This window comes from Quercus robur, chromosome 12 (genome assembly GCF_932294415.1).
Source record: "Quercus robur chromosome 12, dhQueRobu3.1, whole genome shotgun sequence".
Classification (NCBI taxonomy): domain Eukaryota; kingdom Viridiplantae; phylum Streptophyta; class Magnoliopsida; order Fagales; family Fagaceae; genus Quercus; species Quercus robur.
In genome coordinates this window covers 9671533-9790312 of record NC_065545.1, presented here as the reverse complement: position 1 = coordinate 9790312, position 118780 = coordinate 9671533, and the positions used below count along the sequence as shown (strand labels likewise).

At 33.9% G+C, this 118780-nt stretch overlaps 9 protein-coding genes and 1 pseudogene across 12 annotated transcripts; 5 read left to right on the top strand and 5 right to left on the bottom strand.

Moving 5' to 3' along the window:
* Positions 1 to 378: 378 nt before the first annotated feature.
* LOC126710020 (xyloglucan-specific galacturonosyltransferase 1-like) lies at positions 379 to 2493 on the bottom strand. Its single transcript, XM_050410404.1, has one exon. It carries the CDS (start codon positions 2409 to 2411, stop codon positions 597 to 599), a length of 1815 nt encoding a protein of 604 aa, XP_050266361.1. The 5' UTR covers positions 2412 to 2493; the 3' UTR covers positions 379 to 596.
* Positions 2494 to 3256: 763 nt separating this feature from the next.
* On the bottom strand, positions 3257 to 9255 carry LOC126708722 (FT-interacting protein 7-like). 2 transcript variants are annotated; one of them, XM_050408601.1, is made up of 2 exons: positions 9033 to 9255; positions 3257 to 6604 (listed from the first exon to the last, which is right to left on the bottom strand). In XM_050408601.1, exon 2 carries the CDS (start codon positions 6532 to 6534, stop codon positions 3493 to 3495), a length of 3042 nt encoding a protein of 1013 aa, XP_050264558.1. In that variant the 5' UTR covers positions 6535 to 6604; positions 9033 to 9255; the 3' UTR covers positions 3257 to 3492. The 2 variants fall into 2 exon arrangements, with proteins under 2 accessions (XP_050264558.1, XP_050264559.1); XM_050408602.1 differs by lacking the exon at positions 9033 to 9255 and adding an exon at positions 7564 to 7585.
* Positions 9256 to 18279: 9024 nt separating this feature from the next.
* On the top strand, positions 18280 to 25094 carry LOC126709171 (glutathione S-transferase T1). The gene is made up of 7 exons (XM_050409284.1): positions 18280 to 18750; positions 18900 to 18973; positions 19641 to 19701; positions 20658 to 20711; positions 21280 to 21359; positions 22772 to 22977; positions 24568 to 25094. Exons 1-7 carry the CDS (start codon positions 18686 to 18688, stop codon positions 24781 to 24783), a joined length of 756 nt encoding a protein of 251 aa, XP_050265241.1. The 5' UTR covers positions 18280 to 18685; the 3' UTR covers positions 24784 to 25094.
* A 2797-nt stretch (positions 25095 to 27891) lies between these two features.
* LOC126709360 (probable copper-transporting ATPase HMA5) lies at positions 27892 to 38228 on the bottom strand. Of its 3 annotated transcripts, none has more exons than XM_050409572.1 (6): positions 37722 to 38224; positions 31049 to 32441; positions 30684 to 30955; positions 29931 to 30053; positions 29228 to 29707; positions 27892 to 28664 (listed from the first exon to the last, which is right to left on the bottom strand). In XM_050409572.1, the coding sequence occupies exons 1-6, from the start codon at positions 38001 to 38003 to the stop codon at positions 28248 to 28250; spliced, it is 2967 nt and encodes a 988-aa protein (XP_050265529.1). In that variant the 5' UTR covers positions 38004 to 38224; the 3' UTR covers positions 27892 to 28247. The 3 variants fall into 3 exon arrangements, with proteins under 3 accessions (XP_050265529.1, XP_050265530.1, XP_050265531.1); XM_050409573.1 differs by having other exon boundaries at positions 30684 to 30938; positions 31053 to 32441; positions 37722 to 38223; XM_050409574.1 differs by having other exon boundaries at positions 28396 to 28597; positions 37722 to 38228.
* Positions 38229 to 48489: 10261 nt separating this feature from the next.
* LOC126709656 (probable copper-transporting ATPase HMA5) lies at positions 48490 to 56611 on the bottom strand. Its single transcript, XM_050409966.1, has 6 exons — positions 56182 to 56611; positions 50649 to 52037; positions 50282 to 50536; positions 49884 to 50006; positions 49286 to 49765; positions 48490 to 49097 (listed from the first exon to the last, which is right to left on the bottom strand). Exons 1-6 carry the CDS (start codon positions 56377 to 56379, stop codon positions 48681 to 48683), a joined length of 2862 nt encoding a protein of 953 aa, XP_050265923.1. The 5' UTR covers positions 56380 to 56611; the 3' UTR covers positions 48490 to 48680.
* A 10916-nt stretch (positions 56612 to 67527) lies between these two features.
* On the top strand, positions 67528 to 67977 carry LOC126708112 (uncharacterized). The gene has a single exon (XM_050407933.1). It carries the CDS (start codon positions 67528 to 67530, stop codon positions 67975 to 67977), a length of 450 nt encoding a protein of 149 aa, XP_050263890.1.
* A 170-nt stretch (positions 67978 to 68147) lies between these two features.
* On the top strand, positions 68148 to 68681 carry LOC126708111 (uncharacterized). Its single transcript, XM_050407932.1, has one exon. The coding sequence runs from the start codon at positions 68148 to 68150 to the stop codon at positions 68679 to 68681; it is 534 nt and encodes a 177-aa protein (XP_050263889.1).
* A 7278-nt stretch (positions 68682 to 75959) lies between these two features.
* Positions 75960 to 82492, bottom strand: LOC126708783 (probable copper-transporting ATPase HMA5). Its single transcript, XM_050408718.1, has 6 exons — positions 82066 to 82492; positions 78234 to 79625; positions 77866 to 78120; positions 77350 to 77472; positions 76714 to 77193; positions 75960 to 76622 (listed from the first exon to the last, which is right to left on the bottom strand). The coding sequence occupies exons 1-6, from the start codon at positions 82378 to 82380 to the stop codon at positions 76206 to 76208; spliced, it is 2982 nt and encodes a 993-aa protein (XP_050264675.1). The 5' UTR covers positions 82381 to 82492; the 3' UTR covers positions 75960 to 76205.
* Positions 82493 to 114629: 32137 nt separating this feature from the next.
* Positions 114630 to 117609, top strand: LOC126710539 (probable CoA ligase CCL9). The gene is made up of 4 exons (XM_050411054.1): positions 114630 to 115063; positions 115170 to 116220; positions 116930 to 117033; positions 117132 to 117609. Exons 1-4 carry the CDS (start codon positions 114863 to 114865, stop codon positions 117348 to 117350), a joined length of 1575 nt encoding a protein of 524 aa, XP_050267011.1. The 5' UTR covers positions 114630 to 114862; the 3' UTR covers positions 117351 to 117609.
* Positions 117610 to 117726: 117 nt separating this feature from the next.
* LOC126710540 (G-type lectin S-receptor-like serine/threonine-protein kinase LECRK3) overlaps positions 117727 to 118780 on the top strand; it is a 3469-nt pseudogene continuing 2415 nt past the window's right edge.

The following is a 118780-nucleotide window of genomic DNA, read 5'->3' as shown; positions in this document are numbered from 1 at the left end:
TTTTTATGAGTTAAAGCTAGATGTGTCATGGAAATAATAGTATGATTACATAAAGGAAAGCTTTTATAAGACATGCACCAAAGCGAAGCTTAGAGTACTTAAAATTTTGCAAGGCAAGATTTGATAACTTATTTTAAATGCTACAATATCTTCTCTTGAAATCAATGTCTTGATTTGGTCTTCAATTGCATGGAAAGTAAATAAAAAATTATATTTGCTTGCAATTTAGGAGTATTATAACTTTGTTGAGAGTCTTATAACTCAATTGTCACTTTCAAATATTTCCATCCAAGACTTTTAGGGTTCGAATTTTCTATCCCCAACTATCGATGGAGAGAGAGAGAGAGAGAGAGAGAGAGAGAGAGAGAGAGAAGAAGAAGCATCACAACTTTGAAAGGCTTGGATGGAATGAAGATAAACAGATAGTCGGCAAACAATAAAATGTTGTCATGATTGCCGACTTTATATCGAATTTAAAAAAAAAAGTTAAAGTTACAGTTTGTAATAAGACAAATACGAAACTGTCCCCACTAACACTATACTTTGCATATAAGTGGGAAAAAATCTAGAACCAAAATATAGAACAACAGCAACCCCTACTGTGCATTTGATTCCATTCTGGTTACTCTCTCAAGCAAATTATTCATAGCTATGGAAAATGCATCTTGAAACTTCTCAAGCTGTGAATTTGAATCCCCATATACCAACCCAGGTAGTACTTCATATATTATAAAGCTCCTCATATCCTCCCTCTCCCTTGGAGAAATCTTCATCAACCTCTCCACCACATTCACCTTCCTCTGCTTCACCTCTTCTTGGTCTATGAACACAGAATATTTACCATGATCAGCAGACAAATGCCATGGATACTGGTAGTAAGCTGTGAAAGGACAGAAAAATACAGGAATGCAACCAGACACTATAGAATCAAATACTGATTTTCTTGTAGGGCTATCCCCTGGAGGCTGCAAGCAGAATTCAGACTCTTTGAAGAGCTCAATAACTGACTCAGGCTGATCACACCCTCCTGAACTGCAATTCATAAAACTGCACATTCCATTCTCTGCAGAGTTGCACTGGTTGATTAATATTGACCTTATGTTGTCCGGTTGATCGGGCCGTGGTGCCCCAGCAAAGCTCACAAGACTATTTCGACTCGAACTGATAATCTTCAATTGCCATGAGATAATGTCATCATCTGAATGAGGGTGGAAGAAGGTCGGGTGTGGAATTCCAATGTCGTTTACATGCCATGGTTGGCGTTCGATCAAGAGCTTTATGGGGTTTTGCATTTGACTAAGCTCTAAAAATCTAGTCCCCCATGGAGAATTGTCATTTCTCCTAAAATCCCATGATATCTTCCCCAACACAAAGACATGATCCTTACCAGCATTCCGAACCCAAGGCTGCTGCTTTTCCAGCCACTTTATGAGTTCCAATGATAAGGTATCCTTGACATCATTGGATACATTTTTGAAATGCCATCTCAAAATGTCTAAACCACCATAAAATGGGACATAAAAAAGCTTGGCTTCATTCTCATTATAAACCCTGCATGGGTGCTTCAAGACCCTCGTATGAAATATTGGCTCCAGTGAGTACTGATGAGTCTGATACCATCCTTTTCCAAGCTTTGGTATTGGCAGGCCCAATGCATCATTATTGAAATACTCACAAAAATCTGCCCATGGAACCAAATCATGACACTGACCAACCAAGTCAGTATTGAACTTTGATGGCAAATCATAGACATATATTCCCCTCCCATCACACACCGGATGATTCTTACTTGACTTCCATGATCGATGAAGTTGCAACTGTTCCTCCACAGCCTTCTTAGCATGTGCAACCTCCTCCTCTCTGCCTTTTTCTACTTCTCTAATATCTGGATTTGGGTTGTTCTGAGCAGTTTTCAGAACCTCCACTGCATTTGCAGCCTCATTTTCGTCTCTGTCAGCTCGGTTTTCAGCATTTGGAATTTGTTCATTCAAAACAACATTGACAGCCTGCACAGCATTTGCAACCTCCTCTTTTCTGTCTGCATTGACTTTTTTTTCTATCTCAGGATTCAGATCATCCCGAACAACATTAAGAATCTCTTTTATATCCCCGTTGATGCTAGGACTAATGGCATTATTATTGATTACTGGAATAGGGATATCAAAATTTGGCTGGGTCCCTGCAGAGAGGCAATAGAGGTTGTTGAGCTTCCGAGATGAGACGCAGACATGAATGATTTTCCCTGATATAATGGTGGTGGAGGAAGACCAAAGGAAGATAAGGATTAGGAGGAAGACAGCAGCTGGGATTCGATAAAAAAAGTTGATCAAAATTGAATAAGAGAAGCAAATTTCTCGTGCTTCTACCTTTTTGGATTGTTTTGATTTCTTTTTGGACACAGAAACTGCCATTTTGGGTAGCTAGGAACAATGTTTGTAACTGGTCTTAGTTCTGGTTTTCTAGTGGGGGGAAAGTTTCATTGTCTCCTGGAATGATTTGAACATGGAAGCACGTATTATGAGATATGTGTGCACGTTTGAATGTGTCCTATAAGTTTGCACGTCGGAGACTAAAAAAATTATTTTTGAAGGTGATGCCTCAGCATTATAATATAAATTTTGCAGGTCAACGCTGCCTTTGTTTTAGTTAGCATGCATGCTGATTGAACCTCTATTTTGTCCATGGACAAAGTATCAAAATACATAAATAGTCAAAGACGTGCTAGATTAATGTATAACTTGGACTGAACAAGCCATTTATCTATTTTCTTCAGTTTCAGTACCCTGCCATTAAGACCAGCTCATATTTGTCAATTTAAATTATGCTCAAAATCATCAAATTGACTGAATAGTTGGCCAACTGATTGATCCCATAAACTGCTAAACCTACCATACCACATTTCCTATTCAACTAACGGTTTATTTATTTATAACAATAACATTTTTGTATGCTTAATGTACAAAATGAGACCATATTAATATGAGAAATGTTATGTTCACAACATTTTCACAACAAATCTTATATGATAGGTTGTTAAGGGTTGTTATTGGTGAGGTAAAAAAATAATTTAAGTGGTAAGTTCAAATTAGAATCAATAACAACTAACCACCTATGATTTGTTATAAAAATATTATAGATGTAGCATCTCTCTATTAATATCGGCTCCAGATTCCTTTTTCATGCAGTTGCAGTTGGATTTAAATGCTTTAGTGGAGCACTAGAGGGCAAAAATAACTGTTACAAGTAAAACAACAAATATGTAATTGTCCATTGTTGTTATTTTTTTCTTGGTTAACCCTTTAATAAGCTACTTTATTTTAGGCAGAATGGGAAGATACAAATTATTCATTGTCCCTCAGTATCTGGTCAATTACAACTTTTAATTTAAGACATAGCAAGAAAAAAAACATGCAGAACAAGGAGGATTTGCAACATGAGTGATGAGGTTACATGAGCATGGCACCCAGGCCGGAAGACATACCAATCACCAATTTACAGCATACTATCCGTTCTAGTAGGCAGCCTGCGGAAGAAGTTGATAGGCACTGATGGAGACTTGTGGCGAAATCTTGGATGTCTCATCACGTAAAACCCTGCCAAAGCTGCCACAGCCTGGAATGGTGTCACATACAAAACTAGTGCAGCTACAAGGCAGAATGTAATGAAGATGGCTGTAGCACGAGGATCTCGCCAACTCAATAGATTCTGAAGTCGCTCTCCTTGAGTTGCAACATCACCAACCACAGTCTGAATTCTACCAGCTACACTCCTCAGCCGATCATACCTCATTCTCACCACATCTGGGCTCCGGCTTGTAGGGAATGAGTCAAATTCCTCATCTAGCTCATCGGAGAGCACAGCCTCAGCTTGTGAGAGCTTTGTGTTCATGTGGGGAGGATACCGTGGCCTGTACCGGAAGTTCCACACCCCTATTAGAAACATGTAGAGGAAAGCTGTTGGCAGTATCAGTTCTGGGAAACAAACAAGCATAAGAAAGAGCACATGAACTAGGACCGTTGTAATAGGATTCCTCCACAAGCAGATATCCCCAAACCATTTCCCAACAGCAAACAGTCCTGAGAAAACTGTCATTAGCCGGAAGAAATGAGCCTTGCTTCTCCTCATGCTCCAAAGGTGTGAGTCTATATCAGACATGTATTCCACAACTTCCTTTCTAAGTGGAGGCTCTGCTCGACCTAACCGTGCTGCTACTATGTGGACAGCTTGGTGACGGAGCATGTCAACCTGCATAATGCCAAAAGGCCTTACATAGTGCATTTTTGGCAGTAGAGGTCGTGAGTATTGGTAAAGCATGTTCACAAATGAGGTGCATGTAAACCGTATTGCCAAATGTAGTTCCCCCATCTTCTTAACACCAGTAGGATGAAGAACCAGCAATGGATAAAAGTGTGTATAAATACGGCCTGTTTCAAGTGTGGAGATACGAACACGAACCTTCCCAATCTTCAGGTCCTTGTTACCATTTGAACCCTTTTCACCAAGCTGGCTGTTGTCAAATACACCTATGGTGATAACTGTAGCTGGATCAAACACCTCCCAAGTGTACTGTTCATTGTATTTTGGAGACAGGTTGTCAACAATGGTGCGTGTCCTGACCCATTTATGACCATACTTTGCTACACAGTATGTATCAGATGTGCCTCTTCCATCTCGCGTCTTCATGGGATGAAGCCCTACAGCATTCAATATTCCAAGCTCTAAAACTCCAATTGGTGGCTTCCACAGCTGCTTCGCTGTGGGGCGGAGATCGCTGCTGTAATGAGTGGACTCGTCAAGAACATGGTATCCTCCATCTAGACTGACTCGGAGATGGAGTCGGCTATAGAACTTTTCTTTTTTTAACTGATCTACATCCACAGCAATTGGCTTTTCTAGGTTGAACCAACGGGAATGGATCATACGGTCATCAGCACGCTTATCTACAGAGCTCAAGGGTATGATGACCCTTCCAATGATTTCATCTTTTCCAGGACCTACACGATCCTCAACTGATATGACCAGATGATCCTCAAAGGGTTCAGCAGCAACAAACAAAAGATCCTCATTCCAAAGAGAACATAGGGTCCGAGCCTGAACATTTTTGGTCTTCAAAACCTGATTACCTATCTGTGCCTTAACATACACATCTGGGAAACGATTCTTCTCTGTTGGAACTAAGTCTTGCGCCTCAATAACATTAACGCGCACGTACCACAACCGTGGTGCATGATAGACTTTAGAACGTATCACTCCAGAGATAGCTGATGTGCTATCAACAGGCATAGCTGCATCAGAATGCCATGCATCAGAAAAGGCCTCATCTGCTTGGGTGCCAATCCAAACTGCAAGCATCAGCTCACCCTTAATCTTCTCACCCTTTTTATCCCCAAGCCTGTACCATTCTGGAGCCAAAGGGCTATCCGGAGGTACTCGCAATGGAACTTCATTGATGTCAAACCTTACGATGCCCACAAAATCATCTTTGATAAGATCCTTGTCCTTAATCACAACTTCCAGAACAGATGCTTGCATCCGGTCCTTCGAAAAGGCAAACACCTGATTCCACACTGGATTTTGCTGCTTCTCAAAATGTTTTGTAATCCCTTTATAATTTCCAATTTTCACCTCAACAAATGGATCAAGACTTCCGGTAACATCCATAGCAGGAAGATCACGGGCCTTAACAACCCTTACATAGAGAAAATGCATCTTTTCCACAAGATCATAAGTACTTGCAGTCTTGTCTCCATGAATGACACGGCCCCCAACAACTCTTCCACCACCAAGGAAAGGGCTTGTCTCTTTTAGTGCATACTCAGCAGGTTGTGATGATGATGCAGAGTACATACGAACTACCTTTGGAGGCTGTGATTCCACTTTCATTTCATCAAACTCATATTTGGTTCCATGCTGGGGAACAGCTGCAGTTATAGGACTCGGAGCTGCAGAAGCAGAAGATTGATGATGATGGTGGTGAGTTGAGTTAGGAAGATGGTGGAAGGTGTGTCTTGACTCAACTTTGTGAGTGTTTGTGGCTGCATTTGGAACTGTTTGGGCTTGTGCATTAGTTACGCTTTGTTCCTTACTTGGCAAGGATTCAGTAGCAGGGATCGGAATAGAAGACTTTATGGTTGGGTCATCAGTAATATAAACTTTTAAGCCTAGCTCTCCTCTTACTCGTGAGAAGAGGCCTCGCTTTTCCAAAGGGTAGTGCAAGACAACAGCATCAGAGTAAGGAACAAAAGACGTCCCAGTTAGGCTAATCTTCCCAAGGAAGGACCTGGAGTTGGTAGCTTTGACATTATTGTAGATATAGGCATCAAGAGTGAGATAGTGGAGGTTGGAGGGATCAGATATGTTGAAGTAAAAGCTCTCATTCCAAACAGGGTTGAGATCCTTTTCTTTGATGGTGGTACGGAACTTTTGACCATCAAAGTAGAGCTCCACAAATGCACTGGATGAACCTAGCCCATCTTTAGGCAAGAGATTGTGGGCACTTACTACATCTACCCCTAACTTAAGGTTGTTCATCATGATGAATAGGCAGATAGGTTTGTTGAAGAGAATATGAACTACTGGAGAGAGAGCAAGTAGCTACTGGTGCCTGCAAAGAAGAGGGTAGCTATCAATATGCGCAATTGCTTGCAACAATCTGTAAGAAAGAGATAAAATTTTATTTGAATAATTAATAGAAGCAATATACCTATGATAAACATCCAAAAATTAAAGCAGCAGAATCTATACATCTATGAAATAAAACATTCTACTATGAGAGCAGTCAATGTACTCTAAAATGATCTAATACAAAAGCAACGAAAGAAAGGTCACAAGTCAGTAAATATGAGAATGCTTGGGCGTATCAGTGTGCACAATACTAACACGGCAACAAAGACAATAGAAAGATCAATTTCAACTACAATCAGAAAGTTGTAAAAGAATCAAAGTTGAATTGGTTTCACCAGTAAACACTAACGAAAGCATGAAAAAATCATAAACCACCCCTCTCCCCCAACCTTAAAAAGTAAAAAATGAAATGAAATTCTAGCGGTGACTTTTGGCAAGGTAATGGAGGGCTTCAAATTGCGGTAGGCAGGGGAAACACATTTGATTTGTTCCAACAAAACAGACACAAAACCTTGCTATATGGGACCTTCTAAAGGACCTGACATACGAGTAAAACACAAGAATCTATCACCTAATGAAAGAGCTCTCAAAGATTTCATTAATGGATAGAGATTGCCACGCCCAAGAAATCATGTTTTGGTAAATCAAATGCAGTGTCAGTGAAATAAACTGAGCATAATTCCTTGCAATTAACTGAAAGAGCGGGCAATAAGCCTTAAATTACAAGGCATGCCATCAAATGACAAGCAAATATAATAAATAAAAAAATTTTAAAAATTGTGCAAGTACACCATAAGGGATAAAGTGACATGAGAAAAAGGGTTACACATTGCCTTTTAAGTCTTTGAAGATGTTTATCATGAGTGTAGCTCTCATAACTCATAAGTAGTTCAACTAAAATCATTCTTAATTTGAGATGAAAACATAGGAAAATGGAACCTTTTGCATAAGAATCCGGGGGCACACACAGTATGCTGGTGTGCCACTTAAAAAATACACCTCAGCTTGCAAACAAGCTTCATTTAGTCACATTTTACATTCCCTAAGAAAAAAATCAAGCTTCGAATATTAACAAACTAAGAATTATTAACTTGTTCTCTACTTCAACCACACAAAAAATAAATAAATGAATAGATGACACTAGTTTAAAGATCTGGTCTTAAATTACAAATTAAAAATAAAATCCACAAATGTAGAAGTAGACAAATCAGTTATGCAGAAAGTCATTAAAATATTAATGTGCACAAAAATTATGCATTGAATATTTATTGCCACAAAGAGAGTGATTTATCAGAATCTTTGCTATAACAAATAAATAAATCCAAACCCAGTATTTTTCCCCTCCTTTCATTTAAAGTTCACGGGCTCTTTCTCTATGGAAAATTTGGTTAAAGAAGAAACCAGCGAGTGAAAAATTACCATCAGCTACCAACTCTTGTGATAGAGACAAAACAGAGAAATAAAATTAAAAAAACCAAACTTTATAAACTATCATTTTCACCTTCTTCAAGAGTCAAATAGAAAGAAAAAGACAAAACACAAGCAGAATCCACAAGATATTCTCATATTTATCTTCTTCTAATTTTTTTATTGAGCTAATTTAATTTTTATAATTACTACCTAAGTAACACTAGAAAAGTACCCGGAAAATTCGAAAGCTAATTTACTTGACTAACACTAAAAGTGAGTCTTGAACTTAAACAAAATTATATAATTTAGACCCAGAAAGCACACAGGCCAAGACTTCTAAATCTTTTTCTAAAAAATTATTATCATGTGCATCGCTCCGTGGTAGAAGGATCTTGAAAATATTAAGCTTATTATATATTAGTAAAGAGTAATACTTTTACTCTTCAAGCTAAAAGACCCTTAAACCCCGCTTCACACACATGAACTTTACACATGAGGTTCCCACTGAATATACTCCCAAAAAAAAAAAAAAAAAGTAGAAGCAAAAGTAACAAAAATACAAAAAGAAAACCAAAAAAATTCCAAACCCATCTCTTTGATCCGTTTACTTTGATAAGAAAATGTAGCAAAACAAGATTTGAAAAGCAAAATTGTCAACATCACAGATCAGTGAATAGTATACAAAGTGTGAGCTTAGTGTGCTAAATATCATATTATTTTACTCAAAAAAATTGAAATGTAGGATAAGAAAAATCGTTAAAAAGTTGATAAATTTGACTTGTACATTCTTTGTTAGCAAATTCTAGCAACTGAAACTTCAGCCGTTACTAAGCAAAATCCAAAATGTAACGCTGAGGAAACAACAGTTAGAGAAAAAAAAAATGAAAGTAGCATATGAAGAAACAAAAGCTAGCTTTTTGGAGTTTGTAACAGAGAAAAATGGTTTAAAAGACAAAGCAGAAGAAATCAAAATAAATTTTTAAAAGAGAAAAGGTTACCTTTTTTTAGCTGAAAAGCCTAAATAGTATGACCTCACAGCTGAAGGTTACCATTTTCAATTTCAAGAGCTCCATAAGATCTCAGAGCTTTGTAGTTTGGACTCCCTTGACCTCACAGCTGAAGCATCAAACTCAGACACAGAGAGAGAGAGAGTGAGTGAGAGAGAGTTATGGCAGAAAAGGTAATGCACGTGGAACGAGGAGAGAGATAGAGAGAGAAGAAGAAACAACAAATGCATATATATATATATAAATGAGTCACAGTACACAGAGAGAGATATTCAAGCGGTTTTTTTTTTTTTTTGGTTTTCAGGAAATTAATGTAGATGACATATTAATTCACACGAACTTGTCTGGCGGTGCAGGAAAAAGTGTGTTATTATTATTTTTTCTTTATATAAAAAGGGTTTTAGACTTATCGATTTCATAGCCACATGATAATAAAAAATAATATTATATATATTATTAGAGTTTTGTCAGAATTATTGTTCGAAAAAGTGTATTATTAATGGTGGGGTGAGAAATACCTAAAATAAAGTTAGCCCAATTATAAAGTCATGACTCATGAACTCACTTTTTATTAGGTGAAAATATGTGAATTTTTTCTTTTCAATAACTTATAACTCGAGGTAGAAAATACAATCTGTCATCTTATGTGCAAAATGTGTGGTTTAAAAAAATATATATTTACATAAGTTGAAGTAGGAGGTTTATGATTGATTTGAATGAACTTTTCTTTTTAAATATTTTTAAATGCTTTTTTTAAGTGTATCATTTTGGTGTTTATTTAAATTATTGATGATTTGGTAAAATGTAATCTTTTCATTTTAAAATTAACAAATATTTATATGTGTTTTCAAGAGAGGTTCAATGTTCAAAAAAAAAAAATTTTCCTGAATTACAAAAGAAAAAAATTATTAAAAAATTTATTTATAAAATTTTAAGAATTTTAGGATAAAGTTAAATAAACATATTCTTTTTTCCTACCTTCTCTCCATATCTACCTAAAAAAGACCTATTTTATGCATAGGAGTTAAATAAACCTTTAATCAAAACTTACATTAAAGTAAACTATAAGCCTTTTTTCTCAACCAAAAATAAATAAATAAATAAATAAAACTATAAGCCTTCATCAGTTGAGACATTCACCAGTTGTGTTTAAGTAAACTATTAATTATAAGTCTTTTTTCTCAAATAAATAGTTGTTTTTTTTAATGGAGGCGTGCACCATTCATATTATGATTCCTCCAACTATTAAATTATTGGAGAAAATAATTCTAATTATCTATTTAACTCACCACATTAATCCATACTATAAAGTATAAACTTAATCACTATAAATAATAATTAACCTAACTAGTAAAATCTTTTAAAAGGTCAAATCATCAATAATAAATAAGGTAAAATCCAACCCAAAATTAACCCATCATGCTTATCTTTGCCAAAAAAAAAAAGAAGTAAACTATAAAATAGATTTGTTTTTGGTGGGTACTTGTCGTGGCTGTATTGGAGCCGAGTATATATAGAGTTGTTAATTTTTTTTAAGTTGGGGTTAAGGACAATAGCATTAGTAGAGAGCAGTGACTTTTTAGTGCTGAGAAAGAGAAATATGTCTCCGGTGGACTGGTGAGAGCAAAAACAAAGAGCCAAAGCCCTTTTTCAGTTTTTGTTAGTGTTCTGAGTGACGCTTCGTTGTCCGTTGTCCTTTGTCCTTTGTCCAAGTTTCTTTTATTTTGAAGAGAAATGATGATGTGCTGTACGGGGGCGTAATAGGGAAGCAATGTGGGCGCTCAGCACAATGGGTTCATCTTGAGTGTTGGATCTTTACCGTATCTATTATTGAGAATCTGGTTTTTCAAGAAATTTTATTAATTGAGTTAATTACTATTTACAGTAGTCGAGTTTATATTTTATGGTATGGATAGTAGCGGGCCAAAGACATTACTAGATTTCTTTTTCTCCCATAATTCAATAATTGGAGGAATTATGATCTGAACAATGGAGGTCTTCATTAAAAACACAAGTGTTAGTATTTGGTTCCAGTTAATTCAACTAGTAAATGTTAGTGATGTCAAATAAGAGATTGAAGTCAAATTATGTTTACATCAAAAACTAATTGGTGTTTTGACCTAATAATAAAAAATAATCATGAAGTTGAACTACAAGTCCCATGGCTAGACATAGTTAGATTTAGTCCCTCGTACCAAAAAAAAAAGAAAAAAAGAATTAAGTTAGATTTAGTTCCTTGTACCAATAAAAGAAAAAGAATTAACTTAACAAATGTTAAGTTGAGTCATTTTAAAGGTCAATGATAAAATTATATTTTGAAATGTGGATTAAAAAAATAATCTCTATTGAAGTTATATTATTTCAAAAATATTATAAAATGATTATATATTTTACATGTGAGAATTCATGAAAAAAATTAATTTTTAATAAGATTTTAAAAAATATTGAAAATTTTAAAAAATATCAAATTAATACAATATTAAGATATCAGTTATTGTGGAAAAAAAATGATCAAGATCATCTCGAATCTGGGTGATAATTAAATCTTATTGGGAAATTTTGAAAACATAGATATTTCATGTATTAAACCATTTACATTAAGTGAACAAACTTATAGAAACACACTTCAGAGCAAAAAATATATATTTTGTTTTGAATTTTGAGGATGAAAGGATATGTGACTAGTAATTATTCAATTGAGCGATCAACACAATATTTTATATGTAAATTTTATTAATCACTTAAACAATAAATAATGTTAATAGCATGCAGGACAATTGAAACCTTACGATATTTCTAATAGAAACATTTAAGATTTGATCCTTCCATCTCACTAAAAATATAGTTGGATTTGAATATGGTGCGATCTGTGTAATTATTATTTTGATGTGAGAGGGAAAAATTAACAAGTTAACAAGTTAAAAGATTTAAAAAAAAAAAAAAGATAAAAAAAGATTCAAGGACTAATTAAGATTAAGAGTGAACTTTTAATCGCAGCTATTGACAGTGCTATTGCATGGTGCAGCGGTATAATAGTCTGAGTTATGGCTCTAGATCTCAAATTCTCAATCCTAAAAACTTAAAAGAACAAATGATTTTACCAAATTTTATCTTTTCTTTGTAGGAAGTGAATTGTGACCTGCATGGTTTTTTTGTTTGTTTTTTTTTTTTTTTTTTGGAATTGTTAGAAGTTGAATTGTAGTCTTTAATGTGCTTTCATAGCTGCGTTAGAAACAAGCCTCTCAATCAGGCACCTTTCAAAAAAAAAAAAACCTTTCAAAAAAAAAAAAAAAAGCCTCTCAATCAGGCAGGTTTTAACAGATCTCTTTTCTCAATGGATTGTTTTGTAATAGGGTCTGTTCTGGTTGTATTGTTGCTGCTTAGTTTGTAACGAAGCTCTTTTTTCACCAAAAAAAGAAGGCAGGACTATATATTGAAGGACCACTCATAAATATTTTCTGTTTCGTTTGTAGATATCATTTCTGAAGGACCACAAACACCGTACTTTTTTGTTTAAAAAACAGTCTTGAACTCTTAATGCTGTGGTGTCCATAAACAGTTCCCTGCATCGGTGAATAAACAAATTTGGCAGCACCACCTTGTTTTACCTTCTGCCTTTTAAATTTTTACTCCATCTCAAAGCATTGTCTGATGTCTCCAAACCCATAACTGTTGCTAGTCTCCATCCCAAAGAACACAAGACAAATAGTTGTTAGCCCACGGTAGCAATTTGGAAGGATGAAAAATGTGACAAAGAAAAAGTGGAGGTAATTTTTTTAATTTTTAAAATTTTTTTTTCTTTCTAATTTGTAATGAAAAAAGAATTGTGCATTTGGTGGAAAAATCCATCGATTCCATTCGGGTGGAGAACTCCATCAATTACATGACACAATCAATTTTAATCCTGTTTAACACACAATCTAAGAAAAGTGAAGCTAAAATATAATTTATTTTCTTTGTTTTTGGTAAAAGTGTCAGGAACTTCAAAGTTTCAATGAAAAATTTATCAATATAACCATTAAAATTCTCTTAATTACTCAATCATATATAAAATTCAAATTTATTTACATGAATCGATCATTTCGAATTTATAGTAAGTTAATTGGTTGTGGGTTCTTATTTTGGACAGTACCTAGGCCCAAGTAAAATCAAGGATCCTAGGCCCCCAGAAAAGTTTTGTACTTGTTGTTTGGTGGATTGGGCTTAATTCACCGTAACTACGTTGGGCTGATTATGAACCAAATTGTGTACAAAACATGGATCCTACAACACATACATACTTATACATACAAATATATATATATATATATATATATATATTGTAAAGCAAATGGTTGAGGAATAACAAAGGAATAAAGAAAAAAAGCAAATAAAGACATCAGGGATCCTCAGAAAATAAAGTGATACTTCATTATATTGAGTATTAGTACATTGGACCCTTCTTTTTACTAGGATATGTCACAAGGTTCAAGTAAGTTAAAAAATTATAGACTTAGATAACTTTTCTCAGGCTTCCAAGACTTGTGAGGTTTGAATTCCTTTGAATCTAAGTGTATTCTCTAGTGGTTGTTTTAGGATCCCTTACGGTGTTTTTTATTTATTTTTATTTTTTCAGATTTGAAGGAGTTTTTTAAAGGGTCTTTATACTTTAATTCCTTATTGCTAAATGAATTTTACTAATGGCTTGATCCCCCTTTTATAGTACCTTTCTAGGGTTTTTAGTGTATCATTGATTCTCTTTATTTGTTGCATTGAATACCAGAACCAATGCAACATTAATGGCTGGTCCTTTCCTTTTTTTTACTACATTCTTCTTTTGAGATTTCCCTCCAAAAAATCCCCAATTAACCTTTCTCTTTTTTTTTTTTTGGGGGGGGGGGGGGGGTTTAAGGGCTGACTTTCAATCTTTTCTTCCCAAAACTTCTAGATGGACCTTTTTAGACCTCACCTTTTGGGTTGCTTCACCTTTTGTCATTTTCTTTAAATGGGTAGATTCCTCCCTGTCAAGTTGAAAGATCCTTAGCCACCTTCCTTCATAGTTCACCTTCCTGTGTTTTCCGAGGTACCAGACTTCTTTTTATCGAGTGCTGATTCTTAAGTCATCAGCTTTTTTCTGAGTTATAGGCAGCTGATGGGACATGCCTGTCTTCGTTCCTTGTGTCCATAAACATGCTCCCTTGAGTTGTCCAAATCCCAGCTAACCCTTTCCTACATTTCTCAAGGATCCCACTAACTGTAGCAGTCTCAAGGTATCTTGGTCCAATCCCTTTTTGGGCTCCCTAGGGAACTCTCCTTACAAAGGCTGGGCTAAGCTTCCTTTTTCCTTTTTCTTCCTTTTCTAAGTCTCCAAAGCTTCCCATTCATGGGTTTGAGCTTCCTCTTGCTCATTTTAAGTGGGCATTGGTTGGCGAATTGGGCCTTGCCTATCTTTGAAGGCCCCTTTAGTTTTAGATTTCAATACTTGTGATATTTTGGATCTCAACACTAGTTTACAAAGAATTGACACATTTATTAATTGTGTTAAAGCATGTCAACTCATTTTGGCATGAACTTATTTATATTAAACACTAAATTACAAAAAAAAAAAAAAAATGTCATGTTTGCAAGTTGTGTCAAATGCATTATCACCTCTAAATAAGATGGACGAGTGGTGGTGTGATTTATTCAACAAAAAAAAATTGGTGCCTATAGCAAGGTTGAGTCCTTAGAGACAATCCCTAAAGATGGAAACAGCGGATACCAAGATAGCTACAAGCTAGTTGATACTTGATAACAACTTTATTTATTTATTTATTTTTTTGAGAAAATAGTTGATAACAACTTGGTCTAAAGAGAAGGACGAAATGGTGTATTTAAATTTTGAGCTACGCTTTTTCTTTATTTTTTTGAAAAATTTTGAGCTACACTTTATACTACTTTATAGTTATATAACAAACTTAAACTTGTTACCTTATTGGGGAGATAACGACATGGGATAGGGACAGAGTCAAGTTAAATATATCAAGAAAATTTTAAATTCAAAGAATATAACATATTACACACACAAGATATGCCTATAACATAATTTAGCATATGTTATTTTCTCATATATAACAAAATATTTACATTAAATTAACCTTTAATTTATATTAACTAAAACAATTTTTTTATCTAGTCATTTGATTTGTAAACTATGAACTATCTTTTAAATATTACCGATTATGACTGATATTCTTTAAACAAATCAAGATTTATTTTGTTAAATAAATTGGAGATTAAAAATTTAGAGTATATTATATTATAAATATTTTAAAAAATCATGAAACATATAAAAATCTAATCAATTTTAAATAATTCAAATCTATGAACTATCTTCATCCTCAATTACACCTTGAAATCACAATTGAATATACTTGAATATTTATAATTAAAATTTTCATGAAATTAGCCAACATAAAATATCCTAATAGAAATAATGAAATAGGATTATAGGAGAGGAAACTTTCATAAACATCCTTACCCAAACACAGGTGTCCCAATTCCCATTGAATCTCTATATGGTATTCATGAATCTCAAGTAGTGTAAAATGAGAGAGAAACAATTAAAAAAATTTTAAAAATTGATATTTTAATAAAATGTAGTATAAAATAGATAATTTGATGTGAGGTGTTTTGAAAAGTGAGTGTGTAAAATAGGAAAAAGTTGGTTCTTAAATTAAAATAGACAATTTTTTTTTACATTAGCTAATGCGAACACTCTAAACGGTTCATTTCACATATCTTATGGATAGTAAGATTTTTTTTTTTTTTTGAGAGAGTTTCAACTCATGACATCTGTTCTTAATGATAGTTTTTTATTATCAAACCAAAATACTAATTGGTTTTTAGTATATGTGAGAATCGAATCTCAGATCTTTTATTCAACTATAAAAAACTTTATTAATTGAACTAACTAGAATCCATATAATAAGATTCTTGCCCATAAAGCTCAAAAACAAAAGGGTTGCCCATAATTATGCATGCTTCATCGTATACAATAAATACTACACGTGCTTGAGAAGAAAAAAGAAAAGGCAGAATTAATTAATGTAACTTGTATGGAGGATTAAATAGTACCCCATTGAGTACGAAGGTCAAAGTTGGTTTCAGAAGCTCCATGTCCAGTTGGTTTCAGAAGCTCCATGCCCTTGTAACCTGAAGAAGAAGAAGATGATGGTCCACCTCGAAGCATTAATGGTGGACTTTAATATATTGCCAACGCCTTTATGACCTTCAGCATGGGAAAAGGTTCCAGACTCGGGAAATCAATGGTCTCGTGATATCAGTACGTAGGAACAGTCACGATCTTTTGACATTGCAATTATTAGTTTTTGAGTAAGTATTGTATGAAAGTGTCTCATACAAGAATTTTCTATGAGTTTTCTTATATTATTATTTCTGATTGTATAGTCAGCATCGAGTTATTTATGAGTAGATCAGTCACGTCACGTGGAGTAGCGTCACAAACTTCCTCTGAATTAAGGATCGAATCCATGTTAACTTGAATTGGCTAAGTGGTTTTAAAATCTTATATCTCGTAATATTTATGAGATTTTGAATTTGAAATTTTAGGTGGAATTCTTTCTGATAATAATGTGGTGTGTAAGATGAGAGAATATATACATTGGATGATATATTTAAGAGAAATAATATGTTCACAATATTTTTACAATAAATTCTAAATGGTAAGTTGTTATTGGTTTTTATTGTTAATGCAAAAAAGTAATTTTAGTGTTAGGTTTAAATTTGAACCTATAACAACTAACCACTTATAACTTGTTATGAAAATATTATATAAAAATATTATGAACGTGCATCTCTCTATATTTAAATGCTTGAAGACGTTGAATACTATCGTGGCCGTATAAAAAAAAAAAAAATTCGAATCCATATTAATTAATTAATTAATAGTTTAATACGGAAAAAAGCTGAAAGAATGGACCCGACCCGAACCATCTCAAAAACCCAGAGGAAAAGTTTGTAGATGAGGCTCGGCCCAAAGGATTTACAATACATTAGTAACCCAACCCGCAAAGTTATAGGCCATAAAATTTAGTAGATCGACCCACGAATACAAAGCCCCAATCCCAAACAAAAAGGAGGTTCATATCATAAACAATTGCCAAAAATAAAATTTACACCAAAAATCATTCTTGTCCTTTAAATTTGAAGCAGGTCATTTTAGTCCACTAATTTCGCCCAAAAATTATTTTAATCCTTCAAATTTTAAGTTGGTCATTCTAATCCACTAACTTTGCCTAAAAAATCATTTTAGTTATTTTAAGACTTTTAAGAACTCACTTAGTCCAATAATTTTGCCCAAAAATCACTCAAAACGACTAATTTAAAGGGCTAAAATGGTTTATTTTTATGCATATATGAGTAGTTATTTCTCCTTAACCCGTTTATTGCAGGCGTTTATGAGTTTAAACATTATCTCCTATTTACATTATCACATCCCATTTGAAAATAAATATTTTTACGTATTAGGGCTTACTTATTGAAGAGAGTGGAAGCCCGAATGTGACGCAAAATACTAAATTAATTAATTTCATTTTTTTTCCTTTATGAAATTTAGTATGATTCTAAGATTTATGTATGGTAGTTTACAATTTAAAAAGAAAAAAGAAAAAGCTTATAAAGTTCATTTAGTCATATACATCTACATAGGTGGTGACACACGGAAAAAAAAAGAGTGAAATATATCTTTGATCTTTGAAATTTGATTTAATTTTGAAAGGTTACAATTACATCTTGAAAAGGAAAAAAAAAAAAAAATCAATTTTATTGTTTTTTTATAGGTAAAATAGAACTTTAATTTATGTTGTTTTCTTCCTAATGGTTAATTTATCTTTATCAGCGGAACAAAATATCATTTAGTTATTGGTTTAGTGTACGCAGAGTTTAAATTCAAAATCTTTTGCCATTGATCAATAAACTTTATCAAGCTAAATAAAATTCACCATCAATTTTATGTCTTTATTGTTAAAAAAATTACTACATACAAAGTGTTGATGTGATATGACAAAAAGTCTAGATGGTCTTAAAAAAACCTTATCAAAAAACGGACGTAAGGAATAAGGAAAAATTTTTTAAATAAAAAAAGGTAATAAGGACAGAGTTATTCTTACAAAAAAGGGACAAAATTAACACGTTTTATAAATTTTTAACCCTATATTTGGTTAGAAGGAAGAGAATGAAAGAGAAGAGAAGATGAATAGGAGGAAGGAAAAAATGTAGAACCAAGTGATAGATTTTTTAACAAATTTAGCTCATTTTCTTTCCTATCACGCTATCCAAACAGCGAAAAAGATTTAATTTCTCTTCTTTTGCCTTCTCTTTCTTTCAAACCAACCAAAGTGCAAAGGAAAAGACGAAGAAGTCAAAGCTAAAATTATAATTTTTTCCAAAAAAAAAAAAACTAAAATTTAATTTCATTGTCCAAAGATATATTTGTTTTTAAAAAATAGTAGTATATAATAATTAAAAAAAAAAAAAAAAAAAAAGCACCTTTCTTTTCTTGCATCCCTCAAACCCAAAGTTTCCCTTATCACACGGAACAACATACTATTGTATTGCTAAATTCCCAGGTACACTCACAGAGAGTGAAGAGAAAGAACTAAAAAATGGAGCTGAAAGTATATGCAGATAGGATGTCCCAGCCATCTCGTGCTGTTATTATATTCTGCAAGTAATTTTCTATATCCCTTAATCCTCATTTTTTTTTGGTTGGGGTTTGATTCATTGGTGTAATATTCAATTATTGGGACAATTGTATCATTACCTGTAGTAATTGGAATCTGGGTTGTTTTTTGTTTTCTGGGAAATTGATGTTATCAGGGTTAATGGAATAAACTTTGAAGAAATCAAAGTGGACCTGTCCAAACGCCAGCACTTGTCTGCTGAGTTCAAAGGTAAATCCATATAACTAGAGTATATGTTTATGGTGGGAATGGAGCTTGCTTATCATGTTTATAGATTTCATGGGTGTGCTGTATATTAATATTATTGAGAATTTATTATAAATGATTGTACTGCATACCCATCATTTGAAAGAAGTAGAAATTATAATGAATTTTGGTTTTAGTTTTTTTTAATTCTTTATTTAGTGAGGCCTAAGTTGCATACTCACTGCTATTTGTCCATTACCTGACTCTCCATTATTATGAGAAGAAGAAGGGTCATTTGATTGGTAATTTTACATGCACATTCCATGATGCATGATTTGATACTTGGTGTTCAGTATCAAGGCATGCAAGTGGCCATTAAGTGAAAACATCAATAATGCTACTGTCCATTAAGAAAGTAATGACTAAAGTTTTCTCCTTTTTTCAAATGGGATTGTAGCAAGGATGTAAAGAAGTAAAGAACCACATGCATCTATGGTCTGAGGGGAGATTTTTCTATAGGTGTGTTTAGTATTGCTTCCTTCATTATAGCAACAATAGTGTCACCAATATGAGCATATTGTTGATTACTAGCTCTTGTGATTTGAGTATGCAACAATTGTTAGGCCCCACTGTTATCTGCTACATTTATATTGAACTAACTCCTTTTTTCCCCTTTGTATGTATTTTTCAGAAATAAACCCTATGAGGCAAGTTCCAACTATTGTTGATGGAAGATTTAAGTTGTTTGAAAGGTAATCTAAAATTGTAATCCCCTGCTTCATCATAATTTGGCTGAGTCTTTCACCAAATTTTTTTTGTCTTGAAGAATGAGAGGGAATTTTCTGAGTGGTTGGGACATGATACTGCAACTCAACTATCATAGGGAAGAATTCTGAAAGAGATGGTTACGGAAGCATTGTAGTCATTTTCTTGTATGCTTCAGTTCCATATCTTGTTACTATGTTTTAAATGTATCTAAATCTTTATTCTTTCAGACACAATAAGATTTATATTTCTTTTGAAATATTGGCTTTGAAATCCACCACTTGGTAAATATGCTTTTTTGAAAATAGTGATTAGGTTCTTATAGTTTCCCCTAGTCCAAGTTCTTGTTGAGGATATTTATACATAGCTGTGTGGATTTCTTTGGATGTCTAACTCTTATAGGCTACAGATCTTTGCAATATATGGTTTAGAGAGTCCTGATTTGGATGATATACCTATGAATATATGATGAAACTGGTATCTTAAATAGTCATGGTTTCTATCATCAATCATTCCATTCATCCTTGTAATTTAATTTATTTTATTCTAGTAATGTTCTGGAGTACATGCATCATGGCTTTTTAAAGGTCATATTCTAGACTAAAGTTCAATTTGCATATAATGTTATACCTCTACATTTGATTCATTTTTCTAGTTTGCAACTTAACATATATAAAGCTGATTTATGAACGAGTCTACTTGCCATTGATGCATCTATGCTTTGGCTTGTGATGCTTATCAGAATTTGTGATGTTTTACTTGTCTTTTTTTTGGGGTAAGTTGATGTTTTACTTGTCTAATCTCTACAATTCTGGTCCAGAATTGCTGCTGCTTGAAACATTTCTGGAAATCTAACATATGCCTGCTTCAAAAACTTTATCGAACATGTTAAAGAATTGCTTTGTTCATTTGTCTAATTAACCCTTCCTTTTTTTTTTTCCAGTCATGCAATTCTTATCTATCTCGCTTCTGCATTTCCTGGAGTTGCAGATCATTGGTAAGTACATTTGCTTCTTGAGTGCAGTATATTTCTGATTATATTTCTTAACATTCAAAATGTGTGGAATACCTGATATAGATGAAGGATGATAAGGTTTTGGGTGTGTGTGTGTGTGGATATGGGTAGTGTAGTGTCTTGGTCTCATTCACTACATGCTGTTTTTTGACAAAATTGAGGAAAAGAAGCCTCGTTCACCAGGAGTTCCTTGACGATTTGCATACTTTGTTTTCTCCCTCAAAATCTAAACGTGCAATTTAAATGCACACTTCATTTTACGGTATAGAAGAAGAAAACTGAACAACTTATTTAGAAAGGCATGTCTGTGTCCTAAATTTGGAAGCTAGGTGGATTCAACACCTAGGTACTCTAATGTGTATGCTGGTGTCTACATAAACTAGTTTAAAATGTTGTTTCGTATCTATGTGCTTCCTGTTTTAGAAATGTTACTCTCAGTGGTTTGTTGTATTATACAAACACACACACACACACACACACACACACATATATCCCCAGTATATACATTCTGTAGCTAACTTTAACTTCTTTTTTCTATTCATACTATCAGGTATCCAGCTGATGTTACCAGGAGAGCTAAAATTCACTCAGTGTTGGATTGGCATCACTCCAATCTACGCCGGGGTGCAGGTGCTTTCATACTAACTCCAAAAAGATGCTCTTAGTTTTTAAATAGTGAAATATAACCTTACTTCTTTTTGGTCATATTTGCTAGAAACAACCAAGTGTTCTTTGTTTTGTAGAATATGATAGGGGAGTCATGGATGACTTAGCATTGACATATGAATCTTTCTAATGTTGACACGTATACTAGTATCCCCCCATATTGGCTTGACAACCATATGTTTCTGTATCCGTGAAAAAGGAGAACCTATATGAAGTGACTTCACTGGAACTTAGCTGGTGCCATGGTGTCTAGCAATATATATATATATATATATATATATATATATCTTTGCAATTCAATGCCATTAGTATTCTGTTGTAATCCTGAAAGTTGTTTGGGAAGAAGTGACATAAATGTTAACAAGTTGTGCTGCCTAATGTCTATATGTGACTCTTCTCATCTTTTGTCTAGAGGCAAATGTTTTTACATAGAGACATAAGGAGAGACACCCTCTTACCATGTAATAACATTAAAAAAATTTCAGTATCAGAGTAATTTTTTTTTTATTTATTTTAAAATTAGAGTTTGCATTTACAATGATTAAACTTGATTCTTGCATGTTGACTTACTATGATGTAGCCAATTTAAACCCCCTTCAAATAAGGGTTCTTGAATAGGCACAACTTTGTTATAGATGCTTCATCTTTGGCAATCTTAGTAGTTTAAGCTGTCAATATAAACCAAATTCTTCATTTGATTTTCTGTAGTGTCCAAAATATGATTTTTTTTTATTGACACTGCATTTATTTTGGTGGAAAATATTTTCCTGGGTAAAATAACTTTTTTATCTATGTTTGGTTGTGACTCTGAAAATGATCCTGAACATCTTCTGCCAATTGGTTTGCAATGAAAATCATTAAATGTAGGGACGGTGGTGTTGGTGCTGATTGATTTGCAATTGGGTTTTCTTCTTTTTCTGTCCTGTATAAGTTAGGATCTCAGAGTATATTGATGAATAAATTACTCTACCTTCTCTAGGTTAGCTACATAATGATTCCTATTGCTGATTAATATGCTATCTTTTAAAATACACTTCTTTAGTAGTAATTTGTAGTGTGGTGGGTTTCCATAAAAAAAGCCAATTCTTTCGAGTTCATAATTAGTTACTTTCCTTTGCAGCTGTAGATGCCACCTTAATTATCATGTTCCTTCCTATCAAAAAAAGGAAGATGATAATGATGCTGTGTTTTGGGATGTAAATCTACTGATATGTAAATTAGTTTTCATTAATCAGCATCGAAACATCGGATGCTATATATTTTCTGATTATTATTTAATGTGGTGACACATATACACATTATTGGTGTTTCAATGCACTTCACCAAGATTTCTCTTTTCTGATGGTCTATTGATTTTCACACTCTTCTCATTTCAGCCACATTTATTCTCCACACCGTACTAGGAGCTGCGCTTGGCCTTCCCATGAAACCACAAGTAGCTGCTGAAGCTGAGAAAATTTTATCCTCGTCTCTGTCAAAAATAGAGTCCATTTGGCTCAAGGGGAATGGGCGCTTCTTGGTGGGTGGCTTGCAACCATCCATAGCTGATCTCAGCCTTGTTTGTGAGATTATGCAACTAGAGGTAATTGGATGTGACTCAATGCTTTGTTGTTGTTACTAGTCGTTAAACCGGCAATACATATTGTGAGAAAATATTGTGGGAGAAAGGGGGTACAAAAACAAAGAGGTCCCAGGAAAATATAGACAAAAAGGTACCATTGAGAGAAACAAAATATAGCAATGATGGCACAATGACTTTATAGTGTTCCTCTTGCGTTTAAGCTCCCCTTTCAGCCAATTTGCTATAACAATTATGTGCATGAGGGAAATGATCATATTCATGCTTTTACAGTATTTTTTCCGCTATTGTTTGGCTTAAATGATAGAATGAAATGATCCTTCTAATGCTTTTAGTTTACCATAAAGAATTTCAATTTTTTATAATTACATTCATTACATTCTTGGAATATTTTTAGGGTTAATTGCACAAATCCTCCCTAAATTATGGAGGTACTTGTAATTTGCACCCCAAACCATTAAAAGTTGCAATCACCACCCCAATTATAACAAAGCCTGCGAATTGAATCCAATAGTGTCTGATTTATTGTCAAAACTAATGGTCACATGCAACTTACTTGACCCTAAAAAAAATGAATTCACGCTTTTGCCCTTATTGTTAAATTACTAAATAACCATTACTAATTTCCCAAACAGGGCAAAATACCCAGCCACCTCTTTCTGTCATTACACAACCAATTCCCCCCAAAATCCCTAACTTTCTCAGCCCAATCAGCAACTTATTTAGCTCGGGGTGGCCTTGGACCAAGGTGGCATTCTGGCAGCCTCCTGGTGGTGCTGCAACACAGAGAGAAATTGAGACCATTGGTGTGCAGAGGACTTGACACTTCAGTGATCAACGATGCTGCTTAAACTCAGGTTGGCGATTATTTGATACTTGGCCAAACACTTGAGATTTGGCTTAACGATAAATTTGTGGATGCTGAATGACTTTGCTTTTGCGGTGGTATTGACTAATCAGTCTTTGTGGTTGTTGCTTGTGATTAGCTATTGGTGGGGTTGTTTGAGATTGAGAAAGTTTGGGGGAATTGGTTGTGTAATTTGCAAGTTTTCAAGCTTCGCAAGCTTTGTTATAATTGAGGTGGTGATTGCGAGTTTTTATAGTTTGAGGTGCAAAGTAAAAGTACCCGCATAGTTTAAGGTGGATTTTTGTGCAATTAACCCATATTTAAATTTAATCTAAAAGTGAATGGTGTTCTTTTCTTCATTTGATTTCAATATGGTGGCATGGTAATTGGTGTTTGTTGAGAATAATGAGTGGAGAAATATAGATTAAAGAAGAACTGGTCATTCTAAGGAGATCACACACTTACAATGCTCTTAACAGACCCCAAACCAAGACAAGTTTTAAATTGGTATTAGTTGAGATAACTGGGTGGAAAAATATAAGTTAGTTTCATTTTCTCAGAGGAAAAAAAAAAAAAAAAAAAAACTACTGTTGTATATTTTATCAATTGGAATTCTTATCTATGGGTGTCCATAGGCAGTTATTCTTGCTCTAGTCTTGGTGTAACTTGAAGTTTATTACAATTTTTTTATAAGGTTATCCAGGAGAAATTGTTGGATCTCATTATATTACTTGTGTTAAATTTAGCTTTTGGATGAGAAGGATCGCAGTCGTGTACTAGGCCCACACAAGAAAGTTCAGCAGTGGATTGAGGATACAAGAAATGCCACAAAACCTCACTTTGATGAAGCACATAAATTCCTCTACAAAGCCAAAACAAAATTTCAAGTGCAGCGGACTCTGCAAGCAAACAGTGAGAGGGAGGAGTCTAGCATAAGAAAGGCATTGCCTTCAAAGATGTGATGACTGGGTTTCTGTTTCGTTTACTATTGTAAATCTTAGTGTTTACAATGTTGAGTGTTGTTGCAAGATTGTGTAATAAGGTTTCTGGGCTTGACATTGTAAATGTCACTGTTGGCTGTTGCATCAGAGAAAATAAATGTGAGTTCTATTCCAGCATTCAACTATGCCTTAATTTCAACCATTAAACCATATATATAAATAGATGTTATGTATTTTAAGTTTCCGTTCCCCCTACCTTATTATGTGAAGTGGAAAGTCTTCACTTGTTATTCTATATAGCGACTTGTCAAGTCTATGAAAACTTGCTTTTTCATATTGTTGCGAGCTCTGTTATTAAATTTCTGATCCTTTTTCTGAGGTTCCATGGTAGACTTTGTTGTGTTTTGCTAGAGATGTCAAAAACTGTCTTACAAGTGAGTTGAAGCTCAAGATTATAAATGGACTGAGCCTGAGGGAGTGCAGAGGGTGTCACACTTATGGCTCTCATATATGAGCCAAGTGGTCTGGTAAAAATCATTAAAAATATTTTGGAGAGGGGGGCGGGGGTGGTGGGGGCGGAGGTGGTGGTGGGGGGTCTCTTTAAGCTCAGATGAGCGTTAGCTCATCTGTTTTGGTTTTTCTAATCCAAACTTTAGGAGCACCAACCAACAAAGTCTTGAATTGGACTCCCTTCACAGTCACACCCAAGAAAAATATGGACAGAAAACCCCAAGAAGTTCTGAACAAAGATATTCGTGTGCCTCACTCCTTTTTCTAACTGGATCATTCTGAGCTTGCAGAAGATCACAAACTCATTGAAAATGTTTTGGATACATAGTACCCTCTCTGTAGTATCTTCATTGCGATATGGTTGCATTCCCATCCAGAAGTTTCTTGCACATCAAGAATATTATATCATCTAATCTGAAATGCAACATTGCAAATGGATTTTTTAGTAGTATTTCAACAATTTCCAATCCTACTAGTATACAAGTCATATAAAAAACCGATATCTTCCAATTTTGAGTTTAGGGTGTGTTTGGATATTTGCTTATTTTGCTGAAACTGAAAAATTATTGCTGAAAGTACTATAGATAAAAGTAAAAATTAGTTGAAATAGTACAGTGTGACATATAAATAGTGTCAAAAAGTGCAGTGAGGCCTATGAATAGTGTCAAAAAGTGCAGTGAGACCTATGAATAGTAGCAAAAATAAGCTGAATAGTAAAATAATTTTAATTTTTAATCCCAACCCAAACGCACACCATGTCATACCAGGGATGTTCCAAGTAAATGTTGCATATAAGAGCATTCTCATCAGGTGTGTTAAATGTAAAATATTTGGCATTTGGCACACCAAATACCACAAAACCACTCATATCAGGTGTTTTAAATGCCAAAATATTTGGCATGAGTGAACAGTACAATCTCAAAAATGAAAGCATATGGATAGAAATGGTAAAATTTTTATTATTTTATTATCATCTTTTCTCTTTTTTCTCTCCTCTCTCATCACTTTATTCATTTTTCTCTCCTGTCTCATCAATCTCTTCCTTAGACATTCCTATCAACCTACCTCTCCTCTTTTCTTCTTTCATTCTTTTTTCTTCTCTCTCATTGCTTTTCTCTCTTCCTCTCAGCCTCATCGTGCCACCTCCTCGACCTGATTCCAATCTTTGTTCCTGTGGGTTTTTTTTTTTTTTTTTGGTATTGATTTGATGGGTGGGATCGGTAATGGGTGGGTTTAGATGGTGATGGGTGGATCCGTGGTGGTGGGGTTAGCCTGTGGGTGGGTGGGTTGCGATGGTGATGGGTGAATCGGTGGTGGTGGGTTCTGATGTACGAATTCGGTGGTGGGTGGGTCGGCCTATGGATGGGTTCTGATGGATGGGGCCTATGAATAGTGCCAAAAAGTGCAATAGGGCCCGTGAATTGTAGTAAAAATAAGCTAAATAATGAAATAATTTTAATTTTTAATTCTAACCCAAACGCACACTATGTAATACCAGGGATGTTCCAAGTAAATGTTGCATATAAGAGCATTCCTATTAGGTGTGTTAAATGCCAAATATTTGGCATTTGGCACACCAAATACCAAAAAACCACTCACATCAGGTGTTCTAAATGTCAAAATATTTGGCATGAGTGAACGGTACCATCTCAAAAATGAAAGCATACGAACAAAAAAGGTAAAAGTTTTATTATTTTTATTCTCTTTTCTCTTTTCTCTCTCCTCTCTCATCACTTTATTCTTTTTTCTCTCCTGTCTCATCAATCTCTTCCTCATACATTCCTATCAACCTAAGTCTCCTCTTTTCTTCTTTCACTCTTTTTTCTTCTCTCTCGTTGCCTCTCTTCCTCTCAGCCTCGCCGCGCCACCTCCTTGACTTGATGCCAAACTTTGTTGCTGTGGATTTTTTTTTTTTTTTTTTTTTTAGGTAGTGATTTGATGGGTGGGTTTGGATGGTGATGGGCGAATCGGTGGTGGTGAGTTGCAATGGGCAGATTCAGTGGTGGGTGGGTCGGCCTGTGGGTGGATTGTGATATATGATGATGGGTGAATCGGTGGTGGTGGGTTCTGATGTACGAATTTGGTGGTGGGTGGGTCGGCCTATGGATGGGTCAGCGATGGGTGGGTGGGTTGGTGGCGGCAGTGGGTGGGTGTGTGGGATACGGCTACTTGGGTTGTGTTTTTTGTTTTTGTTTTTTTTGTTTTTTTTTTTGTTTTTTAAAGATAGACAATGGATTTTGTTTTGGTTGTGAGGTTCTAGTGTGGTGGGTTTGATTTTGGGTGTTTATGTGGTGTTCTGATGTGGTGGTTTTGGTGTGAGATAGTGGTGGGGTGGGATGTGGGGCGTTGATGGGTGTTGGCAGCAGGGGTGGGTTGTAGGTTGTGGTGGGTTTTTTTATTTTTGTATTTTTATATATTGTTGGTTTTTTTTTTAATTTAATTTAAATATTTTTATATATTATTTTAATGTATAGAATTGAAGAATAGAAGATGTGATGTATGATGAATTGTAAAATAGTGTGTCAAAATAATAAAGTAATGTTTTTGATGCGTCAAAATGACATTTTTATAGAACACCTGATGGGAATGTTCTAAGAGTGACTCCTACTACTGGTTCGCTTTTGAGATTGCACACACTGAAGTAATTTCATTTTCCAAATTACCACGTACAATTGTTGCAAATAAGTCATACAATGACATAAATGTGAATGGTTATCACTGATTTTTTTTTTCCTCTTTTTCCATCTTTCATTAAAAACAAATACTTTCTTGTTTTCTGGTTTTTCGGTGCCTTCACTAATCTTCATCTCATTCATCTTCTGGTCACTGTCACACTACTTCTGTACAGGGTGTACCAACAAAACAAGTACACTATTTACAATTTTTCATCAATCAACACTGCCCAAGTTGATCCTAGGAGAATCTTAACTCTTAGATGCTTATTGACAAATATGGATCGGAACCAACATTGTTGATTACTCAATTTGTATTCCATGTAAGTCCAGGTTATTCAACTTATAGGGTCTCTTGTAATACTTTAACATGAGGGAGCTGCAAACAACACTGACAGAAGAGGCTGCCATTGCAGCTCCAGCAATCCATGGTGGTAAACGAAATCCAGTAAATGGGAAAAAGACCCCAGCAGCAATTGGGATACCAAGCATATTATACCCCAAAGCCCAAATGTAATTAAGACGTATACGTGAGAAGGTCTTCCTGGAAAGATCAATTGCAGTTATCACATCTTCCAAGTTGCTCTTCATGAGAACAATATCAGCTGCTTCGATAGCAATGTCTGTGCCAGCACCAATGGCCATTCCAACATCTGCAGCAACAAGTGCTGGTGAGTCATTGATGCCATCTCCTACCATTGTCACAGTGTAGCCTGCAGTCTGTGAATAAGAAACGGAACTTACACGTTTTAGCGTTAGTTTGGATAGCATCAAATCCAGCGTTTTCATTTTTGGCTGGGTCTCACGGTACTGTTCACGACCCAGCCAAAAACACAAAAACAGGCATACCAATGTATTTTTTGGGTCTCATGACACTGTTCACACTTTTAAAAATTATTTTACTACAGTATTTTCAGTAATAAGTTTTCATTTTTCAGCAAATAAACGGTGTCACACCCTTAAAAGTTTTTAAGCATGCAAAAACACTTGGACTTGAGCTAGGCCTGTGACTGTGTCAAAGTGTTAGTCTTGATGACCAACAATTTAGTAAAAGATATTTCAGATTTAGTCCACAAAAAGATACATGGAGGTAGAGATATCATATCAGATATGGTCTTTGTCAAGTTAATCTTTTAAGAAAACAAGATCTAGACGTGGATGAATGATCACTGGATAATTACTATGTTGGTCCCTCGGGGTATTGAACTATGGCATGTGTCCATGGTTCATTTAATCTCGAATTACGTAAAAAAAGGTTTCTTCAAGTGATGTACGTTACATACCTGAAATTCCCTCACTTTCTTTGCTTTATCCTCTGGTTTGGCTTCTGCAATAACAGTTTCAATTCCAACTTCCTTGGCAATGGCATTGGCAGTTCCCCAATTATCACCTGTCACCACTATGCTTTTAATTTTCATGGACTTGAGAATGGAAATGACTTCTTGAGCACCTGGTTTAAGGGGGTCAGATATGGCCAGAACTCCGGCGACTTCCCTATCTATAGATACTAGAATCCCAGTTTGAGCCATGCCTTCAGCTTGTGCTAGTATATCTTCAGCACCAACTGGAATGGCAATGTTCTGTTCCAACATCAAACTCTTGTTGCCCACTATTATTTCCTTGTTTTGAACAATGGCTTTCACTCCATTGCCAGTAATGGAGATAAAGTCTTGTGCTTCCGGCCAAGCAAGGTTCTCTTTATCTTCTACAAATTTCTTGGCATATGTCACTATGGCCTTGGCTAATGGGTGCTCACTGTTCACCTAAGACAGACATATTAAGCCAACATCATCAATGCCAGAGATACATATTATCTCTCTTGCTACAAAGGGGGACAACATTTTTCACAATTGAAAATATGGCATGTTGTGATTGAAGCAACATCTTTACCTAGGTCCACTACGTGCCATGTCAGCAGTTGTGAAGAATGTTGGATCCCTAGACTTATTGCTAAAAGATATAGAATCCGCAGGGAAAAAGGTATACCTCGATTGCAGCAATGAGAACATAGAATTCTCGAAGTTCCATATTTTTCAAAAGTTGTGTGTCAACGACCACTGGTTTCCCAACCGTGAGAGTCCCTGTCTTGTCAAATATAATGCAGTTAACCTACAAGAGTAAATAGACACACATGAAGCAGATCCAAGAATGCTGGGTGGAAAACATAAAATATTTAAGGAATATAGATTAATTTCCATGATTTACCTAGACTAAGAAATTTAAGACTTACTGACGACCATGACTTACTAGAAAAAAACATGATCCAGAACATTGGTCCACATAATTGCTAATGAGTTTTAAGTTCTCTTTCTTATTCAAGAGTTCCCAGGTGAAGTAGTTACAATATAGAAAGCATAAAAAGAGGTCAAATCTTGGAAACCTACAAGCATTTGGTTGGTAATGGAACTTGTCTATACCTAAACCTCTCCTTTTCTTGGTCTCTGTCTTCTCGGAAAATAAAGATCACAATGGCAGAATTCTAACTTGGCTGGGGAAAAGTATATGAGAAGTAATTGCAGAAGTAGTAGTTCACTAGTTCTTGTCGCTTAACCATAATGTTGAACAGCAGTATTGTAAGGACAAGTTTGAAGTTCTAATAAATTTAGATTCAAGGAATCAAGTTGATACTGATAGGAAGAAGTAGGATTAAGTTTTCAATATTTAGTAATGTGGATAGAGACCAACATTTTCAATTTTTATATTAAGTAGCATATTCCGAGATGAATTCCACAATATTACCTTATGTGCACTTTCTAAAGCTTGGCCACCTTTAATTAGTACCCCTTGAGATGCACCAACTCCAGTACCAACCATAACAGCAGTTGGGGTTGCTAGGCCTAGAGCACAAGGGCATGCTATGACCATGACAGAGATCCCAAACTGAAGTGCAAGCTCAAAGCTACTCATGGAAGATGGTATCCAAGATTTTGGGTAGCTGTGGAACCTTCCAGCCAAAAACCAGGCAAGCCAAGTTGAAAATGAAAGCATAATGACCTGCAAAAGAAAGCTATCTGATAACAAATGCCTCCATAAACAAACTAATAATAGGTAAAAACTTTATCAAAAGGTATCCAGAAAGAGGATAAAGCATTGGTAATACATACTTACCAGAGGCACAAAGTATTTAGAAATGTGGTCAGCGAACTTCTGGACTGGTGCTTTAGCCATTTGTGCTGATTCAACAAGTTGAACAATCTGGGAAAGGGCACTGTCTGATCCTACTCTAGTTGCTTTGATGCGCAACACCCCATTCTCATTCACAGTTCCTCCAATCACAGTGTTTCCCTTCCTTTTTGACACTGGCCGTGCTTCTCCTGTTATCATGCTCTCATTTACGTGGCTCTCCCCCCACAAAACATAACCATCTGAAGCTACTTTGGCACCAGGGATAATCTTAATCACATCGTTTTTTTGTATTAACCGGCTATCAATTTCTTGTTCACTTATCACATTTCCTTCATCATCCAGAGTTAGCAATACGGCTGTTTCAGGCGCCAAGTCCATAAGCTTGGCAATGGCTTCTGATGTCTTTCCCTTAGCCAAAACCTCTAAATACTTCCCTAGTAGAATAAATGAAATAAGCATTGAGCTAGTCTCAAAGAAATCTGTACCCTTGAAATCTTTAGAGTAAGCAGCCCTTAACACTGAGTAGACAGAATAAAAGTAGGCTGAATTTGTTCCCAAGGCGATCAAAACATCCATATTAGCAGAACCATGGCGCAAAGCTTTATAGGCTCCTATGTAGAATCTTCTGCCTATGATGAACTGTACTGGAGTAGAGAGCTCCAACCTCAACATCATACCAACAGTCATCATGTTGACTAGTTTGATATCTAATACCATCTTAATTCCAGGAATATACATGAAAACCATGGATGTTAAAAACACGGGAATCGTAAAAACCAAACTCCATACAAAGAATTTATAATATTGCTTAATTTCCTGCTGTCTGCCAGTTTCTTCTCCTTCTCTGGGATATATTGTTGCTTTGAAATTTCCACTCCCAGTTGACTCAATGACACTGATAAAAGTTCTGGGTCCTGCCATATCTGGTTCATAAGAAATGGACACTTTGCTGAGTTCAGGGTATATTTCTACTTCTTGAACCCCTGGAAGCACTTGGAGAGACTTTTCAATCATATTTAAGGAATGATCAGTGTCTACACCATCAACTTTGAGTTCTATCTTGTTGATATTATCCCCACTACTAATAAGTGTGCCCTCAAATCCAGTTTCTTCTATGACTTGCAACAGTTGACTATAGCTCACAAACTTTGGATTATAATGAACTTCTGCCTTTTCAGTTGCTAAGGCCACTTGGGCATTTTGCACACCTGAAATTGCTTTCAGAGCTGATTCTATAGTGGAGGAGCAAGAAGTACAAGTCATTCCACTTATGCGTATTTTGCATACCTGTGTGGATCTCTCGTTTGTGTCATCTTTGATCAATGTGGCTTGAAATCCAACTTTTTCAATAGTCTCTCGTATTCTTTCCTCCTATAAAATGACTAAACAATATGATACTGCTAAGAATTAATTAATGCAACTTTATAATAGTCCTTCAATTACTCAATGCAGTTTAGCTCGCTTACTTGCAGTACAATGCATCTTTTTAAATACATTTGACAGTTTATATTAATTATACAATTATATTATGACACATATTATAATTAAAAATTTTCCATATGTTAATATTATCATGTACTATAAAAAGAGAATTATGTGGTTAAGATGCTAAGTTAGTTGAAATAATTAAATAATTGTAAATTCACTCGAGTAATATGCTCACATTCTTCATATACATATTAATTAGGCGAAACTACAATGTTGGTCCCTCTAGTTTACTTTATATGTGTAATTAGTCCCTTAAGTTTCAAGTGAGCGCAATTAGTCTTTCAAGTTTTAAAAATGAGTTGTATTAATTCTTTTACTAACTGTCGTTAGTGGTGTTACTTATGTGGCTAACAGAACAATGACTTGACATTTTTTTAATGATGTGGCATTTTTTAATTAAAAAATTACAATTATTAGTTTCCATGTCAGATCAAATCTAAATCAAATTAACTCAGTTTAAATCAAATCTAAAATCACAACCCAGTTCCAAATAAAATCACATTCGTTTGTGATTTTGGATTCACAAACGCACAACAGCACAAGAGAGAAGGGGGAGAAAGAGACTGAGTGGACCATAGCCGTTGCCGGCAACGCCTCTGCCCTCCGCTGGAGATGGTGGCATCTTGACTCCAAGCGATGCCAGCCACTAGTGTGTCTTCTTGCTCGCATAGCCACCGACACTGTGTTGCTCCTCCTCCCTTCTTCGGAAAGCCTCACAGATATTGCTCTTTTCTCTCGTGTTGTTATGCTCCCAATTTAAACAAATAAGCGTTTTTGTTTCTTAATAATTTTGAATGGATATTATCATTCCATTTGAAATTGGGTTTGGAATGTTCAATTATTCTTTGTTGGTTGGGTATGTTTTTTTAATAAAAAAAAAATTTGGGTAGCGGCGTCGCACTGATTCACAGCTGAGGACAATATCATACCTTTAAAATGGTTTGTACTTACCTTAGTTCTATTTGAATGGTGAAGGACATTTCAGACTTCAATATAAACGAACTTTTCTCAAAGAAAGTATAGACACAAGAAATTTTGGCAGTAGTTTGGTATATGCTAACTCAACGATTTATTTATTTATTTTTTATTGGAAAAGTTTGCACTCATTTAACTAAAAATGAAAGGCAACAAGGTCCATATACAAAGCTGGTACAGAGCTGACACAAAAATCTCTCTCTTCCCCTTCTCTCTCTTGCGTCAATGTGCGTTTGTTAAACAAAAATCAGATTTAATTTCAATCGAGTCAGTATGATTTAGATATGATTTAAATTCTAACATGGAAACTCATTATTTTAATCTTTTTAATTAAAAAATGCCACATAATTAAAAAAAATGCCAAGTCATTATTTTGTTAGCCATGTAAGTAACATTACTAACGATATTTAGTAAAAGAACTGTAAGGTTGAATTTATTCAACCATCTAATTGGCTTTATTCCGTGCCAAATTTGCTTGTAATTCAGCATTTAGTAACCCTGTATTTAGGTGGGATTGTTGTAAGGGTAGTGAGTGAGATAGTGTGAAGGTTGCTCAAGAGTGTGCAAGAAAACAGAGTGTCGCGGCTGGGACTCGCGGCTGGACTCGCGGCTTCAACCCGCCAGAAGATGCACACGTGCCAAGCATGCTGGAAGATGAACAGTCATGCTAGCTGGAGCACTACAGGACAAAACAGGACAACTGGCCATACGGTTAACTCGCGACTGGAACTCGCGACTTAGTCAAGCCGCGAGGTCAAGCCGCGAGCCACCCCTGTTTTGGAAAAACCTGACGTTTCGCATTCCTCTTCACTCCAGTATAAATACCCTTTTAACCCACGATTGAAAGAGAGCTTCCAGAGAGAATTTTGAGAGAGAAACCCTAAAGAAAAACCAGATTGTTTTACCCACAATCTCTACCTTAGAGTCTCATCAAAATCCCTCACTCTCTTCCTCTCCATTGTCAAATCCTTGAGAGGCCTTTATACCAAACCTGGTTCTCACCATTATCATCTCTGTGAGACAGTCGTTTGGAGTTCTGGGAAGCAGTTAGGAAGGAGCCAATATTCATTGGTTGATGCTACGGTGTAGTAGCGGAATCCGGAAAGCTAGAAAAGAAAAAGGTTCGGCGCAACCTCGTTGGAGCAAGAAGCTTGGAGGGCTTAGGTGCATTGGGTAGATTAGGCTTGGAGGGTCTATTGCTGTCCTTGTATCCCAACTGTATTTTCTAGTGGATTGATTACCGCTTGGAGGGCGGCGGAGAGGTTTTTCGCCGAGGTCTTCGGTTTCCTCTTCGATAACATATCTGGTGTTATCGCTGTGTTTGCATCTTCCTTCCTCTCTATATCTGCCTTTACATTATCTGCTGTGGTTTATTTTGTTGTGGCTTAGATAGTTGTTTAATCAATTTCATGTTATAGCATATGTTAAGTTTCCGCACACTAGTTGTTTAACATATTGCATGTGTTGATTAATTTGGTTTTTGGGGGTCTAAACGTTCAAAAGTGTTTTTGTACACGTTTTTGAACTTTCAAGAACTAATACAACTCATTTTTCAAACTTGAGGAATCAATTGTGCTCAGTTGAAACTTAAGGGATTAATTGCACACACAAGGTAAACTCGAGGGACTAATATTGTAGTTTCGCCTATTAATTAAAAACCAATGATATAGTGAAAACTAATTTCTCATATGTTAATGATATCATATACCACAAAATGAGTAGCATACGTGGGTCATTAAAAAACTTCCTACGAAAATCCTAAAAAAAATTATAGTACACTTCACAAGGAGGATTAACTATAAATCACTGCGCACGCTGTGATCATTTCACAAAAAGGATTATACTTGTGCCACTTAAGATAATTGTGATAAAAAATAATAACTTCTTTGTATGATACTACTACTTTATTAAAGGAAACAAACACAATCACAAAAGGATGGCCCCCATCTCCCTCACCATGGCCCTGAAAAACAAAGGAGGGCATCCTTCTATCAAAGAACAAAAAGGCCCAATTCACCTAATTAATTATGGGCCAATGAATGCTTCCCTAACTACATGCATGGCTTTACCTAACGAGGGATCCTATTATGGGCTTAAAAATTAGACCTGTTTAGCTGAACTCGGAGCAGTTTAGTTGGGCTGAATCGGCTGATTACATTTCAAAAACCAAAGCCAAGGTTGAGCTCAATTTAGGGCTGTTTGGTACCGGTATTTCAATAACAGTTTTCAGTGTTTAAACAATAATAATATTTTGACACATATTTTAATAATACTCAAACACGTATTTTTTTCACAATACTAAAAACTAAACAACAATACTAAAAATCTTCAATCAAACGGACGGTCACTCAAAAGTCAAATTCAAGATTGGTATCAAATATAGAGTTTTCATTAGGTTCCTCCCTTTAATAAAACAATTCACGTAATGATTTTATTTTACGTTATCTTTGGGCGACCAAATTAAAATGTCAAGTATGACACAGAAAAAGGAAAACGTATGAAAGAATGATCAAACAAAGTTAAAGCAGCATTGGCCCCAAGATGAAGGGTCAAGTACATAAAGTTAATTGGGGTGGGGGGCCTAGTGCACAAATTGGGCAGGGAATCAACAATTCGGACAGGGCTGTACCTTAGCCTCAATTATACAAATGTTAATTATATGCGTATGTTTCGTGATGAACATGGCAAGTCATTCAAACTCGGTCAACTTCAAGTAAAGGAAGAAAGCGAAAGTTTGTAAAAAGTAAAGGGAGGGCCATTTATTAGGGAACATAAGTAGGTTACGTCTTGAATTATTAAAGAAAATGAAAAGGACACGCACACACAAAATATCTGTCATCAAAAATAGTGATTTCCACCTTTACAAAGCTTTGACTGTGAGTCCTTTAACCTTTGAGAACGATTTGAAATTTTAGAGCTCTCATATTAAAATTTTTTATTTATTTATTAGTATTATTTTTTAGACATTGGATATACAGTAGTTTTCGGGAGCTTCAAATGGCTAAAAGACCCAACATTTTGGAAAGAAAATGCCGACAAGTAATTTAATAATAATAATATTATTATTATTAAAAAATGAAGGGTACGTAGTATAGAATATTTTCCTAACTATATACTTCTCTTTTTTTTTTTTTTTTTTTGAGAAATAACTATATACTTCTCTAGTTAACATATGTTACAATGAAACATAAGAACCAAAATTAATTTTAAAGTTTATATATACCATAATAACTCGTAGAGTATATTCATGTAAGGTTGGTAAAACTTCATCTTTTTTTTTTTTTTTGGCTGAGTTAGTAAATGACTAAATGTCCATCATGAATCATGATTGTTCAATTAATTTCCAGCTGGAAAATTTACTTAAATATTTTAATACATTTTTTCTTGATAAGAATTTTATACGAATATTTTTTTTTTTGAACAAAAGGAGGAAGAATCATATCAAACATACCCTTTTTTTTTAGAGAATAATATCAAACATACCTAACCGTATCTTTTTTTTTTTTTTTTTTTTTGTTGTTGTTGTTGTTGTTGTTGTTGATAAAATACCTTTTTTTTTGTTAGTCTAATAAGAAAGAAATATTCGTTACTGCGAACTTTATGTAAAAATTAAAAAATTCGAATATTTTCTTTCCTTCTCCATGGGCTAGCATTTAAAAGAAAAATAATTGCAATAGTAATATCATGTCTGATATGATGTCTCACACACAACATCGTCCAGATATACATGACCCGTAAATGAATATCCTTTTTCTTTAAGGAAAGAATGAATATCATTAGGTGTACCGTGTATGTAAATAGTAAAACTTGGTAGCAATGTGAAATTACAGGCTAAATTTTGTTGCACACTCCTTTTTTATTGCATACTCTCATGTATCGTTTTTCTGAAAATAAGATTTCTTTTATAATTGTGAAATTGTGTTTCAAAACATTTTTATTTTTTGAGAAAAAAAAAAAGGTGTGTAACTATCCCATATATAAGTGTGTAACTATCCAATTAAAACTTTTTCTTTTGGATGCCTCAAACCAACGATCTCAATCACCTTCATGATAAAAAAGAAAAAGAATAAAAAAGAGCACTAATTAATTATATTTTCTGGGAAACATGTTATGAACAAAACAAAGAAAGAAACAAAGAGACATGTACATCAAATCATGAAAACACAAAGTGGTTGAAAATAAACTTACGTTGATTAAACTCGGGTAGTAGAGGACTTGTGCCCTATTACTGAGAACATCTACGACGGCCTCATGTATCCCAGGAAGCCCATTGATGGCCTTCTCGACCGGAACAGCACACGTCGAATCTGTCATTCCAGTGACTGAGAACAAGGCCTTTGCTAATTCAGATTCTCCTCTTGTTTGCTTAGGCGTTGGGGGGTAGTTTGGGCTTGGAGTTAGGTTCCCAGCACATTTGTTGCAAATGAAACTCGATATTGCTCGAAGCTTGGTGGCCATAGCCATGTGCATATATGATATATATTTGTGTCTCTCACTAAAAATCAAAAAAGCTAAATTCTTTCTCTATACACTATTCCTTACCCTTTAAAAAGTGAGCTTTTGTGCAAATTTAAAAAGAAAAAGGGATATATGGAAGAACCAGAATATGAAGTTTGAGGATGGGAGGTTATTTAGTGCTGCCTTTTTTGCATAATTGGACACACATTTTAATACTCCACCATGTTGCGAAATCATAACTATTTATAGTTTAAAAACGATATGGTTGAACACAGTTCAGGGGTCCACCATTTCTTGAGGAAAACGCTAAATGTTAAGTAGAATTAATATGTGTAGTTCACTAGCTATTCCCACTAAAGACTAAAAGCCTAGCACGAACAATTCTAAACAATTTTTAAGAAACTGACATCCCATATGACACTAAACCAAATTATTAAGCTTTTCTTTCTGGGAAGCCAACTTAGGAATTGCACTTACGCGACGAACACTATGATCAAGAGAGATAAAGGAATTTTCTTATTGTCTCTAGCGTGCATAAAAGAGTAAAGACAGGTGGGAAAAGTGGTAGAAACTGAAATATGTCCTATTCAAAAACCATTTTTGGCTCACGTTTTCTTTACACGCATATATATACTTTTTGTTCTTTCTTGCCTCTCTTTCTTAGTCATAAGTACTAATTCAACTCGTAAGGGTCGAAGTTCTTGGTCTTTGTGGCCAGAGCTCACATCCTTCGAAGCCATAAGCTCTGGCAGTTAGATTGGTTTGAGGAAAACATAAGATATGGCTCCTACTGTATCTTCTTTTACACTTAAGTAGTAGAAAACAAATATATATATATATATATATATATAGGGATAATTTAATAGTTACAACGAAGTTGAAAATTTAAAATGTCTATATTAGAAATATTAAGAAGTGCTGACGAGAGAACTACAAAGTTCTTGAAAAAAAAAAAAAACTGATATTTGAATTGTTGACATATATACCCTATATAAAAAAACAATAAATAAGTTGACATATATGCACCAAGTTAAATTGTTTTGAGTATACATTCAGAACAACTTAAAGTTTGATAAAATATTTTAGTGTGTTCGACCAAGTTATAGTATTAATCATTTTATTCGACGGGCCAGGACTATGTTTGTACTCTATCGTAAAGTTTGATAAGCATTGTACCTTCAAGGCTTGAACAATATAGTGTAAATGGCAAGAGCTGACAACCATTTTATTTTTTTATTAATATTTTTAAATATCAAATACTAAACTAGTTATATAATATAAGAAAAAATAGAAATAATCAACTATGCTTTGGGTATCCAAGATAACAGATATATAGGTTCAAATTTCTCATTTCCCATTCCCAGTGCTGTTATTGCAGTAATGTTGTTCATTGATAACATTCTATTACTAATAATTTCCAAAATATAACAAAATTTAGATACAGTATCTTAGGTATTGTTCCTTAGGTTCCCCTCTTAAAATTCAGTCATGTGACTATTTAGTTAAAGAATACACTTCCATCTTGTGGGAAAAAATCCATATGACAGAATTTTAAGAAGAGAATCTAAGGAACAACATTTAAATATTGTATCTAAGTTTTGTCCTTCTAAATAAATAGCACCACAAGTCACAACCAAGATAAAGGCCTACTCTTGTATTTGAAAGAAGGAAAACCGGAAACGCAATCAAAGACAACCAGAAAAGATTTAAAGTGGCTGAATAGAATGGAATGTAAAAAAGGAATTCCATTGCTATGAAACGTGTTAATGTATATTATGTTATGGGCTTTAGGCCCAAATTAGGTTACTTGTGTAGCACACATATGCCTTTATATAGGAGGCATATGTGTGCTACACAAGTAACCTAATTTGGGCCTAAAGCCCATAACATAATATACATTAACAGCCCCCCTCAAACTCAAGGTGGATGTGAGACCAACTTGAGGTTGTCAACCAAATCACGAGTGCGTCCCTTAGGAAGTGACTTGGTGAAGATATCTGCAAGTTGATCTTTGGAGGAGACGGAGAAAAGCTTAAGAGCACCATGGACAAGATGATAACGGATAAAATGACAATCAATCTCGATGTGTTTAGTCCGTTCATGAAAGACATCATTATGAGCAATATGAATGGCACTCTGGTTGTCACAATAAAGGGGAGTAGCAGAGGAGGTGGACACACCCAAATCCTTAAGGAGCCATCGTAACCAAAGGAGCTCAGATGTGGTATCAGCAAGAGCACGATACTCTGCTTCAGTACTGGAGCGGGCCACAAAAGTTTGTTTCTTACTTCGCCAAGAAATCAAAGAAGAACCAAGGAGAAAACAGTAACCTGTAGTAGACCTGCGATCAGTAGGATCTCCTGCCCAATCAGCATCAGAGAATGCACGGAGTACAAGAGGAGACTGAGCTGAGTAGAAAAGGCCATGAAAGAGGGTGCCCTTCAAGTATCGAAGAATGCGCAGAACAGCAGCATAGTGAGTTGATCGTGGAGCAGACAGATACTGGCTCACCTGATGAACAGCATAGGAGATGTCTGGACGAGTAACTGTGAGATAAACTAGGCTGCCAACCAATCGTCTGTAAAGAGAGGGATTAGACAATGGTTTCCCCCCTGAGGGAGTCAGATGCGCATTAAGCTCAACTGGAGTATCAACAGTCTTGCTATCAGTGAGTCCAGCTCGAGACAAGAGTTCAGAAGCATATTTAGCTTGAGTAAGATAAAGTCCATCAGTAGAATGAGTGATTTCAAGACCCAAGAAGTAGCTGAGATGTCCAAGATCTTTCATCTCAAATTGCTGACTAAGAACAAGTCTTCTACCTCTTGCAACAATCGTCGCCGACAATCCTGCCCAATCATTCTGTATTTCTAAAAAAAAAAAAAAGAATATACATCACTGCCTTTATATAGGAGGCATATGTGTGCTACACAAGTAACCTAATTTGGGCCTAAAGCCCATAACATAATATACATTAACAAAACGCAACAGCATAAAATATTGCAAATCTTGCGTGTTACAAATGGAAGCTTAATTATTAATTATGAAACTTAAAAAAATAAAAAGAATATGGAATCAGTGGGGAATAGAGAGATAAATATATTATCTTTTTTCATCCACCTTTTGTCTAATGAGAGAGAGAGAGAGAGAGAGAGAGAGAGGACTCGAAAGAGTTATGACTTGACACAGACTTATCACCTACACCCACGCAGTTTTTGATTAGCTTTTAAGTTTTAAGTATGATTACTTGAAGCACCACACGCTTAAATGGATGATGAGGATGATGCCACTCGCCACATAAGTTGTTCTATGCTACAGAAAGAATTTGTGAACCATAAGATGGTGCATCAGTTATCTTGTTGAAGCCATATTAATTCGTCAACAATATGCTCTCTCCTGTATATATGTTGTGAATTTGTGTTTTGTGATGTGTCTCAAATTTTATCCGTTTTCATTGATAGCTTTTATTTATTTATTCTCAGTTGTAATTATTGAATTATATATATACACAGAGGGTAATTGTAAAGGACATGTTCATGTGTAAGGATCTTAAACTCCTTATTATTAAGTAATAGGAAACTTTTACCTTTATCATACACTCATGTAAACGTGCATCATTAGGTCACATGGAAATTCCTAAAAAAAGAAAAATAAAAAAGTCACATGGAAGTTCATTGGTGTGTGAGAGCTAACGTTTTGTTTGGGGACCAACCCACCATTGAATTAATTATATTTAATTTTAATCTCTCCTTCATATCAGTCTTCATTCCATTCTCAAAAAAAAAAAAAAAAAAAAAAATCTTCATTCATAATTATTTGTCATAAAAAAGCATAATATCATTAATTTTGATATATAACTTCCATAAAATATATAAGCATATATGACCCACAATATTCCTATGAGTTTCTGCTTTGGTTGTTCATTATATAAAAGGGGGAAAGAAGCAAAGAAAAAAAAATTCAAATACTTTTTTTAATTTGTTTTGACTTTTGAGTTTTGACCACCAAAACTAAAAAATGCAAAACACTGAATCCTGATATGAGATACGCACGCCCAGCATAATTTACAGAATCACGATCTTCCTAAATATTAATTGACACTGACCGCGTTTTTATATATATATATATATATATATAAATTAAAAAAAAAATCTATCAAGTTCCTATGAGTTGAGAGTTTTATTTTTTTCCACAATATTTGAAGTATTCAATTGTGTAATGGGATAAGGGCATTAGATATGCCATTTAGTGCAATGGAAAACAGCTTAACTGTAAACTATAACAGAGAGTTACATTACAATCAATCCAACGGGTCCACGAGTACCACTCCACCTACGTTTGCTTGATTACGATAGATGGAGCAATCACATTCCATTCCCATTTCTGATTTTCTGTAATGATACGTACACTAGTAGATGTTGTGAATTTGTGACGTGAGTCTCAACTTCTATCCGTTTTGATGGGAAGCAACAAAAACTTGCCTCATCAAAATCAGAGGCTAAGCCCCAGCCCAGCCAATACAGCTTACGTGAAAATGCATTGGATCCTTCACTTGTAACTAATCATTATGTAGACCTGTCAAATGGGTCAGGTTGGATAGGTGAATTGGTACTCCCCTAAGTCTTAAAGGCTCAAGGGGTTTATAAACTTAGGTTCAAGTGGTCCCAGGTGGGGTTATATTGTCGATTGTCACCAACAACAACAATAACAACACAAAAAAAAAAAAAAAAAAAAAAAAAAAAAAAAAAAAAAAAAAAATCTGTACAGGACATGAATCTATTGGATTAATATGGGTTTTTATTCCTATTATTCTTATTGGGTCTTTGATGGGTCGAGCTACCCTAGAACGATGACTCGTGTTTCTTTATAATATATGAAGATATATAACATTATATATATATATATATATATATAAGGAATAATGATGTATTTAATTTCTTCAGTGTAGTGTTTGGTAACTTCTAAAAAAGAGGCAATGACAAAGAAATAGAATATTATTTTGTTAGAAAGTTGAGAGGGAATCTATAATTGGAAAAGCAATTAATGTAAGTTTGAGTCACTTTCGAAAGATTAATCACTTGAAAGAGTTTGCTAACGGAAATTAATCACTTCCAGAATACAACAAAGTCACCAACTACTAACAACAATTTTGAAGACTACCGCATATCTTTGGTGTGATGGTCACTCGACAAGTATAAGTGCTTGTGGGGTGTGGGGGAGTAAGGGCCAGGATTTAAGTTTCCAGAAGGAAATTTTACATACATATACACTTAAATTAAGTTAGAGTAAAATTTCTATCTTATATATATATATATATATATATAAAAAAAAAATTTGAAGTTTCATGTCATTCCAATGAATCCCTAATTCACATGGCACCAACCAACTGTTCGCTGAAGGCTTGGAGCTTCTATTTAGACAAAGTCATAGCATGGAATAAGAAGTAACTAGGCAATTTACTTTTTAGCTTTTGACATAACTTAATCTCCACGAATCTATATATATCTAAAAGTTGAAGCGTAGCATTTATTATTGCTACGCTTCTGTTGAGTCACATCAGCAGCTACATCATTAACTTATTTTCTATATTTTTTTTTTAAACTTTTCTTTTCCCTATTCTCAAAAAAAAAAAAAAAAAAAAAAATCTTTTTCCCCCTGTTAGTCCACATCTACTGTTATATTTCTTCTAACCTTTCCTCTCTCTCTTTGCTTTTTTTTATCTTCCCACTATTCTATACTTTTCTATTACACTTTTTTTCATCATTTTCTCTTTCTTATATTTTGACTATTCTTCTCCCCATTTTGTTTTGATAAATTTGATATCATTTCTCTTATTTAATCCATATTTTTCTCATACAAAAACTGTGAGTACTCTCTCTCTCTCTCTCTTTCTACTTTCTTTTGGTGAATTTTTATTATTTCTTATAACTCTAATTAAAGGTTGATGGTTTTTTTTTTTTTTTTAGTTTGTATTTTGGTATTGTGTTTTTTTAATTCTCCATCATAAAGCCTTCTCTCTCTCTCTCTCTCTCTCTCTCTCTCTCTTATAGTTTTGGTTGAATTTTGGCTTGGGTTAATAGTTAGTTTTTATTTATTTATTTATTTATTTTTTAAATAGAAATTTCAGTTTATATATATAAAAAAATCTACATGGCTATGAATTTGAATATGCCTACCATTTGTTTTTGAGTAATAATTAATTATAAAGTATATCTTTTATTCCTTTGGTTTCATTTTAATTTTGGTTAAGATAACATAGTAATTTTTTGATGAGTTTTGATTATTATGATAATCTCCTTATTTCTTAAGAGATGAGAAATTTGAATAATATCTTTGAAACTTATAAATTTTAGTTGTATATTAGGCAAATATAACACATTACAAAAAAAGTTAGAAGAATATGATTCGCCTTAAAAAATATTAAACAAACACACAAAAAATAATAGAATGATATATTTGTAGAGATAAAAACATAAAAAAAATATTTGTAGAAATCATTTTTTTTAAATAGACAATATTTGAAATAATTCTTACTTTTTATATATTACATGCCCCATATATAATATATATTTATTCTCACGCATCTTGTGGATCTGCTGCTAGTGTAATATAAAAAGCGAAAACAATTTTGTAATAGCTTATATTACCTATTGACATTATATGATTGCTCCGTCTTCATCAAGCAATGTAATTGAAATATGTAATAATCTTATACTAGTTTACAAGTCAACTGTTTTTTTTTTTTTTTTTTATTGCAATAAATATATATTGTCCTTGTCCGATAACACAGTTGAATAGGTCCAATATTTTCTTAAAAAAAAGGACTCAAATCATAATCATAATAATTTGATAGATTAATCTTAAAGTGGTGTCAATTTATGTTAGGAAGAAAGTTTTGTTGTAATCAGGCTTTAGTAGGTAGGACCATAAATGATTCAAGTCATTCATAAAATTGTTTAGTCTTGACTATATAAAAAACTCATTCATATTTGCTTGTTTATAAATAATTCAAACTTGAGCCTTTGTTTAGGCTTTGTTTAATAAACAAGTTGAGCCCAAGTAAAAAGTATTATTCATGAACAATAGGGCTTAATACCAAGCAAGTCAAGTTTGACTTGTTTATGAGCTTGGTTATAAGTTTGATATTTGGCAAAAAAACATATATCTAATTAATCATTTAGTTAATTGGGAGTTGGGATCACTTGTCCAAACCAAAATTAAAGGGCTTTAATTATTATTGTTTTATCTAATTGGGCTAGTGCCAAGCATTCATGTCCATCAGTCCATCTCCCTTTTTCCTTTTTAGATAGGTCATTTAAACCTCCATTTCGTTCATTTTGGTTGAAGCTCTAGACTTTCTCTCACTCAGTCACCTCAATTTCTTTGTCTAGTGTCTAATTTCTATAGCCTAAAGCTCTTGACTTCTTTAAAAGATTGAAGCTTCCTTGAAAAGCCTCACCTTCTCTATCTCAGTTAAGTTGGTTATATATATAAAGAACTCAAAAACCCTATGCATCTTTCCCTCTTTCTCTCGTGAGACCAAGAAATTTCACCTAGCCTACCCTAGATTATTTTAGTAGCACATCACTACATCATCTTTAAGTGTGCCAACAATATACACTATTTGCTACATAGGTGTTTTCGTTAGTGAGTTAATAGTAGAAATCAAATTGATTGCAAGTTAAAAATAACTAGTCGCAGACCCACGCAATGCGTGGGAATATACAATATTTTGTAACGTGGTATAATATATGATTTATTTTATAAAATTTACTGGAGATATTATTTTTAAAATTATTCTTCATCTCTCCATCTCTAAAAATACATCTGTAGGGATAAGGGTCCAAAATTGTATATTAGGCCTTGGGGGCTGTGGTCGAGGATGTTGATTAGTCAAAGGACGGATAAACAACAATGAGGATGTCAAGTTCAGAGTTCTATAAGTAACATGCAAGTGGAGAGGTTGAGAAAGGTGGTCCGAGGAGGATTGTCTCCTCGGATGAACGAAACACAGATCAAATGCATATTCTATTGCCCAAAATGACCCTCTAGGAAACTCTACTGAGAGGGGCGTGCACTTTGAACGTACTAGAAGAATGGGAGCTAGGAAATATCTAAGGAAAAACTGCTGCCACCGCATTAAATGCCTTGCAGCTAACTTTCTAGCCGCATTTATGTGAAGAAGACGCCTAAACAGTGCTGTCTTAACTACCACAACTCACAGAAGGCCTAAAAGGGTGTCTGATGGGACAAACACTCGAGTAGTAGCTTAAATAATAAATAAGTGTAGGATCAAAATGGTCAAAAGGGAACTATATAATGTAAGAGATCCTCCATGGATAGGGGATTGCAAAATCACAAAAGTAACACTGTAGCAATCAAGAACCAACTCTGTAACCAAACTTGTAAGGAGTATATAAGAACTGATCTCCTCGGACTATGCCGAGGATGATATTCTCTAATTTAATTCAATCTGTTTCTCTGTTCTTGTCTATTAAGCCAACTTTATTTGTGATCCAACTTATTTTTACCCAGGTTTTTGACCCACTCTCTATAAATTCATTGTTTTGGGCTTTTTGGGCCTAGGTCCATCCATCGTTTGGGCCAGAGACTCAAATCTGGTCCTTACAACATCAATCATTATTTTGAGTTAAAAAAAAAAAAAATAGGTGCATTTGATTAATATTATTCCATTATTTTTTTTTTGAGATAAAAGATAAAAATAGTATTCTTTTTTCAAGTGATCTATATTATTCAAACTTGTGTATAGAGTGTTATGGTTTTTTTTTTCTACGTACAACTAAAATTTTTGAGTTCCAAAATTAATTATTTGAATTTCTCATTCTTTTAAGAAGATTTTCATAATAACCAAATCTTATCACAAATTTACAATTGATATTATTCAAATAATTTATAGAGATATTCAAATACATAATTATTTCACTTCTAAAATATCTAAAAATTAACTCAAACCAAAACTATAAGAGGGATAGAGAGTATATGTGATATATAACTCAAAAAACACACCACCAAAGTGTATCATCCAAAAGAAGAGGCACAAAAAAAAAAAAAAAAATTCATCAATCTAAAATAGAGTTGCAAGAAAGAATTAATAAGAGAGAGAGAGAGAGAGAGAGAGAGAGAGAGAGAGAGAGAGAGAGAGAGAAAACAATCACCTTTCTGGAAGAGAATTTGAGACAAATAAAAAAATTATATAAAAGAAAATGAGTAGAAGAATATTCAAAAGAAAATGTATAGTTATAAACACTAAAGTCATGCTATGTAATAGAATAACATTAAATGATTCTATAATTTTAAGGGTGGCAATTTGTGTTCGCATGTCGGGTTTGTGTCGTGTCGACTTATGAGTATTCAACTATATGGGTCAACCCTAACCTAACATATTTATTAAATGGGTCAAGATTCCTTGACCCTAATACAACCCATTTATTAAACGGGTCAGTCATGTCGACCTGTTTATCAAATTTTACCAAAACAAAAAAAAAAAAAAATTTTAGTATTAACCAAATTAATATGAATTATGAAAAACCAAACAAATAAATATTTTTAATATAAAATTCAAAACTAACGAGTAACTACATCACAAATAATCATTTAAAACTAAATCATATTACAATATCACAAATAGTCAATCATAATATGTCAAAGAAAATAAACCACAATAACTAATAAATTTATATACTTAGGGTTTGAAGGGTATATTGGTAAAATGTCATTAATTAAACGGGTTAAACAGGTCAAATGGGTTCTATATGATGAACACTAACCCAACCCATTTATTAAAAGGGTCAATTGTGTCAACCTGAATATGACACAAACCCATTAAGCAACCCATAACTTACTAATTTCGTATCATGTTGTGTCAAGTTTATTGGCCGTGTCTAATTTTGCCACCCCTATGTAGTTTCATAAGATAACATGTAATTAACAAACAAAGAAAATAAAATTAAAAAGATAAAAAATTAAAATATAACCAAATCATATCAACCTAAATTAGTGTTAATTAAACATAAAAATTCATCAATCTAAAGAACTAAATATCCACCAAAAGAAAGAATATATATATATATATATATATAGAGAGAGAGAGAGAGAGAGAGAGAGAGAGAGAGAGAGAGAGTATTCACTTTTTTGTGTGAGCAAAATATAGATTGAATGGAATAGATAACAAATTTTTATAGTAAAAAAATTGGAGAGAAGAAGAGTCAAAATAAAAGGAAGATGAAAGGATGGAGAAATTGTAATTAGGTTAAGGTATAGAGTAGTGGAGAGATAAAAAGGTAAAAATAAGTAAATGTTGGAGAATGTGTAATTGTAAAGTGGCAAAATTAATAAGGAGAAAATAATTTAAAAAGGGAGAGAAAATGTTGAAAATAGGTTGATGATGTGGCGCTAATATGGCTTAACAAAAACGCGGCAACATTAAACTCTGTGCTTCAGTTTTTAGATATATATATATATATATATATATATATATATATAGAGACTAAATTGATTACTATTAAAATGTAGAGACGAAATTGATTGTGACTCAACATATAAAAACTAAAACGATATTTTAACCTTATTCTATTTACAAATTTTCACTAATCAACACTGCCTAAATTTATGCCACGGACCTTAACTCCTATATGCATGAGGACAAATATGGATCAAAACCATCACTGTCGATTATTCAATTTGTATTTCGTGTAAGTCCAGGTTATCCAGCTTTTGTGATCTCTTGTAATTCTTTAATAAGAGAGAGCTGCAAACCACACTGACAGAAGAGCCTGCCATTGCAGCTCCAGCAATCCATGGTGGTAAACGAAATCCAGTTAATGGGAAAAGGGTCCCAGCAGCAATTGGAATGCCAATCAGATTATATCCCAAAGCCCAAATGTAGTTTAGACGTATACGTGAAAAGGTCTTCCTGGAAAGATCAATAGCAGTTATCACATCCTCTAAGTTATTTTTCATGAGAACAATATCAGCTGCCTCAATAGCAATATCTGTGCCAGCACCAATGGCCATTCCAACATCTGCGGCAGCAAGTGCTGGTGAGTCATTGATGCCATCTCCTACCATTGCCGTAGTGTAGCCTGAAGCCTGTGAATGAGAAAAAAGAACGTCTATGTTTTAAAGTCTTCAAGCATATAACAACACTTGGGCTTGGGGCTAGGCTATGATTGTGTCAATGATATTTAAAGTCTGCAAAAGGATATTAATGGAGGGAGAGGTATGGCATATATCCATGCTTAAAACCAATCTTGCACTAAGTGATGTTCTTTACGTACCTGAAAATCCTTCACTATCTTTGCTTTATCCTCTGGTTTGGCTTCTGCAATAACAGTTTCAATTCCAACTTCCTTGGCAATGGCATTGGCAGTTCCCCAATTATCACCTGTCACCACTATGCTTCTAATTTTCATGGACTTTAGAATGGAAATGACATCTTTAGCACCTGGTTTAAGTGGGTCAGATATGGCCACGACTCCGGCGACTTCCTTATCTATACATACTAGAATCCCAGTTTGAGCCATGCCTTCAGCTTGTGCAAGCATATCTTCAGCACCCACTGGAATGGCAATGTTCTGGTCCAACATCAAGCTCTTGTTGCCCACAATTATTTTCTTGTTCTCAACAATAGCTTTCACTCCATTGCCGGTAATGGAGACAAAGTCTTGTGCTTCTGGCCATACAGGTTTCTCTTTATCTTCTGTTAATTTCTTGGCATATTCCACAATGGCCTTGGCTAGTGGATGCTCACTATTTACCTGAGACAGACATTTCAAGCCAACATTATCAATTCCAGAGTTGCATAATGTCATTTTTGCTACAAAGATAAGGTCTCTAAAAGAAAAAGGCATTCCACAGGAAAAAAAAGAGGCGTACCTCAGTTGCAGCAATGAGCTTATAGAATTCTCGAAGTTCCATATTATTCAAAATTTGTGTGTTAACTACAACTGGTTTCCCAACTGTAAGAGTCCCAGTCTTGTCAAACATAATGCAGTTCACCTACAAGAATAAACAGATACAAAGGATGTAAACCTTAGAATGATAAGTGGAAAACATACAGTTTCTAAGGAATGGGAAAGATAATTTCCTCAAGTTTCCTCAAGTTAAGTAATTGGCAGTATCCTACAAAAAATTTGAAGTTCAAATAAATTCAGATTTAAGTTGATTGGCAGAATTATTATTAAGCAATTCAATACGAAGTAACGTGGATAGAGCGCAATGTCCGTCATTTTCATATAAATAAGCAAATTCGAAGATGAATTTCACATTGCTACCTTATGTGTACTTTCTAAAGCTTGACCACCTTTAATTAGTACCCCTTGAGATGCACCAACTCCAGTACCAACCATAACAGCAGTTGGGGTTGCTAGGCCTAGAGCACAAGGGCATGCTATGACCATGACAGAGATCCCAAACTGCAGTGCAAGCTCAAAGCTACTCATGGAAGATGGTATCCAATATTTTGGGTAGCTGTGGAAACTTCCAGCCAAAAACCAGGCAAACCAAGTTGAAAATGAAAGCATAATGACCTGCAAAAGAACGTTAATTGTTAACAAAGGCTTCCCTAAACAAAACAATACTAAGTACAAACTTTAACCAAAAAAAAAATCAGTAGAAGGGTAGAGCATTTGTAACACATACTAGAGGCACAAAATATTTGGAAATGTGGTCAGCAAACTTCTGGACTGGAGCTTTAGCCATCTGTGCTGACTCAACAAGACGAACAATCTGTGAAAGGGAACTCTCAGAACCTACTTGAGTTGCTTTGATGTGCAACACCCCATTCTCATTCACAGTTCCTCCAATCACTTTGTCTCCGTTCCTTTTTGCCACTGCTTTTGCTTCTCCTGTTATCATGCTCTCATTTACATGGCTTTCCCCCCACAGAACATAACCGTCTGCAGCAACTTTGGCGCCGGGGATAATTTTAATCACATCACTCTTTTGTACTAACCGGCTATCAATTTCTTGTTCACTTAGCACATTTCCTTCATGGTCCAGAGTTAACAATATAGCTGTTTCGGGTACCAAGTCCATAAGCTTGGCAATGGCCTCTGATGTCTTCCCCTTTGCCAAAACTTCTAAATACTTTCCTAATAGAATAAATGAAATAAGCATTGAGCTAGTCTCAAAGAAATCTGTACCCTTGAAATCTCTAGAGTAAGCAGCCCTAAAGAGTGAGTAGACAGAATAGAAGTAGGCTGAGTTTGTTCCCAAGGCAATAAGAACATCCATATTAGCAGAACCATGGCCCAAAGCTTTATAGGACCCTATGTAGAATCTCCTGCCTATGATGAATTGCACTGGAGTAGATAGCTCCCACCTCAAGAGCATACCAGCAGTCATCATATTGTATAGTTTTTTATCTAATAGAATCCTAATTCCAGGTATATACATGAAAACCATGGATGTTAAAAACACGGGAATCGTAAAAACCAAACTCCATGAAAAGAGTCTATAATATTGCTTAATTTCTGCCTTTCTACGAGCTTCTCTTCCTTCTCTAGGATATATTGTTGCTTTAAAATGTCCACTCCCAGTTGACTCAATGATGCTGATGAAAGTTCTTGGTCCTGCCATATCCGGTTCATAAGAAATGGAAACTTTGTTGCATTCAGGGTATATGACTATCTCTTGAACCCCTGGAATCACTTGGAGAGACTTTTCAATCATTTTCAAGGTGTGATCAGTGTCTATACCATCAACTTTAAGCTCTATCTTACTTATGTCTTCCCCAGTACTAATAATTATGGCTTCAAATCCAGTGTCCTCTATGACTTGCAATAGTGTATTGTAGCTAACGAACTTTGGATTGTGATGAACTTCTGCTTCTTCAGTTGCTAAGGCCACTTGAGCCTTTTGTACACCGAAAATTGCTTGCAGAGCTGATTCTATAGTGGAGGAGCAAGAAGTGCAAGTCATTCCATTTATGTGAATTTTGCATACTTGTGTGGATCTCTCATTTGTTTCATCTTTGATCACTGCGGCTTGAAATCCCACATTTTCTATTGTCTCACATATTGTTTCCTCCTATAAAATGATTACAAACAATGATAAAAGTTGAGAACCAAATTAACGCAACTTCAAAACCACAAAACTTTAAGCAATTGTTTGCAAACTAAAATTCCCAGCTAAATGTTACTAGTAAAGAATGACTAGCATGCACATTGCTAAAATCCATGAATTATATAATATATAAACTAGTTGATATCCCACGTAATATATAGTGCATTTTAAAATATCTTATAAGAAATTATCTTGTGGCCTGTGTACAATATTTAGTAAATATATGTTATAATAACTAGGAAATCAAATTCAATTATATTATGGATTAAAAAAAGAAAAAAGCAATTATATTACATGTCATTAGAAAGAGAGAAAATAAAAATGAGTAAAATTAATAAATTAAGAATATGAATCTGTTGCTTGAGTGAATTGACAAATAATTTGTTATTTTCACTAACTTAAGTGTATCAATTATTATTATTATTTTTTTTTCATTCTTGATTGTGCATTATTATATCTATTTTTGTCTTTTATTTACTGAAATTTGTTTCATTTGTTGCAAAAGCAATTAAATTTGAGTAAAGATGTCATATTTCAAGTCAATTGCTTTTTTATATAAATCTTTGAAAAATAACTTTAAATTTAAATTTTAAATAATTAATGCACCACTTAATATAGTTAAAAAAATGACAATATTACATTAGTGGATTTACTTATATTTAATTATTTTGCCTAATTTAAAATACACTTTTTTAAGTATTCTTGATTGCACGCATCATTAAATTTTCTTTTTAACTTTTGATGCATCATTATTATTTTCATAATAAGTATTCGAAATATATATATAAAAAAAAAGAACTTTTCTTATTATTTGGATAATCATATAAATTCCTTATATATAAATAATTAGTGCACACCTATATATAATTAATATATGCATTTACTCCATTTGTATCTATCAATAAATTAATACTTTGACATAAATGTAAACTTCGTTAGGATGGAAAACTAAATGAAGAGAATCTCACCAATAGTCATGTAGTTAACTAGTTGACACCTCTTGGTATTTCTAACGGAAACATTTAGGGCATGTTTGGTAGACTGTAATGGTAATTACATAGAAATAGGAATAGATATTACAAGGAATATAAAATAATGTAATGTAATGCTTATTATTATTCATTTGTTTGGTGACAACACAATAATAGAATTTTGAAAATAATGGAATGAAAACATTTTAAATCAAATTTAAGATAAATTTTAGGACATATCTTACTCATATAATTATATTTCCTAAAAAATAACATTTTTTCAATTTGAAAGAGAGATTAGTTATTTTTTATGATTTTTTATTTTCATAATTGTTATGTGCATATATAAAGTTTGTTTATTTATAAATATATTAATTGTAAAAATTAATACACCTGTTAAGGAATAGCTATTACATCATTTTTAGACATGAATAATTATTCCTCATTTTAAAGAATAACTATTCATAAGAAATGACTATTCCTTGTAATAAAAAAATAACCAAATTATTGATAGCTAAATCATAGAAATAATTATTATATTACAGTACATATTACAGTTTACCCTCCCTCCCCCATTGTAATTATAGGATTATTAATTAAAAAAACAAAGAGACTCTCAAAGAATGTGCCACATGTCAGAAGTTTAGGCTTTTACAATTGAGGTTCTTGCTTTTATTAAATCAGTGACTGCATACATGTTTTAAAATTAATTACAAGGGAACTCTCATAAAAAAAAAAAAAAAAAAAAAATATCAGGAAATCTACTATGGGCTTGAAACAGATCAAAATTCTCATTTACATCAAAAACCAATTAATATCTTAGCCTGATGACAAAAGAGAAATCAATATATTAAAATTCTATCATATTTTATATATAAACTAGAACAGGAAGGGTATCACATATAGAATTTTCTACTTGGATCCTCTTTCAAATATATATATATATATATATATAAATTTAAAGTTTAAAAGTAATGATTTTATAATTAAGCAAATAAATTTGGGTCTCCAACTTAAAACAGCATGTCTCTTGTCTGATCCAGAAAAGCGAAAGAAATAATGATCCAAGAAAATTAAAGTTCCTATTAGGCGCTAATGAAGACCAGTCAAGTGAAAGATTTATGTTGTTGCGTAGCTTGGCCAGGTAATTAACAATTTGGACACGGTATATCTTGGCCTAAAAGTAAAAACTACAAACCTAGGCTATAATGCTATATCTACTTTTATTAAAGTTTTGCATAATTTAATATGCGAATTTTGTAACAAAGGGGAACGTGACAAGTCTCTCAATCATCTTCAAGATATAAAGGAAGAAAGCAAAAGTTTGTGGAAGCAGGAAAGGGAAAAAAGCTGAGCCATTAGTAGAGAAAACAAACAGTTGCGTCTTGTATTATTAGGAAAATGATCACAAGGGCACAGAAAATGAGTCTCATGAAAAATAATGCTTTCGCCAGCCTTGTTCCCCAGCATAGTTATAAAGAAATGTTATTTTTAGCCACTTTTTAACATATAAAAAATGTTACTTTATTATTTTAACACATCATTTTAAACAATTTAATGTACATCACATCTTTTATTCTTCAATTCTACACATTAAAATAATATATACAAATATTAAAATAACATAAAAAAAAAACCAACAATATAAATATAAAGAAATACAAAACAAACAGCTCACCGCCACTCCCACCCAACTCACTGGCACCCCTCCACAACTCACCTCACCACAACCAACCACTGGTACAAACCCACCACCACATCCCACCAATATTACAAACCCATCACAACCAATCAAAATCAACCAACCATTATTACAAACATTGCCACAAGCGCGGAGAGAGAGAGAGAGAGAGAGAGAGAGAGAGAGAGAGATCAGCAGCATGGCAATGAATTGAGGTTGGCAGAGTAGATTGAGGATGAGAGAGGAAAAGAATGAGAGTGAAGAGGGAGAGACGAAGGTAGACAAGAGAGAGAGTTTCAGAGGTGTGAGAGGAGAGAGGAGAGAGGAGAGAGGAGAGAGGAGAGAGGGAAGAGTTGATTAAAAAAAGGAAAAAAATTCCCACATCTGTCTGGGCCCACCGGTGAATAAAAAAATAATAGAAGTTTTGTAATTCGTGAATAGTATGCTTCCAAATTTGAGATGGTAATATTCATCTATGTCAAATATTTAGGCATTTAAAATACCTGATGTGAGTGATTCTTTTTGGTGTTTGTTGTGCAAAATGCCAAATATTTGGCATTTGACACATCTGATGGGAATGCTCTTATTTTTTACTTTTTGTCTTTTTTTTAGTAAATAAATAAATAATTTAATTTAATTTTTTTGGTATCACTTATATAAAGTAAGCTATCAAAAAGTATGGGATGACAAACTACTCTTAATCTTACATACCCAAGATTGAAATAACTTGTCTCACAATCCCTTAAAAGTTATCATGATTTTTGAATAGAGTTTGTAGTGTATCTTTGTATTAGAATTAATTTCCCTCTCCTTTGTGTGTGTGTGTGTGTGTGTTTGTTTATGAAAAAAAGAATGGGTAACTATCTCACATTGCTTAAAAGAGTGTGTTGTGTATAGTATAACTTACTTCACACTTTCTTAAAAGTTACCATAACTTTTGAGTGGAGTTTGTAGTGTGCCTTTATGTGAGAACTTCTTTCCCTCTTCCTTAAGTGTGTGTGTTTATTTTTAAATAAAATTAAAAAAAAAAGATTGAAATGACAATCACAACATGTGAACCAAGATGAATAGGTGTGTGTAAATGGTAAAATTTTAGTAATTTGATATGCAACCAAAAGGTTCATGGTAATATTTTGTCCTTCAATGTCAATAGCAAAGATTTTGCTGTGTATTCAAAACTTAGACATTTTTTGGATATACACTTTTATAAGTTTCTTTAAAAAAACCTTATACTCTTTCCTAGTGTGTATGTTAAAAATACTTAGTATTCTAAAAAAAAAAAAAAAAAAGACTTCTTAATCACGTCACGTAACGTTTACCCTTTTTTATTTTTATAAAAGAAAACCCCTTAAAATCTTTAAAGGTTATATTTTCGCTGTAATATGTTGTAAAAAAAAAAAAAAAAAAAAAAACCATTACATTACATGAAAATAAAAAGACAAATAATTAAACTTACATTGACCAAACTGGGGTAGTAGAGGACTAGTGCCCTATTATTGAGGACATCAACGACGGCCTCACGTATCCCAGGGAGCCGGTTGATGGCCTTCTCGACCGAACCGGCACACGCCGAGCATGTCATTCCGATGACTGAGAACAAGGCCTTTAAAGCCTCGGACCCCTCCCCCTCCACCTTGTTTTCTTTTTGTGACATATATGCTGCTTTCTTAATTGGGTGCTTTTAATAATATATATTCCCTTGTTGCAAATGCAACTCGATCAATGCTAGACCATGACCATGTCCTTTTGTCTCTCCCCAAATTTTCTTTTGTTCTGTGTCAGAAAAAAGCAACAACAACAGAGAAATTGAAATTTCAGGTACTGCTAGATAACAACTAGTTTAGAGCGAGGATATATGAGTGGTGTGGATGATATATTGGCATAAACGGACACATTTTTATAGTCCATAGTGGTGGTGGGGGATCCGATCAAACATTTGCAGTAAAAAAGAAGAAAGAAGAGTGATGATTGAGCCCAATTTCTGGGTCCTACCATTACCTGAGATTAAGGTTAGTAGCATATGTGTAGATTTCCACTTTCCACTAACATATAAGAGCATTTTCATCAAAGTTCTTAAAAATTTTAGCATTTAACATCTAAAGAACCAACATTATTACATATAACACATCACTTTACAATATACCTTACATCAAAACTTCTATTTTTTTTAACACTTCATTTAAATATTATTTCTTTATTATTTTTTATTCTTCCTTTTTCTGCCTCTCTCTCTCTCTCTCTCCTCTGTCCCTCTCTTTCTCCTCAACCCAACTATTCTCAGCACCACCGGCCACCACAATACCTACAGTCACCACAAAACCCACCACCTAACCATCCACCAAAAACCCACCACATAGCAAAAAAGAAAAAAAGAAAAAAAAGAGAAAAAGAAAAAAGGAAACCTCCACATCCACCACATCCACATCCACCCATACCACAACTACCACATCCACTCACCATTGCCGCCACCAACCAGATCCATCGCAACCACAAACAACAGTAGGGAAAAAAAAAACTCCACATCCACATCCACCCATACCACAACCACCACATCCACCCATCATCGCTGCCACTAGCCACTAGCCAGATCCACCGCAACCACAAACAATAGCCAAAAAAAAAAAAAAAAAAATCAAAATCAATTGAACCGTCGGTGACCCAGGAACATGATCCACCGCCACCAACCACTAGCCAGACATACCAGCAATTGGATCATCAGTGACGTAGGAACACGACCCACAACCGTCAGTTACCCAAAATCAAAGTCAAAACCATGACCCACAACCCAGGAACAGCACCATGACCATCAGACCACATCGAACCGCAATTGCTAGACCAAAACCATCGGGAGAGAGAAGAGAGAAGTGAGAGAGGAAAGAGACGAGAGAAGTGAGAAAAAAGAGAGTTGTAAGAATTTATTTTTTATTTTTTATTTTTACAATCCAGCTATAGTGAGCTGTTATCAATAACAACTTACTGTAGCTGAATGCTAAAATATTTAGTATTTTGCGTCTTTGATGTAAGTATGTTTTTATGACTTGAGGTGTTAAAAATGCTAAAAAATAGCATTTAGCTTTTTTAACACCTTTGATTAGAATGCTCTAAACGAACAATAATTTAAAACATCTCAAAAGAATTGACATCCCCATTTGGTGCTGCAACTCGTTATTATAGGCTTTCCCAAAAATAAAATCAGACATTCCAAATTGATCAAGATCAAGGGATGAGAAAGATTTTGTCTTTTTGTCTCAAAAGTGCTTAAAAAGAGGTGTGAGAATTAATGGTGGTAGAGGACTCGTATGCGTTACTCAAAACTCATTTCTTGGTTTTTAACTTTTAATTTTTTTATTTTATTATTATTATTATTATTTTTTTTTTTGCCTTACTATTTCTTACTCATAAAGGTCGGTGTTGTCTTAAATTAATCTCACATTGTTTAAATGATACCATAAGCCATTAGCGTCTTAGCACTATTCCAATCAGCAGTTAAAATGATTTGAGGAGACCATATATACATGCCACTTCTTTTTTCCACCAAGATATAGTAGAAAATAAGTTTATACTATAGTTGATAGCGGCTGATTATAATATATATATATATATATATATATATTTCTAAGTTTTTGAGCATTCATTCTAAAAACAACTTGTAATTTCATTCTTAAAAAAAAAAAAAAACTTGTAATTTGACCCCTTTTATATATATAAATATGTATATATATATATATATATATATATATTAATGGAGGAGATATGTGAACCATGAATGTTATGATAAAAATATCAACAAATTTGTCATTTGATTGGTTTGACTAAATATTTTTAGGTGCTTGACTGAGTGAACTGTAAAAGTATTAAATTCTTTTTATTCATGGACAGCATTCAGTAAAATTATGAGTATATCTAATATATTACATCTTCTTCTCAGGTAATGTGAGAAGAAAATGTTGTAGTCCTCACATATGAAATTCATATTTATTTGAGAGAAATGTATAGTTGTACAAAATGATTTTTAAATATTAGATTCACTCTTTTTTTGGTTGAGAAAATTAGATTCACTCTTTTGTTAATGATGATTGTATCTCCCTGAATTATATTATATATAGATGGCGCCAAGTGTTTAATTGGAATGTGGTTAGATTTAGATAAGTCTATAATTCACTTTTTTTTTTAAGCCAAATTCTAAATTAATTAATGACAAAAATACTATCCTTCTGGTTAACTTTGTTGAGCAAGGGATGAATTTAGTGGCTGAGGTTAGCTTTGGTGAAATTGGTGGGGGTTTGAAGTTGTGCCTACGGAGATTGTATGTGCAAGTGGAAGTTGCGTCTATGTGTGTATAGAAAGTGATTTGGGGATTGATTTTTGTGGGTTGTGATATGTAATTTGGGTATTGATAGAAAAGAGTATAGATATAATATTTCAATGAAACAAAGAAAAAATTGAGAGTTTAGAGCATTCGCATTGAGTTTCACAATTTGTTTATCTTTCAAATTTGGGTGAGGAAAAGTCCCTTTTCGTCTCCAACAAGCTAACTTGTTCCCTAGAAAAATTTTGATTTGCTACAGTAGCCTGTAGCAAATCTAAATCCTTTCTCAGCAATTTTTTATTCCGCTCACGTTGCCGCCACCTCCTCCCTGTCTCTCCCTCCATTGCCACATTCACAGTTTCATGCATATTGCCATAGTTGGGTTTCGTTTTTCTCACGAGATCTGTTTGATTTTAATTTTTTGGTTGGTTTGGGTTGTATTATTTTTGATACAAGATAATTATTCTACTCTAGCCTAATCTAAATGTATATGTGTGTGAAATTCTCTTCTGGAGACTTGAACCCCGACCCTTGCCCTTCACAAGCATTTATACTTGTGGAGTGACTACTGCATCAAGGGTGTGCGGTGGTTGGGTTGTATTATTGACAAATGTTGGGTTGTACTTTAAATTTTAAAACAGGTTTTAAAATAGGAAAAGGGGGTTTTTTTTAGCAAAAATTTAACTAGAACTTATCTGTGTTCATTTTCCTAAATTAAAAAAAAAAAAAAAAAAAATTATCTGAGTTCATTGCAAAATGCTCTTACTAAAGCGTTTTTGATGTAATAGCTAAAATAGAAAAGTGACATTTTAGCTAAAATTTTAGTTAGCTTAATTGATCAAATACTCCAATAGCTTCTTATCTTAGTTTTTACTTTTTAGGGCATGTCGTTTGGTGCAATTCAATGACTATTATATGTTGGACGTGATAGCTAAAATTTGGCTAAACTTTTATAATTCAAATACTCCAATAGCTTCCATTCCTTTTCGTGTATTGTTATTTGGTGCAATTCAATAATCTCTCTTTCCCATGCTTTTATTTTTTCTGAGTTGTTTATCATTGTGCTTTTCATTTGTACCGCACATATGACATATCAGATTTGCACTATCTTATAGTGCTGAATCTCCTAGAAATTGAAATCCTTTTCGTATTCCATCAGCCAATTCAATTGCGTTTCCAGTTTCCCTACAATAATAGGTCGCTGGTTGTTTCGAAACAAACAATGAGTACAAATTTTCATTAAAATATTAATATGGTTGCATATTTTGAAAATCTAATAGTCTGATTACATGTTCTTTGTGTTTTTAACATACATATCAAATTCTGTCTCAATTAAATGTTATATACTATGTGATATCACATAGTATATAACATTTAATTGAGACATAGTTACTAATCTATCCATAAACTTCGATTTTATACATAATTTTAGACAACAAAAATTTAAAATTTAAATATTTGATTGATAACATAGTTACTAATCTTTGATTTTTTGAAAATTTTGTAAGTATGAAGGATATAAGAAAAAAATATTATCCAATGGTGAATTTGTCAGAATTCACATCCACTAAAACGATATTAAGTACAGTTGAAGCTATTAGCTAGAATTAAGTTTGTAATTAAACTTTATCTTTGTCAAAATATATGATTATAAAACAAGGCTCAAGTGAGAACCTAACGATAATGGCTTCTTTTTAATATCTAATGTCTTTAATTTGAACCCTTACCAACACACCCCCACACCCAACCCCACCCCACCCTTACCAACACACCCCCACACCCAACCCCACCCCACCACACCCCCCCCCCCACCCCCCACCCCCCCCCCCCCCCCCCCACCCCCCACCCCCCCCCCCCCCCCCCTGGCGGAACCCAATCCCTTACTATATACCTATTGAAAAAGAAAGAAATTTAATGATTGAAATGGTGGCAGCAAGGATCAAAACTGGAACATAAAAAAAAAAAATATATATATATATATATATTAGTTATTACCAATTTTAATTGTAATTGTATCACTTCAACAGTATAATGAATAAATATTTGAATTACTTTTTCATGACCGATAATATATCAGCCGGAAAAGATTATTTAGTAAAATTTGTAATACATATAACATCATTTAACACAAAATTGTGACAATTTCTTGATAACAATAAGATTTCATCTTTTGGGAGGTCATAGTATGAATAAAAGTTAAGGAATCCATTAAAAAATGGTCTTTCATTTAACCACAAAGACTAGTTTTAACAATATTCATGGTTGAAAAACTCAAATATTGAAGTTGGATTTCCCATTTTCTATAAATCAAACAAAATTCAGATTTAGTATGTTGTTATATATCCAATATTCTTGTAACTAAAAACTAGTACCGAGTAAAAGAAATTAGAAAAACACAAACACAAACAAAACTTTTGTACTACTCAGTTAACTTTTGTACTACTCAGTTTCAGTAGCTCAACATCATGCTCAATAATATGTCTAATATTCTACAATCATGTTGTTAGTTAAAGATAAAAATAAATAAATAAATAAACCAAACAAATTGTTTATATGTAACAAAAAAAAAAAAAAATCGATGCCAGTTAAAATAAACCAAATAAATTACTTGTAAAACACAAATTATTCGAATACAAAAAAGAAAAAAAGTTAAACAATTTGATAATTAATTCGATGCCAGTAATACTCAAGAGTGGACACTATAGGTTGAAATTATCTTAAAAAAAAAAAAAAATTATAACCAAAAAAACCATAGTGCTGGCATAGTCGAAAATTTCTTTATTATTCCTTTCTTAATTTCACTTTTGTTTTATGTTTTTTTTAAGTCATAATTGTCCTTATTATTATGTTTTCCATTTTGACGATTTCTTTTTTCCCTAACGCTCTGTTTGTTTTAGCATTAACGTTTTCTAGAAAATGGTTCATTTTTCAAAGAGCATTTTCTAGAAAACTGTCTTATTTTCCAGTGTTTGGTAACAACTTTGAAAATGCGTTTGAAAATGTTTTCTGGTGTTTGGTATGCAATATTTTTTTTTAACTATTTCTTGTATAATTTAAAACATGTATATTATGTAAACTAACTAATTAATGTAATCATTATTAATAAAAAACCAAGAATGAATTTGGTTTTCATACTAATTAATCTAAAATTTTGACAATAGATACAATCAAAATTAATTAGTTGTTAAATTTTCATGATCTCTACCACTCATCTTGTTCATATATATAGACAGTAACATACGTACACACACACACACACACACACACATATCAACCATTTGTCTACTATGGTCAACTACAAGTCTTCAATATTACTCTAAATTATGTATTTACATAATGTACTGCATAATATATCATCACTACATAGTATCTACTAACAAAAAATGTATTTGCTAACAAATACAATTCTCCTAAACAATTATCATTCATTATATAACAATATTATTAGTCCACAGTAAAGATTGTCCCATGTAAAAGCAATTTAGAGTAATATAGTTATTATGTTTAAAATTTTAATTCTTTCTTCTTCTTCATCTATTTTTTTTTTTTTTTGGCACTTTATGTACGAAAAAGAAGTAACTTCTATCTAGAATCCATCAAACCGAAAATTTCTTAGAGAAAAAAGAAAATCGAGCTTGAAATTCAAAGCAAAGAATTGAGATTTTGGTCGAGAGGAATGAAACAATTACCGCTGCAAATTTGTTCTACTTTGCAAGTTGGAGCTATTGATCGATCAATGAAGTAAAGAAAAATCTAATTGGAGAATTGTGTTATAGAAGGGAAGAGAAACATGGAGAAAAGAGAGAAGAGAGACAGTTAAAGAGAGAGATCTATGGGAAGAGGAGAGACCAGAGTTAATGACGGTGAGGGTGTGAGGAGAGAAAAAGCAAAGGGAAGAGAGAAAAAGTGAGAAAACTTACCATGAGAGAGAAAAGGTGCCAAAAAATTATGTTTCCCGCAACTATAGACGAAGATAATATTTATAGGAGATGTAACCCATGAGAAAAAGATTGTTTTCCAAAATTTTTTTTTGGAAAACAGGTTATAGAAAATAAGCCTTATTTTTATTAGAGTTTTCCGTTGACCAAAGATAGTTTTTCATTGACCAGATTTTTTTTGTGCTACCAAACACTGAAAAATGTGGAAAACTCTCTTTACAGAAGGTTTTCCAACGAAACAAACAGAACGTAAATGCAAACCGATTCAATATTTTAAGTTATCCTTTTATAATCTTCTCCCCAAAAAAAAAAAAAATTCTCCAAAAAACAAAATTTATCCTTTTATAAATATATATATATATATATATATATTAAGTTTTCCAACTTTAGTTAGGATGGTCTGAGTGCGTATTATTTTTTTCATTTCCATTTTCTGATAAAGAATATGTAGAAGTACTTAAATAAAATGTAGTCTTTTTTTAAAATTAAAAAAAAAAAAACTTTTTATATAAGTGTGATATGAGATATCTGCCTGCGAATTGCTTATTTTTGGTAATTTATATGCATGGTTCTTCATCAAAAGATAGCTTTTGCCACTTTTAAATTAAATGTTTTACAAAAAGTTAGAAACTAGTTTATTTAAAAAAAAAAAAATTAAAAGCTGAGTTATTTCCTAAAAGGTTGAGAAAAAAAAAAAAAAAAAAAAAAAAATTCAACAATTCCCAAACACACATAATTAAACATTAAACAAAAAATTCACATGACATACATCTCAAAATAAAATTATAATTTTTTTAGAAGAAAATTATCATAATTTTTAAGAATGTATTTGGATGAACTTATTTTTATAAGAAATGTTATGTCTAAAACATTTTCACAACAAATCATAAATGATAGGTTGTTACTAGTTGTTATTGTTGGGGTAAAAAAGTAATCTCAGTGGTAGGATCAAATTTGAACCAATAATAACTAATCACCTATGATTTGTTGTGAAAATATTGTAGATATAAACACTTTTCTATTTTTATTGACTTATTTTTTATAAAATTCAATTATAGTTATAACTAATTAAATATTTTTAAAGCTTTACAAAAGCCAATACGTGGCAGCAAAAAGATAATAAATTAAGATCTTAAACTATATTTATTTAAAGGGAAAATAACAGTTGACTTTTTTTAAAATTTTTATATTTCTCATAAAAGTGATATTAAAAATTTTTAAATTAATCTATTAACAAATACTCTAAGGGTACCCCTTAACCATATGCTTATTTAGATAATAAGATTTGAGTGATAATGATAATAACATGCTATGTGGTCTTATAAAAAGATTTTGTGAACAGTAATGGCGAATCTATGATCTTGTCATTAGCTTCACAATTTAAATAAATAGAGTAGGACAAGGAGAGGTACCGTAAAATGTTGAAGCTTTGTAAGTAGAGGTGTTCGTGGTGCGGTGCGATGCGGTTTTGGGTCATTTTTAGCATTGCACTTTGCGGTGCGGTTTAAAGTTTAGCCAAAACCATAACCGCACCGCACCTCATTTTTGCGGCCACATATGTAGTGCGGTGTATAATATGCGTTTGAATGATTTGAAATTGGCATATATTTCAAATTTTGGGCTTTTTCTACCCAGCCCAAAACTAATTTTTCCCTTTATTTTGGTCCAAGTTTTAAACTATTGAGTTAGTTTTTCTTTATTTTGTGCTGGCTTTCTTAATCAACACTTGTTAGGGTTATCAATTTTTTTTTTTTTTTTTTTTGGGGGTGAAAACTAGGGTTATTAAACTATTAATAATATATTTAATATTAAAAATAATTAAATATATTAATATATAGAGAGAGTGCGGTGCGGTTTTCTTATTATAAAACCGCAAACCGCAATACACCATGCGGCGTGGTGTAGTGCAGTGCATTATTACTTGTGGTGCGGTGCAGTTATGCTATTTTACGGGTAATTTTGGTGCGGTTTATGCGGTTTGGTGAATACCCCTATTCGTATGCATCATTTGGCTTCAAATTCCATTTTAGTCAAGCACAGTGGCAAAACAGGCACCATGGAATGGTACCAAAATCCATTTTGGTCAATATAAGCTGGATGCCGTGAATTTGAATTGTGTCTCGGATTCTCTTTATTTATGAATGAAACCAGCATTAGATCCTTGGCTTTTAACAATTAGCAAATCCAATATTTGCGATTTAAAAGAAAAAGAAAAAAAAAAAAAAAGAAGCAAATCCAATATTTGATAGGACAATTTTTGCTTACAAACGTGGTTGTAGTCAATCACTACAACTTTCACTAAAAAAAAAAAATTAACATTAATAACAATTAAATTACACTTTTTTTTAATGTTTTTTTACATAGTTTAGGGTGCAATATGTAATTTGAATTCAATATTCCACTAACTTATTTTTTATACATAATTTCAGATAACAAAAACTTGAAATTCAAATATTTGATTGATAACATAGTTATTGATCTTTGAGCTTCTGAAAATTTTGCAAGTATGAAGAGTACTATATAAAAAAATGTAATGCAATGATGAATTTATCAAAAATTCACATCCAATAAAAAGAAATTGGATGGAGTTATAGCCATATTGGAGACGGCCAAGTTTGTAGCCAAAACTTTATCCAATTTGAAACAAGGAGTAAAATGACTCAAATACATTTTCACCCCTTGTCTAAGGAGAAGTTGCATCATGTAAGGTGAAATTAATCCTGTAAAAAAATGTAAGTTAAAGTTAATCCAATAAAAAGAATGAAAGTTAAGATTAATATTTAATTATCTAGTGATAGTCACAACTCAATAATGAGAATATTAGTTAAAAAAAATTACAAAATTTCAGCTTAACACTCCTCTATTTAAATATTATTTCTTTCTTTATTTAAATATTCTTTATTTATTTGTTAGAGAGAGAGAGAGTTATTATTTTAACTAGTCGCTAATTCGTGCAATGTACGAAAAAGTTCCAAAAATGAAATATATATGATATGTAGGGTTCTTGGGCCCAGAAGTGCATTATTTATTCATATATTGGGCTTGTGGCTCAAGCCGAGAACGAAGATCCGCCCGAGGATGAGATGTCTTCGTTAGAGGAGATTGCGTTGATGAATAAAAGGTGGGGTTTGGTCTTGGAAAATGGATTGATAGCAAGGATGACAATCCCTGAAATCCATTTAGGGCGGACAAGCACTGCAGAGATATAAGATAAGGATGAGCCCCAAAATATCTGGGGAGAAGGTTGCTACCTTCGCATTAAATACACTGCAGCTAATCTCCTGGTTGTATTAATGTAGAAGTGATACCTGAACAGTGTATTTCAGCCTTACAACTATTACTTGAGGACTTATAAGAAGGGCTGATGGGACAAGTATCAGCCCTAACTATCTAGTATACAAGTGGACGGTAGAGGTGAAAAGGGAAGAGAGTATAAAAGAAGACGGAAAGAACAAGAATGAGGATTGGAAATTTGAGAGAAGAAATACTGTAGCAATCCACAATAAAATTTGTAACGCTATCTAAGAACATTATATTAGAACTATTGTCCTTGGATTTCGCCGAGGACGTTCTTTCTTCATTTCATAATTGTCCATTTTTATCTTTTTTTCATCAAGCCTATCTATATCATTTTTTAATTAACTAAAGCCCAGTTTTCTAACTCATTCCTCTACAAATTCATTGTTTTGGGCTTCTTGGGCCTAAGTCCGTCCACGTGCTAGGCTAGGAACTCAAGTCTGGTCCTTACAATTGGCATCATCTGTGGGAATTACTGGTGCGATAATGGGTTAGACGCTCAACAATGGTAGGATCAGGTCCAAATCCAGTAAAATCTATGGGCTCTCAGCATCAAGATCATTTTTGTGAACTTGAGCTAAAGAGAGATCGGGAGGGAAGTGTGCACATAACACACACCAGCAAGGGTCAATCTCAAGGTAAAAACCATATTTCTCATGAGGAAAATGCCAGAAACATGTAGAAGGAGATTGATCACCTAAAGAGAAGCTTACACCATGAGCGCAGAAGGTGAGCTCCCTCAAATTCTAACTACTCTTCCGATGATGAGGAGGATCAAAACTATAGGCAAAGGTCAAGAACTCCCCCCAATGAATCTTTCTTGTATGATGAAGATTATTGCCGTAGTTGTAGAAACAACAATTCATCTTCAAGAGGCCTGGTAAATGATGCTATGAATAAAGCACTCAACCAAGTTTCTAAATCACCCTTCACCCGCTAGATTGAGAAAGGAGGATTTCATCGCCGGTTCACTTAACCCACTTTCACCTTGTATAATGGTAGAATGGACCCTGTTGAACATGTTAGCCACTTCAATCAAAATATGGTAGTACATTCTAAGAACGAAGCCTTGATATGCAAGGTTTTTCCCTCCAGTTTGGGGCCTGTGGTGATGAGGTGGTTTGATGGTCTGAGGGTAGGATCTATTAGTTCCTTTAAGGAACTCACCTAGACGTTTGGGTCCCTTTTTATTACGTGCAGTAGAGCACCTCGTCCTTTAACTTCTTTGCTATCTTTGTCCTTGAGAAAGGGTGAAACTATGAAAACCTACTTGGATCGATATTGGGAGATGTTCAACAAGATAGAAGGTGATTTTAAGGATGTGGCCATCAGTACTTTTAAGCTTGGCTTGCCTGCAGGGCACGGTCTAAGGAAGTCTGTGACGGGGAAACTTGTCACCAGTATTCGTCAACTAATGGATCAGATTGACAAGTATAAAAGGGTTAAGGAAAACCAGCTGCAAAATAAGGGGAAGGGTAAGGTTATCCCTCAGGAGAGGAGGGATTTCAAGTCAGATCGCTACAACAATAACAAACCCCAGCGAGATTTTGCCAGACAATCTGAACCTGCAGCCCCACAGGTAGTAAACACCGTGTTTCAAGAACCGGTGCATCAAGTTTTGGAGAAGACCAAGAATGAGTCGTATTTTAAATGGCTGAACAAGATGAGTGGAGATCCTTCAAGGCATAATCAAAGCCTCCATTGCTAGTATCATCAGGACCGAGGACATACCACTGAAGATTGTCGAACATTGTGGAATCATTTGGAACAATTGGTTAGGAGGGGAAGCTACAACAATTTCTGTACCGACCCAATGGATAGGAAGACCAGTCAAGGTCACAAGGCCAGGGGAGTGCTTCTTCAAGGCCCCCATTGGGCATGATCAATGTTATATATGCTGCACTTGGAAGAACTGGCTCTCAACCTACTAGGGTGATGTTTGTGGCCAAGTCGCCAGCCGAGGACCCAAACTCTAAGCCGAAGAGAGCTAGATTAGAGATCCAACCTTCATTAAGTTTCTTAGATGAAGAAAAGATTGGAACTATCCAACCACATGGTGATGCTTTAGTGGTCACCCTTCGGATAGGGGGGTATGATGTGAAAAGGGTAATGGTGGATCAAGGCAGTTGTGTAGAAGTCATGTATCCTGACTTATATAAAGGATTGAACTTGAAACCTGAAGACTTAACAACTTACGATTCGCCTCTGGCAGTTTTTGATGGAAACCTTGTTGCCTCGAAGGGTCAAATTAGGTTACTAGTGCAAGCCGATTCAGAAGTGGTGGAAGTGGATTTCATAGTGGTGGATGCATACTCCCCCTACACGGCTATTGTTGCCCGACCTTGGCTTCACACATTGGGTGCCGTTTCTTTAACTTTACATCAGAAGGTTAAGTATATTTCTGGAGACTAGGTTGAGGAACTAGTAGGGAACCAAACTATGGCTAGGCAGTGCCTCATGTCTGCAATTTTGCATCAACCGGCAGCTAAGTCCTCGGCCATAGTCAAAGAAGGTTTATAGCAGTCAATGTCTTCGGAATTACCAATGAGGGAGCTTGCCGAGGATGCCAAATGTGAGGATTTGGAGAAATTCTCCATTGGTGACGATTCGGACAAGTTTTTTCAGGTTGGGGCTTAGCTTCCATCTCGGGAGAAGGAAGAGTTGTAGTTTTTCTTAAGAACAACATTGATGTATTTGCTTGGGATGCTTACGAGGCTCCGGGAGTGGATCCGAGCTTCATTTGCCATCATCTGAACGTCAATCCATTTGTCATCCCCAGGAAACAACCATCTCAATGTTCATCCAAGGAGCATTTAGATGCTGTAAAGGACGAGGTGATGAAACTTAAGCGAGCTGAGGCTATTAAAGAGGTTTTTTACCCCGAATGGCTGGCTAACACCGTAGTGGTTAAGAAGAAGATGGGAAATTGGCATGTACGCGTAGATTTTACAGACTTGAACAAAGCCTCCCTAAAGGACCCTTTTCCTATGCCTCAGGATTGATCAGTTAGTGGACGCCACTGTGGGCCACTCTCGAATGAGCTTTTTGGATGCCTTTCAAGGGTATCATCAAATACCTCTAGCCCTAGATGACCAAGAGAGGATAGATTTTGTTACTCCTGTAGGAAACTATCATTACAAAGTGATGCCCTTTAGTTTGAAGAATGCAGGGGCTACCTACCAATGGATGATGACCAGGATGTTTGAACTACAGTTAGGAAAAACCATTAAGATTTATATCAATGATATGGTAGTAAAAAGTAAGGCAGAGTCCGAGCATATTAGTGATCTCAGGAATATTTTTGATATCTTAAGAAAGCACAAACTACAACTTAACGCTTCCAAGTGTTCTTTTGATGTCAGGTTTGGCAATTTTTTGGGTTACATGGTCATACACCACGAAATTGAAGTCAATCCCGACCAGATTAAGGTGATCAACAACCTGCAACCACCTCAGAATCCGAAGGAGGTCCAAAAGCTTACGGGAATGATCACTACCCTGAACCGGTTCATTTCTCGATCAGCTAACAGGTGGAGACCTTTATTTAAATTGTTAAATAAGTGGAAAGGGTTTGAATGGACTGATGAATGTGCCCGGGCTTTCCAGTAGTTGAAAGAATACCTTTCTCGGCCACCAATTATGTCAAGGCCTGAGATGGATGAGGTGTTGTTCGCTTACCTTGCCATGGCCACTCATGCAGTAAGTCTAGTTTTGATTCGTGTCGGCTGTGGCATACAGAAACTAGTCTATTACATAAGCAAGTCATTACATGAAGCTAAGTTCCGGTACTTACAACTTGAGAAGGCTATTTTGGCGGTAGTGCATGGCACACGTAAGCTCCCACACTATTTCCAATCACACATGGTTGTTGTTTTGACTTAACTCCCGCTTAGATCCCTACTTTGGAGTGTCGATTACACAGGAAGAATTGCCAAGTGGGGCACGATCCTAGGGGCTTTTGATATCAAGTATATGCCTTGCACTTCGATCAAAGGTTAGGTCCTCGCTGATTTGGTAGCTAAGTTCACCGAGACCCCATCAAAAGATAAATTAGAAGAGCAAAATATGGATGAAAAACCGATTGGCATAATCTCCTTGCAAGAACCTTTGTCCTGGAAGGTTTACGTTGATGGTATAGCTAACTACAAAGGATTTGGAGTGGGGCTAGTCTTAGTATCCCTAGAAAGGATCACAGTCGAGAAGTCCTTGAGATTGGGATTCTCGGTTACAAACAATGAGGTGATTCAGAAAATGGGTAGAAAGGTAATGGAGATGTTCTTTGATTCAAGACTGGTGGTAGGCCAAGTCCAAGGGGAGTTGGAGGCAAGGGATCCTAGAATGCAGGAGTATTTTAGCTACGTTAGACAATTGAGAGAAAAAAAGGGCACATGATTTACTGCAACTAAGAAACTTTAACTTATGATTTACTTGGCTGATGTGTTCAGAAAATTGTCCAGGTCCTTTACATTGAGATAGCATCCATGAGTTTTAGAGCAAACACCATCTAAAACCTCACTTACAAATTTATATTAAGCAACAAAAGAAGGATTAATGGGGAAAAAAAAAGATTTGTTAATTTGATGGACCCAACTTACAAAAGCCAGCAACCTTTCAAAAGCTCATCAATTTAAATAAAAAAATGCACTAACAGTTGAATTTATGGACAATAATGATTTTGGGGAATTAAGATGTGAAAGACCAATTGAAATATTTTATCATGTAACTAAATAGGGTTCAAGGATTGATGAGACCAAAAAGGGCATTACTTGGACGCTAAGAATTGGAAGTAGAATATACACAATCATACCTGATAGTGGATTTGATTTAAAGGCATGCAAAATACTTGAGGTCAACCACACATCCAATTTCTATTAAAAATCTCAACTACACTTTACATGAAATTCACCTAATGGGATTCAACTGAATTAAAAGCAGCCAAAACACCAAAAATTGTACAAGATCATATTAAGTATGTGCACATGATAGAGAGACTTTCAAAGGATGTTAAAACCCCAAGAAATTGCACGTTAGAGATGGTGAATTTTAATAAAAAAGTATGATATAGTTGGAACATTTTGAACAATTATTTTCATGATTTTATCTTCTCATATACTTGGTTCAGTCACAAAAATATTGCCTTACATGCATAGGAGGGGATGCAATGTTTATCTTTATTGATAAAGGAACAATGTTAGCACTGAATCACCCAGATCTTGAAAAGACAATTAATACTCTAGTAGTAAAAAGAATTTATTTGCACCATCACAATCCTCAAAAGTAGCAATATAGAAAGAGTTTCTCTATTCCTATTCCAAAAAATTAATCTTTAAGGTGCAAAATCCAACTCCATGATTAGAAATTCCATGTATAAGCCTGCTATTGGATATTAGTATAACTATCAAACTATTGGTTACAAAAAAGCAATCAAACTAATGTTTAAATAGAGATACAAATTCTTCTCATTAGTTAAAGCCAAAAATAGTTCCAATTATAAGATATCACATTAAGGAATTGTGAATGAAAAGAAAAGATACCAAGTGTCAAATTTAAAGATAACTATTATCAAAACAAAAAGAAAAAAAAAAGAAAAAAAAAAAAGAGCAAAAGAGTCAGTAGTGAAGATGTATAGAGAAAATTAAACATCTTAAACTTCTGAAGTGATCAACCAGATGAGGCATCCAATTCATATTCATTTGTAGGAACAAAATGTCCTAACTATAAATGAAGCAAGGTGCAGGTGATTGTTGTTACAATTTTGAAATAAAAAAGGCCATAATTTCAATTGCTCAAGTCTGCAAACAATTAAATGTTGTTGTTCATGAGAGAGAGTAGATCATATTAGTTTTATGCAAGATTTTAAAAGGGGAAAATGAAAGAAAAAAAAATCAGAAAAATTCAAGGAAAAGACAAAATAAAAGCACCAATTTATCTTAATTAGATTCCAACTAGAAGTCTTCCAGTATACAGTCCAAACTGCATAAGTATAGAGAATTAGGACATTTTGGAAGTAGTTTAACATAGCAACAACTTGGAAATACAAAATAATTTCAACTTGATGGAAATATATGTTCACAAACGATGGAAATATTAAACCTAAGAACTTATTATCTCTAACTAATGTATATATAAATCATTATGAAATTTGTAATTCTCATACCTATGGTGGTTATTTTTTAATAGATCCATCTATAACTCACAATATCAATGGAATATGAATAAGAAATTCTAAAAAAAAATATATAAATTATGCAGTAAACAAAGAAAGCTCTAGATTGCCAATTAACATGAGTACTGGCTTTGCAATGCCTCAATTTGTATCATCTCCCTTTTGCCTTGCTCTTCCTCATTTATTGGCCAACAATCTCTTTTTTGTTTTCCTATATCATTTAAAATATCCAAATTGCCAATCAAAGTGAGTACTGTCTTTGCAATACCTAAATTTGTACTATCTCCCCTTTGCCTTGCTCTTCCTCATTTATTGGCCAACAATCTCTTTTTTGTTTTCATATATCAATTAACATATGTCAAAACAAAGAAAAAACAACAAAATTGAACTTTATATGATGTCCCAGAACATTAATAGTGAAACTAAAACAAATCCAAATATTTTGATAGACTACAAGGTTGGGAAACTCAATACAGATCAAACCAAATAAAGAATCAAACAAAACCCCTTAAAAAAATCCATTTGGGTTTCTCATAAAAGATCCTAAAACACAAAAAAAGAAAATTCTGACATACTTGAAATATGTCCAATCTACATATCACTAGGTCCAATTGTACCCTTATGGTCTACAGAATCTTGATGAATAATGCCTCCCTAAAATCCAAAAAACCCAACTTCAATTTCTTTACAATTAAACCTAATAATAATCAGGTAATTGAAAAGCTTTGAGACAAAGTATACCTGTAACATGTATGTGATAGTCTTAAATCCTGTAAAACAAGATTCACATAAGATATATTAACATAATCACACACAATGAGTCAAGATTAATGAACACACATAATCATTGATATCTTATGTTATGTTAACATGTAAGTGTGTTCACTCATATATGCATTGGTAATTTAGTAGGACGAGTCAATCAAAAGCCTATATTTATTCATATACTCCTCTAATCAAATTAAGAAACTCATCACACAAGGCACCTATTTACAGCTTCATATGGATTACACCATATAGAACAATAACGTTGCAATCTCAAACATTCAATTCAAACATGAAAAAAAAAAAAAAAACCCAAATCAATTTTAAACACAAAAATAAACAATCATATATCAGTACAAAAACAAATAAATAATGTATCACACACCTAAAACATAAAAGAGGTTTTTAAGGACATATTTTGTGTAATTGGCTAATCCTTTGACAAAATGTACTTTACTTGTATTTTGGTAGATCTAGGATGTGTTTAATACTTCAAGAAACATGTTGTTCAAGTCTAGTATTAAAGCCATGAAGATTGGACCAAGAAACAAGTAAAGAAAAACTATTCACTAAAGCTGGACAGATGGCTCGATACCTGCGGACAAATAGCTCGGCAGTTGTTCGACAGATAGCTATCTATCGAGGTTTAATGAGGCTAGACAGATACTATCTATTGAGGTATCTATCGAGGTTACGGGAATTCAAATTTTTAGATCTGATTTTCGGTCCATGCTGACATGTATTATGTATATGTAGGGTTTCTTTTCTTACAACCCTAGACATAAACAAGGCTTATTTTAGAGGTCGTCACATAAGAGAATACAAGGAGAACATATGCAAAAGGTGACCAAGACCTTATTCTCTCTAAAAGAAGTTACTGTATCTTTGCGCCTTAAGGTTTTGTAACCAAGTGCTTCTTGATCTTCATTGTTGATGAAGTGAAGAACTTTGCAGCCAACAATCTTCTTCAAGTTGGTGTGTTAGTCACGTACTGGGAGCCGTGCATCATTAGTTAGTCACGTACTGGGATTTGTGCAACAAAAAGGGTGACGTTCATATATGGAAGAGTTCAGAGGTTCTGAAGCGGTAGAAGGTTTCTTCTATGAGTTCATCTACGGGGATTGTAGAGTCTAGGGACAAAAGTTTTGTACTAGATCTGAAACTTCTCTTTACTATAGTAGATTGCTTTTTGGGAAGGTTTCCCCTCAGGTTTTTTACTATGAAATTAGTTTGTTTTATTGGTTTTCTTGGGTCATCATATCTTGTTTTATTTATTTTTCTGTTGCATGATTTTGACATGATATTGATGTTTGTTTGTTTTAACAAGTTTTATTCATAATAAATGTAATTAACAACTTAAGTTTAAAGCTTGTTAATTCTATCAACTGGGGTCTAAAAATTTTCAACAGAGGTAGTAACAAAATTTAAAAAGAAAAAAAAAAAAACAGCAATCAAAATAAATAATACTATTAATCTAATCCTTACATTGAACTATTATGCAAGGCAGCCACAAGAATAGAGGTCAACAACAACTAGGATTTAGGGTTACCTGAACTGAATCATCCAACATCTCAGTATTAATATAGTGTGAGGAGAGGAAGAGATAAAGGAGTTAGAAAGTTTGAAGGGTTGTTGTTTGAGATTGTAATCGTGGAACACAAAGGGTTGTTGTTTGAGTTTGTAACCGTGGAACACAAAGGGTTGTCGTATTTAAATTTGAAACTGCAAAACACAAAATTGAAACCATGCAACACAGGCTTGAGTTTGGGCTTTATGGTGGAATTAAAACTATAAAGATTGGGCTTTATGGTGGAGAAAGGTTGTGAGTTATTTTCTTTTTATTAGTATTTTAAAATTTAGGAAAACTATTTTTAAATTGTAGGAGAAATTTAAGAAAAAGAATAGTAATGACATGACTTTCGATGTGGCTCAACCTAAGCGTAGCAATATTAAATACTACGCTTCAGCTTTTAGATTTATATTTATATAGATGTGGGTAAAATAAATTTTTTTAATTTTAAGATCTAGATGTTGCTATAATCAAATTTAGATGCTCCTATTAGCAATATGCACAAGTTTGAATAGTGATGCATAATGGGATGTAGGGCTGATTTTGCATTTATTTTTTATTTTGTATATTTAATTTTTGGAAACCATTATCTATTTTGCATTTCATCTGGTTTCAAAGGATCAGATGAGAGTGCTCGCTTACTTAGGCCTAAGCCTTGAGCTACCATTGGCCACTTTTGAACTCATGCATTTTTTTCGCATTTAGTGCATTAAAACACTATACGCAAGCCAAACCTATATACAATTGCCCCATTAGAGCTCTAGTCCAATAAATGAAATACGAAATTTACACATGGCCACCTTTAGACACAAGTTATGTCTTTGTGGCAGCTAGTGCAATGGAACTCTAGACAAGCCAAACCCGTGCACAATTGCTCCATTGTGAATTTATACGTACCGTTATTTTTATGACACAATATTTTAGCTGAGAACATTTTTCCATCAAATAAATATTTTAAACTTAATTGCAAAACCTTGTGAACCATATCATTTATATATGTTCTATTCTTAATATTGTGAATTAGAGTTGGATTGGAAAAATACGTGGCAATTAGCTTCTGAAATGGTACTAATTATATATATCATCTTCCAGACTATATGCCAGGGATTCTCATAAAAGATAATCTAACAGAAAAAAGTTAGACAGGAAAGATTACTGCATGTCTTTTTGGTTCACCTCAAAGGCTTCATTGATCTTCACTGCATAAAAGTCCATTTATTTACAGATTAACTTGAACACCAAATGTACAAGGGAGGCCATCCAACCAAATAAGGTACCTTGCTCAAATGAATTTTATTTTCTTCAACCAACACTTCCATTCTTCAGAGAAAAAAAAAAAAAAAAAAAATCCAGCACACTCCTCTACATTTATTCCTACGAGAACTTCATTCCTACATGCATTTACACCAAACTATATCAACACCATCATCAACAATCACTCTATCTTTATTCCACGTATCTCAAGGTTGTCCAGCTTCTTGGGCCTCTTGTAATATTTCAACAGAAGAGAGCAGCAAACAACACTTACAGAAGAGGCTGCCATTGCAGCTCCTGCAATCCATGGGGGTAACCTGAATCCAGTGGATGGGAATAGAACCCCAGCAGCAATTGGGATGCCAAGCAGATTATATCCTAAAGCCCAAATATAGTTCAGCCGGATATGGAAGAAGGTTCTCCGGGAAAGGTCAATGGCAGTTATGACATCCTCCAAGTTGCTCTTCATGAGAACAATGTCTGCTGCCTCGATAGCAATGTCTGTGCCAGCACCAATTGCCATTCCAACATCTGCAGCCACGAGGGCTGGTGAGTCATTTATGCCATCCCCCACCATTGCAACAATGTAGCCTGAAGCCTGTGAAAGAATCAGGAAAATGTGTTTGAATGACTAATAAGCATTTCAGAATGAAGTGAACAACTCCTTGAAACAATGTTCTTATATGTACCTGCAGATCCTTTACTTTCTCTGATTTCTGCTCAGGTTTGGCTTCTGCAAAAACAGTTTCAATTCCAACTTCTTTGGCAATGGAATTGGCAGTTCCCCAATTATCGCCTGTCACCATGATGCTCTTAATTTTCATAGACTTCAGTATGGAAATAGCTTCTTCTGCACCTGATTTCAGTGGATCAGATATGGCTAGAACTCCTACCACTTCCCTATCAATGGATACTAGAATCCCAGTTTGGGCCATCCTTTCAGCTTCTGCTAGTATCTCTTCGGCATCCATTGGAATTGCAATGTTGTGGCTCAACATCAAGCTCTTGTTTCCTACAATTATTTCCTTGTTCCGGACAATGGCCTTCACCCCATGGCCAGTAATGGAAACAAAGTCTCGTGCTTCTGGCCAGGCAGGGTTCTCTTCATCTTCTCGGAATTTCTTGGCATACTCAACTACGGCCTTCGCTAATGGGTGCTCACTGTTCACCTGATATATGTCAAACCAACATTATCAATAGTCATGTAATAAGAAAATATTATAGTCCACTCCACCTCTGTCAAACTTAAATCAAATCCCTTTTGGAAAATAGTGATATGATAACTTCATATTTTCTTAAGTCAGTTTTAATAGAAGAATAACTACCTCAGTTGCAGCTGTAAGTTCTAAGAATTCTTGCAGTAACATATTTTTCAAGAGTTTTCTGTTAACGACAACAGGCTTTCCAACTGTGAGAGTTCCCGTCTTGTCAAATACAATGCAGTTTACCTGAAATACCGTTAATCAGTCCAAGAATCCGAGAGAAAAAAAAAAAAAAAAAAAAAAAAAAAAAAAAAAAAAAAAAAAAAAAAAAAAAAATCTTAGGATGGAAACACAAAATAATGTTCAGCAGTTTAATCATGCAGATAAAAATCATTAGAAACATTAATGGTAAAAATTCAACATTATTTTTCCCCCTGTGCAGGGGGTAAGGGGAGCAGTGATTCTAATTCTGTAGCAGAGTATACTTTCAGGACAAATTTTTACTTCTGATACAGTCAATTACAAGCCAAATGGAAGAAAGAGACCCAAGCAGTACATAAAAATCTTCTGGACCAACTAACGTGGATGGAGCCTGTGCTATACGAAATAAAAAACAGGAAGATGATTGTAAATGCAAACCTTATGTGCACTTTCTAATGCTTTACCCCCTTTGATAAGTACACCTTCAGATGCACCAACTCCAGTGCCAACCATAACAGCAGTGGGTGTTGCTAGACCTAGAGCACAAGGGCAGGCTATGACCATGACTGATATCCCAAACTGGAGTGCAAGCTCAAAGCTGTCCAGGGAAGATGGAATCCAAGATTTTGGGTACCAATGGAACTTTCCAGCTAAAAACCAGGCAAGCCAAGTTGAAAATGAAAGTATAATGACCTGTGGAAAAAGAAATCCATTCACTAAAAGATCCTCCATAATTTCATATTGATAACTTTAATTGAACACCCTACAACATGATCCAGGAAAGATGTAGATCAGTATATACTTACCAGGGGCACAAAGAATTTAGAAATGCGATCGGCAAACTTCTGAACAGGAGCTTTAGCCAACTGGGCCGATTCAACAAGTCGAACAATCTGTGAAAGAGCACTTTCTGATCCTACTCTTGTTGCTTTTATGTGCAACGCACCATTCTCATTCACAGTGCCTCCAATCACTGTGTCACCCTTCCTTTTCGCAACTGGCCGTGCTTCTCCTGTTATCATACTCTCATTTACGTGGCTTTGACCCCAGATGACAAAACCATCTGAAGCTACTTTCGCTCCAGGAATAATTTTAATTACATCATTCTTTTGTATCAACCGACTGTCAATTTCTTCTTCATTCACGACGTTTCCTTCACCATCCAAGGTTAACAATATTGCTGTCTCAGGTGCCAAGTCCATAAGTTTGGCAATAGCTGCTGATGTCTTTCCCTTAGCCAAAACCTCTAAGTACTTCCCAAGTAGAATAAATGAGATAAGCATTGCACTAGTCTCAAAGAAATCAGTACCCTTGAAATCTTTAGAGGTAGCAGCTCTCAATACAGAGTAGACAGAAAAGAAGTAGGCTGCATTTGTTCCTAAGGCAATCAAAACATCCATATTAGCAGAACCATGGCGTAGCGCTTTGTAGGCCCCAATGTAGAATCGCCGGCCTATGATGAATTGCACTGGAGTTGATAGCACCCACCTTAAAACCATTCCAACACTCAGCATATTGACAACTTTGGTATCAAATGCATTCTTTATTCCAGGAATATACATAAAAACCATGGAAGTTAGAAAGACGGGAATTGTAAAAATCAGACTCCACATAAAGGATCTATAATATTGTTTAATTTCATCCTTTCTATGAGTTTCCCTTACTCCTCCTTCAGGATATATTCTAGCCTTGAAACGTTTTGACCCGGTTGACTCAATCACGTTAATGAAATTTCTAGGTCCTGTCATATCAGGTTTGTAGGAAAGGGATATTTTGTTGAGTTCTGGAGATACGTTTATATCCTGAACACCTGGAAGTGCTTGAAGAGACTCCTCGATAATTCTCAGGGAATGATCAGTACGAAAACCATCAACTTTGAGCGCTATCTTGCTTATGTCTTCCCCTGAACTAATAAGTATGGCTTCAAATCCAGTGTCTTCTATGGCTTCCAATATCTGGGTGTAGCTCACAATCTTTGGATCATATTGAACTTCTGCTTCTTCAGTTGCCAAGGCCACTTGAGCCTTCTGTACACCATGAATTGCTTGTAAAGCTGATTCGATAGTGGAGGAGCAAGATGTGCAAGTCATTCCATTTATATGTATTCGACATACTTGAGTGGCTCTTTCATTCATCTGATCTTCAATCAATGTGGCTTCAAATCCAACATCTTCAATTGTTTCACGAATGGTCTCCTCCTATATAATGTTAAACAGCAATATTAAAGTTCATTACAAATAAATTCAACAATAAACGTATTTAAAACAATACAATGTGCATTGTTGAGGAAGAAAGAAAATCGAAAAAAATTGTAATTGGACTAGAAACAGAATGTATGTAATCATACACTAGTTAACCCTAATTACTTGGAAAAATTGTAATGGATCCAACTTTTCCAGTTAAGTTGCGATGAAATTGATAAAGTATAAACAACAGCATTCAGCAAGTTCATGCTGAGCTAGATAAAGTGACTCAATCACTACCTTAAAAGTTCATTATCTGTAACAATAGTGACAACGCGAAAGGTTTACTAAAGCCAGACTCAAAACTAGTGATCTGAGCTTCTCTTCTCAGTCAATGACCATGGCATAGCAGAATTGTTGTGAGAAAATGCCAAAAAAACAAAAAATAAATAAAAGAATCTTGTAACTGCAACCAATTTATTTGCATTACAACTAGACAACTTAACAAAGTCCTAATAGTAACTACTTGATGTTATTAACATTTCTGCAGTGAGGTTTATCCTGACTAATTTCAACTTTGCACAAATTAGACATTGATGGCTTCAAACTAGTCTGTTGAACCAGATATTTGAACAATCTAAGCAATATCTGGTACAATTGTGCAAAGCTAGAGTCCAAAATCAGGCATAAGGTCAACTTCAAATTGCTAGACCCTAAACCAGCCTAAGCCCCCACAACCTAAAGTAGGTGATCAAATTAAAGTTTCTCTTTGGAACCATTGCTTAAAGGAAAATTAAGAGAAATTATCTTTTATATAAATAATTTCATTTAATTGCCAGCCCTTGTAACTAGAGTTGTAACTAAGTTGAGCCAGGCTGAATATTAAAAGTTTAGGATTGGTTAATTTAATTTTTATTTTGAACACAAGCTGAGCTTGAGTTCGAACTCATCACCAAGTTAGCTTGCATTCATTTTCTTGTAAAAGAAAAAGTTCAAGTTTTTTTATGAGTTACTTGATTAACTTATCCTTTCCCCCATATAAAGTAAACACTAGGACTAAAATTTGTTTCCCCTTCCCAATCTATACTATAATAATTAATCTTAAAATTTAAGTGTATTATATTATTAGAGTTAGCTAGAGTATGATAATTTTCATTTATGTACTTAAAAAATTAGATTCACTAACCTTGTTTTATAATAATCATACATAATTTTTATTAGGAAATTGACCATTTATATTTATTAGTAAATTAAAAATAATAAATTGATACCTTATGAACTTATTTACAAATATGAGAATTCAATCTCACATCTATATAAATATATTTTATAAGAAAATAAACATATAATATTATATATAAATAGAGCCTTATACCTACAAGCTTATTTGTGTACACATTATTATATTTAAGTTTAGCTCATTTAATAGTTGAGCCCTTGAGCTTGACTTCTTTGCTAAATAAAAAAACATGAACAAGTTTTTTTTTTTTTGGTATTGTTTTGTTTTGATTTTTGTTTTTTTTGTTTTTTTGTTTTCATTTCGAAGTTAAATGGCTGTTTATGAACAACTTAGCTCATTGTAACCTTCCTTGTAACTAGGTGGTATAAAGGTTTAGCTCATGGAAGAAAGCGATTTGGAAGGTGGAGGTGTAGCCCACTGATTGGGATTCAAACTAGATTTGGCTCAAGTCAAGCTTGTATTATAGTTGGAGATGCACACTTCGGCCATTGGCTTCCTAACCTTACTCTAAATTACAAGCCTAAATCATTTGAGAGTTAAAAAAAAAAAAAAAAAAATTTACGTATAAAGTCATAGTCATGGGAAACATGACACATCTCACAGTCATCCTAAAGTTATCAAGGGAAAATAGAAGAAAAGCATGATAATTGCAAAAGTTTGTACAAGGGAAAGTTGGAAAGAGAAGGGCCATTTAATTGCATACCAACAAAAGGGCCATTCGTCAATCAAACATAGGGGTTTAATAACATATGAAAATGACACAGGAAATGATTTTGAAAAATTATTTTCAAACTATCAAATTATTTTCCTCATTGAAAAGAACAATAGTCCATTAGGCATTGAAAATTAAGTAAATATGAGCAAGAACAAAAAGTCCTCCAGAGTTGAAACAAATTTTCATTTGAAATCAAAACAGTCAAGAAATAATTACCAATTCCCAAACATAGGAAAGACGAATATTAACAGTTAATTTTACAAAGGGAATTAAAATTTAATGAAAAACTCTTCCTTTTATTTCTAAGAATACTTCCCCAAAGAAAAAAAAAGAAAAAAAAAAATCCAATTCATGTCTTTTCAACTAACTTCCCAAGATCAACAACAAAATTTCTTCAAACCCATATACAAAATCAAACCTTTTTCCAAAAAAAAAAAAAAATCACAGAAACATTTTTCCAAAGAAACAAAGAGTTAAAACCCAGGAGCAGAAATACTTACATTGACGAAGGTAGAATAAAAGAGGACCTGTGCCTTGTTGTTCAAGACATCAACGACGGCCTCACGTATCCCCGGAAGCCTTTTGACGGCTTTCTCGACCGATCCAGCGCATGCAGAGCATGTCATTCCGAAAACAGAGAAGGTCGCAGCCTTGGCTTCAGGCGGCGACGAACCCTGCTCCACGCTGCTGCTCTCTTGCGTAGACACGCCCTTGCCTTTTGGGTAACTGGGCATGGAGGGATAGTGTGGCCTGGGCGAGAGATCGCCATAGCCTTCGCTGCGAAAGCAAGCCAAAGCTATCAACTTGGCAGCCATGAATCCTTTGCTTTGTGGCTTTTTAATTCAAAAGGTTGTTATTTTTAAAGTGGGTAACTTGTTAACGTAAAGTGTCTTCTTTTTTTTCTGATGTGAGTACTGAGTAAGGAGGGAGGGAACGTGGCGTGAGAATCTACTTATAGGCGTGTATTACAGTATTCATTTGCTTTTTCTTCTTATATATCTAATTATTTATATTATTATTTAAGGAACTTTCTTTATTTAGTTTTTTTTTTTTTTTTTTCAAAAATCACATAGATCTCTATGTTTAAATAGAAACAAAATTAAAGAAAAATTTGTTAAAAATACAACTTTTACTCCCACTAAAATATTACCTAAAAAATACAACTTTAGTGATCCTATTTTGTAAAAAAAAAAAAAACTTGTGTTTTTATTTTATATATATAATTTTTATTTTGAGAAATTAATTTATAAGTGGATAAATCAATTTAAAAATTAATAGGAGAGTGACCCTATTTTTTAGGTCATGTATTAATAGGAGTTAAAGTTGTATTTTTACTGGAATGTCATTTAGTTTTGTCTCTATTTAAACATAGGATTTTGGAGCATTTTTGAACAAAAAAATGGGGATCCCAAACCGCTGAAACCCCTTAAATAATAGTATAGAAATAATAGTATAGATGAATTAGATTCTCAAAATAAAAATTATATATATAAATTAAAACACAAGTTTTTTTTTTAAATTAAAAAAAAAACCCTCATTGCACACGCTATTGTTGATTTTCAAATTATTTTATTCACTTATAAATTAGATTTTCAAAATAAAAAATTATATATATAAAATAAAAAACATAATTTAAAAAAAAATAAAAAAGAAAAGACATCTTCACATGCAGGAAGCATGTATAATAAGACTAATATATATTTATATATATTTTACGAAGTTGCAGTAGACTGTGATTGGCTATCAATTTTGTTATTTTCGTATGATCCAATAAATTTATTTTATATACCATTAAAAGTCTGCTATCTGATAGAGTTATCGCAAAAATTGCGTCTAAGTTTCTACTACTAGTTTTTTTATTCTTATAGTTTTTTTTTAAATTATTTTTTTGAAGATGTTGAGGAGCTAATGGCGGACCAGTGGAGGGGTTTGACCAAATTTTTTATTTTTATTTTTATTTTTTAAAAAGTAAAAAAGAATTGGATGAGTAGTTGGATTGGGGGTCCTATAATGACTTTGATTGAACGCTAATGATTTTAGTAGAAAATGCGTAGGGTCCATCTCTCTGTTGCTAACCCAATTACACAAATTTGAAGGTTGCAAGATAACTTGCTTCAGTCTTTCATTTTGTAAGACATTTCGTTAAAATATTCTCACAAAGAATAATTAGTAATTTAAATATTCATTTATTATCTTATTGAAGTAATACTAATCATATTAAATGACATATAATCTGTAATTTTTTTTTTCTTTTTATCAATTTTTTTATTTACTATTTAAAGGTAGGTGTTATACATGAGTAATAAAAAAAAATCTTATTAAAATTTTCAAAATGAATTTATAGGCTTATAGCATACATGCATGTATTGCATGATACATATGTTAGTTTGTTTAGAAAATATTAGTCTTTCTTTTTGAGAATCTAGAAATTTTTTTTTTAGAGAGAGTTTCAACCTATGACTTCTGTTCCTGATGAAATTCTTTATCATCAGACCAAGACACCAATTGGTTTTTTGTGTAGGTAGAGATTGAATCCCAGCTCTCTTATTCAACCATCAGAGACTTTACCTGTTAAGCTAACTGGAACCTACTAGAAAATATTAAACCTAATTTAATCAAATAGACACTTTTTTTTTTTTTTTGAAAGTAGCATACCATATCACCAACTAACATTTTTGAAAGTTTTTCTTTCATAACATACCATATAAGGTTCAAAAATGCATACCATATCAGGTCTTGCCATTTCATTAATTGCATACTATATAAGTATCTAACATAAGAGCAAGGTCTAAATTCAAATCCTATCAATACACCAAGTATATGTCTTGACAATTGAATAACATAAATTCCAGAACACATCACATTAATGAAAATTTGTTGTTCCATTGATAAATCTTTCCGATTACAAGTAGAGCATCAGGTGAGAAATTGCTAATTTGAAGCACAATGTCAAAAACTGCCCATTATCATGTCCATACTGCCAAAAACAACCAAACTGCCAAAAGCTACAAACATCCACAAAAAGCCTTCAACAACTAACTCCACCTATCTAGCCATTTCCACCCCATCTATCTAACCAACCAAAGACAGAACCACACACAGGCAGATCCCACTAATCACCAAAGACAGTGCCAACAATCTTGCCAGAAACTTCTCTCTCCTCTTGCAACTTGCAATCTCAGACTTAAGTGTAATAATCATTTGTCTCTACTCTGGGATAAACACTATGCCATGCCCACATATTTCATCATCACATCATTTGAAAATTTTACACTTGCGTCCAACTTTAATATGAAATCAAAGATTGAACCCGTAAGTATTCTTACCAAAATTGCAGCATAATAATAGAAAAAACAAAATTTTCCTTTAGTATTAGACATTACCCAGAAATTTGGTCACCCATAAAATCTTCTACCAGGGTTGTTTGTTGTCCATGATACCACTACCACCGGTTTCTAGCCACAGAAGCACCTGGTTAGACCTACTCTCCTCAAGCTTCCATCGGTTGATACAGAGCTTGATTCCATGGTATGTGATTTTGAGGTAAGGACAGAGGAGCTCAAATGTAGGAGAGGAGCACCTAGCATGTGTTTTCAAGGTAAGGGCAGAGGAAGTGTTACAAACTCATGGGTAGAACTCACTATTGAGAATTGGCTTGTAAGGGTAGGGTGCCCAAGAGCTTGTAAACACATGGTTAAGCTTATACTTAATCCATGTGGGACACTAAGATAATACCACTATGCTCCGTAGCTGACGTCCACAACAACTCACTCTAGCGACACTAACCCGATAGTAGGCATTTTTTCTTTTTGGTGGCTCCACTCACCTATCAATAATTTTAATCTAGCCTCTAGGTCGCCCCTTCTGGGATCCGGCCACAAAGCCGCAATTCATTTTATCTCATACTCAATGAGTTACGCCCAATTAATCAAGGTGGTGGTTGGTTCTGATATCAAATGTTACAAACTCATGGGTAGAACCCACCCTTGAAAATCGGCTTGTAAAGAGAGGGTGCCCAAAAGCTTATAAACACATAGTTAAGTTTATACTTAATCCATGTAAGACACTAGGATTATAAGAGGAGCTCAAATCATGAAAATTGGGGGTTAGGGATTATGAATCCGTTGGAGGTGGTGGTTTAAAAAGGTGTGACCCACATGTGCGAGTGGGTCACGTGAGGCTCACGTGCAGCTAATTGTGGCAGGAAGCTGACCTGATAAGAAGAATAGTGACATGTAGGATTAAAAAATTAATATTTTTATTCTGCCATTTGCCACATAGGATATTTCCATTGGGGAACTGATGGTAGGGACTGAAACAAATGTTGTTTTTCAAAATAGGGACTAAATGTGGTAAAAATAAAAAATAGGGATCAAAATGGAAAATAGGTCAAAATGTAGGGATGAAAAATGCATTTCTGCCTAATGAAAATAGTAGTAACTTACATGTTATGACTTATAACCCAAAAAAAAAAAAACCCATAGTGCTGGCATAGTTGAAAAATTCTTTATACCTTTTTTAATTTCACTTTTGTTGTTGTTGTTGTTTTTTTTTTTTTTTAATTTTTTTTTTAGTAATAATTGTCCTTATTTTTTCCCTAAATGCAAACCAATTCAATATTTTAGGTTATCCTTTTATAATCTTCTCTAAAAAAAAAAATCTCCAAAAAAAAAGACCTTTATATATATATATATATATATATAGTTATCCTACTTTAGTTAGGATAGCATGAATGCGTATTATTTTTTCTTTTCCATTTTCTGATAAAGAATATGTAGAAGTACTTAAATAAAATGATATGTCTTTTTTAAAAATGAGACATATGCTGGTTTGTTTAGAAAATATCAAACCTAATTTAATCAAATAGACATTTATTTTTTAAAATTTTGGGTTACTTTATCCAAAAAGTTGGTGAATTGTAGTTAGTTTAAATTAACATAACACTATTTGAAATCTTAAAAGTAAATTAAAAAAAAAGTATAATAATGCCATGGAAAATATGAGTCAACAAAAAGTCAAATACATTTATTTTATATTTTTTTTGGATAATTCAAATGATAATTCCTCCAACTTCTTATATTTTCAAATAACGCAGGACACTAATATGAAACACCCTAATGTATTAGAATATAGTATTTTTTAAAATTAGTTTGAAAGATGCATATTTGATACTTGATAGACATAACATGTCCATTTCATTCCTTACGTGTTTTTTTTTTTGTGAGAAGGAAGTCAGCTATTATTAATCAGAAAATGAGGCTTGATCAATTTGAACAAAAGGAAAAACTAATGGTGGAACATCCTCCATTCATAGAGCACAATTAGAAATTTTAACCGCTAATTTGGCTAAACAATATGCCACCTTAATTATTACCATCTCTCTTTACATGAGAGTAAGATAATTTTATAAAATTACTAACACAAGCTCGCGCATCCTCAACCAGTAAGCCAAACCCAGCCAGGACCCGTTCTGTGGTCTTCAAAGCATCAGTAACTACCTTCGAGTCCCCTCAACCACAATTCTGTCCAAGCCTATTTCTGCAGCAAATTCAATTGCTTGGACAGCAGCCATAGCTTCAATTTCATCGGCCTGATATGCTTGGTTTAGCCTTTGAATTAGGGAAGCAACATGCCCATTTCTTTCTTTATGAGTGAGACCAAACATTGGCATTAATGAAGTTACAAGACTCTTAACTTTTTTAAAAAAATTTAGAATAAAAAATAATACAAGACTCTTAACTTAATCAAGAAAGATGTTAGTGGTTTTAATTTCATGATAAAAAAAGTTGGTAATTGTAAAAGGTTATGGGAAGGTTACTACTAATTTTATTATAAAAAACTTACAAATAGACCTTGTAACTCCAATTGAACAACAATGGCTGATGTCATTAGAAAGGAAATCACCAATTTTAAAATATGTTATCATATCAAAAGATATTGTTAATTTAAAGCAGGTCAGAGTAAATCTTAGTCTTGAATTCGGAAAATGCATAGCATCAAGGTCAGACCTAGGCCGGCTGAAATAGAAAAAGGCCCCTAAATTTGAGGAGCAATAAGTGAACTTTTAAATTAAATATATGAGTGGTACTTTTCTCCATTTTTAAGAAGGTAAAAAAAATTGGAATGATTACAAATTTTACTACATAGTTCTTATAAATTGATGTGTAACCAATTATACGAAGTAATTCAATACTTATCATGAGATGGTAGAGATACTATGACTTTTACTATATAACCTTTGCAAATTGTTATAGCACCAATCACCAAAAAAGTTATCAAACATTAACGTATTTTGTTTTTGATATCCACTAATTATATTCATTGTCATATTAATTTGTAGTCTCTAGCACTTTCCGTACTCATTTATTATTTTGTTGAAATGCCACTAATCGTATTCATTGACACATTAGTTTGTAAACTTTTTGTAGTAAAATATAATAACTTTAGCAATTTTCCACCCAAAAAAAATTATGAATTAATAGAAATCCAACCAAATCATCATTAAGTGAAATGATCATATAAATAAAATGAATTTTAAATAATAAAAAACAATAATATAGGACATTAACTAAATATCATTTAAGAGATATTTAAATACTATAACAAATCCTGTTTAAAATTATTGCCTTAAGCCTCACCAATCATGCAAAGCACTTAGTCTATAACAATAGAAATTTATTAAGTAGTGCGAGAGTATACTCTCTCATTCTCACATGAATGAGATCTACCCCCATGTGAGGGAAGGGAATATACTTGGGGCCCACTCCACAAGGCCGACTGAACTATAGATGCAATTAATGCAATCGCCTAAGGCTCTCAAATAAAAGAAGGCCCCCTCTTATTAAAAATATATATATATATATATAATATTTATCCATATATTTTAATAACAAATTTTTTTAAGTACTTTTATTGGTCAATAAAATGCATTCAAAAGACCACATTGTATCTTAAAATGCAGAATACTGCACAGTAACAGTGCACACAACTTGATATGACAAGACTGCACAATACACACAGTACTGCAAGGTCTTGTCCACAGGCCATAGCATATCACAAGGCCATAAGCTAAGCTTGTAGTTCACACTTCTGACTTCTCAACTGGCCCCACACGCTACACAGCCACACACTAATTAATAAGTTATCACCTTTTTTTTTTTTTTTTTTAATGCGAACTCTTACTTTTTCAATTATTATAAATTATCATACCAATTAATAATTTGATGTATATTATATCAGCTCATTTGTATTATAGTGATACTAATTTATTGAAACATGTAATAAATTAATTTTTATTTGTGCAAGTTTAGACTTTAAAGTTTAAAAAATAATCTACTTAAAATTTTCGCCTAAGACTCCAAAATTGTTGAGCTGCCTTGCTACCCCATTTGAAAGTGAGAGAGAATACTCTCAATTACTCAATAATAACCGTATTACAATATAATATGCAAAATCTGAGTCTTTTTTTGAAAGATGTGGTGATGGAAAAGTGAGAACAGATTAATAATACCTCTTGGACTTTGTGATTTTAAGGATGAGAGCAGCGCCAAGAACCAACAAAAATTCATCTTCTAAGTTGAGTTATATAGCATTACCGTTAAATCGTTAATCTTACAATTTGGAATTTATTTATTTATTTATAATTTTTTAAAAGAAAAAAATTGTTGGAGGGGGAAGTTAGTAATCCCTACGTGTCTAAGGCAACATGAATGAATATGAACATCAACGCACTCGATAGTAGGAACTAGAAGAACTTGAACTTTTGTTTTCATCGTTTTCCGTCTTTTTAGGAATTTGGTACTTTTATAACAAAGAAAACAAGGATGAAACATTAAATAATGGATTCTGACTTCTGAGTGAAAAACATTTTCCGTCCTTAAAACTAAGTTGATAAAGATTCTCTAATAAATAAATAAATAAATAAAAAATTCATGTTGTGATTGAAACTTTTTTAGTATATAAATATAACAACTTTTTGTTTGAATCTGTTTGATCAAAAACCAAATTTTAAGTTAACCTTGGTTTCTTAATTTCCTTTTCAAGTTACTCATGATGGTTTTAGAATTCGTTGCTGTTACTTGAGATGGTTCTCAAGATAATATATTGTTACTAGTTCAAAGTACTATCTAATATCATAAACTAGGGTTTGGGGTCCAAAAATGTCTAACTTAATAGGTCTTCTTTTTTTTTTTTTTTTTGAATAAAACTTAATAGGTCTTTTGAAATATGTACAAGTTAATAACAAGAGAATGATAAATCCTAGCTGATTAATTTTTTAAAAATGACTAAATCAAACTACGTGCCAACTTGAAATTGACTAAATGAGGTTGCATAATCTTGAAATTAAGGAGTTTGAAGTAAATCATCTCGATTGAAGCTAAACTACAACATATCATCTTGATTAAAGTCAATTCACATCAAATTCAAGGATTTCAGATCTACTAAGTAAACAGCTAATCAGATCAAATTGTCATAAACAACTATAGATGAACGAGTCAATTTAAAATATATATATATATATATATATATTCTCAATCAAAACAAACCTTGTGTCAAAGAGATAAAAATTAAAAGCAACTTATGTCATTTGATTGCGATGCTTTTAGCCGTACCTTCTTGCATTTTAGCAGTTCCAAAACAAAAGGGTAGAGTCAACTCAGGCTTCAACGTCAGTGATTAAGGGTGATGTTCCAGAAAGCTACTAGCAGTGATTAGGAAAAATATAAAATTGCAACGTGTGTTTCAATAAGTCCTCTTCTTCTCTCTCTCTTTTTTTATTTTATTTTTAATTTCAATTGACAAGAGAAAGAGAATTTGAATCCTAAATGTCTAATTAGAAACACTTTTTTTTTTTTTTTTTTTTTTTTTTTTTTTTTAATTTTTACAGCGTGCGGAGTAGTATATTCTTGTATTTGCACTATCCAAGATAGACAAAAATGAAGGTGTGGGCTGGCTGCGTCACCACCAAAAGATCTTATATTTCATGAGTGTCTGAAACATAACATAAGAGTAATTGGCCCAATATAGCACATACTCAACCAAATATATCTTTTCGAATCTTCATTATTGTTGTTGGAAAGATTATCAGAGGAGGATGTGTTAGTCTTAGATAACTTAGATTCCATCGAATATGGTGCATATTACTGTACTATAGTCTATCATCATCATCCAACCATGCACAATTTTGGGACAAAGATAATGGGTCTTCTTTCCAAAGCATTTTGTAGGAACATTATTGGAACTTGGAAGCTGAGTTCAAGATATGCACTGTTTATGTTGGGGCTCGTATCATATTCAATGTATTGTATAGCTTTTTCTATAACTTAGATAGTATCATAAATATATAGTGCCAAAATCAAAATAAGTTTAGTTTGTTAAATATGGAGAAAGTTTGGTTACAAATTTGGTTGAAGTCAATAGCTACAATTCTATTCAATGTTTTTTTTTTTTTTTTTTTAAAATTTATTTATTGAATATGAGTTTTGATAAATTCACTATTAGATAATATATTTTTTTTCTTATATTCTTCATGTTCGCAAAATTTTAAAAAATAAAAATTAATAACTATGTCATCAATTAAATATTTAAATTTCAATTTTTTGTAATTTAAAATTATGCATAAAAAATAACTTTATGGATCGAACAGTAAAAAACATCTGATTGTCATGAAATTTGACATGTGTGTTAAGAAGATAAATAACATACAATTTAACAGTTAAGATTTCCCAAATATGTAGTCATATTATTAATTTTTTTTAGTGAGAGTTGTAGCTATTAACTACAATTAATTAATTAATTATTTTTTGAGGAAATGCTACAACTAAGTTAGTAGCCAAACTTTGTCCATAAAATATTTATTGTGCCAATGACATTTTGTGCATCATGTAAATAGCAAATATTACTGTCCAAAAGACCCGATAAAACCCGGTAAAACTTATAAAATAAGATTTAGTAGCAATCAGCTCATAGATGATATAAAGTTTTTTTTTTTTTTAAATAAACCTTAGATGATATAAGTTGATATGCTTTGATTGCTTTCTTTTTAACTTAAATTAAATTAAATGTTGAACACTATATATATAGCAATGAAAGAAGATGACTATGCGTCCTTATTCATTCCATCAAATTAAGCATTATATTATGAATGGAGACGATAATGGCTACATATTCATTCCATCTTTTTGGTCTATAGTAATCGTTGGCAACCTTCTAACTTCCAAGGATAAATAAAGCTCATATTTCACGCATATTGTAGAATAGGATTAAATCTCGATTGATTAAAGCAAGTAAGTTTTTTAAAGCAACCGGTTCAATTAATTAAATCAAATAAGTTTTTTTTTTTTTTTTTTTTTTTTTTTTTTTTTTTTTTCATTAAAGTAACATAGTTGTTATTTTATTTGCCTAGTCTCGAAGATCTTTATTTTATGTTTAGCATAGGCCAAAATGGGGATTTGCCCCTTTCGCCCAAAAGTTTCAGCAAAATGCCCGCTTTTTGAAACTATTTAGCCCATTGAAACTCGATTTTCGAAAATCAAGTTATAGGCAAAATCTGAAACTTAAAAAAAAAAAAAAAAAAAAAAATTTGTGGAACTCGAGTTCCACTTGAAAATTTTCAAGTAACTCAAGTTCAATATTAGCCCCACACCACGGGGTGGGGCGGGGATGAGTTTAGACTTTTTAGACCCACCCCACCCCGCCTCGCGTTGCTAAGGGTTATAATTGTAAATTTTTTTATACCCTAAAACCCTACTATTTAAACAAACATATCAATATTAGCTTATTTTATTTTACCTAATGTGGTTCTCTACCTTTATTTTGTTATGTGCTATACTATGAGATTTTTTTATATGATTGTCTTGTTAAACACTTGGATATATTATTCAATTTTTTCTAAAAATTGATTTGATTTGATGGGATAAATTTAGTTGTAATTTCAAGTATATTTTTATCAATGAAATAGGTTTCATTAAAAAAATTGTACAAGTTGTAAGGCAAATTAACAAAAAATAGAGTTTTACGTAGTGGGGTGGGGCTTCACGGGGCCCCAAGGGGCGGGGATGGGGTGAGGAAGTTTTCCCCGTCAGGAAAGGCGGGCGGAGCGGGGCGGGGATGAGGCAAGACAAAAGCATGCGGGACGGGGACGAAGACCCTATCCTTCGGCCCTGCCCTGCCCCATTGCCATCCCTACTAACTCTAATCAATGTCTTTTTATTGAATATGAGTTTTGATAAACTCACTATTAGATAACTTTTTTTTTCTTATATTCTTTATGTTCGCAAAATTTTAAAAAATCAAAGATCAATAGCTATGTCATCAATTAAATATTTAAATTTCAAATTTTTGTAATTTAAAATTATGCATAATAAATAACTTTATGAATCAAATAGTAAATAATATCTGATTGTTATAAAATTTGACATGCGTGTGTTAAGAACATAAAGAACATACAATTTAACAGTTAAGATTTCCTAAATATGTAGTCATATTATTAATTTTTTTAGTGAGAGTTGTAGTTATTAACTACAATTAATTAGATTTTTTTTTTTTTTTGGGAGAAAAGACTACAACTAAGTAGCCAAACTTTGTCCATTAGTGGCATTTTGTGCATCATATAAATAGCAAATATTACTGTTCGGAAGACCCAATAAAACCCGGTAAAACTAAAATAAGATTCAGTAGCAATCAGCTCATAGATGATATAAAGTTTTTTTTTTTTTTTTTTTTTAATTTTTTATAAACCATAGATGATATAAGTTGATATGCTTTGATTGCTTTCTTTTTAACTTAAATTATATGTTGAACACTATATATATAGCAATGAAAGAAGATGAGTATGCGTCCTTATTCATTCCATCAAAGCATTATATTATGAATGGAGACGATAATGGCTACATATTCATTCCATCTTTTTGGTCTATAGTAATCGTTGACAACCTTCTAACTTCCAAGGATAAATAAAGCTCATATTTCATGCATATTGTAGAATAGGATTAAATCTCGATTGATTAAAGCAAGTAAGTTTTTTAAAGCAACCGGTTCAATTAATTAAATCAAATAAGTTTTTTTTTTTTTTTTTTTTTTTTTTTTTTTTTTTTTTTTCATAGTGCAATTTATTTTCATTAAAATAACATTGCCTAGTCTCGAAGATCCTTATTTTATGTTCAGCACGTATTATAGTCATTAATCAGAATATCGTTGCTTAGCCACATAATAAATAATAATAATAAAACAAAAACAAAAGGAAAGGTAGGTAAGTAGGTAACTAACTTTGAACAAAAAACCCTTAACCACAAAGTAATACTCACGATGTCGTTCGTTTAGACTCCGATGAATGATGACAAAATAATTAGAGGCCTCCCAAATACTTTAAAATTAAAAAAAAAAAAAAAAAATGTTGCATCTTGCTTATGTGTACATGTTCTCTATAGTAACAACTATTATGTAAACATTTTTTTATTGCCCCTGTCTTTCTCCTACGGTCACTTACTTGTTATCTCTCTCCTTCTTAATAACAAATTAAAATTGTTGAAATTCCTTTTAAGAAATATGGCTGACAATATTGGGCCCCTCAACTCAATGGCATGGTTCAGCAGGAAATAATAACGTTAATATTTAATACTATACACTGCGTCACAACTATCTTATATGATCTATTATGATTTGTCATTAATGACTATTATATGTACCCACTATTTTTTTCTCACTGCACTCACAATCTAATATGTAGAACAGTTATGGCAAAGCACATGAGAAAAATGTATGGTACTAACATTATTGAAAAGAAAATTGGCACTTCAACTTGTTTAAAAATAATAAAAAATAATAAAATAAAGAAGGAAATTCACACATTTGGTTAAAGTTTTAAAATAACAGTGTTGACTACGTGTTTAATCTATTATTAAAAAAAAAAAAAAAAAAAAAAAAAAAAAAAAAAAAAAGCCTCATGTTCTCCCACTATTTTTTTTTTCATTGCACTCACGATCTAGCATGTAGAACAGTTATGGCAAAGCACATGGGAAAAGTGTATGGTACTAGCATTATTGAAAAGAAAATTGACACTTCAACTTATTTAAAAATTAAAAAAAGAAAAAAGAACAAAGAAAAAAAAAGAAAGAAGGAAATTCACACATTTGGTTAAAATTTTAAAATAACAGCGTTGACTACGTGTTTAATCTATTAAAAATAAATAAATAAATAAAAACCCCATGTTCTGCTCATTTACGACACGGCAATCAAATTAATCTTCATTAGAAAACGTGAATAGTTCTGCAATGGAACCGTAATTGCACCATGGGCCTAAGACAAAACACATTTGGTCGTCATGTCTTGGGCAAAAATGGCCCATTACCATCAATTTTCAAAATAATTTGTCCAGAAACACTGTTTCCAAACTATATAGCAATATACCACTTTTTTAGGTACTCGAGCTTGCCAAGCTCGAGTACCATGTTTTTTTAATACACTATCGCCCCATATTCAAGGAGCCCTATAGTGGCGTTTTTAAGCCCTATAGTGACGTTTTCGGGCCAAAAAACGCCACTATAGGGCCCCTTGAACCTGTTATGGGGACTTTTAAAAAAATTTTGCAGGAAAACGCCGCTATAGGGCCCAAAAACGTCACTATAGGGATTAAAAACGCCACTATAGGGCCCCTTGAACCTGTTATGGGGACTTATAAAAAAAATTTTGCAGGAAAACGCCGCTATAGGGCCCGAAAACGTCACTATAGGGCCCCTTACCTGGTATGGGGGCTTAAAAACGCCGCTATAGGGCCCGGAAACGTCACTATAGGGCTTAAAAACGCCACTATAGGGCTCCTTGAATATGGGGCAACAGTGGATTAAAAAAACATGGTACTCGAGCTCACCAAGCTCGAGTACCCAAAAAAGTGGTACATTGCTATATAGTTTGAAAACAGTGTTTCTGGACAAATTATTTTGAAAATTGATGGTAATGGGCCATTTTTGCCCATGTCTTGCGTATTATGGACAGCTACATTCCTTTGCAAAGTAGACTTTGGGCCTCACTAGAAAGAAGGCTTACATTTAAAAATTTAAAGTAGCCTAACACCAGCCATCAAATCAATAAAATATGAACCCAAAAATATACTAAAACAAGATCTTTAAAATGGGTGTTAGAAAACAAAACCAAAAAAAAAAAAGGGTTCTTGTTTTAGTATATTTTTGGTTTCATATTTTATTGATTTGATGGGCGGTGTTAGGCCACTTGAAGTTGTAAAATGTGGGCCTTCTTTCTAGTGAGGCCCAAAGTCCACTTTGCAAAGGAATTTAGCTGTCCACAACACGCAAGCCATGATGACAAAATGTTAAAAAAGGTTTATTTTGCGATTAGGCACTACCTTAATCTACCAACGGAGATTGGGCCTAACAAACATGACTCAGATTTTTGGATAATCCAATAGAAGAGGTCCAATTGATTATTGATTATTACTTTTTCCAATAATTTTATGCTAAGACTTAGCATTACACGTTTTGTCACATCATGGATTGGGTTTAGAGGACAACTTTTTTTCTTTGCAAAGTGGAATTTGATCCTCACAATAAAGCCGACCATTTTGACAATTTCAAATGGAGTTGTAAATTCCAACAAGGCCCATTTGATCGTTACATTAAGTTGAGTTTAATATTGGCATTGGCCAGGATTAGTTGGCATTGGAATCCTTTAAAATATGCCCAAAAGATAAAACGTGAAGACCTTATAATAGCACAATGCGTGTACCAAAAGCATAGAGATGGTTTATTTTAATCCACAAATGGATTTTGGACCTAACAAGCAAGCCCAAAAGGTTTTGAATTTGAATTCCAGGGGGGCCCAGTTCAATTTACACCTTCAATTCAATTCTATTCGTAAAGTACAAGCAAGCATGGTCGGTGACGACCCAGCAAAAGAAAAGCATGGTTGGTGAGGACCTTGGTTATTGGGAATCAACATTTACATTTTCGTGGACGGTAGGATTTGATTTGACAATGGCTTTTGTCCTTTAGTTTAGAACCACTCTTTTTTGCTTCTGGACAGTTTAGGTTGTAACCTTTATTGGCAAAAATGGCCCATTACCATCAATTTTCAAAATAATTTGCCCAGAAACACTGTTTCCAAACTATATAGCAATGTACCACTTTTTTGGGTACTCGAGCTTGGTGAGCTCGAGTACCATGTTTTTTTAACCCACTGTCGCCCCATATTCAAGGAGCCCTATAGTGGCGTTTTTAAGCCCTATAGTGACGTTTTCGGTCCCTATAGCGGCGTTTTTAAACCCCATTACCAGGTTAAGGGGCCCTATAGTGACGTTTTCAGGCCCTATAGCGGCGTTTTCCTGCAAATTTTTCTTTTAAAAGTCCCCATAACAGGTTCAAGGGGCCCTATAGTGGCGTTTTTAAGCCCTATAGTGACGTTTTTGGGGCCTATAGCGGCGTTTTCCTGCAAAATTTTTTTATAAGTCCCCATAACAGGTTCAAGGGGCCCTATAGTGGCGTTTTTTGGCCCGAAAACGTCACTATAGGGCTTAAAAACGCCACTATAGGGCTCCTTGAATATGGGGCGATAGTGGATTAAAAAAACATGGTACTCGAGCTTGGCAAGCTCGAGTACCTAAAAAAGTGGTATATTGCTATATAGTTTGGAAACAGTGTTTCTGGGCAAATTATTTTGAAAATTGATGGTAATGGGCCATTTTTGCCAACCTTTATTAGTTTTTTGGGCCCAGAAAATTCTTGAGGAAACCCAAAGGCCCATTACATGGTGTTGATCCTCCAAGGGCTGCTGTTTTCACTGTGGTGTTCATTGGTGTTGTGCTATTTTGTTGTTGGACCTAGTCCCCTCTATTGTGAGAGCCTTCCTAATCTAAAAATTCCCCACCACTTACAACAGGGAATCAAATTTTTTGCTAGTAGTTCATCCATGGAAGATGATTACTTCCTTTAAAATTATAAAGAGAGAGAGAGAGAGAGAGAGAGAGAGAGAGAGAGAGAGAGAGAGAGAGAGAGAGAGAGAGAGAGAGAGAGAGAGAGAGAGAGAAAATGGAAGATGCTTAAAGTTGTAATTGTTTGTTTTTCTATAATTGGTTTGGTAGTATGGTATTTGCATTTTTATCAAGGATTATTGTTCTGCTTTTGTCTCAAAGAAGAAAAAAGAAAAAGGCGGCTTTTTTTTTTTCGATAGGAAAAGGCGGATTTTTATTTATGTATTTATTTATTGATTTATTTAGTTTTCATCAAATGGGAGTCCATGTTTTTCTATAATTGGTTTGGTAGTATGGTATTTGCATTTTTATCAAGGATTATTGTTCTGCTTTTGTCTCAAAGAAGAAAAAAGAAAAAGGCGGCTTTTTTTTTTTCGATAGGAAAAGGCGGATTTTTATTTATGTATTTATTTATTGATTTATTTAGTTTTCATCAAATGGGAGTCCATGTTTTTCTATAATTGGTTTGGTAGTATGGTATTTGCATTTTTATCAAGGATTATTGTTCTGCTTTTGTCTCAAAGAAGAAAAAAGAAAAAGGCGGCTTTTTTTTTTTCGATAGGAAAAGGCGGATTTTTATTTATGTATTTATTTATTGATTTATTTAGTTTTCATCAAATGGGAGTCCATGTTTAGCAACGCAGGAACAAGAGAAAATCCCCTGTGAAGGGCAGTTGTAAACATCCAAGCCTAAATGGTTTTTTTTTTTTTTTTTTTTGAAAAATTATAGAATACTTTGGAAATTTTGAAAGTATTATAAATGCGCATTCTCTCATTTTACATTAATTGTAAATCTCACCATAAATTTAATTAATAAAACTCACTATTATATGAGATGGGAGAATATACATTTATATTTATCTCGAGGTATTCTATAATAATTATTCTACAGCAAGGACCTACCTAGGTGGGGGTCTAGGCCCCCTCGAGCCCAAAATATTTTTATTTTTATTTTTATTTTTTTAGCTATTTTATATTTTATTTTGTAGTTGGGCCCCTCGCTAAAACCTTAGGCTCCCTTTCTCCCCAATTAACCTAACTAACCTAACCCAAATGGTAACTATCTAACCCAAAAAATTTAACAAAAATAATAAAAATATTCACAACAGTGATTATATTTTAGCAAAAAAACTATTTTACCACCAAAGAACCAAAAAATTATGTGTTATTGGAGAAACTAAAGCTAAAATTTTTGCAACTACAATAAACTGGTATAAATACTAGTTGATTATAGCAAATTGTTAAAAATAAAATACAATATTTTATTAATTTATATATCTTTCTTCTATTAAAAAACTCAAATTTTCTCTTTTCCTTTATTATTTTAATGAGTTGTTTATATTATTTTAAATGAGGTGATAAAAAAAATAGAACATTTGATATTGGGTGTATAGTAAAATAAGGTGGTAAAATAGATAAAGTAGTTTTTTGATGTGCTAAAAGTTAAAATTTTTAGCACAACTACAATAAATGCTCTAATTTCAACCACAAAAAAAAAAAAAAAAAAACCTAGCTAGCCTAGTATTAAAAAAAAACATTATTTTGTTTTTGTTTTTATCTTTGTTGGTAGATGATTGCATCTTAATGTATTTAGAAACAACGATTTTGTGTACTTATAATTTTTTAATACTATATGGATGCCTATTTAGAGTTTATTTATTTATTTATATTTTTATGATTGTATTTTAGTAAAAAAACTATTTTACCACCAAAAAACCAAAAAATTATATGTTATTGGAGAAACTAAAGCTAAAATTTTTGCAACTATAGTAAACTGGTATAAATATCAGTTGATTATAGCAAATTGTTAAAAATAAAATACAATATTTTATTAAAATTATATATCTTCCTTCAATTAAAAAACTCAAATTTTCTCGCTTTCTTTATTATTTTAATGAGTTGTTTATATTATTTTAAATAAGGTGATAAAAAAATAGAACATTTGATATTGAGTGTATTGTAAAGTACGGTAGTAAAATAGATAAAATAGTATTTTGACGTGCTAAAAGTTAAAATTTTTAGCACCACCATAATAAATGCTCTAATTTCAACCAAAAAAAAAAAAACATTATTTTGTTTTTGTTTTTATCTTTTTGGGTAGATGATTGCATTTTAATGTATTTAGAAATAACGATTTTGTGTATTTATAATTTTTTAATACTATATGGATGCCTATTTAGAGTTATTTATTTATTTTTTATTTTACTCCGGCCCTACTAGCTTAAAATTCTAAGTTCGTCCTTGCCCTATGGTCAAAATCCACTATTATGGTTAGGATGATAAAATAACATTGAATTTATCTCAAAAGAAAATCAAAATTGTAAGCTAAAAAAAGAAAAGAAAATCAAAATATCCAAAAATTATGTTTTTAAATAATTTTGGTTGATATTGTGATCTAGCCATTTGTAGCTTGTTAAAATTATGTTATTAAATGATTAAATATTTTAGGAAAGTTTTAACATCACTTTTATAGGAAATGAAAAAAAACTGTCAAAATATTAATTGTTTTTTTTTTCTTCTATAAAAACTTTCTTTAACTAGATTTTTAATCAATGCAATCATTAGCATTTCCCTTAAATATATTCTATCCTAAAAGTTTGATCTTAATAAAACAACTGCTCAAACACGATAACTATATATCATTAAATTACACGCCATTGTGATTCGGTAATTGTTAGTTTGTCACAGGATAAACAGACAAGTCATTAGAAATTTGCGCACAAAACAAAAGCTGTCTATCTTGGTTGAATGACTATCATGGGATCCAACTTGCTTCAGTGTTGACACGGAAATCTATGGGAAGAGTCACGTAAATGTCAACTCAACCATGAAGTCGTTTCCCAGACGCAACTTAACCAAAAGCTACGATAGATTATGTTCATTTACTCATCCATCAATATCGCCTCCTCGACCAACTTCTTTGTAGTTCAGATTATTCCTTGCGTCAGTGCTTCGCTATAAATGGCATAATTACATTAGGCATTAAAACCTTCACCAGAAGAACCTTAGTCCGAATCCCTCTACACTTGTCATTTGTCAACAACCAAAAAAAAAAAAAATTTTTTTTATAGAAGATAATCTAATTTTAGTTTATATGTATGTGAAACTCTCCTTTGAAGACTTGAACTTTAACCCTCACCCCTACACTCACTTATTCTAACTCTGTTGATGTCACTTTTATTGAACACCGTTAGGCCTATAAAAGAATTTATCTTAGAAATTAGACAAAGCCCATATATGTTATGTATTATGGGCCAGGCCCAAAATCTATTGCAGTAACCCATGATGCTAACAACAGCTATCTCACAAAACTAACCAAATTAGGCCCATTCCAAATTTCCAACACAAGAGGTTCTGGACTTAAATCTCTGCTAATTAATCTTCCTTTTTTACTGTGGACCAAGCCCACATGTAAGAGAACCCAACAAATGGATAATTAGGAATTTAGGAGATGTGGATTGGAGGGAAAAATATTCAATTTGCATTGGTATGGGCTCACTAAACAGTTCTCCATTGGGCTTGGAACACTGATGAGACCAATGAACCTATATTAGATGCAATGTGCAATCAATGACTGCTCATTATATATGTTGAATGAATAAAATTTGTGAACAGTACCTTAAATGCTGTTCTTTAGATTCTTCTCTTAAAATTCTGTTATGTGACTACTTGACTTAAAAAATACACTTTCATGAGTTTTATCAATGAGAAAAAAGCCACATGGCAGAATCTTAAGAAAGAAACCTAAAGAACAGCACATAAATACTGTACCTAAGTTTTGCTCATGTTGAATAATGAATATACACCTTTCATCCAACATACATTTTTGCTTCCAATAAAGGATTTAATCAACAAATCGGGAAGGTCAATTTCATTTTAAAGAAACAATTTTCGTGGCCTTTGGCCAACCATTTGCTTGAAGCTTGAGGAAAATTAGTGATAGTTTGCTCTATTTTGAGTATCCACTACTCAAAGCAAGTTGAGTAAATACTAATGTCTAACGAATACAATAGGTTTTCTCCTCAATTAGTGGATTTTTTAGTGACTACAAAATCTATAAAATTGAGGAAGATCTCAACGTTTAGGGGTTCAAACCTTAGGAGGTATAGATATATACAGAAAATTACATTTGTATTCAGGTGCTCTCTTACATATCCCAAAACTTTCAAACACACGAAACTAATGATTCAGTACACTTCCATGAGTTTCTAAGCATACTAAACAGGAGTGACTCTCTCCTTTATCACATCACACTTAAATACCCTTTCTTACAAATCTAAAGTATGATTTTCACCGGATGAATGAGCTGGTTGCGGGATTTTTCTTGCATATTTGCTAAATGTCATCCAACCTTGCATAGTTAGTCTTTTTCATTATCATTGTAGATACGAGTAGTGGATTTAGCTTCCGGAACTAAATTGGGGTCAACGAGGAAGTCCAATCTAGATCAAACATGTGACGCATAGTTAGATTTTGTCATTATCATTGTAGATTTGAGTAATATATTTGGCTCCTGAAACTAGATTTGATTCAGTGAGGAAGTCCATTTAAGTTCAAATATGTGACAATTGAAAATTTTTTTTTTATAAAAATATAGAAAATAATCTTGTTTCACTAATCTCAAAAAATTAAACTACTAAAAAATGATAAATTTTAATTATCCTTGTTGGAAGAATACCCTGAAACTTCATGTAAGACAAACATCCAATTACTAATCTAACGATAAAAAATTAAAATTTGTGGATGAGGATACTAAAAAAGATGTGGACTGTAACTCTTGCATGTGGTTGCCTGGTTGGTAGCTAAAGCAGTAGTACTCCTTTCCTTTGACAAAATGGGCCAAACCAAAGGAACATTATTAGCATTGATTAGGCAGTATTTTCAGCGGACAATGGGTTATTCATTTTAGCCTTTATTAGCAACTGGGATAGGCTTTAACTGGGGGCAAAGTGTCGAGCAGTTCTAGAGGCCAAATTGAGTTTGGCGGACGATCATGAACCCTGTAGTGTCGGAGGTGTCACGGTCTCACAGGCCATGATGAGATGAGTGACGACTTTTTCTTAATATTTGTTATTGCACGTAAGCGCTTGCGTTATAGTTCTGAATTTCTATTTACAAAGTTTCGGCGAACCTTATCAACGTCGACAACGACTCAACCTCATCAATATTAAAATTCGCCAATACTTTTTTACCATTCAGTAAAATTATTTCCAAATTCCCGTTTTACATACAAGGCTTTTTTTTTTTTTTTTGGCTTTTAATGTTCTATTATTTTTTTAAAATAAGTATAGGGTCTAATTATAATGCAGTTGACCAGCCTTTTTTTTTTTTTTTTAGAGGTTGAGCCATTTTTAGTCTGAAATTTATATTTTAGGAGTCTAGATATCGAATATCATTGGAGAATTTAATATAGTTAAGTTACTTTTTAGACAATTGAGTTACTTTCAATCAAAAAGTCCATATTTTAGTCAAATTTTTGCTATTTTTACCACTTCCCACTATATATAAGACCCAATCGATACTTTCTTAACAAATGCTTAAGAGTTAAGAGCAGCAATTATTTTGTCATTTTATGATACAAGTGGGAATTGTGAGATCGTTTTAACTTTTAAGATTATGAACAACAGACCAAGCAAGGCCAACTCCAGGTTTAAGTCACCTAGGCCATGGCCTACAACCACTTATTTGAGAAAGGCCCCAAATGTAAGGGTTATTAAGTGATTTTAAAAAAAAAAAAAAAAAGGGTGAAGTGTACAATTTAAAGTTGTTATAGCTTTAGCATTTTCAAAAAATAAAAAATAAAAATAATTTCAACCAAATCACGTTAAATAAATGGAAAATGCTAAAACTACAAAAAAATTTATCACAAAATTCTTACAAACTGATATGGTAAGAATATAACTTAAACTGCTTAAAAACATAATAAATGAATATTTAAATCAAATTTTCTGATTAAAGATGCTAAGGGGCTGTTTGGTAAGAGTATTTAAATATAGTTTTTGGTTTTGCAATCCATAAAATGGTGGGTCCCACACTTGAATTTATTGTTTGACTAATATTTTCGAAATACAGTTTTTAAAATATTGTATCCTATTTTCTTGATTTAAAACAGGATTTTGAAAATGGCTAAGGGGGGTGTTTTCAGGATACAGAAAATGTTTTTAATGATATAGTTGTAAATAAATTGAAAACAATGGACCCCACACATTTGTCCAAACTCTTTTATCTCTTAAATTAAGGAGTTTATCTTTATCACAAAAAGAATTCTTACACTTCAAATTTGAAACTTATTATTAAAAAAAAAAATGATAAGCTCTATTTCTTTTCATAATCCACAAAAAAGGTAATTTATAGATTCTATACGTTATTTTTTTGTAAATATATATATATTTTTAAATCTCAAAGACAGAAATGGTCTCCCAAACAAGGGCCCAAAATCATATATTGGGCCTTGGGTTTTGTCCGAGGACGTTGAATGGTCTGAGCAGGGACAAATAGTTAGAGTGGTTCCAATTTAAAGTTTCATAAGTAAGGAATGAATAGAAGGTGGTCTGAGGAGGAACTCCTCCTCAGATATGATGAATGCAACTCAAGTATGTATTCCAGCAATTAGAGTGACCCTCCAAAAAGCTCCAGTGATAAGGATGTGCCTCATGAACATACGAGAAGGAAGGAAACCCAAAAATATCTAAGAAAAAGCTGCTACCACCACATTAAATGCACTGCAACTACTTTTCTAGCCGCATTTATGTGGAGAAGACCCCTCTGAACAGTGCTGTCTTGGTTACCACTACTCACAGGAAGCCAAAGAGGGTGTCTAATGGGACAGACACTCAAGTAAGGGCTCAAATGACCAATAAGTGTTGGATCAAGATGATCCCAAAGGAGTTATATAATGTGAAAGACCTTCTATGAGAGGGGGATCGGAAAAATAAAGAGAAAACATTGCAGTAATCTAAATTGTACTTGTACCCAATTATGATCAATTTATAAAAGTGAGACCTCCTCGAACTGTAAGTCTATTGATATCAGAATCTCTTATTTGTGTTTGATTGTCATTTAATTCAGTATTAGTCGTTGTCCAACTCACTAAGACCTAGTTCTTTGACCCACTCTCTACAAATTCATTGTACTGGGCTCACTGCGCCAAGATCATACACTTTGAGCTTGGACTGAGAAACGGGTCCTTACAATAGTGTTTTAAAAAGAAAAACAAAAATCCTCCTACTAATCATGCCCTGTTTTGTAAGATATATGTAGTGAAATTATTGTATCTCTAGCACTATTTAAGTGAATTTGTTGTAATAAATGAATTTTAAATAAAAAATTATAGTATAAAACAATAAATAAAATGATGATTAATAAACTGAATATTATCTAAGTGTCCTATCAAAAAAAAAAAAAAAAAATCTAAGTGAAATTTAAATACACAAAATCCCTTTCAAAGGTTTTTTTTTTTTTTTTTGATAGGAAATCCCTTTCAAAGTTTTACAATCATGGAATGACCTCACCCAAATGAAGCAACGTAATTTTCAGTTGAGTATGATGAATTTTAGATCAATCATTCATACGAGAAAAGAACTTTAGATCAATCAATTAAGGTTCACACACTTGAGCATCATTTTTTCCAATGAGAGGACTAGCGAGTAGCGATGCTAAAATTGCATGGTATGGTGGCAATTTATATATTACTAAAAGATGAAGTGTAGCGTTTAATGCTGTTACTCTTACGTTGTGCCACATCAGCTACCACATCATTTATTTAAAAAAATATAATTTTTCCTTAAATTTTAAAATGCTTTTTCCAATTTTTAGCCTTATAAATCTCAGCCCTATAAATGCAGCCCACAACTTATTTATTTACTTTCACTATCACCCTATAATAAATTTGTATAATTAATCCAGCCCACCTCTTATTTATTTAGTTCCACTATCAAGCCCATGACCCAAAGCCTTTTCAGTTCAACTTAAAGGAAAAAGAAATAAAAAATAAAAAACGTTCAAGCCGGTTTTGTGTGAGCCTTTTCAACTTAAAGGAAGAAAGAAAAAAAATAAAAAAAACATTTCTAAAAGTTGAAGCGTAGCATTTATTGTTGTTACGCTCTAGTTCAGTCATATCAGCGACCATGATATCTTTATAAAAAAATGACATTTTTTTAAAATATTAATATCTAAGGATGATTTTACACATTCTAAAATAATAATTAAATACATGTAACTTACCAACTATAATAAAATATTAATATCTAAATATCTAAAGATGACTTTACACATTCTAAAATAATGATTTTTTTTTTGAAAGGCATTCTAAAATAATAGTTAAATGCATGTAACTTACCGACATAATAATGCTATAATTATTATCATTGAAAACATGTAGTCATAAAATACTTTATTTATAAATAATAATAAAAGCCAAAATAAAAAAGTAGGAATTCTTCACCGGACATACCATCCTTTTTTTTTTTTTTTTTTCGTAAACCATTCTCATAGGCATTTTATTAAACATGTGACATAGAACTACAAATGGTGGGATTATCTTCAACATACCACATTGTTGGTGGTAATTTATAGTAAAAGAGATATGATAGAAATAGAAATACCACTTAACACTCCAAAATATTTAACATTATATATATATATATATATAATACTAAACATATTAAATATTAAAATATTTTATATTGGACATAAAAAAAAATCAAAATTGCATTATCAGTTTATGACCTTACACATTCTCTATCATTAAAGCTTCCTAGAAGGTCACTTTGATCATTAGGATCTACATCTGATCTATATTTAGTTTATCCGAGGAGATATTCCTCCTCATATCACCTCCCTATTTGTATCTTGCTCATTAAGTCTTGAGTCTGAACCATTTATTAGCATTCGTTCATCCTCGAACTACTCACGCTCTCGGCCAAGGCCCAAGACCCAATATATGATTTGGGCCCTTAACCCTACAATTTGATTTTGCTATAATTTGATTTTCTCAAAGGGTAATTTTTATTGCATACACCTTTTCCCCAACTTTCTAATTTCCTTTCTAAAAAAAGCTTGTCAAATTTTTTGTATTTATTAACACTGAGTATCTAATTTCCTTTATAATTTTTTGTAATTTTTCTCAAAAAAAATAAAAAATATCACAAAGACTCGTATTATCTTTCACAAAATAAAATAATAAAATCCAAACACCGCTCAAGTGAATTAGTTATAATAAAAAGTAAGAATAAAAAATTTTAAATAAAAAATCATAGTATAGAACATTAATTAAAATTATTATTAATAAACTAATTATTATTATTTTTAATTAAATTAAATATTATTTAAGTGATATTTAAATACATAAAAACCTATTTAAAGTTTTACTATACCTACCCAAAAGACGTGACGTAATTTTCAATTGATTAAGACGAATTTTAGAAAATCATTCGTACCAAAAAAAAAAAAAAAAAAACTTTAAATCAATCAAATAAGGTGCACAGAGTCACAGACTTGAGCATCCCTTTTCCAATGAGAGCACTAGGGATGCTAAAATTACAAAGTATGGTCGGCAATGAATTATGAAAGCCCACCTCTCATTCTCCTGGTTATCATGTTCCTTTCAACGACTGATTTCATTCAAAATTTATACAGGTCGGGTAAAACTAACGGGGTTTCAAAGTCTTTTTTTTATTTTTATTTTATAAGTTATTGGGTTTATTGTTTATAGACTCAAATTCAATAACTTATAAAATGTAGTATAAAGAAGATCTTCTCAAGCACGATTGAAAGGAGAAAATATACCGTGCATTGGGTGTATATATCCCCCATGTGAAAAGGTGATACATACAGTCGATGCATGAAGAATCTTTTTTGAATGGAGAAGTTTTTTTGATTGGAAAATCTTCTCGTAAGTTCAACAACAGGTCACATCCTTGTGTTGAACGTAAACACACGCTGAACACACAGAAGATTGAGAGGAGAAATAAATGGTCATTTTTGGTGGCTTAGAAATAAAGAACGAAAGGCTTGAGTTGAGACACATGAGGTCACTTCATGATGGAAATTAATTTGTTGCATTAGAAATATACATGATGAGGTTAAGTCCCCATCATATGTAGAGGACTTATTATCATATCATGGGACAACCATACGTAAAGTCCTATTCTGGTATTGGTTAACATATACAATAAAGGATAAAAAAAGAATAATGATAATCTAATAAATTAGGACAACTCACTTTTGAACAAACTTGGGCTCAAAGAAAATGAAGCTAGCAAATTAAATGACATAGACGTGGAAGAGTTAGTGGATTATTACTACTAACCAAGGATATTACAAAGGGATCCAGCTATATATTATATGCTATTAACATGTTTCCAGGAAGCAAGGCTTAATATGCAAGAAAGTGTAACCATATATTATATTCTGTATATCCTAACTTTTTTTTTTTTTTTTTTGGAGAAGAACTATGCATTCTAACTTGTGCGGTGAGTCATCTGAATCAGTTTGGGATACATTCTGTAATACTAATATACAATAGCAGGGTCATTAAATTTAATTAAGTGACCTCCTTTTTATTCTTTTAATCCTATGGGAAAGTTCCATCTATTAATTGTTCCTTTCTAGAAAAGCATAAACAAGACATGGTTGAGGTTTTTCCTTTATATAGTAATAATATTCCAAACCACATAAGTTGTGGTACAACATTGTCAAATAAAAAATACATGGTTTATTTTTGTTGGTATATAGAAGGACAAATGTAATGTGTCAATAGGATAGGTGAATATGAAATTAATGACAGACACTATCAAATTTTTTTTTTTTTTTGGGATGAGAATGGAAGATGCTTGAAGTTGTAATTGCTTGTTTAGTTGTTTGTCTATAATTGGTTTGGAAATTGGTTTTAGTCTTTGCACTTATCAAGGGTTCTTGTTCCACTTCAGTCTCTTTTTTTAGTTAAATGAGAGTCAATGTTGAGCTAGACAAATCGCAAGAGAAGATCCTGCAACTACAATAACAGAGAAAAAGAGTGGCGCCACAGAATAAAAGACACAAACAAATAAAACTTATAATTAATCTTAATTCTAAACTTTTCTAAGAACTTAAAAAAAATCTAAGAAAAATATAGCAATTTCAATAAATTTTTTTTTAGAAGAAAATTCAAAATGACTTAAAACTAAATAAAAAAGTTTAACTCTAAACTGATTTGGGGTTATTTTCTCTAACAATTTATGTGCCGATTTATTATACTATCCATATATTATTTAAACAAATCACATGACTCATTAAAAGTGTTATATCACTAAAATACTCAAGAAATGGTTTTTTTAGTCACCAAATAGTGAATTGAAGGAGGATAGTTTTAAATCAATAATTGGAGCTAAATTTTTTCCAAACATTTATTAACTTAACAAAATGGGTACTCCCACTAAACAATTGATTATAGCATTCTACACTAACAAATGCTTGTTAATTAATACTAGAATTTGTTTAATTGGTAAAATCTCTTATTTTTAGGTAATGGAAATTCTAGGGATAAGGGCCCAAGATTGTATATTGGGCCTTGGATTTTGCCCGAGGACGTTGATTGGTTTAAGGACGAATAAACAATAGTGAGGGTGTTAAGTTCAAAGTACCATAAGTAACATGCAAGTAGAAAAGTTAGGAAAGGTGGTCTGAGGAGAAGTGTCTCCTCGGATAAACAAAGCATAGATTAAACGTATATTCTATTACTCAAAGTGACCTTTTAGGAAATTCCGTTGAGAGGGACGTGCATCATGAACATACTAGAAGAGTGGAAACTATGAAATATCTAAGGAAAAACTATTGCCACCACATTGAATGCCCTGCAGCTAATTTTCTGGCCGTATTTATGTGGAGAAGACCCCTGAACAGTGTTCCCTTGGTTACCACAACTCACAGAAAGTCAAAGAGGGTGTCTGATGGGACAAACACTCAAGTAGTAGCTCAAATGATCAACAAGTGTAGTATCAAGATCGTCCAAAACGAACTATATAATGTAAGAGATCCTTCATGGATAAAGGATCGAAAAAAGAGAGGAAGAAAGGACTGCACCAATCAAAATTGTATCTGTAATTTGTTCAATTGATTTATATTAGAACTCACCTCCTCGAACCGTGCTAAGAGCGAATTTATTTGGACCAATCTCTTTTGCTTTTGTTTGATTACCTTTCAAACCCATTATATCCGTTGTCCAACTCATTAAGACCTAGTTTTTTAACTCATTCTCTACAAATTTATTGTATTCTGCTCATTGGGCCAATATCCCTTTACATTTTGGGTTTGGGTTTCAAAACGTGTCCCTACAGATATGAATTTAAATTCCACTTATAAAAACATAGATTGATGATAAATGGTATTGTTATAGAATGAAATATGTACATGTTCCAATTCTATTATAATTATTTAAAAAAAAATTAAAATTATAAACTTATATCAATTTTTGTATCAAGGATCTTATAACTTAACTAGTTCACACCTTCCATCGCGCACCCTTGTTGGTGCGGTGGTCACTCTACAAGTATAAATACTTGTGGGGTGTTGGGGGGGGGGGGGGAGAGGCAAGGGTTGGGATTTAAGTGTTTAAGAGAGAACTTCACACACATATACACTTAGATTCAATTAGAGTAGAAATTTTATCTTATATATATATATATATATATATAAAACTAGTTCGCACCTCTTTTTTCTAACCACAAATGTAAGGACTCAATTTGTAACGACCCAAAATGATGTTGGGTTCGCCCGTAAAAAGGCCTAAATAATATCACTTGTAGAGCGTGGGTTTGAAAGGCTAGGTCTTGATCACCGGACGGTAGTTCAGGTTGGCTCCGGTTAGTGAATCTCGTCCGAGGAGTCTGGGGAGCTCTATGCTCTTCTTATTCTCCTTGTTTCTAGGACACCATGGCTGGGAGGACGGGTTGTCCCCCTTTTCTCACACTGCCTCTCTTATCCTTTTATACGGGCATTCACCCTCTTACCAGCATCCACGTGTAAGCTCAATTTCCTAGGACTTAAGACTTGTCCTGTCAGCCCATACCTAGAGTGGTTAGGGGGAAGTTGCAAAAGCTGAAGAGTATGGTCCTATCAGGTGCAGAATGCTTTATTGCAGTACTGGCAGCCTTTTACTTGTGCTGTTTTCGCATTGTGATCACTCTTCCTTTTAGGGGCATTTATGGCATGCCGAGCAGGAGCTCGTCCTCGACCATTTCCTTAGGCCGTCCTTGACTCTCATGGTGCGTCCTCGGCCCTGTATCTCCTCGGCGCAGGCCTTTGGCCTTAACATGAAATGGGCTGGGGTCATAAACTCTCTGACCCCACAATAGCCCCTCAAAATCCTGCTGTCCGACCTCTTGGTCGGAGAGGAGGGTTTTGGGTGATGCCACGTCTTTATTGCGGTCTGCTTAGCTCTGCCCTTCATTAATGCGGGTGTCTCTTCATCTATCTAGGAAACACGCCGGATTACGAGACAGTCCTCTGAATTCATTCACGATGCGCTCCTGCCGTTTCAGTGTTCGAGACGTGTCTTTAATGATTTCCCTTTACAAGACCATTTAAATCCGACGGTTATTGACGGCGTGGGGAAGTGGAGTGGGTATATTCTCGTCTACAGATTTTCTTGGAAATTTTGGATAGATTAAATGCCTCCCGTTTTGCCCTTCATATAAGAAGAAAAGCAAGAGGTTACTTCTCTTACCCAGAGACCCTTTAATCCTTTAAAGTCCGAAACCCTTAACCTCCCCCAGAGTTTCCCTTATCCGCTCGCTTACACCTTGAATTGTGATAAGTCTGAGATAGGAGCGGGAATGAAGAGACCATACCCTTCCCAGAAACGCCATGTTCTTCCGAAACTCAAAATGGCTCGGTTAGGGCAGGGATGGTAGAGACTCAAGATACCTCTCATCCTCCCTTCAGCCAAAATCCGAAGCAGGGGCTCCTCGTGTCAAACTTTTGGTGCGACTGAGCTGGGGTCACCCATTATCAGTACCAGCCGCTCTCTTATGAGCATAGCTAACATGGCACCAGCGTGTTAGGAGTCAGGACTGATGCAGGGACAAAGTGTCCCTGCTTCCTCCTCCCTTCCTTCACTGGTGCCTCCTTTTGCCTCCTCTTCTTCTTCTTTCCCATCACCAGATCCATCCTGGTGCTTTTCTTTCTTCCTCTTCTTCTCCTCTTCCACCAAGGGAGGTCCTCCTCTCAATATGGGTGCTACTGGGGTAGAATTTGGAAGGACTTCGGAGCAGAGCTTAAAAAGACTTCTGGTTGTTTGTTTGTTGTTGTTGTTGTTGTTGTTGTTTTTTTTTATTTTTTTATTTTTTATTATTATTGTTTTTGCAATTCGTTTTCTGTATAGGCTTGTTTAAGCCCTTCATTGTACGCTGTAATACCTCTTTATATTAATAAAAGCCAACATTGCTTTATTTTGTATATTTTACCTCTTCTTTCTGAAATGGTTATGCCGTGAAGTACTACTATATGACTTTTTTTTTTTTTTTTTTAATATTCTGAACGATGCTTAGGGCTGAAATCCCAATTAATAAAAAGACCTTACTCTGTGCTTATTGAAACTATCTGGCACAATAATGTCGACTTGAACAAATGATATTTAGGGAAAAAACCTTCGTTTGAGAGAAAGACGTAATTCTGTACTTATCGGGCTATTCAGCTTGATAATGCCGACCTGAGAAAGCGGTACATACCCCAAAACAGCTGAGATGACAGCTGAATGCTCGGTGCGGTGTAGGAAGTAACCATCTGAGGATGGGTGGTTCAAAGGTTGACCGTCCATGTGGGCCACCAAGTACTTAGAGTGTTTCGCCGCCTTCCTAATGGCTTTTGTAGCCTTAGTCCTTTTTTGGTATCCAGTCCGAGGACCGAGGTACGATCATGCCGAGCTCAAATGCTCGTTTGCATCAGTTCCCTTAGAGCTGAGGCTCTGAGGACAGATCGGGATCTTCATTATGCCTAGGACTTAATCCGACTTTTAGTAAATGATCTTCCTGTAGTTCTGAGTAACCTAACACTCTCCTTAAGTAGTTGGTTTCCCCATAGGTTTGAGTCCGAGGACCATACAATACCTTGATTCTGTCCAAAACTTAGATTTATTAAGTAGTTGGTTTCCCCATAAGTTTGAGTCCGAGGACCATGCAATACCTTGGTTCTATCCAAAACTTGATTTTTAAGTAGTTGGTTTCCTCATAGGTTTGAGTTCGAGGACCATGCAATACCTTGGTTCTGTCCAAAACTTGATTTTTAAGTAGTTGGTTTCCCCATAGGTTTGAGTCCGAGGACCATGCAATACTTTGGTTCTGGTTTGAGTCCGAGGACCATGCAATACCTTGGTTCTGTCTAAAACTTGATTTTTAAGTAGTTGGTTTCCCCATAGGTTTGAGTCCGAGGACCATGTAATACCTTGGTTCTGTCCAAAACTTAATTTTTAAGTAGTTGGCTTCCCCATAGGTTTGAGTCCGAGGACCGTGCAATACCTTGGTTCTGTCCAAAACTTGATTTTTAAGTAGTTGGTTTCCCCATAGGTTTGAGTCCTAGGACCATGCAATACCTTGATTCTGTCCAAAACTTGATTTTTAAGTAGTTGGTTTCCCTATAGGTTTGAGTCCGAGAACCATGCAATACATTGGTTCTGTCCAAAACTTGATTTTTAAGTAGTTGATTTCCCCATAGGTTTGAGTCCGAGGACTATGCAATACCTTGGTTCTGTCTAAAACTTGATTTTTAAGTAGTTGGGGGACTTAACACATCGGCTATGGCGTGGGACCTTGGTTTAGGGAGATTACCTCTTTGGCCAAGCCCCTAGAACCATCCGTGCTGCTGACGCAACGAAGCGCAGCCCCTAGTGAAGAAATGTAGCCCCTAATGAAACTTTACGCTAGAACACTACAACCGGCTGTTGGAAACGACAAGGGGACTGTCTCAACCTACCGCCTGTGCCAACACACAAGCCTTTCCCACAGACGGCGCCAATTGTAAGGACTCAATTTGTAACGACCCAAATGATGTTGGGTTCGCCCGTAAAAAGGCCCAAACAATATTACTTGTAGAGCGTGGGTTTGAAAGACTAGGTCTTGGTCACCGGACGGTAGTTCGGGTTTGCTCCGGTCAGTGAATCTCGTTCGAGAAGTCTGGGGAGCTCTATGCTCTTCTTATTCTCCTTGTTTCTAGGACACCATGGCTGGGAGGACGGGTTGTCCCCCTTTTCTCACACTGCCTCTCTTATCCTTTTATACAGGCATTCACCCTCTTACCAGCGTCTACGTGTAAGCTCAATTTCCTAGGACTTAAGACTTGTCCTGTCAGCCCATACCTAGAGTGGTTGGGGGGAGGTTGCAAAAGCTAAAGAGTATGGTTCTGTCAGGTGCAAATTGCTTTATTGCAGTACTGGCAGCCTTTTACTTGTGCTGTTTCCGTACTGTGATCACTCTTCCTTTTAGGGGCATTTATGGCATGCCGAGCAGGAGCTCGTCCTCGACCATTTCCTTAGGCCATCCTTGACTCTCATGGTGCGTCCTCGGCCCTGTATCTCCTTGGCGCAGGCCTTGGGCCTTAACATGAAATGAGTTGGGGTCATAAACTCTCTGGCCCTACAACAAATTATTTGTCATATTTTTTTTGTATTTATTAATGTTGAGTATCATGCAAGCATGTATTATTTTTCATAAAAATTAAAATAAAATTTTAGTCTTATAATTTAACTAGTACTTTTTAATTTTTTTTAATAAAAAATTATTACGTAAATAATATTATCCTAACAAATTTTAAATGGTAAAGAACACAGTCACTGTAGATATCAAACAAATTTTCCTTTAAAGACTTTATCATAGGAAAAACTAAAGAATAATGCTACTGCATGGACTCACTATTTTTTGTTTTTGTGTTTACAACTTGCCTCGCGTAAGACTTTGACAAAACTTGGATAAAATGTTGAGGTTCTAATATTGGTGGAAAATAAGTGGTAGCGCACGCGTCAGCCAAAAAAGAGACAGAGCAGATTCATGACGAAGCACACTCGAACTGACCCACTCTCTCTGCCTCTGATCAAAACTGACCGACTCAGAAACCTCCAAAATGACATTCAAATCTGCCACGTGTCCCATTACCTCCTTTACCAGCTCCAACCTTCCCCTCCCGTAAAGCCCGCCCACACCCTTCCTTCCCTCCCTGTCCTGTATATATAACCCAAAACCCGGCCCTTCGTTCCTATCAGGAGTCACCAATTCCTTTATTTATATCTCACAATCAATTTCACACTCACATCAAAAACAACAAAATTCACAAACACACACACACACACAGAAATGGAAAATCTAACTCTCACAGGATTGTTGAACAAAGCCGCGTTGGAATTCCCAACTCGCCGAGCCCTTTCCGTCTCTGGAAAACTCGATTTGACTCACTCCCAATTACAACACCTCGTCGATCACGCCGCCTCTCTCTTACTCGCCTCCGGAATCCACGCCGGCGATGTCGTCGCTCTCTCTTTTCCCAACACTATCGAGGTACACACTCAATTTTTTCTTTCTTGTTTTCCTTCATTTTCCCGCTAACCAAACACAATAAACAACAATTAAAATTTTAACTTCTTTTGTTTTTGGGTTTGTGCAGTTTGTGGTGATGTTCTTGGCTGTGATTCGATGCCGAGCCATAGCGGCGCCGTTGAACCAGGCTTACACGGCGGAGGAGTTCGAGTTTTACCTTTCCGACTCCGAGTCTAAGCTTTTGATTACACCCAAAGAAGGACTTCAACCGGCCCAATCCGCCGCTTCCAAGCTCAAACTCCCTCAAGTGACCGCCGCGCTCTCAGACGGCGCGTCGAGTATCAGTATCGGCAACTCTGTTTCCACCGATTCCAACTCCGAGTCTGGTAAGGAACTCGTGAACGATCCGTCCGACGTGGCACTCTTCTTGCACACCTCAGGCACCACGAGCCGACCCAAGGGCGTGCCTTTGACTCAGCTCAACCTAGCTTCTTCGGTCCGGAACATCAAATCGGTGTACAGACTCAGTGAGTCCGACTCGACCGTGTTGGTCCTACCTTTATTCCACGTCCACGGGTTAATCGCCGGGTTACTGAGTTCACTCGTTTCCGGCGCCGCCGCCACTCTTCCATCCGCCGGCCGATTCTCCGCTTCATCCTTCTGGTCCGACATGCGCGCTTACAACGCCACGTGGTACACCGCTGTCCCCACCATCCACCAAATCATCTTGGATCGCCACCTCAGCAAACCCGAACCGTCGTACCCGAAGCTCCGATTCATTCGTAGCTGCAGCGCTTCCCTGGCTCCAATAGTGTTGGCTCGGCTCGAGGAATCGTTCGGCGCGCCGGTTCTAGAAGCTTATGCGATGACTGAAGCTTCACATATGATGGCTTCAAACCCGTTGCCCGAAGATGGTGGGCACAAAGCCGGGTCGGTGGGTCGACCCGTGGGTCAGGAGATGTCGGTTTTGGATGAAAATGGGGTCCCACAAAAGGAAGGTGTTACCGGTGAGGTTTGTATTAGGGGACCCAATGTGACAAAGGGTTACAAGAACAATCCAGAGGCTAATAAGGTTGCTTTTCAATTCGGGTGGTTCCATACCGGTGATCTCGGGTTTTTGGACTCCGATGGGTATTTGCACCTTGTGGGTCGGATCAAGGAGCTCATTAACCGTGGAGGTATTTTCTTTTACGTTAATATAACCTATTTCTCACATGTGTTTATAGTTTATGCAATATTTATATTAGTAAATTAAGATTTGACGGCTAGATGCTACAATTATAGATATATATTAATAACATAAGATATGACAACTATATGATACGATAAGATTAACCATGACACTGTTTTTATCATGATAATAATTTTTTATAATTAGGTTAAAACAATAATTATTAATTATTTTTTGTGTGGTAAAAACAAGATTAGAAAAACCTCTCTAAACTTAACTAATTAAACTAACTTAAATATGCTTTTCATTAAATTTGATTATTCTACTTGATAGTAGATAACAAATGATAAATGGCATGCATGAAACATGACTAAAAGAGTTTTAGTTGAACTAACTAGAACATACTTACCATTAAATTTGATTATCCATTTATTCTACTAGGTAACAAGTGATAGATGGCATGCATGAAACGCATACATGACTAAAGAATAAAGACCCAAACTTGAGTTGTTAGGTTAGGCATGGATTCGAAAAGTGGGGTCAAATGGGAAACTGTGGGTCTATACTCTTATAATTTATGTTCATAATTGATGCTCGGATATTGGTAGGTATTGCATATGCAATGTCTTTTGTTTGGTACATTGAGTGGGAGTAGTAATAATGCTATATAATTTTTTACTTATGGGTTGTTTTTCTTCTTCTTTTTTGTTGTTTAGGGGAGAAGATATCGCCAATTGAAGTTGATGCAGTGCTTTTACTACATCCGGATGTTGCTCAGGCTGTTGCCTTTGGAGTCCCTGACGATAAATATGGTGAAGAGGTAAGAAAATTGTCATTCCCTTCAAGCCCAAACCATTTGAGATTTATATTTTTTGGTGTTAAAAGTTCTAATTGTTTTGGTGTTCAATCTTTTTTCAGATTAACTGTGCGATAATTCCTAGAGAAGAGTCGAATATAGATGAGGCAGAAGTGTTGCAATTTTGTAAGAAAAATCTTGCAGCTTTCAAGGTCCCCAAGAAGGTTTTCATCACTGATGCTCTTCCAAAGACTGCTACTGGCAAGATTCAACGCAGGTTGGTAGCAGAGCATTTCCTTGCTCAAATCTCCACTGCCAAAGTTCCTAAGTTTGGAGCTTGATGAGTTTTTCAAACATCATTTGTGGCATGGCTATTATAGTTCAAACGGACTAGTTTCTAGTGCTTGATATTCAAGTATAACAAAATTCTCAATGATAGGAATATGCGGTATGGTTGGTTGATTTAATTTGAGCTCCTCTTCAAATGGTTGCTGTATTACTTTTTCTTTAGTAAATATGAAGAATGAATTTGTTCCTAAATTCTTTTGACAGCTGTTATTTACATGGTTGAATAAAATTATGAGCAATTTTTACAATTCAGTCTTTGAGCCCTGTCCTGTATGATTTTTTATTATTATAATAAATAGCTAAATATACAAACATGACAGTACGTGTTCCTAATTTTACAATTCAGTCGGTCACTTTTTGATTGACCTCATAAGTGTGTATATTCGAAGCATGGTTATACCAGACCGCAGGAGTGTGTATATTTCAATTTTCAAGCATGGTATCCTTCCTGGCAAAAAAAATGCAGAGCAGTAAAAGCAATGTTTTATGTTTTTCAGTTTTTAAGATGAATACGGAATACCAAACATGAAACAGCTGAGCTGACATTTTGTGTAACTGTAGAGCTTACTTTTAATTGGATACGTTGGTTCATTTGCACTTCATCCAGCAGGTAGATTCCCCGTGCAAGTAAATGCATGCATTCTTCCAATTAAAAACCTTTTATTTAGAAATAATTCCAAATGATCAGTAATGTTTTTTTAAAAGCAAAAAACATTCATGTTAGTGTCATTGTCACGGCAAAATAAAATATAGTAACTGAGTAATGCTAAGTCTATAATAGGATTTGTTGGTATATATTGTTGTAAAAAAATATTGACTTGTTATGATTAAAGTACAGTACACGTTTGCATGGTCCAGATCCAGGGAATAAGGGAAACAGGAGGACAACCAAGCCGTAACGGAATGGCAATATGGAATCTAAAATAGAGTTTGTAAAAATTGGAATTGAATACTGAAAGTCGATGGTCATAGGCAAAGCCAATCCCATTACGCAAACACAAATACAAACGTGGTTGGTGAATGGTAATTGCTCGAATTCGAAATAGTGGAGACTTGAGTAAGATTGAGAGTCTGAGAATGATCGAATTTATGGGGTGCACTAACACAAATATACTAGGATTACATTTACATCATTTGCTTTGATGCCAGGCCCAGCATCGGTGCTATTTAGGCTTATAAAAAAAGGGGCAAACTCTCTAAGACTACGACTATTTGTATTTGATTGGGTGTTTTTGTTTTTGTGTTCTTAAAGGGTGTCTTTGTTCTTATAGGTTTTAAGAACTGACACTAAACAATTATGGTGCAAAATTTGATTTAGTGTTACATCTTAGTTTAGCGTTGGCACACAAGGCAATCAATCTAGCCTTAGAAATGGGACTTTTTCTGCTGGTACCTTTGAAGGAGATTATGAAGTTACTATAAA

Bases quoted from the DNA above. Each gene is read 5' to 3' on its own strand.
- LOC126710020 (XM_050410404.1), bottom strand. From the start codon at position 2,411: ATGGCAGTTTCTGTGTCCAAAAAGAAATCAAAACAATCCAAAAAGGTA.
- LOC126708722 (XM_050408601.1), bottom strand. From the start codon at position 6,534: ATGATGAACAACCTTAAGTTAGGGGTAGATGTAGTAAGTGCCCACAAT.
- LOC126709171 (XM_050409284.1), top strand. From the start codon at position 18,686: ATGGAGCTGAAAGTATATGCAGATAGGATGTCCCAGCCATCTCGTGCT. The intron at 21,360-22,771 runs GTGCTTTCATAC...TTCTCATTTCAG, and splicing joins CAATCTACGCCGGGGTGCAG to CCACATTTATTCTCCACACC. The intron at 22,978-24,567 runs GTAATTGGATGT...TGTTAAATTTAG, and splicing joins GTGAGATTATGCAACTAGAG to CTTTTGGATGAGAAGGATCG.
- LOC126709360 (XM_050409572.1), bottom strand. From the start codon at position 38,003: ATGCACATGGCTATGGCCACCAAGCTTCGAGCAATATCGAGTTTCATT. The intron at 30,054-30,683 runs GTAATATTGTGG...TTACTCTTGTAG, and splicing joins CTTTAGAAAGTGCACATAAG to GTTAACTGCATTATATTTGA. The intron at 28,665-29,227 runs GTATGTAACGTA...TCTTATTCACAG, and splicing joins AGAAAGTGAGGGAATTTCAG to ACTGCAGGCTACACTGTGAC.
- LOC126709656 (XM_050409966.1), bottom strand. From the start codon at position 56,379: ATGTCACAAAAAGAAAACAAGGTGGAGGGGGAGGGGTCCGAGGCTTTA. The intron at 49,766-49,883 runs GTACGCCTCTTT...TGTCTGTCTCAG, and splicing joins AGCTCATTGCTGCAACTGAG to GTAAATAGTGAGCATCCACT. The intron at 49,098-49,285 runs GTACGTAAAGAA...TCTCATTCACAG, and splicing joins AGATAGTGAAGGATTTTCAG to GCTTCAGGCTACACTACGGC.
- LOC126708112 (XM_050407933.1), top strand. From the start codon at position 67,528: ATGAAAACCTACTTGGATCGATATTGGGAGATGTTCAACAAGATAGAA.
- LOC126708111 (XM_050407932.1), top strand. From the start codon at position 68,148: ATGATCAATGTTATATATGCTGCACTTGGAAGAACTGGCTCTCAACCT.
- LOC126708783 (XM_050408718.1), bottom strand. From the start codon at position 82,380: ATGGCTGCCAAGTTGATAGCTTTGGCTTGCTTTCGCAGCGAAGGCTAT. The intron at 77,473-77,865 runs GTTTGCATTTAC...ACGGTATTTCAG, and splicing joins CATTAGAAAGTGCACATAAG to GTAAACTGCATTGTATTTGA. The intron at 77,194-77,349 runs GTAGTTATTCTT...GACATATATCAG, and splicing joins AACTTACAGCTGCAACTGAG to GTGAACAGTGAGCACCCATT.
- LOC126710539 (XM_050411054.1), top strand. From the start codon at position 114,863: ATGGAAAATCTAACTCTCACAGGATTGTTGAACAAAGCCGCGTTGGAA. The intron at 116,221-116,929 runs GTATTTTCTTTT...TTTGTTGTTTAG, and splicing joins GGAGCTCATTAACCGTGGAG to GGGAGAAGATATCGCCAATT. The intron at 117,034-117,131 runs GTAAGAAAATTG...ATCTTTTTTCAG, and splicing joins ACGATAAATATGGTGAAGAG to ATTAACTGTGCGATAATTCC.